The sequence below is a fragment of the Pieris napi genome, chromosome 9, assembly GCF_905475465.1.
Source record: "Pieris napi chromosome 9, ilPieNapi1.2, whole genome shotgun sequence".
NCBI lineage: Eukaryota > Metazoa > Arthropoda > Insecta > Lepidoptera > Pieridae > Pieris > Pieris napi.
Window position 1 is genome coordinate 10323422 of NC_062242.1, and position 144179 is coordinate 10467600.

General features: G+C 33.2%; 1 protein-coding gene and 1 long non-coding RNA gene across 3 annotated transcripts; one reads left to right on the forward strand and one right to left on the reverse strand.

Annotated features, from left to right (window-relative positions):
- Positions 1–14183: 14183 nt before the first annotated feature.
- On the forward strand, positions 14184–117909 carry LOC125052484 (irregular chiasm C-roughest protein-like). 2 transcript variants are annotated; one of them, XM_047653363.1, is made up of 22 exons: positions 14184–14441; positions 60553–60776; positions 65374–65524; positions 67971–68051; positions 77127–77278; positions 82262–82353; positions 84358–84466; positions 96866–96941; positions 98847–98929; positions 100441–100543; positions 100713–100846; positions 100923–101046; positions 107456–107601; positions 108685–108838; positions 109707–109945; positions 110517–110678; positions 111295–111398; positions 112731–112879; positions 113816–113992; positions 114651–114757; positions 115094–115196; positions 116109–117909. In XM_047653363.1, the coding sequence occupies exons 2-22, from the start codon at positions 60648–60650 to the stop codon at positions 116144–116146; spliced, it is 2613 nt and encodes an 870-aa protein (XP_047509319.1). In that variant the 5' UTR covers positions 14184–14441; positions 60553–60647; the 3' UTR covers positions 116147–117909. The 2 variants fall into 2 exon arrangements, with proteins under 2 accessions (XP_047509319.1, XP_047509320.1); XM_047653364.1 differs by lacking the exon at positions 14184–14441 and adding an exon at positions 55530–55599.
- Positions 112138–112631, reverse strand: LOC125052485. The gene is made up of 2 exons (XR_007117452.1): positions 112478–112631; positions 112138–112312 (listed from the first exon to the last, which is right to left on the reverse strand). It is a non-coding gene; the product is annotated as an uncharacterized LOC125052485 (long non-coding RNA).
- Positions 117910–144179: the final 26270 nt, after the last annotated feature.

Genomic DNA, 144179 nt, shown 5'->3' on the forward strand with positions numbered 1-144179 from the left:
AAAGTCAGGATTGCTATTGCAAGCTACAGTTAGTTAGCTTTATGATACGACTTTGGATATTTTTAAACAATCCACTAACAATCATACTCTCTCTGACGACTCTGAAATATTCAAAATAACCAATTCCCAAGTGTGGACACAGCCGTACTTCACATACACTTTGCGTTATTAAATTTTGAGTTTTGTCATATTTTTAGCTCAAGTGCAATGGAGAGCGTGTCAGCATCGATATAAGTTTCACATACTACTGTTGTTTCCTCGGTGGAGAACAGAGGAATAACGGCAGGGGGCTCAGCTGATGTGATACCGCCACTCTCGAGTACTCAATGCTGAGAGGCTCGCGAGTCCGTTGCTGGAGGATTGGCACGCTCTTTTCTTGAAGGACCCCAAGTCGAATTGGTTCGGAAATACCAAAAAATAAATACATAAATTGATTAATTGCCATATTAATTATTTGTAGCCAAGATATTTTTGCCGATTTGGGCCAAGCCATTCAGTCATTCAGCGTGATGGTCATTAAAATTGCCAAGTAACTTATAATACTAAAAGGTAACTTCTTCCAGTTGCGTCAAGATCGTAAGCTGTTTGAAATTTTTAAGTTTTTGAGTGCAGGGAGAACCGGAAATGTAATTTTGGAGTTCTATGGCGAATCCAGGTTCGCACTTGCAAGAAGGCCAGGGAAAGGAGCGGGTACGGGCTAGCCGAAAGCAGGCCGGATCCTCTCTTCAAGCTCGTAATCCCCTGGAGTAGTCCCTGCTTAAACTGCACCTTCATACTTTATACGGGAATGGACTCTGGGAGTTTCACTCACCGCAAGAAACGAAATTTAATGAACCTATTGCCTTACTTTTCTGTGAGACAGTGGTACTGCCCCGGTTGTGCCTGCACATTTGCCTGAAGCCCGAAAGCAACAGCATGGCACTCCCACTAGAAAGGGTGTTGACTGACTATGTCGCTAACCTATGTCACAGATTATTTCACCCGTGGGCAAAAGGGTCGTCATATCCCGACGTTAAAGAAGAACCAACCTACACGAACCGTATATTAACTAAAAAAGTTTGTAAAATATCTGAAATGTTTGTTTAAATCCAAAAACAACCATAAAGTTTCTAAACAATAAACGTATCGCGACAACTCAAGCGGCATTTATTGAACGGCAATACGTCCAATCCGAAATAGATACGAAATCCGACATAATAGCCTGATACAACCTCGCATACATATTGAAAACTAGCCAAAAACACCACACACCAACATCACCTCTATTCCATGTAATTAAAGACGTTTATTGTGTACATATTTTCGCCTGGTAATTATAATACGTTGTTTAGAATTGCGTATAGATTTTGTAGCAAAATGCAATTTCCAATGTTGAAATCGTTAGAGTCAGTGCGTAAGTAATGGATGCGGTATTTTTTGGTTCAATGGACAGCGTACATTGGCGTATTAGAATTAAATTTCGTAAATACATTTTTTCGAACATATCGGCTGTTAAAGATTTGCTATTATGTACGTAAAATATATCCAACAATAGTTTTTAATACTATACAATTAAGATATTTTTTTCGGAATTCCAAAATCGTTAATTTTATCTTAATCTACACATTCAAGTGTAGTTTCTGCATAAGTGGGGCATTAACACTTCTTTATACAATTATAATAGGAACCAAAAAATTATAAACTAATAAATCCTATTAGCGTAGATGAAATCTAAAGTGTTATAATCTTAATATATATAAATTACGTGTCACGTTGTTTGTCCGCTATGGGCTCCTAAACTACGGAATCGATTTCAATCAAATTTGCACACCGTGTGCGGTTTGATCTAACTTAAAAGAAAGGATAGCTTACATCTCAATTTATACCCGCAATATTATTTTATTGCAAAATATTTGTTTATTATTTGATAGTCACAATTCTAACGCGCTGTGTTGAAAGTACCAACGTTTCACATAAGCTACAATTTAATGGCATAACTACCAAAAATGCATGGTGGTGGTCCCCATGACTGGTGTTCTCCTACCGTTTCCCTTGAATAGTTTGCTACTAAATAATAATAATATAAGAAAAACCACAGCAATGCTTGGCCGGTCTGCTAGTATTTAATAAAACACAATGTTTTTATTTAATATTTGACAAATAAACTCTAAATACGTTACTTAATTTTACACGGGTGAAGGCGGTATTTAATCAAATTCAAATATAGTAGCCTTAGATACCAGATATATAATTAATATAATAAACCAACGATTAAGACATTATTAAGAAATATACAACGTGAAAATATTTAATAAAATACAAAGTTTTTAAATATTCAACAAATAAACATTTAAAGTGATTATTATAATTGCATTTAATTTCTTGACCCGCAACCTAAATTGTAAGCCCCTCCTAGTCAACTTATTTAAAAAAAATATTTATTTATTTATATATTCACGCCTTTTTACCAACCGGCTACAGTCCTGACATACTTCGCGTTCCATTCACTTTCATGGCACCATACTCGTCGGTTATAGGAACTTATTTAAAAGATACACATAAATTACAAATATTTAATTTATAATAAAGCAAACGTCTCCATATAACCGCAAGTGTGGCGTCTGATACATCAGAAATAAAGGAATGTCAATATACTTTCCGATCGACTGCATATCGACGAGTTACAACACTATCGTATTACATACTGCATTGATCTGTGGTCAAAGTATTGACGATATTCCGTTATGGTATCGATTAAAAACTAGTTTTTGAATTAAAGTAATAATGCTGCGTTAATCCACATTTAAATAATCGTGAATTGTTTCTAAGATAAACATTTTGAACATGAATAATATAGTGATGGTAAGTTACCAAACGTCACCATAGTCCTTCAAGAAAAGGGCGTACCAATTACTTAAAGAACGGCAATGCACTTTCTGGCAAAGTCCTCTGGCATTGAAAGTGTACATGGTATATAAAAAGACTTATAACTTTAAGGGGTCGTTCAAGTAGTACGTAAGCAGATTTGCTGCAAACAATCCCCCCCTCTTATCAGCAAAAGTAAGCAAAGCTCTCAAAAAATATAATAGTACATAAACGTATTAGTTTTTTGTAATTCATTTAGTTTTTAGGCATAGACAATGTCGGGGTGATGTGCAAAAAGTAAATAATTAATAAATACATAACTTCAATCCGTTAAAAAATTCTTTCCTTTAAATAATTACTATTGACGTAATCACAAAATATGAATAACTCCTTAGCTTCTTTATAAATTTCAATTGGATTTAATAAACGGTCGCGTAGTTCGACTTGTCTCAAAGCATAGGGCTTCTTTTCCACTGATTCATGTATTTTATATCACTTTAAATTATGTACATTACACATACATGCGTTTACAATAACATATCGTAATGCCTCAAGTGAGTAGTTCCGAACGGCTACAACTCAGCTATTCTCAAACAGAATGTTTAACCTATTCAATCGTTTGAAAGAAAACCTCGGGGGTTCTTTGTAAACATTTTCTTAAGAAACATCCTTTCTGTCCTTAAATCCAAGCCTTTGGGGAAAGGGAACTGTTGAAATTGAAAAGTTTGACTTATAACACGATCTGTAAAAAAACATGATTTGAGTTACCTTTTAATTAATTAAAACTTTATGTGTGTGTAATTTCACAATGGTAAGTAAAGTTGTATTTAGGTGGAAATCTATTCGGTCTATTCGGCTTCTAATTTTACATTTACTGCCAGTTCTCAAATCAAGGGCGTAGAACGGAAGAGAAGAACTGGCAATTAACTAATAAAACATTCCAAAAATATTTTGTACGAAAACCGTAACTTTAATACAAAATTTGATGTTAGTGAAAAGTTAAAATAAAAAAATAATATTATAAATCTATAATCAAAACATATTTAAGAAGTCCAAATTCAATAATAAAAATTCGATTTAATAATATCTCATATGAAGATTAAAAGAAGATCTTCAATGTTTTAATTATAAAATATATTTTTCCTTGTATTAAGTATAATACAAAGGTGTTCAAAACTTCGTAAAATAAATCTCTGTACAAACACAGAGACAATCTGTCTTCCAGTTTAACGAACTGTGACCTATTCAATATCCCACCCTAAATGCCATTTCCACAGTTTATAGATTATTGTTAAATTCGATGATAGTATAAAGGTTTTTAAGTAATACATAACATAATAATGAATAGTTGTTCATAGGATAAGATTCAAAAATTAGCGCTTAGTCTGTCTTCGGTATGTAAAAACTTCTTTCTTTCCCGAATTAATTTCGGTGGCGGTTTTTTGTGTGAAGATGTTCAAATAAACTGTTTAAAGCGGGGTAACAACTGACTTGATTGCTTTAAAATATGAGCTTATAACTAACCCAAATTAGGGGTATAGAGGTTGCGACGCTAACAAAAACAAACTGGCTTATCTTCCACTTTGGACACTTCTGTTATTGGACATTATCGGAAAGGAAAATGTTAAAATACAATTTATGAGTGTGGTAATAACTGAAGGCTCATATTGGCTTCAAGTGTGTTAAGTCAAGTGGTTATATAACTCCCGTATCAAATCACATTTCCAGGGATTTTGGGGAAGTCATAGTTCGCGCTAAGTGCCGTTTATGAATCCCACCCAAAATCACATAATTCAAAAAGTTCAAGAAACGTATTAGGTATATGAATTACCATAAGATTGGTATAAAATGTTTGGGAATAATAATGATTAAAGTAGACTTTAAAAGCTTGAATAAATTTATTAAAAAAAATATTTCACTATAATGCTATGTGCTGTGGTAATGCTTAAGATAAATCCAGATTCTAGACAAAGCCAACGATGATAGCAGGTCTTTGTGTCACTCGTTGATTAAAGTTTCAATGGAGGTCAGCGAATGGCCTGACTTAGTTAGTGGTTTATAATTCTATTATAAATATATTAAGGTACTTTGCGTTAGAAACAATTACGCCTACATTATTAACATTAACGCCGACGATGAACCCGAACTTCCAGGGTTTGATTCCCCGATAGCAACAATAATTGATTCATATTGATATACTGTAAGTAAAAAAAACAGTGGCCCCAACCCTTGCTTCTCTGGATCTGCCTTCTGTGACTGACACACGCTGTCCACTTTTTGAGTTTTTCTCACTCACGATGTTTTCCATCACAGTACGAGCGAGTGTTTAAATGTGCATATAGGCAGAATGATGAAGATCCAAGAAATTGTTATAATATGAATATAAGATATAATCAATATTGTTTCCGTAAAAAGGTAAGTCATATATTGGCTAAAATAAATTTACCTACCCTTTAACACGGCCATTGTGTTGAATATTATTTTAATGACTGGTTGTATCACTGCTTAAAAAACATAACACTTCATTATAACATGCGCTGTCATAAATACTTATTACATCAACATGAAACGCATCTTAGCAAAAATTTAAACAAATGAACGCTCCATTTTCCATTTAAAAAGGATTTTTACTTACCTAACTTATTTTCGTGTAGTTTTCAAAATAAGAACAAATCTTTATAGAGAATAATCAATCGGATATAAAAAATCGTACGTATAATTAACACAGTGTTGCACTTTGTTAGTGATTTGTTCAATGCCTATTATCAAGAAGTCTTGGATTTCGGTTTCAGGAAAAAAAAATCTTGCGTTAGCAGAGAACGCCTATTACCGACCTCCTTCAAAACAATACTTACTTACTTAACGACGTTCACATAGAGATATTACACATATATTGAATCGTTGCCATTTTATTAAGAACATTATTTTTTTCTGAATAAAGTTTATTGCAAAGATACGACAGTATTGGTATAACTAAAAGAGTTACAGTTACATATAAAACCGAGCAATAGCAATCATAAAGACGTATGTCCCGTAAAAAATTAAAACTCCCATAACAAATTCCCCAATGTAGAGGAAAATGTCATAAGGTGGAAACATTCGCTGTCAGCGGCGCCATTTTGAATTCATCGCGCGCAAAACGCCCGCCATTTTTGTATACGAGTATTGCTATCCTAATGCGAGCATAAATGTCAAATTGCAATGGTTGCCTGCAAAAATAACGGTCTAAACCATACGTGATCTGAACGAGTAATTAGTTTTTATTTTGTATCGTTTTACCTAACATAAATTCGCTCGCTACTGGCCATAAAAGGCTTATTATCTAATCCTACATTTTATCTCAACAGTTTCTTTTTATATTTTTTAGTTTCTAAAACAATGGGTAATGAGTATATTTATATACACTTGCAGGTTATATATCTAAGTAAAATTGAAGGCTGCTCTTCTTCCGAGGTAAAAATTGGATCTTTGACCAGTCTAACCAGTGACTGGTTGACCCGAAAGCCCCAAAACCTAAGGTCGAGAATTTGTAGTTGGAATAACTTTGTTAGCGTGATTCAGGGTTTGACGTCTTCGTACTGATTGTAGCCTCGTATTTCGCTACATCTTTGTTCACCCATATTCAAACGTGACCCGATGTCCAAATACTTTCGAAATCGAGCGGGCACCACGCCAATTAGTATGTGCTCCTCTAGGACAGAAGCATCTTAGTCAACATTAAAATAGTTGGGGATTTAATTATTTCTATCGAATTGTCGACGACCAGTCACTTTCCAAGCGGCTTGATCCCTTGGCGTTGGGAAGAGATGTGGGGTCTCTCTGCATCTTCTACCGCATTTACCATGGAGAGCGTTCAAAGGAGTTGTTTGGACTTCTACCCGCAGCTGAGTTTCATCATCGGACGTCAAGGCAGAATACGAAATTCCACCCTCACACCTCGACTGCCGCCGTTCCACATCTGAGCGTTTTAGGCCGTTTTTGCCGCACACCACCACTATGTGGAACCAGCTGCCCACTGAAGTATTTCCGAACCAATTCTACTTAGGGTCCTTCAAAAAAAGAGGGTGCCTATTCTTAAAAGGCTGGCAACGCACTTGCGGGCCTTGTGGCAATGCGAGTGTCCATGGGCGGTGGACATCAGATGAGCCTCCAGCCCGTTTGCTTTTTGATACAAAAAAATATGTTTGTGTTTTTTACTCGCTGTAATGTAAATGCTTGCTTCTATTTGGTCCACTGATTGCTAATATGTAGTTACTTTTTTATTACATTTTGTCCCAATATGTCATTTTCCTTGTACAACAAAGCTTGACGAAGATTTTCCTGCCCGTTCTTAGACCGACTCTTGTTAATAAAATGGACGTTCATATATATAGTTATCAAAATTATTAAATACATTTTAATTTGATTTTATATGTTTAATAAGTGAGTTATTATTTATATAAAATCACAAGGACGAAACTAATTTGCATGGGAACAATCTTTAGTCCTCTCTAAGTGAAGGGATAAATTCTGAGCCGCGCCTATAGCCCGTTTCCTTTTACAGGCCTAGAATATGCTAGTTGCTACACCTTTGGTACACTTGTGGACACAAATATTATTTGTCACGCTTTTAAGTGTAGTTAACGGTTCATATCATTTCCATACTGCATGGTCATCTACAGGTCAATTATCTCGCTGTTGCGATGGCGGCCATTTAATAGAAGCCGTTGTTATTTTTCATATAAATTAAAACAGGTAATGATTATATACATTTATCGGTTCTTTTTTTAAATAAAAAAAAGAAAAGATTATGTATGTAAATGAATAATCACACGTCATTGATTTAATTTCTGACTTCGACTAAATAAATCGTCGTGAAATAATAAATATTAACATGTTAATATTTTTAGTTTTGTCAACAATCTCATTAAAATATTGTCAAAGCATTGTGTCAACCGTCAAATATTCCTCTTCTTACTGAAATCTATAAAGGCTAGATACCGTGGAGTATTTATTCACCACATCATAGCCACATTTTAGCTTCTGAATGATGCTTAAGGCTGGCTTAATTAGCCAGGACTTAACACATAGAACAAATAGGCTTCTTAGTGCCGAAACGGAGTCCACACTACACTTATCACCACATCATAAATACGAAAATAAACCTCGTAACAAAACTCTTGTATATTTTATGTACTTAATCTACCTTTCCATTTATTTTAAAATTTACGCCTAATTACCGTCTTTTATTTGTAGCATTTCAATTAAACATGTGTCACTAAATTCCCCAGGCGCCACACTGCACGATTTGGTTCTTGGTTTCTTGTAAAAACTGCAAAGGAGTAGAACGCGTTGCCACCTTCCATTTTCCCTAGACAGTTTAATATATGTCCATGCAAGCGGCGGTTAAATAGGCATCTCCTGGACAAACAAGCTATCCATTAGGCCATAATACATCTCACATAGCATCAGATGGGATTGTCGCCATACGTCTATCCAGTTCTGTATAAAAAAACCCTCATAACAGAACACGTATAGACTTTTAACAATACCAATCGTTCTACAAAACATGTATGCGAGTGTAATCCTACAACGTTCGCAGCTCGGTACATTCAAAGAGATTTGCGAGATAAAATGCGATAGTAATATTATTTGCATTTACCTATACAGATTTAAGTAACGCGAGCGATGTTAGGTTTCTATTAGATTTATATACAGCGGTATATGAATATAATAAAATAAACAGGTAAGCTTATCCTATATGTGGCTAAAAACGGCTCTATTTATTCTTATGAAATTTTTGATGCATATTCAGTAAGTCTGAGAATCGGCTACTATCTATATTTTAAACCCTTAAGTGATAAGTTTTTTATTTTTTTAGACACATTTTTTTTTATGTTACAACATACAAAAATACATGCAACCCTTAATTTTCACCCCTCTATGATCAACCCCTATTTTTTATTATATCAGATATTTATTAAAAATGTACTAAAACAATGTTTCTTAGAAATAATATACATGGCAAAACAACGTTTGTCGGGTCAACTAGTGTTGATATAAAATCATCCTCAACGCTGTTACATCATTCATTTGTTCCAGGAAAATTAAAGTCAAAGTTAAATTCAATTTCAATTAGGCCTATTTAAATGGCTCTTTTGAAAGTCACAATTACAAGTTAAATTAATTTTAAAATAACTAACTCTAGACGCGTCTTCCAAAAGGTACTGTCCTATGGAGAAGAATGGGCAACAAACTCCATACTTACTCTTTTAAAAAAATGTTACAATATTTTGTATACATTGATTTGATAATTGTATATGAAGACCAGGTAAAAAAAAACTACTTTACTATATTAAGTTTGCGTACTCCTACAGCAAACTTAAAATCTATATAACAAAAAAAAATATACTAAGGATGGTAAGATGGAAAACATAATATAAAGGTTCAATCAATTACGAAACTTAGAAAGGAAAAAATCAATAAAAAATATTTAATACATTTATTACGTAATACCTAATTCGGCTAAGTTGTGTGATGGTGGGAAAGCGAGGTTTTGCTCATGATGCAGGGTATTCAAGGCTGTATATATTAAGAACTCAGTTTTTGCATAGTTGTTGTTGATGTGAGGAACGTGAAACAAAGCTCGATTACGAGTCTGGTAGACAGGAACATGGAAGCGCAATATTTGAAATCCAAAATAAATGAATGTTTTACACAATATTTTGAATTATTAACCGATACGTTAGGAAAAAGTGTAGTTATATTGTTAGTTTAATAAGACTTAGTTTTCATAAAGTTTTCAATTGTATAAATAAAGTACGATCGTTCTGATTAAAGCAGTCAGTTTGGCGAAATCACGAAGTTAAATAAAAGGAATGAATTAAAACTTTTATCTCTGAGAACGGCGTTCAACTACTTTGATTCGCATAGCAATTGTCAGTTGTGTGTATTGCCTTACAGGTGTTGGATAATGTGGTCCTCGCGGAATCTTCAGTGAATCGACGGAATTGTATGCATTCGCGGCATTTAATACAAAATAGCGTTTTTTCTTAATTATTATTGTGCAGTTTATTTTTCTTTCAAAAAATAAATCAGTGACGGTACTACCTTTTTAGGTCTGGGCCTCAGATTTTTCACGTTTTATGATCATTTGTCAATCTAATAAGCGAGTAGATGATCAGCTTCCTGTGCCTGACACACGTCGTCGAATTGTTTGAGTCTAAGTCGAGCCGGTTTCCTCACGATGTTTTCCTTCACCGTTCGAGCGAATATTAAATGCGGACATCGAACCTACAACCTCAGGGATGAGTGTCACACGCTGAAGCCACTAGGCCATCACTACTCTTTACTACTGTATTATCCAATTACTACGCACGCTTTATAATAGCAATAAATTTGCTTTTTTCTCCACACAGTTTTAAAAATTCAACTTATATGAACCTATAACATTATATGAATTCTGTAATCACACACTCTTTAAATTGTATCAATAAACGATAAAAAACTCATACAAGATAAAGTTTATTTTTAAACCGGCTTCAATCCTGTTCCGCAGGCTCTTACGCGTGGTGAGCGATAGGGATAGACATAGGATATCAGGTTATAAATGAAAGGGACAGATAAAGTCGCGTGGCTGCAAAAACGGAAGATGCTTATTAAAGAGAATTGCAATTCTTTCTGGTTATTCAAGATCTTTGAATAAAATTGTTGTGAGAAAATCTATAGCTATTTACTTGGGAATATAAATTTGTGTGCTTTTTATGGGGAGGCAAATCAGCAGGGGTTAGCCCCCTATGGACACTTGCAACGCTGGGGGCTAGCGGAAACCTTTGGGGAACAGTCTGCTCTTTTCTTTAAGATTCCTAAGTCGTTTTGATAAGAAAATACCTCTGCTGGCAGCTGGTTCGACAAACTGCGCGGCAGAAAAATGAGTCAGGTTGTGAATTGCCAGCGCGTTGAGGCGAAAAGAATTTTACCTTCAGGTGACGTAATTCACTTAAATACAATTTAATTATGTATTAATTTCGAAATCCTACAGCTAATATTAATTATATAAAATAAAATAAAACTATATATAATCAAAAATCTTATATATTCAAACATTTACAAAAGGAAAAAATCAATAAAATTATTAAATACCTAAAGGTGGGAACTGACCAACGTTACGAGGTGTAATGTAACATGTAATGTAAAGGTGGGAACTGACCAAAGTTACGAGGTGTAATGTAACATGTAATGTAATGTTACACAGCGAGCATTCGTGCAGTCAGTACGTCGTGTTACGTCGTGTTTCCCCGTAACACGACGTACTGACTGCACGAATGTTCGCTGTGTAACATTATATTACATGTTACATTACACCTCGTAACGTTGGTCAGTTCCCACCTTAATTCGAATGTGTTGTGTGATGGTGTGAAAGTGAAGGTATGTACGTTAGTGTGTGTATCTTCGGTGTGCTCTTAATTCTTAGTCTTACACAAGTAATCCAAGCCTTAATCGTGAAGTGTCAAATGATTTTAATATCACAAAGCAAATTCTAATGAAATTAGGATCTACAGGTAAACACCTACCATTTCAAGTACATAAAGTCCGTTACGTATATTAATGTTGTAATAAACTTTCTTTTGTTTTAATGAATAGCTTGTCATTTGTTTTTATTACATATCTAAGTATTTTCATACATTTCTTATGTATCAGGAGGCAAACGGGCAGGCTCATCTTATGTGAAGTGATATCGCTACCAGAAGGCTCGCTAACAGGTTACCGACCTTTTAAGAATTGGTACGCTCTTTTCTTGATTTCTTGACCTTAGTCGAATTGGTTCGGAAATACTACAGTGAGAGGCTGGTTTCAGATAATGGTGGTGCGCGGCAGAAATTGCCTTAAGAAACGCTCAGTTCTGGAATTCGCGCTACGGATGGTATTTTGTATTCTACATTGAGGTCCCATAAGGAAACTCATCTTTGACATTGTTTAATTTAAAAGTCTTACTAAGTACTAAGTTACCTAAGGATTTTGCTCACCTCCAGTTGTCTTCCATTAGAAAATAGTCCATAAAATCTAACAATTTGTTTAATAACTCAGGCAATCTCTAAACATCCTACGTCGAGACGTCCTGCCGCAATCAATAGTAATTAAATGCTATTACTGCTCTCGGCTAAACATACAGTCTAGTCTAGTAATACTATGAGAATATCAACCTAACATGGAATTAACTGTATACAGAAAATAGACAAGATCGAACAGCCATCTTTGTCACACGGTGGGGTATTCAACGGGTTTATTTCCAAGGAAAAATGTGAAAATTTGCGTCAATTGTGAGTCGTTGAGGAAAATCCATTGATTACGCAATTTTCTTTAACACTGCCTATAGTCCATTGAAATGTTTCGAGGACGCAATTTTATTTATGGAATATGTAGGGGGGGGGGGGTCAATACCCCTAAAAAGGGGGGTTCCCTTGTCCCCCGGCCGCCATCTTGGAAAAAGTTATTAAGCAAAAATGGAATTTTTTTCACTTTTTTACTCATAACTTTTGCATTTTGGCTTTATGATATAAAGTCGAACATACATTATTGTAGGCAAAGCGATTTACTACAAAATATATTTTAATTTTTTTTATACGATGGGTAGTTAAGGAGATATAGCCAAAAACGTGTTTTCACCCCTTTTTCCAAGATGGCGGCCGGATGACAAGGGGCCAACTCCACAAACTTGGGTTTAAGCTTATATTGACTCCCCTACTTGTTCCATAAATAAAATTGCGTCCTCTAACAAATATTCAGCACATGTAACTTTTCAATGGACTACTTATATTTTAATGGTACATTGTATTGAATTACTTTTATCTATTTATACATTGTACTGTATTGTGTTTGTGTTAATAAGTTTTATTTATTTTGCGTAAATGCTGTTACTGTGGATTTAACTAAATGAACTTCTTAGGGTAAGATGACGCCGAGACTAAGCGCGAAGTAATCCGCGAACCGCTATAAGTATTCCAAAATGTAAAATACAAAGAAATTTTGACATATGGAAGTAATACTTAGTCTCGACTCAGAATGAACCCTAAGGTCATGATAGATAATGTCTATCATCCCTCATATGAACAGTACGAGATAAAATTAATATCATATATTATAAGAATTTAAAATTAAACAAAATTAGTTACTTTCCAACTAATTCTTTATTTAAAAGTAAATTAAATTATTGACAGTAAGTTTGTTATTTCACAGTTAAAAATTCAAATAATATTTTAAATATATGTAGTTTTTCAATGTATCACCTGCAACATAATTGTCAGTATTCAAATATATTATTGAGGTTTATATTAAATAATGTTTCAATTCATTAGAGTAAGTTTTTGTTGTCTTACGCCCGGGTTCAACCATTCGTATTTGATACTTCGTAGATTTTTGGAACAAGACAGCAGTCAAATATCGGTTTAACAGTGAAAGTTTTCAATAATGTTAAATTTTTCGCAAGCGGCGAATCTTATAGATTCGAAATTCAAAACACAGATTAAAACTTTTCAACTTCACAGAGCAGAGCACTAATGCTATGAAATAAAAAAAACCGTTAAAATTAATTCAAACTGTTCCAAGTCTGCTTAATGTATAGGAAAAATTTCTAATGCCTTGTACATTGATAACACGACGCGTCTACCTTGTTTTTGAAACTCTGCAGTGTGGTACGAGCGAGACGGCGATATACAGCTTTCACACGCGTGATAGAGAGATAAATATTATTGCACCGGTAGTAAGGAGTGAAAGAGATCAATAATGAGAGGCACGAGGAGTTGAAAAGGGATTTCAGATTAAGGTCGTTTTCCAGACAAAGATTAGTTTGGTGTGAAAATCATAGATATGCTATGTCATGTCTTAATTGGTGGCAAAGAGTTATAATTTTATCGAATTATTTTGATTTGGTGACTTGCGTTGGTAACTTAATTATTGCTGATTTAATGTGATAAATATATCAAGTTTATGAGACTATTAAAAGGGAAATTTATGTGTTTAATTTTTAAGTTACAAAAATATTATAATCGAGATATTATTAAATATTTTGCTATTATTATTAATTACTAACTAATTTTAAATGAGAAATCCTATCTTTGTCCTCTCTTTCTTAGTTTAATATACCTACTGAGTTAGCTTGCTATAAACTACACTCTAATATGATAAGAAAATAATTCACAAATTCTATCTTAACATAACTATCGTAAACAATTACGTACAAAGTGACAAGATATCAAAAATCTGTATTACTTTTAATGGTAGTTCTGCACATTATCGATTCTATGACAGTCAGCCTGGCCAGGGCAAGCGAAGCCTACACTACACCCTCAGTTACCGGCTGGGCGCAAAACATACGGTTGTGTTACATTTCGCGCCCTTTCGACGAACCGCGGCATTTTGAATTTTAAATTTCGAACGTGCGTCAACATACGAATGACGAATTATTATCTGTGGCTCTGTGAATTATTATAAAAACCTTTTTGGTGAGAAAAAAATTATGGATATTGAAACTTTTTGCGGAAAGTGTTTTTCTGTTAGCGCGTTGTGTTTTCTTTGTAAAGTGCGTAATGTTTATGGATTTTGTTGACTACTAGGTCGAGGTGAGTTTGCTTTTTAATACAGAAAGAGCTTTTAATACATATAGCAAATATTCGCCTCTATTCCATTACAATGCAGAAACTTTTTGCATGCGTGGTTATTACAATACAAAATACAAACAAAACTAGGAATGATTACAAATTAAATAAAGATTTTAAAATAATAAAGAATTCTCTATACATTATGAATAAAATAATTAAACAGTTTTATTACACACTAAAATAATTACCAATATAAGTGATATGGGACTATTTAACTTCTTTAGAGAATATCTATATTATATAAATGAACTAAATATTATATTATTAATTAAATTATTATACATTTTCGTTAATTTTAAATGCAATAATTATAAGTTAAGACACAGACAATAATTATCCGTCGTATTATGTTATTTTCTTATACAAATATACGTACATTTTGTGTTTAAAACTTTTATCATGGACGATATGGTGAACACAGAAATTTATTATGTGCTATTTCCTATGGTTACTTAAACGAAGTTAAATTATTTTCCACAGTAAAATAAATAAATAAAGCATAAACACAGGTACCAAATTTAAAAAAAAAAGTATTCTATTTTTAAATCAAAAACCTTTAATTTATTGTATTAAATTTAAGTTTTCTCTTTTTAAATCTATAATGTAATTAACAATGAATGCCAAATAAATGTTAAAACACTACTTACTTTAGAAACATATTTTATCTGTTGAGGTAGTTCAAACTAAGCTTTTAGGCTCAAACAGTTGATATCACTTAAGCCCATCTTATCACTATGCAAAGGACAACACACTTGATTGATGTCGTAACAAAGCTCTCACTGAGGACGAAGATTCCATTCCCATCCGGGGTAAATATTTGTCTAGTGGTGATGAATTGTAAACCACATACACGTGACAAGTATTTTTTGTAATTTGTATTATCTATGGTGTACCATACAATACTATCGACCACAGAGTAATTCAGTAATTTAACTAACTTTAATATAGAACATAATACAGTACATATATACACCACACAAATCGTAGACATAGCAATGAAGATTATACAATTAGCAACAATTATACCAATGTCTGCAGAATTAAGCTACATAGAAGTGTTAATGGGTGTTATTGTATAACATTCTCGCACACATACACGCATCCAATTCACACAAAACATTCTTTCCTACAATATAACTTAAGGAAAAGCTAGCCCACACATTGTATCTATTTTTAGCTTCTATATAATATTACTATTGATACAATTATTGTGTATACAATATTAGATTATGTGCTCCCAATTGCTAAATGTATTTAAATATAATAAAAGCTAAATGATAACACAAATTTCCTTGCATACAGTATTGTATTCGTAGAATATATTTATTTATTAACACTTAGTTGCATTAACAGAATATAATACAGGAGACATAATTAAATTAAAATAGGGGCAAGTGGCGGGCTTATCGCTTTGGGAAAAAAAATTAAATTAGATTAGGTAAGCAAGACGTGCAAAAATACATAAAACGTATAGTTATTTAGACTATTCTAATGGAACAAAACAAAGCAATTAAAACTTATGAAAACAGACACACACAATCACAACAATATTAAAAAAATACATTAGAAAGAAAAAGTGCACGTGTATAGCTAGGTATATCCTTTTACTGGAGAAATATTTATTGGTTGTTAAAACAAAACGTGTAATGGCTTAAAACTTGATAAAAAGCCCTCTATCTCTAAGCTTTCACCGTATCAAGTTCAATCAGTATCGCTTCATTGGTTTCGCCGTGAAAAAGACAAATAGTGTTACTTTCGTTCGATTAGGAAATGACGGATTACGGTCAATGATGCGTTGTCGGTTTTTTAAGCAGACAGTAGCATCGATACTATTTCATGCCTTTTGGTCTTTAAGACGCAGGTCATTAACTCGAATATTTAGGATACATAGTAATAGTTGGTTACTCAATAAATAATCGTTCTTGATATAAACATTCTAAACGGTATTGCATGTGTATCTTATTCGTAAGAGACATCTACAATCTTACCTACTCAGAGTTACACATTAACTTATCTTTAATTATGTAGTCAACAGATTACATACAAAAATATGATTCTTAATTCAACAAATTATTAAGAACGAGCTCGCAAAATGTTCTTATACGTATGTAAGAACAACGTGCAGAAATCCTCTGAGCAGTGAGGTCGCTCCGTGAAGCCTGCGAAGTGCCAAAGAGATTTCTGTGCTACTGGAAGGAGCAAGGCTGGCTTAGTTAGCCAGGACTTTACTCACAACGGATCCATTTAGAGCGGAAACTGAGACCACCAACCTTTAAGTGTGTAAGATTTAAATCTTAATATATATTAATTACGTGTCACGTTTTTTGTCCGCTATGGACTCCTAAACTACTGAACCGATTTCAATCAAATTTGCACTCCGTGTGCGGTTTGATCTAACTTAAAAGATAGGATAGCTTACATCTCAATTTATACCCGCAATATTATTTTATTGCAAACTATTTGTTAATTATTTGATAGTTACAATTTTAACAGATACTGCTGTGTTGAAAGTACCAACGTTTCACATAAGCTACAATTTAATTTCATTACCACCAAAAAAGCTTGACTGGTGTTCTCCTACCGTTTCCCTTGAATAGTTTACTACTGAGACTGAGAAAATCCTTAGCCACAGCAACGCTTGGCCGGTCTGCTAGTAAGTTAATAAAACATGCTAAAGGAAGCTAAATAAGGTCGGTCATTTCAATCAATTAGGAGCTGTGTTGCAAACTGCAATAGAAAAAGTAGTAAGGAAATAATCTTAACAAAAATGAAGCTCAAGTAATTTTTAGCGCAAAGCTTCGACGCTGAATATACCCTCCTATATAAAGATATGATTGAATAACAGATGAAACCACAGATTTAAATTCGGAACAGTTAAACACCAATTTTTGACGTGATAACGTCTTTAAAATCGTTTTAGTCGGGTGACATGTTCAGAAACTTGTGTCACACCAAAACCTCACGAGCGCGATCGCAGGTATAACGAGAGAGAGACGGACCGATCTCCCGTCTCATCTCGAGCGCTGCCAGTCATTCCGTGAATGTATGAAGAAAAATGTATATCATAGTCGAATAAGTAAACTTGTCATTTTACACCCGAAATTTATCATCAAAAGTGTGAATAAAACGATAGATGTAATTTAAAATTTGAAAAAATTGTTATCTTCATTAATTCCTTACTTCCCAAAAACTTATATCACCAATAAGACGTTATCACGTAAACATCTCGATCGTAAACCTACTTTACAACCAACCAATTTTTAATTTAAAATATAGATAACGATTTAATATCAAAATTAATCCATAACATTCGATATGTTTTGATACGAACGAATAAATTAATAACCAGTTCACCCGTTACTGGTTCTAATTAGGTGATTTAGTTTGAGTTCTACTCGTGTTTAATGTGTTTTAACTGGTTTGAAAAAAGGCCGAGTTGGGAAATTGGTTTTTAAATATGTATTAGCTACCGTTGGGGGGCTGTTAGCTGGTGGTTAAATATGGTTCCCAACAGAATGCGTAAATTCTCGTCCCGGATAATCATCAATGGTCTGTAATCTATATCTAAAATATCAATTTAAATTAAACCTTGTTTCAAGAGGTTCAGACTATATTTCTGTGTGAAGTTTGACATATTTGACAGCTCTCAAGGCAAACTTGACAAGACAAGACGTTAGACTCGGACGTCAGACGTCAGGTGTCAGGCCCAGAAAGCCAAATATATACTTTCCTATAAAAATACGAATAAAATAGTAAATATCTAAGACCTAAACTTATTAAAAACAAATCATATAGCGCGAGCATATTTAAATGTGTTTAAAGGCCACCAACGTACTCGCGAGGCCGAGCATTAAGAGTCCATGGGCCGCGGTATCAGATGTAAGTTGAAAAACTACTTTTATATGCATTTGTCGCGTTCATTAACAAGATTGCTATTGTTACATTTATACAAACCACAGCGGTTTTGTAATGTAACATATTTTTATTGTATTTATTTATTTACACTTTATTACCTTATACAAAAACATACATAAAAAAAATTCAATTAAAAAGGAGATTACATAACTTATAAGGCGGGCGGCCTTATCGCTATCAAGCGATTTCCTCCAGGCAACCCTAATGGAACAATAAAAAAGAAACACCTACAGAGGGTAAAGTACAAGCAGTGTATAAAGAATTAACAAAAAACACTCAAAATAACAAATAACTATAACTAAAATAAAATAAAGAAAAATCTAAACAAAAATAAAAATATGTATAAACAAAAATTAATGCCAATCAAAAGGTTAACTGAGTCACAATAATTAGTATATATAAGTAGTAGCTAATTACGAAGCAGAAAAAAATTATCAAAAAGAAGCTTTATTATATTATTATGTATTATTTATTTCAAAAAAACTTAACATCAGGTAAGCCCGTTTACCCCCGTTCAGACGCAACATGATAAATAACTTTGAATTGATGTTATATTTATAAATTGTTTGATCAAAACTTGACAGTATGTAAACCTTACATTATGTATGTAAAATAACTGTTCGTGCTCGAAGTAGAGCGTTCTTCCTTTATTGGATGTGATATGTTTTTGTAAGATGTAATCTCTCACACTATTATTAATATGCCAGATCGCTTCCACCTAACGATGACAAATATCACGTCCTATAATCTCATACACATGCATTTAATATTCGATATTTATTAATAATAATAAATCCAGTTTTATCCGATAGAATCTCCTGGTAGAACCAAGAAAACTATTATACCTTTGTACCGTAAAAAATATTTACGTTTTTGACTTGCAGATATATTTAGGCTCTTCTCTGAATCTTACCCCAAATCTCTTGATGTATGGGATATCCATTGCCTATGGGTTATACGAACTACTACTATAGGCATTATGGAGATATTTAGGACAATATTGTATCTAAAACAAATCGTATGGACTTATGATTATCTGCTTAAATACATAAATTATTATTATTAGTAATATGTTAACAGGTTTGATTAAAATATTGTAAATCAGAGTTTCAAGGACGATCAAGGACGAGTAATAAACCTATCGTTAATGAGGTCGTTCAACTCATTATCATTCACAATTTATACTTGCGAAAAACACATACAAATTAGTAGATAAAATTTAAATTAAATTTTTATCGTTTATAAATTATTTATTTATTTGCAAGAAAATTATGGTGGTACAACCAAAACCACGTATTCTGCCACACATAATGGCGTGCAAATTTGTCATACATCATTAAAGGTAGAATTTTACATAGTAGTTACATTATCAATCAACATAGTAAATTCTTATATTATTATATTTATTTAATATTTTATCGCAACGTTATTAAATATATTATATATCAAATTAATATTAAATATTTATTATTACACTCAAATAAAAATTAGTGTAATAATATTTGTTTTCCCAAAAGTAGTATATTAAGTCGATTTTTACAAACTCTAGTAGGAAGAATTTGTATGGTAAATTATTACAAACGTTGATTGCCATACAAAAAGTGTTTTCCCTTACAATTCCAGATTAATTTTTGCCATAACCAATTACTCCCCATGTCTACTTCGGCAGTGGACTATTCTCGTTGACTTAAATATATTTATGTTTAACCTACGTATAAATAATTTGAAGTAGGTATTTCTGGTATAACGACGCTTAAGGGACCACACAATTTCGTCGTAATTTTCGGACGTCACTTCTTCCGTAGCACTCTTCATTTCTAAGTTACTGTGCCCTCCACTCTCCTAGTAACGATAAGTTTTTCCAACCTCTGCGTGTTTGTTAACAAAAGATGTCTTTAACGGCCGACCCGGGTCGCAATATCTGTATGTTGCTAGGAATTTCATACAAATTACCAATTAAAAACAGTTGCTCGGGGCATTACAAGTCACAAAAACAAGGACCTAATAGATGAAATCCACTGTATATTGAATATTTCCCAAGAGTCAATGTATAATAGCAACAAATCTTGGGCCGCGAAAATATCGCAAAAAGTAGGCATTAAATATGCTATTTGTTTAGTACTAAAATAGCAACCTGTTATTTACATAAGTCGCAACACTCAAGGGCCAGTCAGAAGCGCCCTTGGCCGAACAAACTAAACAACAGTAGCGCACCTGTTGGTCAATTATCTCAAGTCAGGAATCTCAACAAAAACCCGTTCTAACTTTTAACGTGACCGATCCTACTACGGGAACTCATTTTCGAACTCATCATACTCGACCGAACACTGTACTGTACAAAATAATAGACCAAATACTCAATGGAACGTTTTAGATTCAACTCCATTTGCTAAATTAATGTATAAAGTCAAAATCATTTATATAGGAAACACAAATTTTATTTTTTCAAAAAAATTAAATATATTTATGAAAATTTTACATTCACTGTCAGTTCTCAAATCAAGGGCGTAGAACGGAAGAGAAGAACTTGCAATAAACTCTCCACCACTCTTTTTAATCGCCAAGTTTTTTGTTTTACACAACGTTTGTAAGGAGCTGCAACTATTACACCAATGTCCACATGACATCTTAAGTAATAAATAATAATAAAATAAATTAAAAACAAAGATTTGTCCTCTATCAGCAGGAGGCATGGTGAAATAGGAGCACGCACTTACATTCTCTATTAAATGATTTTAATGTAAATATATCTACAATTTTATTACATGACTTCGCTGCTTTGAGACCGGAAGGGAAGCGTGTAATGGTAAGTTAAAGTTCAGTAGATCAATCGAGTTTCAATAGTACTAGTACAATATCACATCAAAGGCGACTTTTTGTTAAGATCAGTGGGCCCTTGTTATTTTTTGTAAGAAAGTTACTTTTTTATTTTATTGTGAGAACGCTCTCAAGTGACGGTCGGTTCGAATAACATGATTGTCAATTGTCTAGAGTACTCGGTACTGCAGTCCTATTCTCGTAATATCGACAGTGAAGTCGTAGCATTTTCAACATAAATTTATAACTACGGTTTCCGTTGGTAATTTGATAAAAAAGTTGGTTGAAAATCAAAAAACAATTGGTCCCTGTAGCAGTGTACCTTTAACGCTGGCAGCATTTCCTCGCTGTATTACGATACTTATTCGTTGAGCCAACTTAAATCTTTAATAAGCGCCTGTGCGTTTGAACCCCACGGCCCAAGAGTCTCTACTCCAAAGGGAAAGATATATGATAAAGATATATTACATTTTTAGCACTTAAAATCATCAGTGTAATAACTTTATAGGCGTCCATTTGTACTTGAATGTTAAATATGTGTTTTCTCATTATTAATTTTTTAATTTAAAAAATCATTTTATAAATAAACTTAAACAATATCACAAGGTAAAAAACAAATGATAGAGCCGATTTTCGGTCTTACTACTAAAAGCAGTTTCATTCATGTACCTACAGTTATAATAAAAATGGGTCACAAGAATATGGCTTATAATATAGGTACGAAGAAGCCTTCTGAGAATAATACTGAGTATCCACTTATGAGCGTATTATATCCGATACCGGATCTTCATGTTCATGGGATCGTGTTCATAACATATATTTCCCTGAAATTAATATGATAGTTATCGGTAACATACAGTTTATGTGCAACAATATGACAAAATTAGTTATAGAATGTTTAAAATTTATTTATTTGTTAAAAAGTTAAATAGCTTGTCCCTTTTAATAGACGGTTTTGTTAAATCTCCTACAGAGTGTGTGCGCCTGGTACTTTCGCGAAAAGCGTGGATTTTCTTTAGACAAAAAAACATGTGTGTACACGCGTTAGAAGTTATACTTCTTTGGCGTAACAAGATAAAAATTGTTAATACTTTGAAAGTTTTATTAATAAATAACGCATTATCTAGTTAAATAAAGTTTATTTAAAGAAATTGATTTTTTTTTATTTTAAAATGTTGACTGTGCCAACTTTAGGGTGTCGGTTTTTTGTGACGGTGTGCGCGCCCATCGTAAAAATTTACTCTCATCATTTTTCCCTAACACGCCAAAAGAAGTATAACCTTAAGAAATCTTCCATACTACTTCTATGCGAGAGCGGTCCAGAGTCCAATGCGGCCTTGTAGGCACTACTCGAGATGGGTTTGGTGATTTTTGCTCTTCCAGTCTCTGAATAAAGATTCTGGTGTGTGACAGGTTTGGTTGCTACAGAGCAGCCATAAAAGGAAGATACCGCAGCCTCCGATACCAAAAACAGCTTTTAGGAAAGCATACTTTTTATAATGATTATAATTCATTATTAAAATACGTCTATAAGAAAATATCTATTGCATAATACGACATAAGCCGAGCTTTAAAGAGTAAGAATAATAAATTAGCAACACGCGTTTGATAATGACTGGACATAATGGAAAACAGTTTTCAACTAAAATATGTGCTCTATTGTATCTAAACAAAAGTTAAAAATAACAATCTAACAATCTGGTATGCATTAGTTAGAAGAGGCGTGGGCGTAATAGCAATGACACGTTCTTTGTTATAAAAACTATTTTAGGATTTCCCATAATGTATATTTAATCATGTTATTGTAAAATAAAATATTAAGTTCTTATTTATTATGGTACTTTATTTTTCAGTGCATAAAAAAAATTATAAAGATAAACAAATCTAGATATTAAAACAGAAGTAGTTTCTACGAAACATACAAATATTAAATACGGAATATACCAATTTGACGTAGACAAGAGCGCACCAATTGTTAAAAGGCCGGCAACACACTCGCGAGCCCTCTGGAATTGAGTCACTTTAAATCAGATGAGACTCCTGTCCCTTTGACTCCTGCCTCTCCTCTTGTTCTATTAAAAAAGGCAACAAAAAGAAGAAAGAATATCATTGCTAAGCGTAATTTTAATCCTATATATTTTATAACGTTTCATTATATTTAACACTTTATAAATTCACACTTTTACAGCATTTCACAAGGTATTAAGCAAAGAAAATCTTCCGGAAAATCAATATAGCAGAAATAAATAAGGCTTCAAATTTTTTATGAATCATTCTACGTCACATTTACGGCCGTACCCTTTTATGATTTCCGGTTTATTACTTTCACAAGTGACTAATTTTCCTCCTAAAATCCCAGTGGGAGGCTTAATTAAATACGTTTATGGCTCCTGAAACTAATTAAAAATATTCAGAAGGGAAACCTTTATTAGCAAACATATATATAATATATAAACTTAGTTTTTTTACTGACCATCTATGTGTCGCAATATTTCAATCGTAAAAAATGAAATAAATCTTATATTTTTATTTAAATTGTAATGATTATTACAATAAAAAAATAATCAAGACTTCTGTGAGATATATTTCTACTTAATTCAAGAGGTTCTTTATTTTAACAGGACAATGTTTGCCTTTAGGCTGAGAACTCATTTAAACAAATGTCTGCGCCAGTACTCTGTAGCTCACAATGTATGCGAATCGGACTTCAATGACTTTTTGTACTGTTGCGACATAAGCGCTATGGATATTGAATGAACTATAGCGAAACATACAAAAGAGATCCATATCGCTATTGGAAGTTACAGAGTACCGACGCCGGTCATGCATACGATATTATCATTCCTTGCCTATATTCTGAATGGGACTTCTTTTTTTACTAGCATTGCTAGAGTGTTGGCTATTTCCGCCTAATTTTATCTGAAGTCATTTAAAATATTTAACAATCAGGTCGATTGCCTTGTAACACAATTTAAATTTCTAGACACCCCACCCCAGGCATCCCATCATTCCATTTGGGGAGCGCGTTTTGAACAAAACTCACCGATGTCCAGATTGAGCATTCTGATATCTGAGCTGGATATCCATAGTTGCTCCCCTCACACTTTCAAGTCGATTCTCGTTTAGTTTTTAAAGTTTAATTGTTTTGTTTAATTTACTTTTATTATCGCTTCGTGTTTGTTATGTTTGCCTATAAATTGCACATTAAAAATAGTATTTTATTGTTCTTGTACCAATGTAGCAGTGTGTCGAGCGTTGGTAAGCTTATATAAATAAATAAATAAGTTCTGTTCTTGGAAATGAAAAAAATAAATATTGCATATACTTGATATATACCCATTTATATTATTATACCATATTATTTATACCAATTTGAAATCAATATTCATAGTTAAGACAGGACAACGTCTGTCGGGTCCGCTAGTAGGATATAATATCTCGATGATATTATGTCTTATTGGATTACACATAAAGCCTTCTTCTCAAACCCATCAATAATTTGACCAAGCACGTGTAATTTTAGTAAATATCCTGATAAATACATTGACACCTGTAAATTCACTATTAAAAGCTATAAAGCGGCCCAAGAAAACAATTTTATTACAGGAAAATAAACCAATAAGGAAGCATAAATCAAAACTGTTAACATTTTCTCTTATAGCTTTATTTAGCATTGTTTGCAACGAAGCGAACCTACTACATACTTTATCAGAGCTTAAATTACCTTGAAGTGACCTGGATTGGTATACATAGCAATTGGTGCCTTAAGCACGAAATGATAAAATGCATTATAGCGTGTTTCCTTTTATGATATAATCTGAGAACCTGCATGTGTGTTTCGCTTGGGATTGAGCTTGTTTTGATAATAACAATTGCAACTAAGTATACGATTATGTGGCATTTTTCTTGACGATTTTGACAGGTGTCTAGAATAAACGAATACCTTTGCGTTTAACAATGATTAAATTTATATAGTGATTAAATATTTCTGAAAGGAAATAAGGCAAAATAAATTAAGTAAATTATTTTATATAGACAAAAATAAATGAATTACAGTACTGCAGGATTGATTTATTATTATTAAGTGTATAGTAAAATGAACAGTCTCTACGCCTTTTAGCCATTAGTTGTCGGTGATATGAAAGTAGAGACTGTGCGAAAAAAAAAAGCAGCGTGCCAGTTAGACCCGTCATTTCATTTATTAACAAAAAAATACATACTTTTAAGTTTGTCATATAGTATCAAGATGACTATGGAATTGCGATTTTTTTTAAACGGAGCAAACGAACAGATGGCTCATCTGATGTTAAGTGATTCCGCCGCCCATGAACACTTACATTGCCAGAAGGCTCGCAAGTGCGTTGCCGTTTAAGAATTGGTACTCTCTCTTGAAGGACCCTAAGTCGAATTGGTTCGGAAATACTTCAGTGGGTAGCTGGTTTCACACAAACACGCTCAGTATTACGCTTAAGAAGTATTGTCAACATAACCAAAAAAATAGTACTGCTGCGACTGAAATCCCACGACGGTTTTCTTTCCGCTGACTTCAAGTACAAACCTTTAACTAGATCATATACCTCGTACCATAATTTGTTACTCAAGAATACCAAAAATAATATTCTGATTAATGAACACGCTTTCACTCGGTAGAAGTATCATTATAGCATACTCTATAATTTAGTTGCATGTCTTAATTCTACTTCATAGAAATTGGGCTTCATCTTTTTATAATCATAAAGATTTGAACTTATATATCCTTTGAAATATGATACGCAGACAAGGGGTTTTAAAAAAATCAGCTACAATCTTTTCAGATCTAAGCCTTAGAATTCTGTATCTCTTTCATGATTTGTCAATCGAATAGATGATCAGACTCCTGTGCCTGACACACGCTGACTTTTTGGGTCTAAGGCAAGCCGGTTTCCTGTCAATATTTTCCTTCACGGTTCGAGCAAATGTAAAATGCGCACACATAAAGTCCATCACACACATATGGTGCACAGCCGGAGATCGAACCAACGACGATCTAAAGCCACTAGACCAACACTGCATCTACGTTTAAAGTGTTAAAATATAGAAAATCATTATCTATGTATTATTTTTAACTTTATTATATCCAGTGTTAATTTTTTTTTCGTAATTGTGGTCGCCATTATAGCTTACCTTCCGCCCGCGTGGATTTTGTGCATAATGGTATAACAATAATAGTATATTTTAGTAAATTTACATATAATCATGTTAAATACACTTAGACTTTTCAAATAAATCACACTGTTTATTGGTGATCGTATAATCGTTTATGAGTGAGTTTAGTTTGAGTAATAGTTTTGGAGTTTGATGATCTTACACACGATATTACTGCCACGGATTTTGTGATATTTTCTGTTAATACAAATATATTGACGTAAGTAATAATTTCCACCTAATTTTGACTAAATAAAATACTGTAGCATGACGTGTTTTTGTTATAAATGTCTCAAACAATGCCATACTTTTCCTCTTAGCTTTAATATTCAAAAGGTTATTATTATGTGGTTTGAGAGAAACCTTGCGAAATGCGGTCATGTTAGGCAGTTGAAAAGATCGCCCACGCGCTAGAATATAGGCCTACCACAGTCTATAACACAGAGAAAGCCATTTTAAATATCATTGGTAACTAATAGCTTAAAACTAAGATTGTTCTATGAAAAAATAAAGTTTAATAATCCAACTTAAGTCAATCTGCAAGTCACACAATTACTAGCCCTTATAATGCAGGCACATTTCTGCATTTATTGCACTTAATTAGTTTCATTTAAAGCAGTATTTAAAGAGCCCTCACCCCACAGGGGGGCAATTCTATTGTTAATGCTATACAAAATTTTATTAAAATTGATTGGAATTTGAATTTCACTTTAACATATGTTTTTAAAATTTACTTACTGTTTTTCGTTAACAATTTCCTAGTAGTTATTTAAGGAAGATAATTAAGTAAAGTAATTAAGTTTCTTAAGTGAACAATTCAATTATTTATATAAAAACTATGTATGTTGAATTTGGGCATACGAATTTTAGAAAGGTGTAATGGTTGCAGCTCCTTACAAACGTTGTGTAAAACAAAAAATTAAAAAGAGTCGCGGAGAGTTTATCGCCAGTTCTTCTCTTCCGTTCTAAGCCATTGATTTGAGAACTGGCAGTAAATGAAAAATTAGAAGCATTTCATATAGATATTTCTTTTTTGACGTTCATTAGTGTACATTGTGTTACCTATATGAATAAATTATTTTGAATTTAAAAGATTAGATCAGTGTCGTGAGATTTTGATCGTAATACAAATAATCATATTCTCACTAAAACACTGGTTTATACGAACTTACAAATTCGTGTGGGAACCAAAAGGCTGTGTTTATGCAAAATAAAGTTTATACACTGTGGCTATATCTATGAATTATAAAACACAGGGGCACGCTTTTGTTTCTTTAACCAAAAATGTCATTGTTGTGTTAGTAAACTTTCGTATCTATTACGTACTTTGTTAGAATAAATCTGGCTACATTTGTTCTGTATTTAGATTTCAAATGTTACATAAATTGACTTTAAGGCAAGAAAAAAGTTTTTTAGTCTGATTTGGTAACATTTATTTTCCTAATATAAATATTTATATAAAATGTACAGTGTTTGTAATTAAATTCCTTCTACGGTAAAACAGATTTTAAAGAAATGTTTTGCGTGTTCAAGTTAAATCTAGAACGATTTAGATTTACAATTAAACGATTTATTTGGGACGTGTGTACCTACAGGACAACGTCTGTCGGGTCCGCTAGTTACATATAAATTTGTCTGTTAAGTCTAAATTATTTGACAAGAAGACAAGTAACACACTTAATTTTCATCACCTGCTCTAGAAGCTTTAAAATCTCCTCGCTGCCAAGTAGTACAAGGCAGAGTGGGATCATTACCTCACCAAGACACACGTCCACCACCACGGGTGACATGACCAGGACTACTTCTAACATAGGCCTTAGGTAAAATCTTTGATATGGATAGATATATACCGACATTAATAACATTTCTAAGCCTCCTTGGTAAAGTATCTAATAGCCATGAGCTTTTAGTTATTTAAAGAGAAAAAGGCTAAACCCTTTAAATTGTTTTTAATGTTTCCGCTTGAAAAACCGCAGAGCTTTTCGCTAATTAGACGAACACGCCCACAACTTTCTCAACTTTCTATTAAGTCCACGTTACACTCAATAATCATTAAACGCCATTACTAACCGCGAAACATTTTGAGTTTTTCTCGTATTGAAGTTTTTGTTAACACCCACTCGGCTAATTGCTCAACGTTATGACGTACTTCGATAAAATCACTTTGAGTCCGGTTCTGACAGGTTTAAGCACAGCCTGCCATCTTCTGAGATCTAGTGGCCACTTAAATTTATCTTTGTTTATGTATCTATATTTTATGATTTAGTAAGAACACCTTTATTAAACTAAACCCTTTTGAAAACTAGCTGTCAATGACAAATTAGGTACTGTTAAAAGCTAAGCCGTATAGGCGCCAAGCTTCGACATTTGAACAGTGTTATGCGTTTTAATTTTGTCTACTTGCTCATATAAACCTAAGTATCGATCTAAAATGTTCTTGAGAAGCTTTTAAGTATTTCGTTCATAAAAAAATCCAATTTACTCATATATTATAACTGGTTAACTATTTCTAATATTTAACTACCTTAAAAAAACGCTTACAATTGTATATTCTTGAGTTATTTTAAACTTTAAAGCTTGTCTACTCCGTGTTTAGGAAAGATTTCGTTAAAAGTATCGAAAAGGACACGGAAATGCATGTTGATAATTAAGAATGTTACGAGACTATACTTGTCGAATGCTTTCTTTTCCGTTTAGTATGTTTTATGGGACAGGAGGCAATTGAGCATTCGGATCATTCAGAGTAAAGGCTTGCCCTGCGATACCAGGTTTGCTAGTGCGTTGCCAGCCTTTAAGGTAGCGGTACGCTCTCCTCTTGAAGGCTCCTCAGTCCATTGCTCAAAGTCATGCTATAAGATCCTTCATTCCCTGTTTTAAGTAAGACTTTGCGCCTGAATAAAAAAGGTCTGCAAGGTTCTTGACTGAGCGAGAAGCGTATCAGACTCGTTCCTATCAATCCAAAACACAATTTCGGTAAAATGTGTAACATCTTAACATTGTATGTTCTATTAATGTCAAGTTTGTTAAGGAAGAGTTGGGAAGGACAGGTACACTTAAAAAATTCCTAAAATCTAACAAGTGTATTGCATATATATGTATATTGTATACTTAAAGCGAATAAATGCATTTTTATACACACTATAATTTCGTTATATAATGTTTAAGAAACTCTTATCTGGTTTTGCAAATTTATTGGCATTTTCTTAAGTTTTGAGAGAGTCGCCGTTCCTTTAATAGTCGCGTTAATGATCATTCTTTAATGACAAGAGTTCATTGATGCGCTGTAACCTTTGCATTGTCATTAATAATACAACGTATGACAATGTATAGTTGTAATATTTACGGAACTATAAATGCCATAGACTACACAAAGTCATTAATAGACACGTTTTGCAGTTGTTTCTTATTTTTAATAGAAGATTGTTTGCCTTCTTAACTGACGTTTTTATTAATCGAATGCTATCAAAATATACCAATTTACTGACTTTTATTCACACCCCCGTGAAGTACGCTATAATATGATTTTATTTAACCTACCTTTTTAGCAGCTACATACTAACATATGGAACATTCTGCTATAATACCCCATGGAGACCGTTCGCTTTTACAGAATAAAAACCTAAGTGCTAAATAAAACTAAATTTTCCAACTTTTCTCCCCATAAAAACCTTCAGAGTTCAAGGAATGAATCAAAAATTACTCGAATTGGTCCAGCCGTCTTCGAGTATTGCGCTTATATATAATATTGGTAATTAATATATTATCTCGTAAAGTAAAATATATTTTTTTAGAATTAGAATGACTTTATTGTCTTAATCGTATGAGATTTGCTTTGTCCTTGTCCAAGTTCGAAATGACAAAGCCATTCTAAATAGGTTTTCGCCTAGAAGTGACCCGAGTTGACAAAAATCTTGTCGTTTTATAAAGTTATCATGCGTTACATAATTTCCAATAATTTTTGCTTTACGTTATTTATGAGGGCCTACAAAAAGTACAGTTTTGTTATCGATACTGATAGTTCGAAAGGAAATTTTGACATTTATAGCCAGTATAAAAGAGTTATAGTTTTACCTCCCATTTTGATAGAGCGGAGGAAAAAATAAAACATAATTTACGAGCCTTTTTTGCGGTTGAAGAAATCAATTTTATCTGTTTTATTACTTCGGCTCTATGTTATAAAGATCAATATCGCGTAACTTTTTATTATGGCACTTAGCTAGACGACTTGTGTTATAAAACAATTATTATACCTTATGTATTTAAGCGTCGGTGTTAAAGCTAACGGTATTTTGCAATGTTGATTGATTTATTATAAGTACGGTGATTTTATATTTATTTGAGCGTGTTCGTAGACAAACAACCTAAATTCGAAGAAAAAATTAATTAGCCACATTCATAGGCCCCCTAGACAATTTGCTTTTGTAAAATCGTTTATTAGACAGGCCTGTTAAGGTCTAGTCTGTGTTGGCGATTAAAAAGAGTGGCGGAGAGTTTATTGCCAGTTCTTCTCGTCCGTTCTACACCCTTGATTTGAGAACTGGCAGTTAATGTAGAATTAGAAGCATCTAGCATTTAATACATATTTCTTTATTGCCGTCCACAAGTGTACATTGTGTTAAATTAATAAATGTTTGTTTTGACTTTGTGATATCATAACATAAATTAAGGAAATATATTAGAAAGTATACGAAATCCATGGTACAATAACCCTCAATTTTCTGTTTTTTGTTATTTTCTTTTTCTTTATAGGCAGCTCATTCTCGCCGTAAATATTAGGGTCTAAGTCATACCGAGTTCCTTACTATGTTTTCCTTCACCGTGCGAGCGAGTAGCAAATGCGCACATAAAGAAAAGTCCGTCAGAGTGGAGTCGAACGTTCAAGCTACTAGGCCTGTTATTAGTTTATTAGTAAATGTTTTTACCGTTATCGAACCATACTATATGAATACTATGTTTTTAAGATACAGGCAGTCCTCGTACTTACGGCATGTTACATTCTCGAAATACGCGACGTAAATCGAAACGACGTAAGTCGAGACATATTTTTTCGTATGTATGTAAACATACGAAAAGGGTTCCACACGGACTCGGAATTAAAAAAAAACTGCATTTATAACAAATGATAAACATACTTTATTATCAAAAGTAAGTTCTTAAAATAATTATATATGCACTTATGAAATTGCTAGTTATTTTTGGTATTAGTGTGTTATTAATTTTAATAATAATTATAAAACTTTAATATATAATCAAAAAATGTAATGAGAAAGAATAAATTAAACTTTTGGCTTCAAGATTGCTTCGCTTCATTCTTCTTGCTATCATACAGATCTTAGTAACACTGATAGGCTGCACAAATTTTGTTATTTACGTTGAATCTTCTCTAAACTAGGATCATTTTCTTGAAAAATTTTTATGGCATTCTCCAAATTTGCACAAGACAAGTGAATTCTCCTATGCCGGAAATCGAAACAAATTACGTATGCTTGAGGAATAGTGTGAAAACATTGTTTGACGTAACTTGAAACGACATAAGTCGAAGACTGCCTGTATTAGAACTCCTTCTGCTCCTCCTCCTTCCCTTTAATAGATATTGAGATACTCCTCTAATATGTACAGATAATCAGTATAATTTTTTTTTACGAAAATCGTATGTAATATTATGCATCTTCAATTATGTATAGACATAACATAAAAGGACAGAGGAGACCCGTTATAACATCTCTTGAAATTAAGACAAGTTTTTAAACGGCATTTATTCCTTTCCAAATATAGCGTTGTTGTTCAAAAAAAGGTTTACGAAAACGCAATTATATTGAGTACTGTTGTGACGAAAAGTGATTGTAGTAAGCCGTTATTTTAATTAATTTTGTATTTTTATTATTTATACATTATCACTGACCAGATTACATATGAAATACTTCTTTAATTGCAATGCTGATACGAAAAACATTTTTTTAGTTCTAGGGTGTGTTTAGCTGTAGGTATATCTTTATTAATTCAAATTGTCTAATGTTCATAATAAAATATTACACACACGTATTTTCAATAATTAATTATAAATAAAGATGTTAAAAAATCCAATAAAAGTTCATAGTAAATAGACAAAAGTAGGACTGACTTATAAGATGTATTGACAAATCACAGAGGTCATCTGTTACTGCGCAGATTTTGGAGCTTCACATACATTAAATACAAGATACAATAAACACAAACAAATAAACTTTTCGACATAACAGTACCCACACCAAATAAAACTGTCACGCAATTTATATCGTACAATTGGAAAAAAAATCTACCAGCTTTGTTGTAAGATTATTCTTTTAAATGAAGTGTTGGGTTTTCCGGGTTTTTAATAAGGATTTGTGTCAGAAATAATGAGATCTGAGCCGAGCTCGTTTTATTTGTAATTTGACCAGATTTTTGTTTCATAATCTGTTACTCGAAGGTACGTGTGTATGATGTTAATTACATCAAACACGTACCTTATGCGGAGTAATTATTACAAATTTAAACGTTTGTTCATACATACGATTAGTACAGTACTAATCGTATGTATGAACAGTACTAACGATTCATTTCACGAAATTAGAACCTGCCTTGCGATTCTGTAACTCACTTTTCGAACTCTTACAGCGGTTTTCGCAGCGCCGGTCGCGCTCAAATCAGTCGTGAAGCAGTCATTTTATGATTTGGCATTCTGATAAGTAGGGAGCTTGTATTTATTGTTTATCAGAATGCCAAATCGTGTGAGTTCGAAAAGTGAGTTACAGAATCGCACTGCTGTTTACGACTTCTCCTTTCTGAACCACAGGGTGCCTAGCTTTAATTAGAGAGACTAAAACTTGAGCTAAACACGTACAATGCAGATTTAGCATTCAATTAGTTCATTGTCCATTACCCTCGGATCTCTGACGGAAAACAGACGCGGACTTCTTCAAGATTACATCACAAATATCTCTCGGAATTAATATCAAGTGACTCATTCATCTGTATTAAATATTCTCAGTGATAATGAAAAAAATCTTGAAACATCTCAGAAAAACGAAATGTCGCAAACAAGTTCTTGGTACGATGCGCGTGGCTCTTACGCTGAATTCATTGTCTTAACCGCCAGTACTTTCCCAAAGAAAATTAAACTTTAAGTCAGTGTAATAAAGTGCAAATTGTCGTGAACAGAAGTACGTATGAAGCCAACTTGCGGTGTTAAAATTTACTGTATTCGAATTGCAACCTTTTTGTCACGACTTAAGATACATAATTCCATGTCAGTTGTTCTGAATAAATTGTCTGGTGTTTTGCGACATTTCAAAGCTTCATTTTACCAGTTTTCCTGAGAGTGCGTTAAACTTCAAGTATTCTTGTATGCATATATAGACTGCATAGCATTTGAGACGTGAAAAACTGAAACGTTGGGCAGAGGCTATAGAAATCCTTGTCTCGTGGACTTACAATAGCCGTAGGTTTCGGTGCTAAAAATAAAACCTTCTCGATTGTTACGCTACTTGCTTTTATATTGGCCTTTCTCACTTTTACTCTTGCTTCTTTATAATATGGTGGAATGGCAAGCTACGAATCGCGGGAGAGCACCGACAGCACCAGGCACAGCCTTGCGATTCTGTAACTCACTTATCGAACTCGCTCAGCGGTTTTCACAGCGGCGGTCGCGCTCAAATCAGTCGTGAAGCAGTCATTTTATGACAACAATAAACTACAAGCTCCCTCATTATTATATCCACTTACATTCATATTAAGAATTGACGCCAATGATTTCTTTTAGCTATAATTGAGAATTGAGATGGTCGGAAAACCTTTGTTTGGAGTAAAGTCATTTACAATTCAAACAAAAATAACTCATTTAAATAACATAAGATGCTGAGACTATAGGTAAAAAGAATAAAATCTCGCATGGCAGGTGCAACCTGACCGGACATAGAACCGGCCGTTCGACCGCAGTAGAGTTGAATGCATTCAAATTAATTTTATGTACTTGAGACTCCGTTATAATATTACGCCGACTGCGGCTGAAATTTAAAAATTATTCAGTGAACTAGTGATTCAAATCTATTGATTTAGGTATCTCTATTGTTAATAAAAAGCTATACTCGTACTAATATTATAAATATCATCTCAGGAAGTAGTGGTCCGAATCGAAAATCTGTTTTTGTCCTCGATATTATCGAACGGAATAAGGCCGATCAAAATAACACGGATAAAACCGCGGCGAACGTCTAAAAAGATTAGGTATCGCTATTGTTAATAAAACTTTATATTAATATTATAACCTTCTCTGCCTTCTTTCACCATTCAAACTCAAACTCAAAATAACTTTATTCATATAGGTAAACAAGTACACTTATGAACGTCAGAAAAGAAGTTAAATTAATTGTAAATTTCATTTACTACCAGTTCGCAAGTCAAGTTCGAGTCGTCAACTAATATAATACCTTTTATTATTAAACACGTTGAGAAATAATTATTTTAATGTTAACGCAACTAACGTAATAGCAAGTTAATTCCAGCATTTACGAGGTTTTCCTTCGCCATTTTCCGATGAAAACGACGCAATCGAAAGATCTTTTTTAATTGCATTTCAATCGCGACGTCCCGAGTTTTACTCAGCAAAAAACTTGCTGCAATCAAGAAAATACACAAATGTCCATTAACTTTTCTTAGTTAGGGTTGGCTTCGGGGAACTAAATTAAAATGCTCCTTATGTCAATAGATCAGACGGTCTAAAATTATCTAACATCCAGACTGGAGACTGCTATATTCAATGGCAAGTTAATGTAACTACTTTAGTTTGAGTGATACCATTTGGAAAGAGTAAATGGACAATTTGTGAAGTCAAACATTCGATAAATGAAATTAAACAGTATCTCATACGGTTCCCAAGATTGGTGCATATAATTTTGGAACAATCATAAAAAATATTTTTTCGTTTAAAATAATAATAGTTAGTTGTAAGTGTTAACACGAGTTACCTTTTGTTTTTTTCCATATGTTTCGCTCCGTGGAAAGATTTGGATGATCAACGTCTGAAATGATTGAGACTTTCAGCAAAACTACGTTAGTGGTACTAATATAATTATTGCAAAGAAAGGGTAATTTATATGATTAAATTATTCGTTTGGATACAAACACATTTCTGTGGCTGATCCTCTTTATAAGCAAGCGGATTACCACTAAGTATAAGCGAATTACATAGATAGAAGGAAAATCCATTACTTCGAAGCCAGAACCTATGATTTTTACAACTTAGACTTTGATAAATTCAATTCAATGTCCGAATACCGTTTAAAAGACGGCGAGAGGCCCGATTTCTGCATTTATACGCTTGTAGGTATTAATTAGAGTACCCAGCAAAATGTTTGATAATTTTGGTATAACAAAACTCGGGGAATAATAAAATATGACCTGCGTGGGTTGATGGCAAGTCCAAACTTGTGGGTGTTTGAATTATGTGGAATTCCTGAGCAATTTATAATCAGCCTAGACACGATTATAGATATATGTGTATCTATTTTATAAAGTATTATAATAAAAAGTTATTAAAATGATTGTAACGAATCAAAAAGTCGCAATGGTGACAATTGCTTTTAGGTGAACTCAAAAATAACAACTTTGGCCGTATGTCCACCGCCGCCGTCACCAGGACGTCACCGAGAACGAGATGACGGCGCCGATTAAGCGATACATACATTTAATATGGCCATGTGCCCACCGCACGCCCGTCACCCGAGCGCCGTCATCAACCAAAGCTATAGAACTGAGCCAATGATATATCGGCTCGGAGGACACACGATCGCCGTCACGTCATTAAACTCGGTCCGAAATAATCTCGTTCTCGGTGACGTCCCGGTGACGGCGGTGGTGGACAAACGGCCTTAGAGGGAGCGTTGTGCAATGTTGTCTTCGCTGTGCTGCTCTATAGGATAGAATATTGGACCCTGACAGAGACTATGTCCCAAAAACTGGAAGCGTTCGAGATCTGGATTTATAGACGTAAAATATCTTGATCAGAACGCATACGAAATACAACTGTGCTGCAACAATAAAGAAGAAGAAAGAAGTGCTTATGACGGTTAAGAAAAGGAAACTTTATTATTCCACGTGTTACGTAACACCATACACGAGCTCCTTTAAATAATCATTCAACGCAAAGTGGCAATTAGAAGGAGACCTGGCCGCAGACGCACGTCTTGGTTGAACAAGCTGAGGCAATGGTTTGGTCAAAGCACCAAGTCATTGTCCAGAAGCGCGGCATATAAAATTTAAGTAGCCTTGATGATCGGCTACCTCAAAAAGGAGATGTCACTATTAAAAGGAATTCAAAGGTAAACTCACACTGTAAAGAAGTTTTAATTAAAATAATAAAAATAGTTCCACCAACTTCATTAGAATCTTTTTACCGACATTTACTGCGCAGGAAATAAAATAATCTTAAGATTCCTACGCATTTGATTATTCCTATAAATTGATGTTAATTATGAACTTGGAATTAAAAATTAAAATATGACTTACATTTGATTTTAAACAAGTTTTAGCCGGCGCCAGACAGATCGTACGATTAAACATCATAAATATTTATTATTCCTTTCACTTGACAGTTAGATTTATTGAGGCTGATTTTTTTGAATCCTGTTAGAAATTTTTAGTCTCAGTTATCCTAAAAACTTTGTTCTTGTGCTAGTTACATTGTTATTGAATAACAAATAACCGTAACCATGGCAACAAACTAAGTTCCACGTTTTTCAATAAAGCCGTTTTTGACATAGCAAGAAGCGTATATAAATTATAGGATTCATTAACGGGCCATGAAAATACAATTACCTTAATTGTATTTCCAAAAATTATATTAAAATACCTGCATTACCAGCCAGACTGTATCGGGACATATTTTTTATATTAAAAGTATTTTCATGTAATTTGATGGTGTATCTAAATTGCAGTAATCAAGTTCTGGAGTCAAAGACGCTATAAAGATTTAAAAGTGCTCGATTTTTCAGTATAACATTTGTCAATCAGAAACAATAAGGACATAGGCATACATCCGTGAGATCTCTCGTCAGATAGCACAGTTATTGATACATTACCATATTAATTAGATGTGCTCGGCCGCCTGCTGCTATATCAACAACATGTCAATTGTGATGTACACTCCAGGGCATTGATTTTGGGACACACAGTTCAGAAGAGTAACATTTTAACTGCAACGCTTGATTTACTTTGAATTCGGATAAATGTCGCAACAACAACAAGTTATATTTAGAATCTAATTGATATATTTTGCATGGCTAAGTATATTCATAGACAAATTTTATTGTGTATTTTTCACGCGCCTCAGTGTTCTTTCTTTAGTCGCGTCGCGTCCACTCCAGTCACCACAAGATTCTTCAAGTTATCTGGACCTCTACATAATATATGTTCAAAGAAGCTATGTATACTTTGGCAACATACTGAAGAAAGGCTAGTCGTCACTCCAGCTCACATCTTGAGCATCAGCTTTCAACACCATATTTTAAGGGCATTTATCTTTCCCTTTCTTTTCCTTTGAGGAGGAGTCTTAGTGAAGAAGATTTAGATCCTAGACCAAAAAAACTAAAATAATATATTTTATTTTATAAAGAGTATACTGAAAATACAGTGTTCTTTAAAACTAAACCTTAAGAGCTAAGTAGCTTTAACATAAAACAAAAGCTTATATGTAGTTAATATTACAAATTAAAACTCGACTTTCCTTCGCGTAAAATTCATTTGTGAATACCATAAAATATTTATACTTCCTATGAATTAATTTTATTCAGTTCTTTATTACAATAAGCCGGCATTTATGGCTCTACGGTTATTAACATTTTTATAACCGTTCTGGAATATTTGCTCGCGAGTGTATACGAATACGTAACAGCTTCACAGTTTTAAACATTTTATTAATAAAGGAAGTATTAGTAAAGTATTTTACGCTTTTTCCATTAATAAAGACATTTCTTCGGTTAATGGTTGACCATAAAACCAATCGTTTAGTAACATCTTAACCAATGGTTTATACCCATTTGCTTGAGTAAGTTGGATAATTAAAAGAATTAAACGGTAGCCGATGCTTAGAGATGGCTATGGGTATTAATGATTCTATTAACGAATATTTGAATTTTGAATGGATAAACTTAAGTGCTCTTATAATGGCTTGTGTATTAAAAAAAAGGGTGCGTGTACTTATGTACGCGCGTAAGAAGTTATACTTCTTTGGCATTATTAAAAATAGTTTTTGATTGCATGCAAATAATTAATTACAATTAAATAATCAAAGACTGGAAAAGGAGTCATTAAAGTCAATAAAGTTCAGTTTACATTTGAAAAATTAATTAAATAAATATTTATTATTATTCTCTTACATTAAACAAATAAAACACTATTTATCTTTAAAACATTTTTATTTCATTATACTATTTATTTTTAAGTGACTCTAATGTCTTCATCAGAATTTCGGTTTGTAATTTTAAATTAATAATTACTTGGTTGTGCATCTACGAGGCTTCTCCAAAACTACTTGCTTTCTGCAACAAATAAGAGAATATTCATTTAAGCTCTGTCCATGCAAAACTTAAAATTTTTTATAATTCATATTATAAATTTTTTAACACATTTATATTAATAATATAATTTGTAGCACATGCTACAGACCTGGATAGCAACTTTCTTTTATTCTATTTAGAGATAGAGATAATTTAAATATAATACCGGTGTCTTCCTTGTAGGTTTCTTTGGAGTTGTTTGGGGATTCTTGTTGTTCAGTTCGACATGATTTTCTTTAACCTTTCTTTAATCCTACAAAATAATGAAATTGTTAAGTTATGTTGTCACTGTTGTGCACACCTTTGTTTGGCTTTTTTAGTATTCAAGTTATGTCAAAACTGATTTATTACCTTGTCATTGTTGGCTTTATTTGCTTTTGGGATATCAATTGTTTCCAAAATGATTTTATTTGTAATATCCTGAAATATATAAATAACATCTATTAATTTAAGTATCATGGTGAGTGGTTCGCACTCAGGTATTAAGGTGTATTATACCCACTGTCCATTATAAGTGGGAATGGGCTCACTTCTGGCAGGACAGAGTTTCGGTACTACAAGTGCAACATGGATGTTTTGAGGTATTACAATATCTCTAACTACCCTGTAGGGGAATAAAGTAATGTTGTAAGCATATGCCTATGCTTGAAAGGTTGAACCTTGAACATCACCATACATCATATTTATAATTAACATTCCTACCTCGACACCATCACAATCAAATTCAGTGAAATCTACTTCAAACCATTGTGTCTCGAGAAGGTGATGGTGGCTTTGTTCCACCTCCAGTTTTTGATGTTTCACGGCGATAAGATGACAACTCTTTTTTTGTATTCAATTTAGTGCACTTCCACTGATTCATCAATTGTTTTTTGTCTCTTGTCCTTATATTTGCTAGATTAAATCTGATGTTTTAATTTAAATAATGTGGTCATTTTTTTGAGATGCAGGTACTTATTAAAATGTTTACTTCTCTGTTATATCGCTCCAAGCCTTCATTTTCTCCTTATTAGTATTCGTGCTTAAATCTTTGTTCTCAATTATTGATATATAGGGTCGTAGAATATTTCTAAAAAGTTGCTGTAACAAACGCAATAAACAAAAGCAATGAATAATGGTTCATGTTTCAGTTTTAATCAACAATAATACTCGATAATACATACGGATAGTTAACCTCAATTGTATTGAAGCACTCAGGAAGGTTAGCACAGTTTTTTCACAAATATTTTATATTATTTCACAAATATTTTGTATAATGAAAATAACTAGGTATATAATTATTAATTTTAAACAATAACTAAAACTCCTATATTTGTTTAAAAGGTAAATGTCATTGTCAGATGTCAATTGTCATGGTCATTCAAAATTCTTGTTAAGCTGCTAAGCTAGAATATGCGTGAAGTTAGCTTCACGCATATTCTATTTCTTTTTACTTGTAGTTTGTCTTATTCCCATCTCGCTCGCGCACGCTATATCACACTGCCAATTTTGTGTCATAGGTGCGCGCGCAATCGTAAAATTTCACTCTCATCAATTTTTCATAACGCGCCTAAAGAAGTACAACTTCAAAAACATTTGATGCAACATTGTCATATTATCAGCTCCTGCCTGCAGCGCCCGTTCATGTCGTGTCTTTTAGAGAGATTATTTGCAACTTCTACAAAAAAAATCGCTGTATATGATTAAATTACAACCATTATGAATTTTCTTTCCTTTTTCCTTTTCTTTCCTTATATTTAATAATTCTTTGGGAATCCAATGTAGTGGTGAAAACAGTTCAAATATATTTGATAGTTTTGGGTTTATTGTATGTACAGCGCCCTTATAGTGATCTGATTCAAATTGGGCAACACGGGCAAAGAGTGTTATAATTATGATGTAATTAAACTACCATATTATGCTTAGCAAACGTAAAGTAATAACATAAAGTAAGTATTCCAAATATATAGCTATATGATGATGAGATGATTTCAATAATATAAATATACTAGCTGATCCGGCAAACGTCGTTTTGCCATGTATATCATTTATAATAAAAAAATAGGGGTTGATCGTAGAAGGGTGAAAATTGAGGATTGTATGTATTTTTGTATGTTGTATCATAAAAAATAGAAATTAAAAATTTTGTCTAAAAAATAAAAATAATAATTAATAATAATAAAAATAAATATTTATCTTTTCATCCCCCTAAATGTTAGGGGTAGTCCCCCTAACATTTAGGGGGATGAAAAGATGTTGGCCGATTCTCATAGATACTGGATAAGCACAAAAAATTTCATCAAAATCGGTCAAGCCGTTTTGGAGGAGTATGGCAACGAAAACTGTGACACGAGAATTTTATATATTAGATAATATTAATTTAACTGCTTTTTTTAAGTTTTTTGATTTAAGGATATAATATTTTACGCAAACAATATTTTAAATCAAGTTATAAGTCCTGTGACAGAGCAATGTTGGCCTAGTGTCTTCAGCGTGCGACTCTCATCCCTGAGGTCATAGGTTCGATTCCCGGCTGTGCACCAATGGACTTTCTATGTTCGCATTTAACATTCGCTCGAACGGTGAAGGAAAACATCGCGAGTAAACCGGCTTGCCTTATACCCAAACAATCGACCAGTCAGGCACAGGTCTGATTACCTACTTCCCTATTAGATCGACAAATGATCATGAAACAGATACAGGTATCTGAGGCCCAGACCTGAAAAGCTTGTAGCGCCAATGATTTGTAATAAATAAATAGTAAAAGTGTAGAAAAAGTAAGTTTAAGTAAAATAAGTCTTAAAGATATTGTCTCTCGTGTTTTAACGATCATTTTAGACCATTGAATGTTCCCACAAGAAACCCGTTTACGGTTATTGCTACCAATCACCGAGACATAAACTCGATCGAAATGGGAGCTGAAGTGATATTGTATATATTAAAAATAAGATTGTTCAGATTTCATCATTTGAACATGAACGAACTGCTGACATGGATTCGATGTGTGCTAAATATTAATAGCTGAAGAGCAATTTTAATTATATTTTATTTAAATTTTAATCAGCTGTTGACTCAGATCATATGTGTTCCAAATAATAATAGCTGAGGTTGTGCGATACACCAACAGCTCACTAGAAAAATACCATGTATGTGTGAATAGGTGTAATTAGTATTTAAGGTATTGTTTTATAACAATAAATCAGATTTGAATATAGCTCTGTCTTGTTCATTTCTCGCTTCCTCTCAAAGTGGCGAAGACTACTTCAAGCCCTTAATTATCGTGGTGAGCCTGCCCGGTAGCTTTGAGATAATCCCACCACCTCGAACCTTTGATCCTACCCGTAGGGCTCCGTCTGTTACCTTAGGTCTCTTGGTGCAGACATCCCGTACTTATTTATATATTTATATATTCACTATTTATGTGTTAGGGTACGTCTGTAGGGCTTAGGGATCCGTAGGGTTGTTAGGTTCTTACGTCTCACCCTCTCATATATTTAGTCATTTAGTGCAGCTTGCTCACACATACATTACATATACTATTCAGATACTCCTGACATTCAATACATATAAACTTTAAACACACTTTTCACAGTCCACTAGCTAGCAAGCTGTTCATTGGTCCTTCGAGTAAAAAAAAAAAATTGAACTACGCGGTTCCTCCCTTCCCCCGTAGGGACTAACGCTGGAGTGACCCACAGGCTGGTGAACCCCAATTGCATTAGTTTGTGGTGATCTTGAGTACGTAGTTGTACTAAGTGTATTCTGTTGGAAAGCACTCTTGCGGTAGCGGATCGGTCACTGGCCTTCCACCAGCGGATCTCACCAGTGTTTTGAGAAGTCGCATATACCGTACTGAGGGCGCAGATACGCGCAGTACTTAGTTAGTTGGCTAGGGTTAGGATAGGGAAGAAGACATTTTGAACAAAAGAAGACTTACATAAAAGACGAAATGGATATACAAGAAATTAATACATTAATACAAAGTCAGGAGAGTGACAGCCTGGAAATAAAACGACTATTAAATAACCTAAGAAAGGATTCTAGTTCGAGGAAGACTGGGAGTTACTTACAAGAAAGACGACTGTTATTTAAAAACATTTTTTCACGTGCAAGAAATAATAATGATATTTTGAAAACAAAACAGGACATTCTCTCATCACATGATTACATTAAAACTAACTACTTCGAAAAAAATATTAAACAAATATATGATGCTGCAATGGAACAACTAGATAAAGACGAGAAAAAACTACAGGAAGTGCACGATATTTTTCACCCTTCAACATCATTTAAGACATACGACAGTAGCAAGTATAAAATTCAACAGTTCAGGATGAATCAGTTAAAAAATAAAATTAACCAAGCACAATCTGCAATTGAGGAGAACAAACCAAACTGGTTCTTACAATCCAACCTACAGAGCTTACAAAATCAGTGGAAACAAATTGAGTCAATGCACGAAGAGCTTTTAATTAGCGAAAGTTCACCCGATCATGAATATTTTTCAAATAACGTCTATGAGACAATACAAGACCAGTATGAGACTAGTGTAGAATTAATTCAAGAAAGAATTCATTCCACCTTTATTTCGACATCATCAAGGTCTGGGAAACTACCTCAGATAAAGATACCGATATTTTCCGGAAAATACGACTCATGGGGAATATTCAAAGATTTATTTACAAAAATTATTCATGAAGATAACACGATATCCAGTTGCGAAAAAATGCAATATTTAAAAAGTCACGTGCAAGGAGACGCGGCAAAAATAATACAATATTTACCGATTAGCGAAGTTAATTATGTCACCGCGTGGAATTTACTGACAGAGCGGTATGACGACAAACGCAGAATAAGCATGGAGTTACTTGACAAATTACTAGATTTACCCAACATTAAAAAATCGAACACAAAAAATTTACAAGAATTATATGACTCTATAAATGAATGTTTAGAATTATTAAAACAACATGGTAATGAAGTAGTATTATGGAATCTCATATTATGTCGTTTACTAAGTCGTAAATGGGATGACGAAACCAACACTAAGTACGAAGAACAGCTCGATAATAGCAACGAAATACAAGACTTCAAACAAATGATGTTATTTCTACAAAAACGTTTCAAAAGTCTTGAAAAATCGGACTTTTCATCTACATCTGTATACAAAACATCGTTTATAAATGAAACCTCAACATCATTTAATAATAATAAACAAGTAACGAATAGAAATTTAAATGTCGATTCGACCCAGTACAATGAACCAAAACATAAATATTGTTGGTATTGTGACATCGATGGACATACAATTAATCATTGCTCCCGATTTTTAATAATGACCGCAATTCAGCGGAATAATGTTGTTCACAATAGAAATATGTGCCGACGCTGTCTAAACCATATCGCGTCAAAACAATGCGTGACAGAGAAATTTAAGAACTGCGAAACATGTCAACGACCTGACCATAATACGTTACTTCATGTAGACAAACCGACGAAACAACTTTTTGAACCAAAAGACAAAATATCATGCACGAACATGCATACAGAAAATTTAACAACTAATGTGATGAGTAATATAACATCGAATGTTTCTGGCACATTAAAACATACAAATAATACCGTACTATTAGCCACAGCTATGGTACAGACTACTTCATACGACGGCATGCCACATTTATTGCGAGTTTTATGTGATCAAGGGTCGGAGTCGTCCTTTTGCACAGAAGAAGTGGCGCAATTATTGGCATACCCAAAGAAAAAAGTATGTGCTGATATCAAGGGAATCGGGGATGAGGAACCGAAACAATCGAGCTACAGTATAGATATAACATTACGACCAAGACTTTCTAGTGATTACAAATTACCTGTATCACTGATTGTATTACCAAAACTTACATCTTCACTACCAAGTAATGACGTACAACAAATACAATCGCTTTGGTTAAAAAATAAAGTGATTGCAGACCCGACTTATTATAAAAAAGGGCCGATAGACATAATATTAGGTGCTCAGGAATACAGCAAAATCCTTTTAAAGGGGTTTGAAAAACTAGAAGACGGTATACTTGCTCAAGACACGGAATTTGGGTGGATACTATCAGGATTTTGTTCCAGAAACAAAAACAATGGAATAAAGGTACTTAGTTGTACAACACGCACAGAAGAAGTAAAACATTTAACTAAATTTTTGGAACCGGAAGAGATTCCACAAAAAACTACTTTAAACAATGACGATACAAACAATAAACAAACAGTGATTTCAAATAATTTGGCAAGAATTTGTTATCACAAGTGTAATAGGAAACTAAAGACATTTAATATCATGTTTACACTTTTATTAATATTTCAATTTTTTTGTACTACGATAGCGGTAGAAACTTATAGTATTGAGAAGATTGGTCCAGGGTTTTACATCGAATACATTGGTAACAAATTACTTAATGTATCGCTATTGTACCCATTACTAAAAGCTTACGACTTCAATACTAAATTAAGACGTAAAATGAAGATAGGAGATAGACGACTACACGACAAAACTTAGGAGGATTATGAAAAATATTTACTTATACAATAAAAAATAAAGAAAAACTACAAATACTTTACAAAATAATACAAATACTTATACATTTGGGCGACAGCCGCCAGACAACTACAAAACTACATTACAAAACAATACAAATACGTATACTTTTGGGCGACAGCCGCCTGACAAATACATTTTAAATACATTACAAAACTATACAACTACATTACAAATAAATACAAATACATTTAAAAGGCAAAGACGACGACTTGGGCGACAGCCGCCATACAACAATTTACAACACGACATATCCAAATGGATAAACCAAAAATAAAAGACAATTACATACAGACAAAAAGACAGTTTTGGGATGGGGCAAAGAATATTGTCACCGGTCTTAAACACATGGACGATTAGTGCAATGCTTGATAGCTGCAGGACGATTTATAGACAAGATAATGATATTTATAAAAAGAAGAAGGAGAAGAAGAAATTCAAGTTCATAATATTCTAAACTTATACTTCAAGACTTATTAATAAAAAAAACATATTTAAAAAATATATAACTATATATACAAATTACATAATATATTAATTAGTATTTAATGTCACCTATTCACACTTTATAATAAACGTATGCAGAAAATACAAGTATGTTTACGCAACACATATAGATACTTATTACCTATAGCCATTGAATTAATAATTATAAACAAACGCCTTCTATATGTAACGGAGTAAAGCTGTTAATTTAACAAATAACATTAAAACGATTAACTAGACTAAAAGAAAATTGTTTTGTGTCGCGGGGGGAAAAACATGCAGTTAATTAATAAATAACTGCATTGTTCAGCACATTTTGAAATACATGAAATATTTAAAATGTTTTTCATTTGAATTTTACTATTTCAAGATTATTTTAATGTTAGTAAAATTAATTATTTTTATTATCACGAATAACAGACAGCGACATAAAGGCGGTTGGAGATGCGGTGCCAACACAACAGACGGGTCTACGGTCATCGAACGTGAGTGAAGATTCTAACTAAGGCAACAACCTGCTTCCACAACGCACCACATCGCGCGTGCAGGAGACTCTGCAGCTGTACCAGCCTTTGCAGACTCTGTGGGGCGCCAGAATGTTCAGATTTCATCATTTGAACATGAACGAACTGCTGACATGGATTCGATGTGTGCTAAATATTAATAGCTGAAGAGCAATTTTAATTATATTTTATTTAAATTTTAATCAGCTGTTGACTCAGATCATATGTGTTCCAAATAATAATAGCTGAGGTTGTGCGATACACCAACAGCTCACTAGAAAAATACCATGTATGTGTGAATAGGTGTAATTAGTATTTAAGGTATTGTTTTATAACAATAAATCAGATTTGAATATAGCTCTGTCTTGTTCATTTCTCGCTTCCTCTCAAAGTGGCGAAGACTACTTCAAGCCCTTAATTATCGTGGTGAGCCTGCCCGGTAGCTTTGAGATAATCCCACCACCTCGAACCTTTGATCCTACCCGTAGGGCTCCGTCTGTTACCTTAGGTCTCTTGGTGCAGACATCCCGTACTTATTTATATATTTATATATTCACTATTTATGTGTTAGGGTACGTCTGTAGGGCTTAGGGATCCGTAGGGTTGTTAGGTTCTTACGTCTCACCCTCTCATATATTTAGTCATTTAGTGCAGCTTGCTCACACATACATTACATATACTATTCAGATACTCCTGACATTCAATACATATAAACTTTAAACACACTTTTCACAGTCCACTAGCTAGCAAGCTGTTCAAAGATCTACCAATACATTTCGTATTAAATTTAGTTATAATGAAGATAACATTTTTTTTACTCATTATTTAACGATGTTTTAGTTTCCTGAACTACTAAGTAGGTTTTTAATCAGTTTCACAGACAATTGAATTGTATCTTTCTTTTGTGACCATTCAATGACAAATATCTGTTTCTTTAGTTGTAGAGGAAATAATATTTCCTCATATATTATATTATGATGATGATGCGTACAGAAATATATGAAAAAAAGTGTGTGTACTTATGTACACGCGTTAGAAATTATACTTTTGGCGTAACAAATTCTTTACAAAAATTTTATGTGACGTTTGTAGAAAAAATGACACTACCGATAGAAAAACTAAAATGTTGACTATAAAAAAATGCTTACTTCAGGGTGTTGGTTTTTCGTGACGGTGTGCGAGCGCAGCGTAAAAAAAAACTCTCATCATTTTTCCCTAACGCGCCAAAAGAAGTATAACTTCAAAAATTGGTGGTCTCAATCAATGTTAGGTTAGGTTAGTTAGTTAGTGTGGAAGCTGACAATGACGGTCCTTGGAATGCCTTCAAGGCTTTTTGTGAGGCAGTCATGACTCAGAAAGAGAATGCGGAGCGTCAGCGTGATAATTCTGATGCTCCGCCGGTAAGAAAACGACGACCGGGGCAGCGACGCCGTGCTTTCGCATGTCTGCGCTAAGTTAAGATGCTGAAGATTTGTTCGTGGGAGGAGTCATGGTGGTATTGTGGCATTCGCGTTTGGCGGGGGTAAGGATAGGGCTCAGCTGTTACCTGCCTCCGCCCTTTGGCGAGCTGAAGGTTGAAGCTGAAGGTCAGGTTTTAGTGGGTAGGGTTGTAGATATTATGTCTGAGTCCCACATAATGCCTGCTGGAGTAAAATTCAGCAGGAATATGCGTAAAAGCATTTCCTGACGTTAAAAAAAAAAGGTTAGTTTTAAATTGTTGACACGTCATCGCCGTTGGTGCCCATACTAAAGGCATCATACTAAATTTCAGTCTATGGTTTTCGTACTCATGCCATGTGTGCGTCACTTAATCACTCCGTTCGCTACAAAACCAAAAAGTGTCTTGTCTTGGCATCCGAAATAACAAACTTCCAGCGTCCTGTGCCACCTTCCCGCTAACCAATAGTTCGTGAAAAATATAATTAAAATATTATTTTTTGTTTAGACCATTAATCGCCTATATAATCTTACTGTGACCGAAATAGTAAATATACCAATTTCACTAGGGGCAGTACTCAGTATATATTTTAAATTACACGATGAACAAGCGTTTTCATCAGTCAACCCTAAAAAGACGGATGTCAAAATTGACCCGTATAATGAAATTTCACCCTCCTTGTACGTTTCGTCACGATATTTGTGTACACAAATATTGACTGAGTAGGGATAGAAGCGTAATGAGGGACATATAGTTTGTTTACATAATTTTGTTTACAATTACGGCGTTTGGTAATTGAAAATTTATGTTTTTTTTTTTATTCAATGTTGGATAATATTATTTAAGGATAATTGATAACAGATTTTTACACGACAAATTTTTCTTTCGTTTTGTTGACAAATTCTTTCAATTTTTGCTTCTTGCTGTAAATTTCCTAACCCTTGTGTGTGACGTAATGACTTTTGGAAGTTTACGTTCTTTTGTATGAGGAGAAACTTTTCTACTATAAATCACATTCTCATATTCATCATCAACGTCGAGGCAGAATACGAAGTTCCATCCGTATCAACTCAGTCCAGTGTTCCACAACGGAGCGTTTTTAAGGCAGTTTTTGTGTGGAACCACAATCTGGAACCAGCTGCCCAGAAGTATTTCCGAACCAATTTGACTAATCTTTCAAGAAACTTGCGTACCAATTCTTAAATTTGGCGACACACTTGCAAGCCTGGCCAACTAAGCGTCTATGGGCGGTATCACTTAACATCAGAAGAGCCTCATGATCTGTTATACACAACAAAAAATAACACTTTTATTGATAAAAATCAATTATTTATATAGAAACTAGTGGACCCGACAGACGTTGTCCTGCATGATATTTCAAGCAATTAGTAAAGCAAAGTATGAAAGTACCGACTGCAGCGTCATCTGGCGGGCTGATTTGTGAATCTAAACCATTCCCAGATCCCCTTGAACACACACAAAAAATTTCATCAAAATCGGTCCAGTCGTTTGAGAGAAGTTAAGTGACATACACACTCACAGAAGAATTATATGTATAAAGATGATTTTAAATTGCTAATTTCAGTCACAGTTATAACGCTTAGCACGATTTTACGACTACAATACGTGAAAGAGATTAGCTCCGGTCATTAAGGCCCATCGAAACCGCGAGAGTTTATATCCTAGGTCTAGAATCTGGTTAGAACGACCCCAATAAAAGTTGATTGCCTGAAGTTAGGCGTATGCATGCGAGGGTTATTACGTTTCGTAAAAGATGTGAAAGTGAGATGAAAATTTTACGGCTTTCATATTTTCATTTTAAAAAGCTGTGCAGAGTTTTTACTGTGTGATGTCCATGTAAAGATTTTTTTTACTGCAAAGCTGGCGCAGGCGCAATGGCGATATTCTCGTAATATTGTAGTAAAGATTATTTTGCCTCATAGCGGTCTTATTAAGTGGCAGCTAGGTGAGGGGTACCGGGTTCGATTCCCGGTTCGAGGGCAAGTTTTAATTTAATTTAAATTTGTTCTCGGCATTTGGGAGGGTTGTGCGGTACCGGGCGAGTGCTTAAACCGTACATGGAGGACACGGTCGAAGTTCTAAGGCAAGCTCGAATTATAAAAATCTTATACTTGACGCTGGCTTATGCACAAACCGTGCCAGAGCCATAAAAAAATATATTTTTTATGTAACAAACCGGCAGGAGGCATCTGATGAATGATCGGGCTGCCAATGTATATTCACATTGCTCACGCAAATGCGTTGCTGGCTTTTTAAGAATCGGTATGCTCTTTTGATGAAGGAGCCTAAATCAAATTAAGAATAATATTGTTACTTATTACCGTAATTCTTTGCGCTTTTATTATTGTTTGTCTCTTAGTACGTAGATATTTAGAATCAATATGTATCTTTTAGCTTCAACTGAAACTCTAATATGTAAGTAAACCGATCGACACTGATCCGTAAACGTTTCTTTTAAATATCATACATTTTTATTATAGATAATAAATTAAATATATACTCAAAAATATTACGCGATACATTTCAAATAAAATTTGCATTACGTTGTTTTATCTTGGCAATTTGTGTTTCCTTACATAATAAATTCAGGAAACATTTGTACAAAAATAAATTGGAAATCGACAGATCCGATTAAGGGTTTGTCAAGCCACCAGGCACATCATTAAAACAGTTTATTTTCCATGCGAAAAACCGTGCAAGCCGATGTGTTCTTTATGCTTGGGTACTGCGTGTTAAAATCCCTTGAAGTTTTTATCAAAGGCTGTTTATAAACAGATGCCCGTAGCATCCGTTCCCAGAAGGATTGTGGATGGTAAAAAATTGTAAAAAAATACCATGAGACTGTGATTTTGCGGTTGACACATACTTCTTCAACTGTATAGGTTATGTTGGGTTGCGTTTTATATCTTTATTGTTATTATTTATTGGTTTTAAAATATAGGTTTTTGAAATTATAAAGTTCGGCACGTAACTTACATGTTGTACGGTTTTCCATGTTTGCGTATGGACTTTTAATAGATTGGGCGTTTCTATGTCATTACCTGTATATTGGTACGTAAGAGCAATTTAATATGCAATGTTTTTTTTTATTTTTAGTGGTCGATCTTATTTACGATATTACACCAAACGCGATGTTTTGTATGTAATTTCGATGAAATCCTTTGTCCTTCCATTGCATTATTGTCGCAACCTTGTGATCCCGCGGTACTCAATACTGAAGGTGACCATTTCTACGGGCTTGGTTGTCTAATGTATGAAAATATCTCAACTCTTTTGCGAGCTTATAAGAATTCTTAACGGCTTTAAAACACTGCAATAGATCTCAGTACAATTTGATGCAGACAACGTAAACTTAAAGAAATTAAATTAACCTCGTTAGGTTTTATATGAGAAAATCAGTACCTTTTAAACCAACACATGGTATGTAATAAGGTAATTCGATCGTGTTCGTGGAACGTTACCTTCATAATTGAACTTGATTGTACGTTAGCGTATCAATTCTGTTAAATGAAAACTGTCTCTATTTTACTAATAATTAGGTTGATATTTGAATGAATACTGAGCTTACTTCTTGGAACTTCTGTTTCGAATATTGCAGTATATGTATTGCGTCATAAGAGTAATTTAAATTTGACTGGATTAAATATACATTTTTATAACAAGTGTCTCAATTAGACTTCTTATAAGTATTTTTAATACAGGTGTATTTCTTTACCGTTATGAGTATACATGATACTTATCACTGTATACAGGATATTTATTTTAAATAACTTTATTTCATCGTTGATCATTCTACACCCGGGAGTCGAAAAGAATAAAATGAAAAAAAAAAACATTTAAATGAAACTTTTACTTAAACGTGCTTAAGTCGGTATTACTAACATATTCATCAATTAATGTTAATCATGGCGATGTTATCTTTCTAAGAAAAAAGCAGGTGGTTGCGGTTTTCTAAACCAACAATATTGAATAAAAATTCCATTTTTTATTCGCTATTTCATCAGTATACCCGAATACTTTTAAAACGATTTTCCTTTGACTATTTTGAGTGCGGCTGTGATGCCAATTCGCAGAAGTTGCATGCGCCACTGCAAATAATATAGACGAAAGCTCGAACCACTTGTCAAATGATGAACCATAAGTGTACATATAAGTTATACTAAACTGTTAAGTGTTACTTAACCAATTTTTACTTAGTTTATATATATTTATATAGTTGAATAAAATCATTTTATTGTTACCAATCTAGTTAATATTATTAATACTTAACTATTTGTAAAGATTTATTTAATGGCGTAAAAGAACATTTTACTTAGTAAGTAAGTTAGTAATAAGCTGTAAATCTTTCTCAATAAATAAAAAAAAAATCTTTTTGCGTATATTTATGTTTATGTTTAAAGAACTTTATTTCTCATTACAAAAATTATTTTTTATTTACATGTGAAATTTAATATTATATACGAACGAGATACACGTCGCCATCAGCTAGCCCAATTTTAGTCTAATGGGCTCATTCTGATGTGTATCTTTAATGCCCTTTTGAACTGATTAATCACGCTAATGTTACTAGATCTCTTTAAATAGTTTGTGCGCGGCTTTGGCATTTACAATGTTGACAATTGCATTATGATCACTTACGATACATCTATGTGGAACGGATCATGTAACCTTTTGTAAAGAATATTTTAAATAATAATCTAGCGCGGCTTTTAAAACATTTCTCTGTTCGGGAGATACTATAATTTTAGACATGACGTGTTATTAATCCCTATAATCACATGCTACTATGTCAGATATTAAAATGCCTGTTAAACGAGTGCAAGACTGAATTAACCTATTACGTTGTAACTCCGACAATTTAGATAAACGGGTTTTAGTTTTGATTAGATTTCTCTCATCAGTAGCTAATATTTTGCAATTAATCTCAGTTTCTCCGGCGATATAATCATTGTTATACATATTGTGGTAGCCAAGCTGCACATGCGGTACTATAAGCTATTGATACTTAGTCTGAGTTTTTGGCTTCCGGTCCCGCCTTTGTAGTTACAGAAGCAATCAGTTAAAAGTTGTAATTGATCATTGCATCGTAATCATTCCTTCTAGCACGCCGATCACATGAGATTAGTCCATCAAGAGCCTTAATTGCCGTCGACTAATTGGGGGCCAGTTAATTATCTACGCATCTGATCACGCTGACAGCTCTGTAATTTGTAGCTATGGACATTTGTAGCAGTCTATATAGATGTCATTGTCAATGACTTTTATTGAGTCCTAAGCTTTCATAAACTATTAATGAAGAAATAGGTCGAATGAGTCTGACACGATCTGGGATTCTGTCATTCCTTTCATTCGTCTGTCATTGCAGTATTATTAGAATAAAAAAACGTGTGTGTACTTATGTACACGCGTTAGAAGAAACTAACAAAAACAAAAAAACAAAAGACATCTTTGGCGTAACAAGATAAAAATCTTTTCAAAAAATTTATTTTACGTTTGTAGAAAAAATGACACTAACAATAGAAACTATAATAAACTAAAATGTTAACTATAGCTAACTTCAGGGTGTCGATTTTATGTGACGGTGTGCGCGCGTATCATATAAAAAATTACTCTCATAATTTTTCTTTAACGCACCAAATGAAATATAATTTCATAAAAATATTGACTGATTGTAATGAACTATTTGCTTTAAACAAAAATAGTAAAAATAAGCGTGTTCGAAATACAAATTTTTAGTTTCATACATTTTGATGAGGGTGATCTGAAATATTTTAACTCGGGCGATCGTCACATTTTTGATTGGCTTACTGCTTTGTTTCACTAGGATTGTGTTGGACGCACTTTTTATTGATTACCTTTTTGCCAATTATATTTGTTAGTAGTTAGGTACGTCCTTAATTTAATAATTTTTTAGTGAGTGTTTTGTTACTATTGTAAGGCAAGATATCAGCACTTTATCAGTCTAACTTCTCTTATTGTTCCCAAACTAATAATAATTTCTACATATCCTTACGACTGACAATTGTGTGCCTTTCTTCTTGTTGAGGATATATCGAAATGTACACAGGACTTATTATTGGAACGAAGTTCCTTATCGCGCGTTGTGAAAGGGGGCTAGACGGAAAAAATTCTTACGAAAAGTTGTCACGACACTTTTTTGCTATTTGCTATTGTAATACACCGGTTCTCGTCCGATCACCGAAGTTAAGCAACGTCGGGCGAGGTCAGTACTTGGATGGGTGACCGCCTGGGAACACCTCGTGATGTTGGCTTTTTTTTTTTCGTCGTAAGATTAGTGTCGAGAAAATCTATCATACAGTTATGATACCAATTAACATATAAATTAATCGAAAGGAATTTCGATCCATCCGGGTGTCCCTTGACACCTCTAAAGTTTTATTATTACTACGTATAATAATATATAATAAATAATAAAATATATAAAATATAATAATTGTTCTATAGGTACTAATAAAACGCTAGAACCGTTTTCAATGCATAATTTAATATCTAGAACAAGATACTGTATCGAAGGCAGGAAGACTGCCAGCGTTAATTTCCTCTTTGAGATTAAATACATGTAGTTCTGTAATGTAGATAAAGTGTATAGTGTTTTTTTCATAATTATCTAATATTTTTACTAATATTAAGAAAAAACTTATAATATTCGTTCCCGAAATAATACTTGTTAATAGCAGTGTTGGCTTGGTAGCTTCAGCGTGCGACTCTAATCCCTGAGGTCGTAGGTTCGATCCCGGCTTTGCACCAATGGACTTTCTTTCTATGTGCGCATTTAACATTTGCTCGAACGGTGAAGGAAAACATCGTGAGGAAACCGACATGTTTAAGACACAAAAAGTCGACGGCGTGTGTCAGGCACAGGAGGCTGATCACCTACTTGCCTATAAGATTGACAAATGATCGTGAAACAGATACAAAAATCTGAGGCCTGCAAAGACCTAAAAAATACTTTAAAACGCTCCATAGATCGAGATAAAATATTTAATTTAAATCGATGCTCATCATGCGCTAAATATAACATGATACATGATAAACGACTTATATCATATGTTATTCCGTTTCCGGTAAGTCCGTCTGGTTCTAAATTTAAATTTGGTAGACAATGAGTTAATGGAATGGAATGCACAATTCAATCTGAGTGCACTTGGTAATTTAAAAATTCAATGATACAATATTTAGAAATGAATGTATTGATAAAATATAAAACATTCACCTGCAAGTTCATGATGTCAATCATGCAGTAAAATTATTATTATCTTTTTTAAAGTTGATGAAAAAAATCGCCTACAACATGAACATTTGGGACAAAAATAATATGATTTGACATGAAATAAAATCATTCTCTGGATATTATTATTTTACTGTAATAGGACGTATTTTGTAGGTGAAAGGTTCATTGTATTATTTTAAATACTTTAGTGGCGCGAGATTTTCTTTCAAGCAGGGGCTAGTTATTTTTAAGTCACATTAAGTCTGGACTGGGGTGGATATAAATACATACAGGAATAGCCGTCGGAAACATCAGTGGCACGCGACTAGCTTATTGTTACGGTTGTGAGTTAAGTGATTTTGATGGAAATCTAGGAAATATAATGTTCAGGTAAGGTAATAAAATCCGAATTTAATACCATGTCCATATAATGAAACAAATAGTTAAACAATTACACTAGTATTAAAATAATTAGTTTAACCATATTGATTTTAAATACTTAAAATATTATGAGGCCCATAGCCTAGCGGTCTTATTAAGTGGCAGCTAGGTGAGGGGTACCGGGTTCGATTCCCGGCTCGAGGGCAAGTTTTAATTTAATTTAAATTTGTTCTCGGCCTTTGGGAGGGTTGTGCGGTACCGGGCGAGTGCCTCAACCGTACATGGAGGACATGATCGAATTTCTAAGGCAAAAAGCACGAATGATAAAAATCTCATACTTGACGCTGGCTAATGCACAAACCGTGCCAGAGCCATAAAAAAAATTTTTGCACTGTTTCAACAAAATATTTCTGTCACTTGTCTTTACAGCGTAAAAACAATTTGCCAGAAAGAGATAAAAGTGTTTCAGTCAGTATGGTAAAATTATTATCCAAAGTTTGAAGTTTTACGCCAGCGACGATAGATTTAAGTGTGAGACAAGGTTTTGAAGATCTCCAAACGGTTTTTCTCGTCTTAAAAAGATAAAGCCCACTAAGGATTTCACTCACGCGTCTTAAGTGGTTGACGCCTTTGAGTTTGAACTTAAGTGGTACTCGAGACACCTTTTCCTGTTTGATCAATTTTTATACGTAACTTTATATATAATAGAATTGAATTAAAAGGAACCTAAAAATAAAAATAGGAAAAAAACTTACCAAAAATTTGAACTGAAACTGGATTTTTAAAATCAGAACTGCTTATGTTAATCAGTTCTGATTTCAAAAATCCAGTACGAAACTATTCTTTTGCGTTTAGTATATGATTGTGTGTAAATATATATATACATCTCCAATGTATTACGTATCAGGTTGATTCTCTTTCTACGCAGAGACATTACAACTAACAAACTATATATGTGGATTTCATTAGCTGGAAGTCTTCCACGGTCCGCTTTAGTATGTGATTGTCAACCAAGTGACATTATTCGATTGTAGGTAGGGAATTCATGCGAGCTCTTGACAAATTGATTTTATTGTACACCTGCTCGAAAAATACGACATAGCATTTGATAATGAGACATCGTTGTCGTTGTCGTCGAGAGAGGGCGGAGGAAATTATTTTCTTACGCCCGAACCAAATAACCTATCTCAATCCATAATCCACCATCTGAGATAGTAATCTTAATCCAAATGTTGTAACACGTGTGCCAATAACCAATCGACGGATTGTAATAGCCATCTGTCTGATTCAAGCTATCCATGGGAGGTCGTATCGATGTCTCGATTTATCGAAATATGAGTGAAAACTCGGTAAAATGGAACGACTGAAAAATGGATTGTCTTCGTAGGGTTTGGTTATTGGGATGCAGATAGGAGATCGATCGACTGTCACGGTCTGATCTTAGATTGTGGATTGATTATTGGGTTCGGGCGTATATGTGGTGTTTAGTTTAGTATTGATACTGCTCACTTTTTATTGAATAAAAAAAGAACTAAAGAAAATAATTACATTTCAAACATGTCTAGGACATTTCCAATTTTAAATTTTGCATGATTGCATCAACCTTATATTTAAATTAAATTCATCCAAAAAATATAGAGAATTTCCGAACCGATAAAATAGATTAAAACGCCCGGGTTTAAAATAATTACTAAGTATAACTCGCTCAACAAGTTTTGATTCATTTAATCTATAAAATCGGATGTATACAGTCAAATCCTCGATAAATTAATTAAATGTATAATTAAAGATAGCGTATCTTTTAAAGGTGCCGAAAGATTAATATTAACAATATCGACGATTTTAATTAAACTATATACACGTCACGTTATCTTAATAAAAAGATAGATAAGTAGATTATGTGCTGCTTTTATAGTTAAATCTAAATTACATTGTTAGTAGAAAAGTATATAACAGTATGGGATTAGAACGCGTTTGAAAGGGGTTTTAATTTGGTGTGTTTTTAAATGAATGGTTCAAAATCTCGTTTCTTGTTAGTTAATTCGGACATACATATTTAATAAATAAGCTGGTGCTACAACCTTTTTAGGTCTGGGCCTCAGATTTCTGTATCATTTGTCAATCTGACATGCAAGTAGGTGATCAGCCTCCTGTGCCTAACACACGCCGTCGACTTTTTGGGTCTAAGGGAAGTCGGTATCCTCAAGATGATTTCCTTCACCGTTTGAGCGTGTTAAATGCGCACATAGAAAGCAAGTCCATTGGTGCACAGCCGGGGTTTGAACCTCCGACCTCAGGAAGGACAGTCACATGCTGAAGCCACTATTTGCTACCAGTGATTAATCAAAAGTAAAACGCCAATAAATCGATATGATTACATATAATCGATATCATAATATCGACATATTTTTTTAAACATGATTCTTTTCTATGAGCTCATGTTTAAAAATGGTAATAAAAATACCTAATTAAAAGTGTAAAAAGCGATTTCAATTTTGATATAACTTCTATAATAGTTCTTATAATAGTTAACTAAATTGACGTTAGTTCTGAATACGTACGCAATTTGAAAAAAAATTGCAAAAAAAAGAACACGAGAATGATAAGGACAAATCGTTTAGGTGATGTACGTTTTTATTTATATATTATATGTGAACTAATCAATCCGAGATTACCGTAATGAGCGAATGTAAGAAATATTATGCTGGGAATGAGAATATCCCGTATAGTCTAGGAGTTGCAGAATATATCTCTCTATATTTATTTCGTTATTTAAAATTAACACCTATACGCATAATACTTAAATATGTCACAATAAATACAGTTCCAGCTGATGAGGTTTGAAGTCGTTTAAAAGATATATAGGCTTTTTAGTACACAAAGAGTCTCCATATAACTTTACGAGTCTAAAATGTCAAACCTTGTCTCTGTAATTCTTCAAACAATCCATTTCCGTTTTGAAAATTGCTCTTCTATTTAAAGCAAAGTCTGTTTAAAGATGTTAATGAAAGCATGAATTAGAATTCCTTAGATGTAATTACTACAAAAACTGGCGAAATCTTCTTCTTCTTATCAAAGAGTAGACGGCGAGATCATTATGTGAATTGTGTAAGGAATTTGGAAATACTAATTATAAATAATAATAATAATAATAGTTACTTACTTATTAACGCCACCGCGGCAGGTAAGTATCTAATAATAATATTAATAAAAATAATAATAATGTATTAATATTCCGTATCGTACCATAAGTTATACAAGTTGTGTCAAATTACGTTACGCTATATTTTACGTCACAAATATATATTATTCTTATAAACTCTCATAAAAAAAGTTGTATCAGACCATACGTAATGTAAAAACAGTTTTGTTTTTACATCAGTTCCCGTTCATAGCGAGCAGATGGGGCTGTTGGGTTTTAGTGGGTACCGTATAGACCGACGCGCACAGTCCCCGCGTCTATTTTCCAACAATAAAAAAAGACTACTGGCGATGTAAGTCTCATCACGTCTAACTAAAATGTCATCAAAATACAAAAAATCTAGCTTAGACAAGGGTCATTGCACCCAAATTATATATGTATCGAATAGTAGATTGCCGTAACGCATTGCGACTCTTACGCTATAACTACATAGATAACAGAAGTTCACTACTGGTTATAGTTACACCATTTCCGGGATATAACAGTAGTAACGTGGTATTAAGTATTACTTCACATGTCAGTTGAAAGCGTCTTAATGTAAGATTATTTAATGGTGTGGACTACGGACTGTCTTGAATAACGATCAGAATTTTCAAGGATCTAAATTTCATTGCATTAGTTAATCTTTTTATATTTTATGAAGAATAAAGTGGGGGTGTTATTCAATTTTCGTTTCCGTTTAATTCCCGTAGCTGAATTTCCACCCGCATTACTTCGTCTCACAACTGAGCAGTTTTAAAAAATATACTTTTAAAAAAACAAATGGCTGTCGCCATATCATAACCATAATTCGGCAGTTCACTCGCAAGTCGTCTGATATTGTAAGTGCCCATGGGCGGTATGACTGAAAATCAGATGAGCCTCCTGCTCCTTAAACGCTCAATAATTAATTTTAAAAAATAACATTACTTAAATAACGAAACCCTAAAACAAGATGAAAACCACTTAAACTCAAAGTAATTCGAATGAACATGACTAAAAGCGCGAATCGCGTTAAAGGGACAACAGTTTGGAACTTTAAAATTATTCTCAGACTTCCTAACTTATTTATTTGATTAACCCGCCACGTTTAGGTGTGTAATCCAGTAATCGCATAGCTACATATTATTTACAAGGTAGTACTCTTCTGACTACTTCGAAAACTGTGCCAATTCACACTAGACGATCAGAAGAAGAGTTACAGAAACGGGTGTGGACAAGACCGTGGATTGCTAGTTTTGTCTACACGAAGCCAGAAGTACTAGCTTGCTAGCTTACTGACACTAGCTTGCTATCCTAGCTTGAAAAACTAGCCTCGTGTAACTCGGGCATTAGAGACACAAATCTTTCACTAAAATATATCTAGTACGTAAATATACGAGAATGAAACGCGTTCAGTATCGTAATATATAATTTTGAATTTTACACATTGGCAGGGCGAGAATACGGAAAGTTTTGAAATCGTAAATTCAAAATAAACAATTGTCAAAGCGTTGGTGAATCTTAGACCACTGACTTTCTTTTAAATTTGATACCTTTTTAAACTAAATAAAATACAAATTCTTGCAAAAACAAACAGAGGAAAAAGACTATTAAACTTTATCCATGAGTTATTATTAAATCGATTGCTCGTTCCTGTGAGATATCATTTTACAACCGCAATACATTTGTGGACAAATATTTTACATTCCGAGTATCGTCGTCATAAAGAGACCAATTTAGTTTAAAAGGGAACTATTTATAAACATATCCGTCTTCAATTAACCATTCTATTGTTTCAGATCCGGCCACCAGAAATAAACATGGCGCCGTTCAAAATAAAGGAGACGTAGGGAAGCGGACATCCCTCCAAGATGTAAATAGATTTCCTGAGGATATGAAAATGTCGAGTTATAGATCGCGAGTGTGGAGTGTGCCGTTATTTCTCTTGTTGCGGACTATGTTTGTGATCAGTGGTGTTGGGGGTTTGCAGGAGCAGAAATTCGCGATGGAACCTCAAGATCAGGTGAGATCATTTACTAAAAAGTTAATGTACTCATAACAAAAGATTAACATTATTAAGTATAATTTTGCCTTGACTGTAGACTATAGAAACGAGAATGTTTGCTTTAGTAGATGAAGCAGAGTCGCCCGTCCTATAATTTTACATATTATATGTAAAGCAACGTATAATTACTAACTACTACTACTACTAATCACACGGTCCCTTTGTACATTGCAGTAGGCATCTTTCTTTATCTACGATAGGCGCATCAACATACTCTGATTATATAAAAGAGCTATGGTGTTGTAAATAAAATAACATTTAATAAAATCCGAGAACACAAAAAATTGGTCCCGTTTAGGATCATAACAATTTTTTTTTTATTATTTTAGAAAATAGTTTTTATAAGTCTTACAGATACCGGCAAACATCTTGAACAAATGTCCTTGTGCAGAAGCGAATTTTAGGTATCACTGGGGGGGGGGAAAGTAACGTGTCGATGTCGTGATTGGTAAATCAGTTGACGTTTGTGTCCCGCGATGCGCAATATTTTCCCCACTCCATTGTTTAATGCTCAAGAAGTTTGCCGGTATCTGTATACATTGTGGTTTCCTTATGGTGTTTTCGCTTTACGAGGTACTTTAATTGTTCTCATGGAAAAAAAAACACGGTCTGAGTTAGCACGATCTTACAGTTGACAATCGAAAGGTTTAATTACTAGACTTATGCTCTTTTCTCTTTAAACCGATACGGACATAGATCACCAATGGACCTCTATTCACCCCATTATAGGCATGTTAACTAAAGCTAGCGGCTTCAACACATTTACACTTTGTGCTTGTGTAGTGTCTGTGAATAAGCGCGAGACGTGATGTCAAACTGAAATACAATCATAAATACATCATGAATAGACTGTCCGTCGTGTATGAGTGGACTAAAATGTATAGCATGGCAAAAAAATCATATTTTGAAACATATTGTATGTGAAATTGCATTAGTGTGAGTACTGTGAACCCGCCAGCTTTCGATAACCGACCTATACCATCATTTATGCGTCATATATCATAGCTATCAGTGGCAGACATTAAGTAAAATTTCATATTCCTTAATATTTTCCAGTACGAATAACTCAGATTTTCAGAACTAGCTGCGGGATTGTAGGTTTAATGGAGTTTGCAAATAATCGCGCTAACTTGATAAATTCGGTTTAGTTATTTCAGTTCTAATTTGTTAATTATCTCGCGCTGATTGAGTCGAAATGGTTATGATTATGATGTTAATGAGTATTAAAAAAAAATTTGAGTATGTGTGTTTTTCTTAAAGATTAAGTTGAAGGAACTACTAGTAGGAAGGAAGGAATATTTTCACATACTTTTGAAATTCGAATTTTATCAGTTAGTTTTAGATCCACTTTTTCTATAAGTACCTATAAGTTTTATAATATAATTCCATTAAACTAACTAGATATATGAAAAGTATCCGAACCAATTTGACTGAGGATCAAGAAAAGCTGGTAACGCACTTGCGAGCCTTCTGGGAATGGGAAAAATCACTTACAATCAGATGAGCCAATTTGTCATTAATATATAAAAAAGGATGCGTGTACGCGCGTAAGAAGTTATACTTCTTTGGCATTATTAAAAATAATTTTTGATTGCATGCAAATAATTAATTACAATTAAATAATCAAAGACTGGAAAAGGAGTCATTATAGTCAATAAAGTTCAGTTTACATTTGAAAAATTAAATAAATAAATATTTATTATTATTCTCTTACATTCAGTGTAACATAAATTCTATTATTATTCGATATTGTTTTAAAATTATGTCCAATGCCGGAGAATTTTTCGTGGGCAACTAAATTCTGTTAACTTTGTGTCACGGTGCGCGCGGATCGTAAAATTTCACTCTCATCAATTTTTCATAACGCGCCTAAAGAAGTATAACTTCAAATATATATAAGTATATATATTATGATTATAGTTTTAATAAGTAAATTAAATCTTTCTTGGCTTTACTAGTTAACTCATAACGTACACTCGGAGGTTCAAGGAAACAAATATGAAGTAAATCATAATTGTTTCGGCACTGCGAATCGGACATGTGTCTTAGGCGTAAAGAGCTTCAAAACACAGTTTATACCAGTTTAGCAAATGCTATAGAGTTTTTGCAATCATATCACACACACAAAGCATTTTAAAAAAGGATATTCAATTCGTTTGTACTTTCTCGTAAGCCTTAGTAAAGCCTTCTTTACTCAACTCTAATGTGAAGTTGCATCTTTAAACGATTCGCAATACTTAGATTGAAAGTACCAACTTTAGCTTCACTATTATATTTTATAAATGAAACTACAGGAAGATCTTTGTAGTGATTAAAATGTGAGCAACTCACGATATGTTATTGTTAATAAGAAATAACATATATGTTTCACAATAATAATAATAATAATAGCCTTTATTTCCAAAACTTAATTATGAACATTGAATTTTCATTTATATATTCTAAATAAATACCTTTTAACAGTAGGTAAAATACAATGTAACATTTAGGAACCATCATTTACTTGAATTGTCAGGTTTTGGTTTGTCCACCGTTGGACATAGGCCTCCTCCATCCGGTTCCCCTCGTGTCTGTCGTGGGCCAGGCGCGGCCAGGTGACATTTCGACCCAGATTTTTCACTGTGTTGAACCAAAAATATACTCTTGAGTTATTCTTGTTCTAGTAGGTATTTAAGCTAGAAAAAAATATAGATGGCTTGATGTTTATTGATGTTTGTTATTAATAAATAACACAAATAATTGGCAATAAGAAATACAAAATAAATAGATCTCGGAAACAATTTTTACTTAACTATTTACAGATATAAGGCTATTAGCAGAAAATCATTTATTGAATTGGTGTGATGACATAATTAAACGTATATTAAATTTGATTTTAAAAGAATGTATCCATGGTAGGGTAGTTATAAGTACGTATTATGGTACAATAGACTAACCCTCTTATTTATAAAACTAAATAGATCAAATATCACCGTTTTTACAAAACGAATGTCAATTTTTATTACAGCGTAATCACAATTTGACAGAAAGAGACGAAAGAATTAAGACTTTACTAAAAGTCATTCAGTTTTTATGAATAAGCGGGTACATTATTATTTATAAAAACATCCTTATATTTTTCCAAATGCCGTTCATATCTGTCCCTTTTTATCTCATCATAGACACAACTAAACAGAACGAGACGAATAATTAGTTGAAACAGTTTAAACTGGTTTAGGTGTTACGAAGTTCTTTTATATATTAATCGTTTTAACGAGACTATAGAGAACATATCATAAAGCCTATGTGAGTGTTATAAGAAGTTTACTTAGAGCTTTGTAATCATTAAAATTGCTGGTGGCAGCAACTTAAAGTTAGAGCTTAAGCAGACTGCTCAGTTTAAAAACAGCGATTTTGTTTTGTTTTTTGAAGTTATACTTCTTTTGGCGCGTTAGGCAAAAATGATGATAGTAAATTTTAACGATGCGCGCGCACACCGTCACAAAAAACCGACACCCTGAAGTGAGCTATAGTCAACATTTTAGTTGTTTCTATTGTTTGTGTAATTTTTTCTACAAACGCATAATAACATTTTTATCTTGTTACGCCAAAGAAGTATTACTTCTGCGTTTACATAAGTAAGTAAGTAAACACACGTTTTTTTGTTTCTCGCTTTATTTAACACGTCTCATAAATAAAGGGCCTTTAAAAATATTACCTACAATTATTTTACATTTTGACTAAAGATAAACGCTAGAAGTTAATATAATAGACACAGATAAATCAACAGCTGTTCAATTTCCCACGCAAACTTATCATACAAGTTTAACATCCGATCTGTATTTTATCAAAGCTATTAATCCAACATTTTATTAATTTACTTAGATTCAGGTGACGTTATGTAGGCATAGAGGTAGGCGATAAAAGTGTGATAAAGTAGATAATTTTAAGTGAGGTGTAATTACAAGGAAGCCCAGAATAACTGTTAGATTAAATAGTGACACCTTGTCTTGCGTTGTAAACTAGTTACTAAGTTAGGAGCTTTTAAAAGCGTCTTAGTATATCCAGTTTTCTTCTGGTCATTAACGGACTAAAAATATGTACCTGCGCTGTAATGCTAATTTAAGAAAAAAATACAATTTTGGACAAAGATTTGCTTATACTAAAATTTTAAAGTCTTTTTACTATCCTTCTTATCATAATCTATTGAGTTATCGTTATCACCTGTCACCTAACCCAAATAAAATCAGTGGCGCTACAACTTATTTAGGTCTGGGCCTCTGATTTCTGAATCTGTTTCATGATCATTTTTCAATTAAATAGGCAAGTGGGTGATCAGCCTCCAGTGCCTGACACGCCGTCGACTTTTTGGGTTTAAGACATGTCGGTTTCCTCACGATGTTTTCCTTCACCGTTCGAGCGAATGTTGAATGCGCACATAGAAAGAAAGTCCATTGGTGCATAGCCGGATTGAACCTACGACTTCAGGGATGAGAGCCGCAAGAAGCCACACGACCAACACTGCTCACGGAACCCAAATCCAAATAAAACAATAAATTTAAAATATTTTTTACAGACTGCTGTCATAGGATCAAGAGTAACTCTACCATGTAGAGTTGAGAACAAAGCAGGTCAACTTCAATGGACAAAAGATGACTTTGGATTAGGTCTTCATAGGGATTTGAGTGGCTACGACCGGTATAAGATGATCGGGAGTGATGAGGAAGGTATGTGTACTATTACTAGCTATTGACAGCTTTGCTTCAGTAGTGTTGATTATATAATATTGCGTCTAACTCTTATTGACCAGTGTAAGAGTGATTATAAAACTCTTTCTTAGGAGTTCTTTTTTATAGAACAACTTGTTAACTGATACAGCTGCCCATGGACACTCTCAATGCCAGAGGGCTCGCATGGGCGTTTCTCACTGGTTAGTAGAGTGGTTTTTATAATAATACTAGCTGACCGGGCAAACGTCGTTTTGCCATGTATATCATTTAATATAAAAAATAGGGGTTGATCGTAGAAGGGTGAAAGTTAGGGTATTTATTTTTTAATGCTGTATCATAAAAAAAACAAAAAAATATCTAAAAATAAAAAATTAAATATTTAGGGGTGGACTACCCTTAACATTTAGGGGGATGAAAAATAGATGTTGTCCGATTCTCAGACATACCCAATAAGCACACAAAATTTCATGAGAATCGGTCGAGCCGCTTCGGAGGAGTTTAACCACAAACACCGCGACACGAGAATTTTATACGATATTCTTCAATCAATTAATTTATGAATCAGAAGATTGATAGATTTCAATTAAAAACTGACGAATTACCTATAAAAACTAGTAGTCATAAATAATGTAATCAATTAACAAGGACAAAGAAAATTGGTTGGTAGGTATACAATCTCTGATTCAAATGCTATAGCAGTCATTAGCAAGATCTGACTCCTAAATATCAAAACTGCAAAAATATACAACAGATTTCGGACAAATATACTTAAAATAGACATACGATACCAATTAATGACAACCTAAAGATAACTAAATGCGCTGACACCAGTCAGCAACAAACATGCTAAGTTTCGTCACAAGTTTCGAGGTTGTAAGCTCCGTAGCAAACTTCGGACCTTTGTTAGCTAAATGCCGTTATATTAAGTTTAAGTAACGCTTGCTCTTGCCTGCTAGTTTGGTTAAAATAAATTATCTATATTTAAATATACTAGTAATACATATACAACTTGTATACTACGCGTTACTTTTAAGTAAGCGGGTACTTAAACCGGGAGAACCCGTGCTTTAAGTACCCACAAGCTTCCGTTAGAAGCGTTTATAACATAAACGAGTTGAACACAACATATATGTATGTGATGATAATATAGGCGTGTCTAAGTAAACGGAATATTACGAAATCATATACAGAAGTGATGGGTAACCACTCGTACCTTGCTTAGACAATTTCAATTTTACATAGGAAATCGCTACGTTGTTTATAATTTTTGGCCCTACCTAGGTTCGAACCTGCCGTCGAACCTGATAATCAAGATACTAAGTAGAGTAGCCATAAAATACATTAGCCCATATTATATTTTACGGACGTTAGACAAAGAACAGTATTAAGACTTAGCGAGTAATGTAAATCAATCTGATATTTTGCGTTCAAACCCCGGCTATGTATCAAGTGCGAAATTAATTCTTCAAATACGATGTGTTTGAACAAGGAACATTTAAGGTGTATACTTAGTGTATTATTATTAGCGCCTTGAACATTTTTTAAATAATTACGATAATTTTAAGTTAAACTTAAAAAATAAACTCTTCCTTTACAGTTGATAAGATTACACTGTATAATGTTTCAACTTAAAATAGCAATTATTTTACAGTGTAATATTAGTCTAAGCACTAAGTAGGTCCCTGGAGAAACTTAGTGAGCAGGTATAATTATGACCTAGTTGCATCATGATAAAGGAATTTACATTTTACAAGTAAAAGGCTAAACCAAAACAAAAACGTCTTGAATTTAAACTTGGCTTTCAAGCTGAGTTAGCCCGTAACCGACTGGCGTAAGGGGCATACATTTTCACCTTATATATGCCACATAATAAAGAAATTTTTGCATCTGTTTTCGATCACATTTATTCTAGTTGCGGTCTTTCTACGACGGGACGCGACTTCATTGTGTGAGGACCGTATTTCTCGTGAACGCTAATTTTATACTGATTTTTTTGTGATTTTTTTTTTTATGATTGGACAATTCACACCAATTGACCTAGTTCCATGCTAAGCTAGTGAAGCTTGTGTTATGGGTACTAGGCAACGGATATACATACATATTATACATAGATAGACCTAACACATATAAATACATATTTAAACACCCAAGACCTAAGCACAACAACAAATGCTCATCACATCGATGTTTGTCTCAGCCGGGGGTCGAACCCGGGACCCATGGATTCGCAGTCTACTACTAACCACTAGACCAATGAGCCGTCAAAATTAGATGTAAGTTTGATTAACATTCACAATACTGCTCGCGATGTTTTTCTACTTTACGTTGTTATTGCGTGGAAAGAATTATCCATTGGTGTACTGGGGTTTGGGTATTAAAGATCGGCTTTAACCACTTCACTAAGGTGCCTATATAAAGTTTTTCAAATTAATTTTATTTTCAGGTGACTATTCACTGGACATCCGCGATGTAACATTAGACGATGATGCAAAATATCAGTGCCAAGTCAGCACCGGGGCAAGAGGTAATGTCTAATACTTGATTTTTAATAGTATGTTTGAATTCCGAAGGGAAACATACATAAGTGTATGTTTAAAATATTGTTTTAGAGTTAAACAAATTCTCTTCATTTTTGTATGTATTTTCTTTAAGGCTAAGTTCAAATTAAGCTATACCATATTGACCTAGTCTAGCAAAATTTGTCATTATAACAGATAGAAAATAGATGTATTATATAAATTATATAGGTCGTCAAAAACACCTTCCATTTATCGCTATTTAAAGCACGTGGGTTATCTTTGCGAAATTTTAAACTTAATTCTACTGTAATCTATGAAATAAAAAACCGTTAAAGAGGTGAATAATAAACCTACTACTTATGTTCACAGTGTTTAGAAGCACGTAAACTTTACAGTTTTATTGCGAGAAATTAGTAAATTCATCATCGATCGAACCTAGGACTGATAAACCACCTGCGTTAACCACTACGCCGTGATGGCATTTCATATATAACAAGCCTTACATGATTCGGAAATACTATCAATATTAATCACACGAAACAAATAATAGGTAAGTTTCACCGTCTCCCACGCTGTGGTGTGTAATTTGGGGTGATTACGTTGTACAAACAATAAGTTTTAACAAGGCGAGGATGTGTAATTGGTTCACTCAATTGGTGAACGATGGATTTTATCAATCCTAGAATTATTTTCAATGATGAAACGAATATGTCTTAGAGTGAAATGCTGCCATCAAATTATACGATACTATAATGAACGAGAACTATGTTCTATTGTTGAAAGCTTTTTTCTATATAAATAGACTAGATGACCTGGCAAACGTCGTTTTGCCATGTATATCATTTATAATAAAAAATAGGAGTTGATCGTAGGGGGAATGTTCACCACATTAGGGGTTGTGTGTATTTTTTAATGCTGTATCAAAAAAATTAAAAAATATCTAAAAATTAAAAAAATAATAATTTAGGGGTGGACTACCCTTAAAATTTAGGGGGATGAAAAATAGATGTTGTCCGATTCTCAGACATACCCAATATGCACACAAAATTTCATGAGAATCGGTCAAGCCGTTTCGGAGGAGTTTAACTACAAACACCGCGACACGAGAATTTTATATATTAGATGTCTTTCTTGTGACGTGTGGATTTTGTAGATATTGATGTCACTTTACTTTTGAACGTTAATTTTCTGAAAATATTCTATCTTTTCCAATCCATCAGGTTTAATAGAGGATTTTAATGGCGAAAGACTTTTCTAATCAGCTTTATAGTTTTGGAGCCTATTAAATGCAAACAAAAAAGTAGTCAAATCTTTTCTCTTTATAATTATAATATTTTCTAGAAATACCTACATTTTTTTTCAAGGATTTCTTAAAGCATGTAGACGTCCTCCAATAGGCTCCATCTTAAGCACTTTTCTGCCAAGCTTCACCACCAACATCTTTAAGTTGGTCAGTCTACTGTGCAAGAACAACAGCACTTTCGTTTTCCTGGTGGGCCTTTCTCTTGTTACATTGTTACTCCATGAGTCTTTGTTCATGGAAGTAAGTCCCTTCCACTTCCACGTTAACTTTTTGGCATTATGCACAACATCCATAATCTTTGTTTTCTTTCTTATTACTATAACTACTTATAATTTCCTTCAGTTCAAAACTTAGTACACTAAGGGTCTATTTCACAATGTACGGATAAGTTCCAAATTAGCCATTTAATACTTATTGGTAGGATAAGCACTATTGTTGCGTTTCACGACTGTCACATAGCGCTATTCGTCATATAAATTCCATCATAAGATATGAGTCCGATGAATGTCAAATAGCGCAATTTATCTTCCAAATAATTGATGTGTTGCATAGCTATTTGGTACTTTATTCATACATTGTGAAACAGACCGTTAGTACAGCCACACATGAATAGGTTACTTATACAAAAATATTATTTGTATATTTCTATAAACTATTAAAAAAACAATGATTATTGTATTTAAAATAAGGTATTTACATAAATTTATCATAAAATATTTGAAAAATTCAAATTAATCCTATAATTCATTGTTTAGCTATCCAAGTTGGAAGTTTTCGTTTAATAACTTTAAAAGTATTTTTCAATTTTCTCCGGTTTATACAATTTTCACTTTTGAATATTTTTATTTGAGTCCAACAGATTATTGCTTTTAACCATATTTTTAATATTAATGTTTACTGAAAATATTGAAGTTTTTAAGCTCCAGCTTTGTCTGAATGTGACTAGGTTTTAATTTAAACAAATGGTGTAGTTTTAATTCTTTTTTTTTTATGCATAAAAAGTTTGCCAACGCTCGGCACACTGACACATTGATAAAAACAAACACAAAATACAAATTTTAATGTGACAAGCACTTAAAGGCAAACATGACATACATGTAGAGATCATACAAATATCAAACCAATTATTAAACAAAACAAACATGCCAAAAAAAAACAATTACTAATAAAAAAAAATACAAAAAACTAAACAAAAATCGATTTTATAGTGTGAGGGGAGCAATTATGTATATCCAGACCTAGTTCGTTTATAAGAATGCTTAATCTCGAGATTGGTGAGCTTTGACCAAAACGCGTTCTACGGAAAGAAGGGACAAATGGAATAATGGGATGCCTGGGGTATCGAGAGGGTACACGAAACTTAAATTTAGATAGGAGGTTCGGGCAATCAATCTGATTATTAAATATCTTAACTGCAAACGATATATCTATTATTTTCTGCGATTCTCCAATAACAACATGTTAAAGTGCGCCAGCCTAATTCTTACACTATTGCATTTTTAATTTATGCACCAGATATGTTTTGCAACTATATAGAGTTGTAGGTATGTCTTTACGGTTAGATGAACTTCCAATTTCCACTCAAAACGCTTCATGTGTGCTTTTGGAATTAATGTAATTCCTTTATTAGATTTAACATTTCCCAGGATTTTATCCTTGCTGTTACCTCATCATCCAGCGAATTGTTCGTAACAGTATATAATCCGGATAGCTTAATATAAACCTCTTTATATCTAATCTAATCTAAAGACTTAAGTAATCACATACAAAAAACGTCAAATTAAGAACTGCTTTCTCCATTTTCTTTATAAAGCACATTATTTATATTTACTTGAATAATGCATTACAAATATTGAAACATACAATTGCCGTCTTAATAACTGAAATCTACAAAACTCTATATGTTATTGTTTCAAATAAAAATGTCGACATTTTCCCCTGTTGGGAGCAGAAATCTCGTCATAAGTTTAAAAAGGAAAGCAAATGTAAGAACATAAACGCATTTTACCCGCATCTGATGCTTTACTTAGGAAAATTGTGCATTTGTTTCCAAGTTTTCTTGAGTATTTTTTATTGTTTCATGCTATCTTCAGTCGTAATAGCTACAACCGTAAAAGCTTTTTTGTTTAACTTAAATGACTTCTTGGTCTGGAAGTATGATTTAAATCGCACTTCTGACTTGGACTTTAAAATTTGTTTCCAACATTTTATATTTCACTCAAGTGATTTATGTTATCCAAACGTAATTTTGCAAAATAGAATAATGCAACTATTTTCGTTCCCGTGGAAAAAACTGCCATTACAATTTATTTTAAATTTTACACCATGTATCGGACGTATCGTACGTACGATCGTATCGGATTTTCTAGCGATCGAAACTACTTTGCACTTGTACCCGTGACCCATAAACATTTACAAATGTACTTTAAACTCATGTATCATGTATTCATGAAGACCACATAAGTATCTTGGCAGTAGTTTTTAAGTTTATCATGGAGGACTTTGTATGTATAGTGATTTGTCTCTTATTAATTTGTGTGTACGTAGTTGTGAATATATAATTATGTTTGTATGATTAAGCGAGGTATATGCAGATGAATTCGGGGTTATATCAACTTAGAAATAAATTTTAATTTAATTACTTTCTCGCTTTGAAAGCATTTGTAAGCTAGCTTTATAACTCTTTTGTCACTTCACAAAGAGATTTGACAATTTTATTAGCCGGAATTACAGAGAAATTAACATCCCGTAGTTCGAGTTCCTTCAATGTCAACGTTCTATTCATATGCAAAGGATCATGAAATTAATTTACATGGCCCTTTGTACATAACCTTTTGATAAATTTGCTCCGAATATCTGCTGGAATTTCCTTTAACGGCAGGGCTGTCGATTTGAATTTAAATTACGTATATTCTTAACGCTGGAATACAATTTTACTAACGAAATATTCGGTGTATGTCTTTGAGGAATGGGGTGATCGTTTGATTAGTGAAAGACATCAAGGTGATATAAATAATATGATATTACGTTTGAAACTGAATGATATGTTACCTCCCGCCACCGATACCTTGCCTATTAACCAAACATAAAAATAAATGTAACGGTATTCTTTTCTTTATTTATTGGCATTATTATTTCTACTACGCGAAATGATTACTCGCAATTCAGAAACAAAATTTCGCGATTATAAAACAATAAATATCTGGCCATGTATAGAGACTATATAAAAAGACAAAAAAAAGAAGAAAACATACTTTATTACTATTGCAGCAACACTGGTATAATGTTGTATTATGTATTTATCTTATTTTCTATCATTAAAGCAGCACTAAAGAGAAATGAGCATACTAATTACATACAGCACTAACTAAAGCATAATTTAAATGAAATACCGTTTTTTATAACAGACTCTTTATGTGTAAATAAAAAAAAATATACAGGAACAAAATTCCACTAATATTTACCACAAACAATAACTGTGTTCTATTAAAGTGTTCTCACAATTGCATTTTCCAATTATCTCGGACTCTCGAAGCAGTTGACAACCCTATTTATCAACGAAGCGGCCTTATGGCCCATTCGGCTTTGTTCTAAGATTTACATTTAACTCTGTATTGAGATAATCGACTGCTCCTTTTCGTTTGAGCCTTATCTTAAAAGGATTTAACCCAAGTTGTATTTAATTATACGAATTAATATAAAATGTTTACGTTTATTTTAATGTTGCGAAGAATTAAGTAATATCTGCTCTCGCATTTACCTTGGAGAGTGTTGAGAGGAGATGTCCGGAATAATACCTGCTGCTTAGTTTCATCATCAAACGTTGCGGCGTAATACTAAATTCCACCCGTAACATCTCGACGCTCGTTGTTCCATAACTGAGAGTTTTTTAAGGCTGTTTTCGCCTCGCACCACTACTATGTGGAACCAGCTGCCCACTGAAGGATTTCAGAACCAATTCGACTTAGGGTCCTTCAAGAAAAGAGCGTACCAATTCTTCAAAGGCCGACAACGCACTCGCGAGCCCTCTGGCATCAAGTGTTTGCCCGGTGTTTTATATAAAAAAAATGTGAGATTTTGAAGTTTCTTCCTTCTCAAAAGGGGTGTGAATTCGACGCTGTTTTTCTGTTAACATATTTTTGGCAACAGGACGGTGAGGATTCTTTGTCTATAGTTACAAGATTAGTAGGTACTCATAGTTACTGTGGTTTAATACTTAGTAAAATATAACATAACAATACGAATTGAGTTGCAGGACCTTTATTGTCATGAGGTATAATTTAATTAAATGTTGCTGGAAACGAAAATGGAAACGTCTATATTATTTTATAGGTAATACGCGTGGTAAAGCTTTATTCACAAGTTGAACCTAATAATTTAAATGTATGGTAGAAAGTTAAGAAACTGAAATGTATTTTTAACTACAGCTGTTATAATAAGAAGTGTACGTCTGTAAATATTTTTAGCCGTTACTGACGTATTTTTTTTCTAAATGCGGAGCTTTCGAAAACTTTTGTTTTTCCTTGTTTAAATAGCTAATCAGTAAATAATAATGTTTTTGTACCGTAAGTGAATAAATAAAAAGTAGGTTTCACTGAACTATCTGAATGATAAGCTGAGAGGCTTGAAATGAGACTAATTGGAAGTTCCGGACACGGGCCCCAAGTGCTATTCACGTAACGAAATCGCTTTATAATCGAAACTCAGAAAAAAAATCAATCATCGGGGTCCTTCAAGTAAGAGTGTACCAGTTCTTAAAAGGCCGGCAACGCACTTGCGATCCTTGTGATGGTAGTATCACTTAACATCAGGTAAGCCTTCGGCCCGTTTGCCTTGTTACATAAAAAAAATATTATTCTTTAAAGTATACAATGAGTAAAAATAAGTGTGTTATGTTAGTATTAAGTAATCAGTAGCATAAATACTTTTTATAAGATCTGGTGCAGTCAATTATCATGGTTATTATTGGCTATTAATAAATAGTAACTACAGATTGTTTTGACATGAATTTATATAAAGACTAATTAAGCTAATTTTGGCAAGCAAATTACAGATATACACCCGTACTACGATTTGGTGTTTAGTTTCGTTAATTAATTATTATAATTGATATCGTGAAATTGCTTAAACGCTTGAGTATAACACGCATAGGTCTTCTAGTACCTAATTACGAAATTTATATAATAGAAATGATACTGCAGGTTTATTGCAGAAATCACACAAAATTATATGAAGTAGCGTGAAAGTATTGAGGATTTTAAGAAGGTTGAATGGTTCATCATTATATCATGTACGTTACCATAGATCAATTAGTAATAGGTTATTAACTAGACTAAAAACATCTAACTTTTGTTTCATATATCTATAAGATTGCTTCATCTAATATATAAAATTCGCGAGTCACAATGTTCGTTCGATTACTCCTCCGAAACAGCTTGACCGAGTCTTATAAATTTTTTTATGCATATTCAGTATGTCTAAGAATCGCAACTATCTATCTTACAAACCTTTAAATGCTTAAGGGGTGTCCACCCCTAAATTTATTTTTTATATTTTTTATGATATAGCATACAAAAATACATACAACCCTTAATACGATTAACCCCTATTTTTTATTATTGTAGATGGTTATTTTTATTGAACTAAAAATATGTTTCCTAGAAATAATATACATGGCAAAATAAACGTTTGTGGGGTCAGTTAGTATAATATATTTGCTTGTGAAATACTAAGTATTAAGTATTAAGAGTAATTTAAAACAAATCAACGCTTTTATATTTAAAGATTAATAAATGAAAGTATTTGACCAATTGTCTCGACTTTGTCTTTGCCCGTATCGATAAAAGCATTTCCTTTAAAACTGGCCGTATTCCAACTGATGATAAACAAACTCAATTAAAATAATACACCGCAATTATTCAATTTATCCTTCACATTAATTACCAGAAGCTAATTAAATCACTTTGAAAGCATGTATACGAAATTAAACTATAATTATTATGAGATAAAGTCGAAGTGACTTCTCAATAACATGTCCAATGTAGGTGTATTTTAACAAGTGGTGATTCTATTTGGCCGTTAAGAGCGCGTCCACACGATGCGGTAACGGTGCGGTGCGGCGCCGGAGCGGTGCCGCAACGTCATCCTACATACAAATTACAATACCATGACACGTTGCGGTGTGGCAATATATTTTACCCCACCGGACGGTGACGGACGGGACAGTCATCGGACGTCAAGGCAGAATACAAAATACCATCCGTATCACCATGACGTCCCTTTATTCCACAACTGTGCGTTTCTTAAGGCAATTTTTGCCACGCACCACAACTTGCGGAACCAGCTGCCCACTGAAGTATTTCCGAACAAATTCGACTAAGAGTCCTCTAAGAAAAGAGCCAGTGTCCATGGTCGGCGGTATCACTTAACATCAGATGAGCCTCCTGTTATATAAAAAAAATAAAAAAATACCTTGGCTAACCAGCGTTCATTGTTAAATCAAATCTGATGTTAAGGTATTAGGCAAATGCCTACACAATGTATGTAATATCAAAAATTGTGTTATTGTATATGTATTTATAATGATCGCAAATACATATGTGTTAATAATCGAGACGTTGTTCTGGAGTTAAAGCCTTTATTACTTTAACCCACTATAAATTATACTATATATAATACATAGCAGTTGCCAATTAGCAAGCTTAGCCTAAACCAGCTAAAGCACACAATAAGAAATGTCACTTGTTTGTTTAGCAATTTGCTAGATAAATGAAAAGAAAATTGCCAACCAATCCTCAAAGGGGTACAAAATAAAGATAAAAGATTTACATAAAACTAATGGAAGTTTTTATCAAGCGAAACTACAATGGACAAACTGGCTTGCGGGAAAATTGTGCAACTTTGCACTATTTAACTTGCAAAGTTTGTAGTTTGCTATAGAAACTATGCGAAGGGTATCTCATTGTCTTTTGGTACCATTAAAGAGTGATCTGCGTGGTCCTCTCGCTTTGAGGTTTGCGTCTTCCAATTGTAAACTTCCGTATATGGAGACTTTCCAAGATTAATTCATTTGGGTTAAATGTTTATCTCTTTAGTTCCTACTTTAATTACAATTTAATGCTTCTTAGATAACATATCTGAAATGCTCTAAGCTGTGAATAATAGTTTCTTTTAAACTGATGGTCGAAATGTTGTATACGGGAAACATATTTACGTACTTACGTAGTTTATTACATTATTTTACTTTTTTTGCGACTGAGGCGCAAATTAGCTGCTGTGGTCTCTGGTAGAATGACCAGCGCTGTGGAACAGTCTGCTCCTCAGCATAATGCTGAGCCAGGGCCAATTACAACCATAGAACACACGCATTACACACTTGAAATAAACCGAAAGGGAAAAAGGAAAAAAAAATCGATACCTCATTCTATATATTTTTTTTCTTCGATTATTGCTATTATGTGTGTGTAATAAATGTTATTTCTGTCTAGTTATAGTATATACCAAAAGTTAAAGACAAGTCTATGCTCGAACTATCAATGCCAACTGTCAAACGTCAGACTAAAGAATAAATTTTCGTTAACAAACGTCTCGTCTCGTCTACAAACCATAGAATATCGTGTAAAAACACGAAATAATCATTGACATCGACAAAACATCGTAATTTTTTAAGGAAAATTATGTTTGATCGTCAACAATATCGCATTCGATGATGTATGTAAATGATACTGGTAACGAGGTATCATTCCATTCTAAACTGAAATAAAAACTCTTTGTACAGGTGAGCCAGCAATTAGGTCGCGTTACGCCCGCCTTACCGTAATAGTGCCGCCGGAACCGCCCAAAATTCTTCAAGGCAATTTCCACTCTACGACCGAAGACAAACTGATCATATTGGAGTGCATATCCGTGGGCGGGAAACCGCCAGCTGAGGTAAATATAATAGATTATAGAGCTTGTGGCTTTTAGAATAAAGATGGTTCTTCGGTGAAGTTATAAAGCTGACTGGGAACATACAAATTATGGACGTTCGATTGAAAATGGAGTATATATTTCACACATCCTACAATACCATTAATGTGAATGTGTCCAATACATTTTTTGTTTCAAGAAATTGCTGGAGGTGAAAAATTAATGGTATTTTTAAACTTATTACTTATTTTACCATTTATTTCAGTGTTTTCCAGACTTGTTTGTGAAAATTATTACATAAATTGTTCACTTAAGAAACTCAAATTATAGATTTTAATAAGAACTAGGAAAATGGTAACAAAACAAAGTAAGTCAATTAAAAAAAAAATACTAAAAACTGAATTAGAAATAAAATTCCAAATAAATTTAGTAAATTTTCACTTATTCACACTTATTTATATAAAAGATCAGATCAAGAAAGATCTAATGGTAATGTGTTGTTTCGATACAAATCTAAACGTAAATTAAGGCACTTTATTTTAAGTATGTTTGGTAATTTCTTCACAAAAACAAAACTTATTTCTGACATACCCTTAATGATAACTTTTATAAGTCGGAACTAAAAAGTTTTTAATAAAATAAGGTGTCTATTTTAAATTTTATGTTAAATTACTGATCATTTGCATTAGAAAGTTAGAAAAATACAAATTCATCCAGTGTTGCCATTTACAACTAATTAAAGTTTCTGAATTTTAAGCGCGTTCAAAATGACATGCAAATAACTGTTCTGTTTCGGAATAATTTTGCTTATATTTCAAAATTGAAATATGCTTTTAATATTCAAAAAATGTAATTCGCGCTGATAATTTGATTAACATAATATTACCTATGGTTAAAACATTTCTAGAACCCTGAACTAAGCTGGAATTTAAATAGATGTGTGTTTAATCAACACTATTTGCGTGTGATAAACAAATGAAAATGAAAATCTCACTTCCTCCCTCTCGCTTACTCTGCCTAAAGGCCGATTTACATTATCTTAGTGTTTAGGAGAGTGCTTTAGTACAACTTCTTTAGTGCGTTGCGAGTGAACGTTTACATTTCTTCCAGTAGAGTATCATTACAGCGCCACGATGAACGCGCAACGACGTCGGCAAATACGCTCTATTCTACGCAAAATACTAACTGTAGTTATGGAACAAATAGAAGACGAGATTTTATTCGAAATAAATAAACTAAATATAAATAATAAACAAAATAGCTTCTTTTAAGGCAGTGTATGCCGAATGCCTAGCCGGTTTGTTTTTGTATAAACTGTTTTTAACGTTCCACAAACATTCGTGAACAACATATTCAGACACAAATTTGATAGTTGTATCTTCCGACCATTTAGCCATCTATAAAAATCAAAAAACACGCACGCGTTTCACGGTACTTATGCACTCTCCTAAAGATTTGACTAAATTACGTGTTTACACACAACGAGGGAAGATCTCGGGGGGTGCGCGGCCGCGGGAGGGGTATCACTTGAAACAAAAATAAAAAGCTATTCTATTTTGATTCAACTTGAAAGTCAAGTAGAACCGTACTAAAGCAAGTAGCGTTTACATGTTTCAACTAAAGTACTATCCTAAAGCACTCTCCTAAACACTAAGATAATGTAAATCGGCCTTAAGAGCTTCCTTATTAAATTTTCCCAAATTGGAGTAGGTTATCAATTTGACGTGTACACAAAAAGTGTATGCTGCCCGTGGACAATTCTGGATGAGTGAGATGTCATATAATTCTGATATACACCAAAAAAGCCTGATAGATCTCCATTCTTCATACATAAAATTTAACGAATTATAAGATTTTAATACTTTTTTAATGAATTTAGGAGTCGGTAAGTTAAAAATGTATGTTAATCAGTGGCAAATCTTTATTTCATTACAATAACATATATTAGTAAATGTGAACCTCGTGAACTTTCTACGTTTTCTAATATAAGTATACACTATACAATCTATATAAATTTCATGAAAAAAGGGGAAAATTAGTTAAAAATTTAAATTCACGGCGTGATCACGCTTTGTGTGACTATTTCTATATCTACAAACATACTCGTAATTGACGATAGGGACTATATTGTTTTCGTATATATTCATTTATTGAAGTTCCTCATTATTAGTACGTATACACATATAATCATACCCTTTGCAACGCATATAGTGTAGCTATTAATCAATATGACTTCGGGTTCAATTCACGGGCTTTCGGAGGGTATCCATCATTAAACATCAGTTTAGCTGCTGCTCTTTTCCTCTTGTGCTATTTAAATAGCATACCTATACATTCCTATATTTTGCTGCATCACCCAGCTTAATATAACTTAGGCAAAATCAAGATCAAACTCATAAATATTCATTCAGTCTCATCTTTAAATATTAGCAGCGATTTTGGATATATACAGCATCAAAATATGCTGATCATGATGCATGCTCTCAAATTTAGAATTTAATTTAAAGTTCTTGAAATATCGATTTTTGACTAATTTAAATAATTTTAAAACTTACGAAAGTTAAGCCAGGCTTATTTTAACGTTAATTCAAGAGTTTGGAAATCTATATTAAGCCTCATCGCGCTACGGATATTCAGAGAACTACATCGAATTTGCATACAAAAACAAGGTGTCGCCGTCTGTATTAGAAGTTACAAGCTGAGCGTTTTTTAAGGCAGTTTTTGCCGCGCAACAGCACTATGTGGTACCAGCTACTTAAGTATTTCCGAACCAATTTGACTTAGGATCCTTCAAGCCCGGCAACTCACTTGCGAGCCCTTCAGCAATGTGAGTATCTATGGGCTATCAATTAACATCAGGTGAGCTTTATGCCCGTTTGCCCTGTTATACAAAATAAAAAATTACGTGTGATCATCGTCAGCTGATAAAAAGATTCTGTGTTATATTTATTAGGTAGACAAGTTCTAATTTATAGAATAAAATTTTCGATTTATGATTGTTCACGACTTCAACAATAATCATTATTTAATTACTAAATAAACCAAGGACTTCATAATATATTTTCATACTGTCTAAAACAATTACTGTACTGACTTAAATTTATACAATGAACTTAATTATTTGTAACCAAAGATAAAATGACCCATAGGACAAATTAACAAAACTGAATTCATTTGCGAAAATGAGTATTGTGGTATTGGCCAAATCGAAATGATAATGCTAAGAGATATCAAATGATAACTAACCCCTTTAAAATACAATAGTATTTTTGTTATATATAGTATAATGTTTTCATATTAAAAGGTCTTGAAAGGACGTAAAGTATATTAAACATAGGTTTTTAATTAAGTTTTAAAAGCTGCATAAGTTAAACAACATACTATATATGTCTAGCTAGATAATTCTCGATTCGATTTTAATTAAACTTCTAACTAGCCAATTGCTTATATAAATATCGTCAATTTAAGGGTTGATTATTCAAGCTTTATTACGTATTAATTGTACAAAAATAAAAATCCAATGTGCTCAGCTTGCGTTCGCTTCCACTTAAAGGTTCATTTAACGCAGTGATTCCCAAAGTGGTCTATATCGACCCCTAGGGGTCTATGAGAACCTGCAAGGGGTCTACGTCAGCGAAAAAAATTTGGGGGTCCATGAAATGAAAATGGGGGTCCACGATAGTGGATCTCAACACATACACTGATAGAGGAAAGCAGACAAAATTTAATATGGTTAATTTGCAATTACAAGGCAATAGTTTAAATTTGATTAAAACAAAGTCCATCTTATCAGCGTTTCTTGCCAGAGTTAAACTAATGAAGCAAAATATTGGACGGGGCGAATTTTCTCAATTTCCCATATTGTTACTTTAAGTTTTTAACACTAAACTTCACTACAGTTAGAAATTTACAGGAAATCAATATCAGGTAAGTAGGGGGTCTACCCAACACGGAAAAACATGGCAAGGGGTCTACGACACAAAAAAGTTTGGGGAACTCTGATTTAACGCTAAAATTTAATTATATTTGTACAGAAATCTATTTTATACTAGCTGACCCGACAGTCGTATTTACGAACCAATTTGATACGAGATAATAACCTCGTATGTCCAGAGAACCCAACATTACAGGAAACGAAAAAAATGTTTCATTTCGTCAATGTTCGTTAAAATATTATTGTGTTTTTGTCCTTAGTTTTAGATGGTAAAAAGGACTTACTTATTAATAACATAAGTTTTTACTTCATGATTATACCAGTTAAATGACATAAGAGTCTAAGAATAAAAAATTAATGGTTTTTGACATACAAGGTTATCATTCTACAGTGACAATATATAATATATAAAAAAACCACTGGATGGGTTTAAGTGTAATTACAGACACAGATTTATATATACAAAGATTTTCTCTACAATATGTCAAAATATTTATAGTTGTGTTTTCATGTACTAACTTAGGATCATTCAAGAAACCGTGCGAACCTTGGTTTGCAAAACTTGCCAGCGTTCTGGAATTATCCATATATATAAATGTATGTGATGAATAAAAAAAGGGTGCGTGTACTTATGTGCGCGCGTAAGAGTTTATACTTCTTTGGCATTATTAAAAATAGTTTTTGATTGCATGCAAATAATTAATTACTTTAATTAATCAAAGACTGGAAAAGGATTCATTATAGTCAATAAAGTTCAGTTTACATTTGAAAAATATTTATTATTATTCTCTTACATTTAGTGTAACATAAATGCTATTATTATTCGAATGTTGTTTTTAAATTATGTCCAATGCCGTAGCATCTTCCGTGGGCAACTTCATTCTGTTAATTTTGTGTCACGGTGCGTGCGCATCGTTAAATTTCAGTCTCATCAATTTTTCATAACGCGCCTAAAGAAGTATAACTTCAAAAATTAAACCCTTAAAGCACTCAACACCATTTGTCATTCGATAGAAGCTTGTCAAGGCGCAATCTGCAATCCTAAAGCAATCATTAATATTTCCTTTCAGATAACTTGGGTGGACAGCAATGCCGGCGTTTTGACGCAGGGTGTCACTTACACCGTAGAACCGTTGCCTGATGGACAGAGATTTACTGCCAGGTGAGTAAATCGTCGACAACCCTACCTATGTCAGTGTCAGGCATTTCTGATAATTGAGCTTCATCTTTGAAATATTATACATCTGTTAAGAATTACGAATGATGGAGTTGGAGGCATATTATGTCAAAAGGAAAATCAGTTTTAAAAAAAGAATATAATACTTTGAAATATTTTTACGTAATTACTTAGTGTTTTTGAATTTATGGACATTAATTTTGACATGATTGACAGTACTGTAGTCTTTCTCATTCAAGGGGAAAGTGATGCTTCTATAATAAAAAAGTCAAAAGTCAAATCATTTATTTCAATTAGACCACCTAAAATGACACCTTTGAATGTCAAATAAAATATAAAGAAGATTCTAGTTGCCCTTTCCAAAAGGTAGTTTCGTGTGGAGAAGAATGGGCAAGAAACTCCACATTTACTCTTTTAAAATAGGTTTACAATATCTTGTTAACATTAGTTAAATAATTATATGTTAAGATAATGTACTCTTAGAATAAAACTACTATACTAAAGAAAGTTAATATACATGTTCCTCACATATTTACAAATATCGATAGTAATGTGAGGGAGTTCTTAGGTCCACATTCTAATTCGTATCTCTAGAAGACGAGGTTTTCAACCTCGTCTTGGGCGCTGTCAAAATGTAAACTTCATATAGACAAAATTGTTTCAATGCTCTTGAAATGAGCCTTTAGTTTGACGTTCTAGAACACGCCATAGATAATAATGACATAATTAATTAAATTGCTTTTAACTCTTTCTTTACTAGGATTGTTTGAAAGAGATTGCTTGTTAGCGATAAGGCCACCCTTTGCATTTCTAATGATTTATGTTACTTTTTTTGAACACGGACATTAAAAGTTCAAATAATTAATGACCGAAATAAGTCTCACTATATTTTGGTTTTCAAGAAATCAACGTTTGTTTGTTCAGTTGAAATTATGGTGTGTCTACTGATCTACATAGGCATCACAGTTAACTACAGGTTGTATACCCACAATTATAGTTTTCGAGAACTCAAACAATAAAATGGGTTTTGATTACTTAGATTAGGGCTTTTTAACTTAATTAATGCCTGACACGAACGAAAGAGTTATAAAAAAAAGTAACGTGAGTGTTCATTTATGACTGACAATTAAACTCAAACTCAAAATAACTATATACATATAGGTAACCAAGTACTTATGAACGTCAAAAGAAAGGATGTTAAATTGATTCTTAATTTACATTTACTACCAGTTCACAAGTCAATGGCGTACAGTGGGCAAGGAGAACTGGCAAGAAACTCTACGCCACTCTTTTTAATCGCCAAGTTTTAAGTCATACAAATAAAACTGGAGTAAATCAATCCCCAGGATTAGGATCATTTAAATAATCGTCAAATTAATAAAAATCTTTATTGATTAATTTACGTATATAATACATTTAGGTACTGCCAGTTCTCAAATCAAGTGTAGAACGGACACGAAGAACAAGCAATAAAATCTGCTCTTTTAATCGCTTAGTTTTTTGTTCTAAGATTCTAAAAACAGTATTAATTACAGCACGCTCAAGCATATCTGTATCCCAGAGTAGTAATGTTCTTAATTCTCTAATGTGTCTAGTTGGAAAGGTTTAAATTCTCTGTAAATATAAACATAATTCGTTTTGGCTTGGTTGTGAGGTGTAGTTAGGTGTCTAAAATGCTTTTCTATGTAAGCAAAACTGTGAAAACAAAAGAGACTTTTATCGGAATTTATTTATCATATAACTTTGATATAAACCTATATAGTCCTTCAAGAAAAGAGCGTGCCAATTCCTAAAAAGCCAGCAACGCACTCGCGAACCCTCTGGCATTTAGAGTGCCCATGGGCTGCGGTATCACTTAATATCAGGTTAGCCTCCTGCGTTTGCCCCCTGATCTATAAACAAATATGGTCGTCGTCAGCGACAAAGAAACGTAGAAAACTCGCGTTTATATACGAATATTCGTGTTAGTGATATTCTTATGATCAACAGGTCGGTGATAAAAATGCCACCGAAAGAGGAGCACCATAACCAATCCTTCACATGTCAGGCGCAGAACACGGCTGACAGAGCATACAGAGCAGCAAATATTCTGATTGAGGTGAGTGAATTAATTACTATGCAAGGTGCGTAGAATAACTTGTAAATTTTTTACAAAACAATTGAATTAACATAGAACAAATGAATTCTTAAAAAGAGTAAGTTAATGTTAGCATCATAAACGATTTTGTGCATGATTTTATATGAAACTAGCTGACCCGGAAACAGTTGTTTTGCCATGTATATTATTTCAAGGAAACATTTTTTAGTTCAATAAAAATAACTATCTACTTTAATAAAAAATAGGGGTTGATCGTAGAGGGGTGATCGTCGGGGTTGTACGCTGTATCATAAAAAATAAAGAAAAAAAAATCTAAAAAATAAAAAATAAATTTGGTGTGGACACCCCTTATCACTGAGGGGTTTGAAAGATAGATAGTAGCCGATTCTCAGACCCTCTGAATATATATAAAAAATTTCATAAGAATCGGTCGAGCCGTTTCGGAGGAGTATGGGAACAAACATTGTGACACGAGAATTTTATATATTAGATTAATTATTCATAAACGACCATGTTTTAGGAAAATTAAACTGTAATCCTACATAGAACTCCATATATAAATTAATTTTTAATCATTTAGCTTGAATTGAATCAAACATGAGTTAAAGAGTGGGAATTAGTCTAAAATATAAATTTACAACGTGTTACGGCTTATTATAAAAGGAACACAATCAAGTTATCTAGCACAATACAATAACTAGAATGTACTAAACTAAATCTTATAATTAACTTAAATAAATAAAGGCGCCAGGAGTATTTTGATTTATCTTGTCAAACATATTTTTTTGTTTACCAAATAAAACAAATTGTTATTTTATTATTGGACACCTAATTTGAGGGCATTTCTGAAAACTAAAAAAAAAGAAAAACTTTTCAAATAGCTTCATAACAAAGTAAAACTTAACTCTAAAATAATAAGTAAAGAAAACATTATTTCACAAAGTTATAACAAAAACTCAAAATGTCATATTATAACACGTGAAACGAATTTATAACTCACCGTCCGAGTCTATCGTTTTGTTTCTACCCTCAACCAACTAATAAACGTTAATTTTTGGTCTCAATTTATGTATAATTTTGTTTAGAAAATCAATAAATAGTATATATTTCCTAATAGTCAATTGGTCAAATATACGTTACTCACTATATGATCATTAGGAATAAAATATATGATTTGGGGCTATAATTGCACTTTCAGATAAGATCTTTTTTATACCACTAATAATATTGCAAAACAATCTAAAGTCTCATAGTTTTATTTGAATTGGAAAGGCTTGAATTAAACTAAATTTTAATTTTAATGAAATAAGATATAATTTTATATTATGTGCACTGGCGACTGTGTTGTTGTCAAATGACGTTGGGGTCAAATTAATCTTTCCTAAAAGGTACAACATGGGTTCATTCAAGCGAAGGGTTAATAGGGGCCTATAGGTCCTCTCCAATAGGCAGCATCTGATTTAACATCAGGTATACACCAAACTGCCGTACAATTCTGTGATAATAAAACAACATTGATGTAGATAGCACGCGTTCAAATAGGTGTATAAATCATAGCGAGTGCATTAATATTAATGCATCAAAAAGCTCGTGATTTGGGCCTTCCAGAGCTTTAAAAAACAAGTGATTGCGAGAAGCTGGGTATACTAAAGTAGGACAGCAGAGCTCAGCATTTCTCTATAAAATTGGAGTCGGTTACGTTGACGCCGCTTTTAATGCGTAACCTAAATTTGCGCTTTGTTTCTTGAAAATGTTTTAATGGGAGTTGAAATTAAATCTTCATTTATACACGAATTCGAAAAGATACTTCACTCAGTTAATGTCTAGACGTTATCTGAAGTCTAGCGACAAAGTTACTTTATATTAATTACGTTTATCTTAATAAAATAGAGTGGTTTTGGCTCAGTGGTTTCAGGGTGTAACTCATCTGAGGTCGTAGGTTCGATCCCCGGCTGTGCGATTGATTTTCTGTCTAGGTATTTGTGCATTTAACACTCGCTCGTTACGGTAAAGAGAAATATCGTGACTTACACAAAAAGTCGTCGGTGTGTGTCACTTAGAGAAGGCTGATCTTGTTACTTGCTTATTAGAAAACACGAATTATATAGTATGTGTTTCATACAGACAGAAATCTAAAACCTAGACGTAAAATGTTGGGGCGCCCCTGTTTTATGTGTACCAATGCAATTTTCTTATGCGCAATACACTTGTTCGTACTGTAAAGGAAAACATCGCAAGGAAACCGGAGTGTCTTAAGGCCGATTTACATTATCTTAGTGTTTAGGAGAGTGCTTTAGTACAACTTGAAAAACAAGTTCTTTAGCGTAGCGTTTACTAAAGCAAGTAGCATTTACATGTTTCAACTAAAGTACTATCCTAAAGCACTCTCCTAAACACTAATGATAATGTAAATCGGCCTTTAGTCCTAATCTAAGACGTTTTAGACATAGTCTGATATTGATGATGATGACAGTGAAGCAGGTGAGGGTAGACGAGTCTATGGCCAGGTACCATAATTATTATGATTTCTATACAAAGTAGTTTAATATCAAAATATGGTTCTTTCAGAGAAAGTTTTAGAGTCAAGAATTACAGCCAAAAACCAATAATTCTCGTTGCAGGAACTATTTTATCACTTAAAATCTATAAATATTGTTTATTTGCAAAAAAGTTTTCCTTTTTGAACAAAAGAACATCTGAAAATTTAGTTTAGACCTATTTGTACGTAAACAAAACAATTAGATACGCCAAGTTAGGCTCACGGCCAAAATAAACGAAGTCAAGAAAACTACTAAATAGCGTTATCAAATTGTTGGAAACAATTGAATTGTCTCATAGAACGAATTTGGCGAATACTCAAAGAAAAAAAGGCATTGCAAATAGGAACTCAATATGTTAAAAATTATATAGAAATAAATATAAAGTTTATAAATTTGAAACAATATGGGAAGTGTGAACCTACCAAATGTGCTGTAACAGCATGAATTTTTTTTTTTTTTATAGAACAGGGGGCAAACGGGCTCACCTGATGTTAAGTGATACCGCCTGCCGCCCATAGACACTCTCAATGCCAGAGGGCTCGCGAGTGCGTTGCCGGCCTTTCAAGAATTGGTACGCTCTTTTCTTGAAGGACCCTAAGTCGAATTGGTTCGGAAATACTTCAGTAGGCAGCTGGTTCCACAAAGTGGTGTTGCGCGGCAAAAACTGCCTTGAAAAACGCTCAGTTGTGGAAAATTGATTCTAAACAATGCTCGTTTACTTTTTAGAATGAAATATTTTTATTTTATTTTGCTTTGTTCTCGTCACACATGTTATGAGGACAATGAGACACTAATGATAATATGTTATAAAAAGGTTATAAATGTGTGAAAATGACTTGAGAAGGCGCAGTGCTAACCAGATCCATGCAGTTTCCTCACAATCGTGTAGGCCGCAATATCGCAGCAGACAACTCACGAGAGGGGTCTTTGTATTGAATAAGTGCATGGTGTGTATATATATATAATATGTTGGAATAAAGAAAAAAAAATCTAAAACAATTCAGCGAAAGGTCTCTATGGAGTTTCTGAAAACGACCACCGAAAAGCAATCAATTGTTGTTGTTTGATTGTCTCTTTGAAACATAATTGGACATTATAATCTAGGCTATGATTTAAAAAATACCACTTTAATAAAATAAATAATGATATTCCTCCAAAATCACTGACTATATGTATATATACGTATATATACATGGTCTTCACTTCGGGCTTGGACTTTAAAAGTTTTCTAATCTCATAAAGCTCCTAGCTCTAAAACTTCACAAACTCAACACTAAGCCAAATTGTGGCTTTATAAAAAACTAGTTTAATTTTAATAAATTTGTTATAATTTTCTTTTTATTATTTTTATTATTACTATGTAGATTAAGAAAATTGTAAAAACTGTATATTTGATTGCTGTTTTGGTTTTAATAAACGATTTAATAAAACATTTCATTAAAACTACAAGCAAATTCATTGTTTTGCTGTTTATTTATTCCCGCTGCGTGTTTTCTGACCTTTTTCGATTCTCAGATATTCAGAACACAACGCTTACTTTATTTAGTTGGGAAGTCGAAGGGATGCGAAAATTTCTCTTTTCTAACAAATGTTTTTGACTAACAAAGCTATTGCCTATCGGGAAGTTGAGCGGTAAACTCTACAATACATTTTTTTTTTTAAAGACAATTCACACCAATTGACCTAGTCCCATGCTAAGCTGGTGAAGCTTGTGTTATGGGTACTAGGCAACGGATATACATACATATTATAGATAGCTATACATATAAATACATATTTAAACACCCAAGACCTAAGAACAACACCAAATGCTCATCACATCGATGTTCGCCTCAGCCGGGGATCGAACCCGGGACCCATGGATTCGCAGTCAGGGGTACTAACCACTAGACCAATGAGTCGTCAATTCGGGTATATATCAAAAATACTATTAGTTACAGCTCAACTTCAAATAAATCTAGTCATTTAGGTCAATTCCTTAACGTAATGAATAGGAAAACTTTATTTGTGTATTAAAGTGGCTCTCTGTGGTAGTATTTGGAACTAAAGTACGAACGTATCGAAACTTCGGTTAACATCTCTGTGGCACTGCAAGCATTTTACAAAGGGTCTCAGAGTTCTGTGATCAGCAGCCTCCTGTGCCTGACACACGCCGTCGACATTTTTGGGTATAAGGCAAGCCGCTTTCCTCACAATGTTTTCCTTCACCGTTCGAGTGAATGTTAAATGCGCACATAGAAAGAAAGTCCTTTGGAGGATAGCCGGGGATCGAACCTACGACCTCAGGGATGATAGTCGTACGCTGAAGCCACTAAACCAACAAGTCTATACTTAAACAATTTTACTTCATCCATTTTGCATATGTGTAAACCAAGTCAAAAGTCGAAAAACTTCGTTCAAATTCGAGCACTGCTACATAAAATTATTTATATTTTCAGTGATAAATGCTAAAATAGCATAACGCGCTAGGTGAAAATAGCATTTTAACTAAGTTGCTAAATGAAATCGTTTCGTTATACAAACGCAAGTGGAACCTCTAATTGGATATAAGCCTTTGATTTACGATTCTGGACTCATAGAGTATTAATGAAGTTTTCGGCTCGGTCCCACAGTCTATGAACTTGTATTGAAACTATTGAGCTTGAATATACACCAATTAATTTCACTAAAATTCAACTTTTAGTTCATAACATAGTAAGAGTTAATCTCTTTAAAATACTCGTGTCTTTACACAGAGTAGACTCTAGTTTAGAAACTACAGGGGTTAGTTATTCGGAATTTAAGCGGTTTATATATTTTGGGTTCGACTAGGGATATTTGGAAATTCCATCCTTTAATGGGAGGGGCCTCTTAAAGGTTTGGTATTTCCAAATCTTTGATTGCATAAACTTACGCGAGAAAAGGCATAGTTAGATAATACGTCTTAAAATTAATTAAATATTGAGATTATGGATACTGTTATAATTTAACCTTGAACCCGATATTGCTGACTCTCTAGTACTTTCTGTTTAGTCAGCATTTCCCTCCAAGAGGAGAGGCGATAATTAAAATATGAAGTTAGTTTGGTGTCATACTTCGTCGCGCACAAACATTTGTTGGCTTTCATTTTCATATTTTGTAAATCCTATTTACCAATTAAAAGTTCAATTGTATCCTGAACTCATCCTTATTTTTTTAAATCCTAAGTACCGGGACCGCAGCCGGGATAGTAGTGTTGGCCTAGTGGCTTCAGCAAGCGACTCTCATAACTGAGGTCGTAGGTTCGATCCCCGGCTGTGCACCAATGGACTTTCTTTCTAGGTATTTAACATTTGCTCGAACAGTGAAAGAAAACATCGTGAGGAAACCGACATGTCTTAGACCCAAAAAGTCGACGACGTGTGTCAGGCACTTGATCACGGTCTACTTGCCTATTAGATTTAAAAATGAAACAGATTCAGAAATCTGAGGCCAAGACCTAAAAAGGTTGTGGCGCCATTGATTTTTTTTAAATTACCAGGCCAACCTAACAATACGTTTAAAATGAATATACAAATATTGAAGTTCAATGTACAGTCAAGAAAAAAGAATCAAGCAATAATTTCTTTACTATTTTTTGTAGTCTGTAGTGTGGCAAGCCGCACCGCTTGATCGACAAATAGCCGTATTAAATAGTCCATCAAGTTTTTACGATAACATTAATTCTTAATGTTTTTTAAGTTGTTCGGGTTATATTGGTTATACCGTCCGGTAGTCGACGACATTAATGTTTTAAAAGTAATAAATACAAATCTATCGCGTAGTAGAGTATTGCTGTTTGATATAAAGCCTCTTTGGTTGCGTTAAGATTTTACGTGCTGGCTGGTTAAAGCCGAAAAGAAAAAGGTTTTTAGAGGAACTGTTTCAAAATTCAAATTAAGAATGAGTAGAATATTCTGTAGGCATTTCGTAGTAAGGACCGTAACCCAATTATGAACATATTTCTGCATACTTTTTTTAGGGCAATAGATTTTTTTTTAAGACAATTCGCACCAATTGACCTAGTCCCATGCTAAGCTGGTGAAGCTTGTGTTATGGATACTAGGCAACGGATATACATACATATTATAGATAGATAGACATATAAATACATATTTAAAAACCCAAGACCTAAGCACAACACCAAATGCTCATCACATCGATGTTCGTCTCAGCCGGGGATCGAACCCGGGACCCATGGATTCGCAGTCACGGGTACTAACCACTAGACCAATGAGCCGTCATAGATTAGGTTAGGAGTGATTAATTTTCTGTTCCTACCTAATATAAAGCAATTATTTTTTCGCCATGTATCAACTGACATGTTCAATCATAGACAATAATTAAATGCCTTGATATGTGTACGTTTTAATATTACATCGATCTTTATGGTATATATTAAATTTATCCACCGAAGAAATTAACTCTCATTGTAATAAAATTTTTACATCATTCAAATAGCTTTAACATGTCAAACGGGCAATATTTATAAAGTTTTTGACCACTTAATGCTGGTAGCATGTTCAAATAAAACCTATTTTATTACTCAATTTAGTTTTTACGATTGGTATTAAATGTTTTTGAATTTTTGAATCACGGCTCATAATTCACCTATGAAGGTCCAAATGAATTTTTTTTATCAGATTTAGATTATTTTTTACGTTACATAGCATAAGGACTAATAAATTGTATCTAAACATGTCTTTTTCAGACTTTCTAATCTGAGATACATTAGTGAATAGGCTATCTGGCACTTTCAACTTAATAACTGTATTTAGATAAGTTTTATTTACAATCAAGTACAATTTAGAATTTTCTTAACCTACAAAGTAATAATAGAAATAATTTAAATGGAATTCAAAACAAATTTAAAAAGATTGGTCCCTGTGGCAGTGTACCTAACGCTGGCTGCCTTTCCTTGCTGTATTGCGATACTTATTCGTTGAGCCAGGAAAGTGCCAGCTCTGGGGTCACCGGTACTATCTACTAGACACCAACTTAAATCTTTAATAAGGGCCTGTGCACTTGAACCCACGGCCCAAGAGTCTCTACTCCTAAGGTAACAATATCGAAGTTGGAGGAAATACTCTTTATATATTTGTGCCGTTTATTATTTTCTGCCTGCTCTGCGGCCGCCCCAGCTTTTTTGCTTGTCCGAAGGAGGTGAGACGGGGCAAACGTGTCTATACAGGTAGCATCCCATACTAAAGCCCGACCCATTTTTCAACTTAATTGCTAACATTGATGAAAATATTGATATATAGGTATTTTACAACAATCTTACTTTCCGTAACTTTGTTTATCATACTTTTATTGAGGTTTAAGTTTATATTTTGGTTTAGTAATATATTCAAGAATAATAATATATATTTCATATTTACAATCAAGTATACAGTACTTAAAATTTTCTTAACCTACAAAGTAATAAAAAAAAATTAAAAAGAAAATTAAAACAAATTTAAAAAGTTTGGTCCCTGTGGCATTGTACCTTTTTTACCTTTGTTTTAGTTATTATTATTATTTATTTTTTTATTGTGTGGTTGCTAGTTGGCCTATGTTCAAATATAATTTTATGCATACACGTTGTTTCAGAACTTACAAATAACATAAATTTTTACCGAAGTTCAATACTTTATTACTTCCCAAAAAATACATTATCAATCAAGTGAAAAGTTTAGATAATAATATCTAGTAAACATTTCTTATTTTCGATAGTTAAATAAAACACAATCGTAAAATATCCTAAAATACTCAGGTACATGACATTACCTAAATAAATAGTACGAAATAGGTATATTACAGAGCACAGTAAAAATTATTGTCCTTCGTACGGCAAAGGAAATTACTATTCCGGTCGCAGGATAAACGAGCCTGGAAACGCTTTGTACAATTGTTTTGAAATGAACAAGTAAATGCTCTCTTTAGCTTTGGTCGCGACTGTCCTTATTGCAAAACGTGTATCAAACTTACTTACAAGTCTGGCTGTACTGTCTTTTGATACGAAACGCAAAACTTTCATGCATATGAAATAACAACCTTCCTTCGTTTGGGCATCAGATTTTTGTATCTGTTTTATGATCATTTGCCAATGTAATAGGCAAGCAGGTGATCAGCCTCTTGCGCCTGACGCACGCCATCGACTTTTTGGGTCTAAGGCAAGCCGGTTTCGTCACAATGTTTTCCTTTACCGTTCGAACAAATGTTAGACGCGCACATAGAAAGAAATGGACTTTCTTGGTGCACAGTCGGGGATTGAACCTACGATCTCAGGGATGGGAGACGCACGCTAGGCCAACACTGCGCTTACTTATCAAACAAATATTTTGGAGCTAAAAGGAAAAACGATGAAGCCTTTCCCTAAATATATCATTGACAGATATAAGCTATTTTCGAGTAGTGTGCTTGAAATCATTTCAGCAGTATTCTTGACAAACTAAGTGCTTTGTGTAATATGTAGATGAAATTAGAAGCCATATATTGACTTTTATAATATAAAACTTGAATTTAATATTGTTCAAGTGGTTTTTTTGCCAATCAATACGAACAATTTTGTAGGTATATATCCCAGATATACATTTCACTGACCTCGTGTTTTAAAAATTTCAAATTTGGAATAAAGCAACTTTTGTTTGTGCCGAAATTCGAAATCAGCCGCATTCATTGACCGAGCGTAATACATACATATGTAGGCTGTATACTATGTGACATAAAACCTCTTTTTCGAATAAAGAATGAAATACTGAAACACTCTTCACACATCTAGACGAGCGTAATCGTCATTTCCGTTATAAAAGTCGTTTGTTTATCATATATTTTTTGTTGGTCATAAAATAAGAACCCTTTACGGTCTACCCAATTACTTTTTATGGGCAGGGACGATCTCTGGTATCGAGACCGGCATTTATATGTCAATGTTGTGTGACCGTCCTATATGCTTTATTGACTTACGTGGCTATTTGGGTCCTCTGTAATGTATCTCATTTATTAAACTACTTTTGTTCCCATTTATAAGTGGATTCATTAAATGAATGAATGCGGTTCAAAATTAAATCGCTCTGTTGTACACGTACCTACTACTTTTTTTTCATAAAACGTTATATTAAATATCATTGAATTTTCGTTGCGTTTTTCTGATAACATATATGGAAAGGAGATACCAGGTTCGGCTCAATGAATAATATAATTTCTTAAATAATTAAAAAAAATTTACCGGGCCTCAAAATGATGTCTAACTTAGCACAGAGTACAGGGTATTGTGTAGCAGTTTCCACAACTTTTTGCGCGTTGCGAATTCAAAGAGTTTTTACCAATATTGTAAAGCTGATGAGTTTGTTGTAAAGGTTATTTTTTAATGTAATAGAAGGCACGGCTTTCATGGACACTCTGCCAGAAGGCTCGAAAGTGCGTTGCCGACTATATATTGACATGAAATACTAGTTATGTATGAATTTTTCACTAATTCCTAGAATTTGTTACTTCCCTAGATAGAGTAAAACATTGCCGCTAGTAATACACTTACGTTTTTACGTTCGCAGGTACTTTACCGGGTAGTTATATATTGATCAGATTTGTATAGAACAGCTTTATTTGTCAGGCATACACAGTTCAGTAACAATGGTTTACCAATTCTTGAAAGGCCGGCAACGCATTCGCGAGCCCTCTGGCATTGAGAGTGTCCATGGGCGGCGGTATCACTTAACATCAAGTGAGCCTCCTGTCCGTTTGCCCCCTGTTCTATAAAAAAAAAAGTAACTAAATAATATAAACATTTTGTCACTGTCGTGATGTTTTAAAGTTAAATGAACGTTGTAAAATTTTAACTATTAAATACGTAATATGTTCACGCACTGTTACCGTTCATAAGAACGGCAATCCGAAGATTTATATTGTCGTCCAAAAAACTCGTAAACTTTACCGATTCTGTATTTGCTATAGATTTGTTGGCTTTAAAAATGCAGTCAAAACGAACCATATATTATTCGCCAGTTTATGGTAGCTCAGCCCACTCCAATATTTATGGGAGTTTTTTAAGGTAATGAATTTTGTTTATTGTACCCTCCCAGTATTGAATGTGTTTAATGAATTTTCGCGCTTTGAATTTATGAACGTAAATAGAATTGCGGCGTGAATGCTCTTAAATTAATTTCCCGTGCTTTAGTCACTTTACTAATTATATCTAATATATAACATTTTTAGGTCACAATGTTCGTTCCCATACTCCTCCGAAACGACCGATTCTTATTTTTTATGCATATTTAGTAAGTCTGAGAATCGGCTACTATCTATCTTTCAAACCCCTAAGTGATAAAAAATATTTTTTTATTTTTTTGACAATATTTTTTTGTTATTATTCTTTTATGATACAGCATACAAAAATACATACAACTCCTAATTTTCACCCCTCTACCATCAACCCCTATTTTTTATTATTGTAGATAGTTATTATTATTGAATCAAAAAAGTGTTTGCTAGAAATAATATACATGGCAATACAAACGTTTGCCGGGTCAGCTAGTAATATTTAAAAATATGTATGCACAATTAATAGACGATTTCCATGGAAACACTTTTGTAATCTCATATGGTTAATATGTTTCTGTGTAAATATTTTTTTATATAGATTTTTGAGAATAAGAATTTTTTTTTTTTTTTTTTTTTTATTAGACAATTCACACCAATTGACTTAGTCCCATGCTAAGCTGGTGAAGCTTGTGTTATAGGTACTAGGCAACGGATATACATACATATTATAGATAGATAGACATATAAATACACATTTAAACACCCAAGACCTAAGCCCAACACCAAATGCTCATCACATCGATGTTCGTCTCAGCCGGGGATCGAACCCGGGACCCATGGATTCGCAGTCAGGGGTACTAACCACTAGACCAATGAGCCGTCGAAATGACCGTTAGCTCACGGTCCTTTCCCATGGACACTCAAGACATTTGTGAGAATAGGGAACATATGTTCGTATTATTCACACATAATATAATATTCAAAAGCGAGACATAGCATGAAGTCAAATGTCAAATTCCATTTTCCCTTTGACATACGGAAGTAACACTTACCGCTTAATCTCCACTCTGAATGAGTGTGAGCGCTTGTAATCAGAAAAGTACAGAGGCCTTCAAGTTAAGAGTACCGCTTTCTCAAACGCCCGTAACTGGCAAAGCTACGGTTTTATGTCCATGGGCGTCTGTGGACACTTAACTATAAGTTCCTGTTCGTTTGCTCCGTAAAAAAATCAGAATAGCTTTAGAAAATAATATATGCATATTGTATGCACATAAGTCAGGACGTTGCTTTTAACAAAACTGACTATACTACTAAGTAATAATTTATACATGGTACTCCTAATACAAGTTATATTATCAACAGTATTAGAATCTAAAGGACAAGCTTGAACCAAATCTTCGCAGATAATCCTATCTCGCAATACAGTATACAATTACGATTTACCTTACGCATTATGTTATTATATCTATATTATAAGGACATATTATGCTAATTGCTATAAAATATTATGAGATACTATGCTTAATTGAAAAAATATGACATGTTTGTATACGCAGTAGTTTAAGTGTCCAAGATCGATTTCCAGTTTATCAATAATTGGTGTAGGTATAGGTATCAATACCTGCTCCACTTTATACTATATTAAAGGTTTTTTTAAACGAACCCCCCCTTTTTCGTCATTTTAGACTGTACCGCTTCTAAAATCTATACCAGTCTTAATAAAAGCCTGCCTTGTCTCTTTTCATCACAGCTTTAATGGATTCGACAGAAAGAGACGAATGTGTAATTAAAACGACGGTATATTTTAAGACAAATTGTACATTGATTATTTTGTTTACAGGTGAAATATGCGCCGAAAGTGAAAGTTCGCATAAAATCAGGAAAAAGGATAATTGAGGGAAAAGATGTTATACTTTGTAAGTATTGACTAATGTTATAATGCTAAAGAGTTACGTAGTTACGGATTACGCCGTATATATTACGAATATTATGTACTAACAAATCCAATGTACTAATAATTTACTTAATGAGGTATGTGTGGGAATGTGCATACACTTGCACGTAAAAGTGTAAAAGTGTGTGGATCAATCTGCGTTTGGAGATAATATGGAATTAGTCAAGGCTCGCGTATTCCTTAATAAATTTCAGTGGACCCTTTTAGGTCTGGGCCTCTTTCCATGTAATATATAAATCAACAGAAAATACATGACATTTTTTATACTAATCTAATCTGACAAAAAAACGAAATATGACAATTATTTCGTCTTAACAAAGGCCTTGTTTAATTTTAAATCAAATGCTTCACAAAAGGGGGTTTAAGCAGGGACGATTAAATTTCACTGCAAATACTAAAATTCCATTTTCCATTTGACGGTAGTCCACTATTATTTCGTATTTCAATGGGATTTACAGTCATTACACAGCTCCCTGTTTCTCGTTGGATTATTTCTGTACAACTACTAGAAGTTTCTTTGAATGTTTAAAGATTTCTGTGCTATTTTCGTGTAGCATTTATCACTTGTAAAAGGCTTGTGTCTGCGGATAATATATAGGATAAATAAATCTAATATATAATATAGAATTTTTTCTTTTTGGTTTTTTTTTTGATGCCACATATAGAAATACATACAACCCTTAATTTTTACCCCTCTACGATCAACCCGATTTATTTGTTAATTTAAAACTTAAGACTTGAACTCAGAGGTTTATATAGAGAAAAATTCACAGAAAAACCTAATAAGTTTTTATTCCGGATAATCAAACAGTGTCCGGGGTAGCATAGCAAAATCCATGTTGGTATGTACTAAAAAGGTAGGCTAAGTAAAATCACAGGAGAAACGAAGTTCGCGGGGGCAGTTAGTAATACATAAATTAGAATGTTTAGTGAATACAGATAACAATACAAATTAAAGTATTTGCGTGGGTTTCGGGAAGCTATATCCCCCGACCCAATCTTGGTATAAATTTTGTTTCGCTGGTTTACTATCGCTAACAGAATTTGAACAAAGGAGTTCTAAAGCAAATCTGATTATGTCTAGCCTTTGGTGGTGATGGTTGTTTATTTCCCTCGAGTGCACTCGACCCCAACCTTACTCTCCAAGGTGGTGAATAAATATGGTGATAAAAAATAACTCACTTCACTTCACTTCACTGTATTTATAATGGCGACATCTGTGTAAATCACAATTTCGCAAAAAAAAAAAAACTCTAACGACTTCTTTTCGGCTGTATGTCAAAATCAGACTGACAATTGTCACCCTTTTTGGCTGTCAGTCATTAAGCATAAACAAACTTAGAAGTTTTATTTGGTTTATTAATTATAAATCATATTTTTTAGTCAAAATCTATATAATAAGCATTCAGTATTTTTTTTTTAAATATCTTGCTATAACTTGCGTGCATTATACAACCTTACCTTATACCAAAATTTTGAGATCAAATGCCATCTTGCAAAATAAGGTAAAAAAGAATTATTTTATTAAAATCCTGAAACCTGATCCTGATGAACTTGATCTGTCCACAGAGAAGAGTACAGTATGATTGTTATGTTTAGTTGATTTGTAATAAATAGTTTTTATTATATCTGTGATAGTTGTGACCCTACTATACGTTGCGTTGTTTGTATAAAACACACCTGGCTTAGAAAGAATTTAAAAATAAACATCAATTTGTGGTACCTACAAAAATATGTTAAACTATTTAAATATTGCTCTCATTTCGATTACCTGTCTAAAAGCGTTACGGGTTTCGACTTTATACGGAATTCGTTTACATTTTTAGCAGTTAAAGTTCCAATCAATGACACAAACATATTTTTTCAGCGTGCATAGCGGACGCGAACCCAAGTAATTTGACATTCAGATGGATTTTAAACGATTCCATAATTGGAAACAGTTCCGAGCTGGTGAGTATCTATTGAAGTTTTTAATTGCTTCTGAATATTAATAGATTAAGTTATCAAAGTTTTCAATTTACAATTGTCAAAGTCGATTCATGTCAACGTCAAGTTGTGTGACAGATGATACATTTGGCGCGTAACTTTCAATTGTTGTCTTGTGTTAATAGATAAAATATTATAAGGTTGATCGACATTTTGCTCAATATCTTTGTCCCACGAGATTATGGTAACATGAGAAAAAATACTTTTAAATAAAGGCATTACCATCATAAGACTATATCCCTAGCTATAAGGGGAATTTTTACAGATTAATTTCACACTTATAAAACAGTTAATATAAAGTATTTTTGTTTTAAAGTTGCGGTGGCTATATTTTCTGAGCATAGCCAACAAATACAATTTTTGAGGTCAATGACGCAGGCTGAGAATTCTATATATTCTTAATTTAAATTTATGTTCCAAGTCTGTTGATTCTCAAATGTAAAATATTGTAATTTTAATTGTGTTAGTAATATTACTTAACAACTTGCTTAACATAAGCTTAAATTATAGAGAATAATTGTTCATCGTAAAATCAATGATTGCTCTTACACAGTAAAATGGAAAGTAATATTAATAATAACTAGTTTCATTGTTTTCAAAATTGAAATCGTTAATTGCTTCCTATGGTAGTTGTAATTTCATCCGGTAAATTTTGCCTTCGCCTCGCCTTAAGCTGGCCATAGACGGACTGCATGTTGCAGTCAAGACCGACTGCTGTAGAGCGTTCGCCGCACGGCGATCTGCAGTTTCCATACTAAATTCATATCCGCAATACACGGACCGCACGACCAGTTTCTGCGCGGTCGGAGCAGTCACTCTGCGGTCGAGTTTCGCCGTGCGGTCGACTGCTTAGAGCTGCCGGACCCACCATACACGGACCGCTACAAGCGGTTGCTGCCGCCCGCGCGCCTCTCCATCAAATAAAATAAAATACTAACTAATTCATCAAATGAAACCAAAAACATTTTAGTGTCTTCTCTCAGCTGGGGATACAAAGTATGAAATATTCCATGCTCTTGATTGTAGTATTGGACGCACCCACATACTACGGTGTCTTCTAGGCCTACGCTTGCGTAATAATAGTACAAGTAGCAGTGTTTCTTCATCGAATTCTATCTTGTGAATGAACTCGCATCAGTATTATTTTGCGGTCGAACACAACTGCTCCAAGCAGTAGTAGCCGACTGCATTATGCGGTCCGTCTATTATATGGCTAGCGTTAGGGCGTACCTGAATATGTTTATTTGTTACGTTTTTTATATTGTGCATAATACGAAATCCTACAACCTTATATAGGGCTTGGCTTGAATTGCATATGTTTCTTAGATCATTTTATTTGTAATGGAAGGTGTTTCTGACATATGTCGTTGATTTTTGGGTCATTGACGATCTCAGAGAGTGGCACGCTTAAGCCACTAGGCCAACGTTATTATTTTATATAGACAACTCTTGTGTATAATTCATATTTTTTTTAGATAATACCGAATATCACCAGAAGTTACAATGGCGCAAGAATAAAGTGTAAAGTGGTCAATGAAGTTGGAAAAAGCGAAGAAACAATAATTCTTGAAATTTCCTGTAAGTTTTCCAGGTTTTTCATGATGCGTATATCTGCGTCTGTATTTTTGGAATAATATGGTGTTCTGTACCTTCCAACTCGGAACTATTCCCGTTGCCGTCGCAATAAGACTTTTTTATATGTTTATAAATATATTTTTTTTAATAATAATTATACAATATTATACAGACGCTCCAACGTTTCGTAACCGCCCAATGGACGTTGAAGCGGAGTTGGGTAAGCAAGTAACGCTCAGTTGCGATGTGGATGGGTTCCCGGAGCCAGAGTTTAAATGGCTACATTTGGAGGAAGACACTAATATCGTAAGTTTTCTAATACCTGCGAGAGCTTTGTGTTATGTGCCAAGTCTAATACGTGCCTATAATAATTGCTTTACAGAATGTGGGTAAAACAGCCAACCTCACACTAACAGCCGACACGCACACATCAGGGCGGTATATGTGTATAGCCTCAGTGGAGGGGTACAAAGAGATAGAGGCAGAAGCCTCCATATTTATAAAAGGTATGTAAACTTTTATTTGAAATCGATTACATAACATTGCAATAAAAAAACGGTTTAGAGAAGAATCGAATTAGACTAAGCAATCACGTGCATGTTAAGTTAATTTTAGCAATTTATAAGTTATATTTATGTTAAAATGTTTTATTTTTATAGTTGTTTTAGTGATATTGACTTAGCTCCGATTTCATATTACCTGTCTGTTGCCTTTTTTTATAAAAAATATCCTGTTAATTTATTCTCTGAACAATTACATTTTCCTTGATACTCGAAAATACATTTGTAAAAATATCAAGTATCATATTAAATATTCATTATTATTTTTAATAAATTATCTTTGTATAGACTTTGTACGAATGTACAAATTTAATTTTCTACTTTTGTTTAAGTATGTCTATCTACTAATATCTTTGTTAGCTAGGTTATCTTTATACACTCTTTCTTGAAGGACCATAAGTCGAATTGGTTAGGAAATACTTCAGTGGGCAGCTGGTTCCACATACTGGTAGATAGAGACATAGAAACGCTCAGTTGTGGAACGATGGTCATTGGTCGTCTACGTGATACGGATGATATTTTTTATTCTGTATTGACGTCCGATGATGAAAGTTAACGCATTCATCTTATATCTTTTTAATTGGACCATTCACACCAATTGACCTAGTCCCATGTTAAGCTGGTAAAGCTTGTGTTATGGGTACTAGGCAACGGATATACATACATATTATAGATAGATAGACATATAAATACATATTTAAATACCCAAGACCTAAGTACAACACCAAATGCTCATCACATGTCGTTTCAGCCGGGGATCGAACCCGGGACCCTTGGTTTGTACTAACCACAATAAGCCGTCAATTTACATTGGATAAACTAAAAACTGCTGACCCCATGAATATATTTATTTCTTATCATATACAGAGGACAATATTAGGATAAAAGCTTTATAGACCAGTGCAGATAGCCTTTAAAATAAATAAAAAGTGAAAAAAATTACAGTAGGATGAAACCCATTAGAAAAGCTGGGGAATATGATCAAAATGAAAGGAAAAATAAATTACGGTCGATCTGAGGTCGGGAAGGGGTAGGGGGGGAGTTTTAAGGGTAAAAAACGGTTTATCTCGATTTCCGGCAAAACTACAAGTCCTATCGAAGAAAGTTAAATGGCAAAGTTGGAGATAATAAAAAGATCTAAAACTTTTGTATTCACACATTTTTCACATAACCTCAAAATTTATGTGAAAATTTCAAAAAACCAAGTTTTTGGTTTTTTATTTTTATCTTTAACAAAAATTATTTTTTTTTAACGAAATTTGGTGAAAACTTACCTTTCTATGTCCCAAATACACTGTAATTTATTTGATTAAAAATATTTATTTGTTCACCTTATTTTGAATTAATATCGAAAAAACACCCTAATTTTCAATCGAAAATTCTGACGTCAAAATTTCAGCTTTTTTCAAAAAGTTGGTATGATTTCAGTTCGTTGAAATCTCTACTTTCCTATGGTAAAAAAATATATATATATTACCATAGTAAATCTTCTCAGAAAACGCAAAAAATCGTATGCAGTAACGCCCAGACCTGTCATCCCCTTCCCTACTTCTCTATGAATCTTCTTTAAATTATAATCAGATGCCTATTTATTACTATTTTAAGATAATTTATATATACCTGAGTGACTTAAAAAAAAAATTTAGCCTTTAGATGGGCTAAAATTTTCGTATTTCATAGAGAAGTAAGGAAGGGGATGACAGGTCTGGGCGTTACTGTATACCATTTTTTGCGTTTTCTGAGAAGATTTACTATGGTAATATATATATATTTTTTTACCATAGGAAAGTAGAGATTTCAACGAACTGAAAGCACACCAACTTTTGGAAAAAAGCTGAATTTTTGACGTCAGAATTTTCGATTGAAAATTAGGGTGTTTTTTCGATATTAATTCAAAATAAGGTGAACAAATCAATATTTTTAATAAAATAAATTACAGTGTATTTGGGACATATAAAGGTAAGTTTTCACCAAATTTCGTTAAAAAAAAAAAATTTTTGTTAAAGATAAAAATAAAAAACCAAAAACTTGGTTTTTTGAAATTTTCACATAAATTTTGAGGTTATGTGAAAAATGTGTGAATACAAAAGTTTTAGATCTTTTTATTATCTCCAACTTTGCCATTTAACTTTCTTCGATAGGACTTGTAGTTTTGCCGGAAATCGAGATAAACCGTTTTTTACCCTTAAAACTCCCCCCCTACCCCTTCCCGACCTCAGATCGACCGTAATTTATTTTTCCTTTCATTTTGATCATATTCCCCAGCTTTTCTAATGGGTTTCATCCTACTGTCATTTATTTAGGTTTCAAAAATTATCGGCACTGGTCTATTAATGAATATTGACATACAAATGAAACCCTGCCAAAGAATATAAAAATATATTAAATCAATGTATGTGTGTAAAGCATAGCTTTCTCTTATTAATTTGAAACTATATCGTATTAATTTTGATTCCTCGGAACTCTTTCGATAGAGATAAAAAAATCTTAAAGTAAAGTAAAATACTAAAGCCCGAAAATTTACCTCGGCTGTCGCAATTGAAATTTTAAACAAAAGAATTGCTATCAATGAAAAGAACTGAGAAATATGAAACCAATGCTTTTAGTAACGCTACTATGTGATCCTATTAAATATATTTTTTAAGTAAGCAGCTAGAATTCTACAAAATACGCTGCTTTATTTTATCAGTACTTAACCATTAGCGCCGCACCTTAGGTGACCTGAAGCTATTAGAATAGTGATTCGAATGGGCCGTTGAAGTAAAGTTATTGTCATTTTCATGGCCCAGCCGGCTATTAAAATGACTCGTATTTTTAGGAAAATTATTATGAATATTCGCTTTAATTCAATATAAAATCACGTAGATGGTCGCTTATAAACGAACTTCACAGACTATTTAAGAAATAAAATAATAAAAAAGTAATAATAAGTGAGTGGCGCTGCAACCTTTTTAGGTCTGGGCCTCAGATCTCTGTATCTGCTTCATGATCATTTGTCAATCACACGTGCCGTTGATATTTTTGGGTCTAAGGCAAGCCGGTTTCCTCACGATGATTTCCTTCACCGTTGGAGCGAATGTAAATGACATAGACAGAAAGTACAAGCACAGCTGGGGATCGAACCTGCGACCTCAGGGATGACAGTCGCACGCTGAAATTACTAGGCCAACAGTGCTCTCTTTGACTATGATTGCTCAAATATAAATATTAGAAGTTATCACCTTTACAACATCACCATCATTTATTAAAAAATACATCTTTCTGATAGAATGGCGATTAGTTGGGTTATTCAAAAACTAATCGAGTACTGATTCATAGGAAATCAAGCCAAGGACTTTCAGCTATTAAACAAATTTTAAATTCGTAATATAATCTTAAAGAAAAAAGTAGTACTATTAATTGCTCATCATTTATATTACATATATACGTTATAATTATGATAAAGCAGGTATAAATTTAGTATTTGGGTCTCATTTTATACAGTAAAAGCGTGGACTGCGTAAACACTTTTCTCGAAGAACTTAAAAAGCTCGCTCGGCTTAAATAAAAGAGTGATCGTATGAATTTTTAGTCTAAAAGTGCTGAGTCTTCTTTTAGGAATTATGCTTAAATCTTTTGTAATACCTGTTTTACTCTTAAAGGTTAGAATTATCCTTTATATTTTGCGAAATGTTAGAGTTTTATATATAATTTTGAGAAAAATCTTCGGCAACATAATACTAATTAAATGTCAACGTGTGTTCTACTGATCTATGGAACGTAGGGTTGACACAGGGGTCTGTTTCACTTTTATTACAAGTGGCTTCTATGCCATCGATTTTTAGAACAAGGACAGTTTTCATTACGTTTCTTCAACGTACATCCAAGTGTTAATTGCACATTAAAAGAGAAATGAAACAATACACCGGGGTCCGAACGCTCGACCTTGAAAGGCTTTTGTTACTTGTGTTACTGCTCCGTAGCTGTAGTGATATGTCTTATTAGATTAGAAAACACTTCATTAGAACAAAAAAATATTTTCTATTATATATATTTCTGACTGAATTTTTTAATTTATTGAAATCAACTAAACTTCATAAACTTGCGGTCACTACTCGTAAGTAATGCTATAATATAGGCTTATAATGTTATACTTACTTACTACCAACCATAAACTAAGACAATGTTTCAATATACCGCAATTAACTTTCAAGTTAATTTAAATTATATTTAAGTATACAACCTCTTTAGGTTTTGGCCTCAGATTTCTGATTCTGTTTCATTATCATTTTTAAATCTAATAGGCAAGTAGGTGATCAGCCTCAGGAGGCTGACACACGCCGTCGACTTTTTGGGTCTAAGAATGTCGGTTTTCTCACGATGTTTTCCTTCACCGTTCGAGCAAATGTTAAATGCGCACATAGAAAGAAAGTCCATTGGTACACAGCCGGGGGAACCTACGACCTCAGGTATAAGAGTCGCACGCTGAAGCCACTAGGCAAACAATGCTCACTAATTAGATAAAAATGTATAAAAACAATGTTTAATTGCCGATTTTTGCCGTAAATCGCTGACAGGAAAAGATTGGCCACCCTGTTAAATTGAGAGCATTCCTTCGTTGTTCCCTTGATGCACGAACATTCTTGGATTTTGTACAACAATCAGGAATCTACGAGATCTGGTTCCTTTTATACTCGTTAGTGATTTCGTTGTATACTTCTTTAAAGCCATCTTTTCTCTTTGTATCTTGGCTTTATATGATCAATAGATGTACCTACACTACAATCAAACACAATTTTATCCACAATTTTAACCTCTAAAATTTTGCCTCATCCCTATCTTCATAAATATTTATTTTTGCGCTATATGTTATTTTTGTATTGTGATGTAATTGTTCGCCACATCTTAATATATATAAATTACGTGTCACGTTGTTTGTCCGCTATGGACTCCTAAACTACCAAACCGATATCAATCAAATTTGCACACCGTGTGTAGTTTGATCCAACTTAAAAGATAGGATAGCTTACATCTTAATTTATACCCGCAATGTTATTTTATTGCAAATATTTGTTTATTATTTGATACAATTCTAACAGATGGCACTGTGTTGAAAGTACCAACGTTTCACAATAGCTACAATTTAATGGCATAACCACCAAAAAAGCATGGTGGATTGGTGTTCTCCTGCCGTTTCTCTTGAATAGCTTACTACTATGTAATATAGCAAAAATCTTAGCCACAGCAACACTTGGCTGAGTCTGCTAGTATATTATATATCTCAATCTCGTGTAGACAAACTACACACAATGCGCTTTACAAATCACAATGTTTCGACAGTAAACAATATAGGGAAACATAAAGGGTAACAATTTATATGAAACGGTCACATTTATATACGAAATACATCAAAATAGTGGTACCATTATATAAAAACAGCTCTTAATCTGAGTTTACTCTAATAATACACCTACAATTAACAATTCTCACTATAAATCAAAAAATAAATCCACAGACCTTATGTAGTTAAATGGATTAAAGTTTTAAAACGCAGTAAGCGTCAAAATTAATCAAGATTAGAAACGATAGTTGGTCAGGTGCCGATATGAATAAAATTATCGTAAAACCTTAAGAAATATGTTAAATTAATTTATCCCGTTAAGAGTGCTATAATGGCATTAAATTGATGAAAATAAAGGCCTCCCAGTAATTGATAGGTTATTCGAAACATGGTTTTTACTTAGCGTTTCCCATCAACTGCCAAGCTCAATTGGACCCATTCAAAATAATCATAATGTTTAGTAAGCACTACTTCAACATTACTTATAACAGGTCTAATCATCTGATATTAGAGAAAAATTGCAATATTCAAAAATTGCATTATTCGATATCGGTATTTTAGTGTGAGAAATAAATAAAAACTAAAATAAATCAGTAGCGCTACAACCTCTTGGCTTCAGATTTCTGAATCTGTTTCATGATCATTTTTAAATCAAATAAGCAAGTAGGTGATCAGCCTCCAGTGCCTGACACACGCCGTCAACTTTTTGGGTCTAAGACATGTCGGTTTCCTCACGATGTTTTCCTTCACAGTTCGAGCAAATGTTAAATGCGCAGTGCGCACATAGGGAGAAACAGGCGCACAGCCGGGGATCGAACCTACGACCTCTGGGATGAGAGTCGCACGCTGAAGCCACTAGGCCAACACTGCTCTAATTAAAAAAGGGGTCTCTATTAAATTCGTCCTTCATTTTATTTGGCGCTCACCAAGAAATACTATCATAAAAACAAAAAAAAAAATTTAAACTTGTTACATGAAAATATTTCATGTGAATATAATTGTGTAATATTTTTATAAGAATGCCATTGTTCCCAGGTCCACCGAAGATAATATCAAATCACACGCAATTCGGGTCGCAAGGTGACACAGTGAATATTGAATGCGCCGCGTTCGCAGTTCCGAAAATCGATAATATCGTGTGGACATTCGAGGGAAAGGAGATAGATGGTGTACATGATCAGGTGAGATTGTAAATAAAGTTCTCAAGGACGCGACCACGGTGGCTATTTTCAATTATGGTTGACCATTACGCAAACGCACGAATGTGTGCTTGATTGAAACTTGTTTTCTTTGTATTCCATATCTCATTTAGTGTGAATTATTAAAAATAAAAACGTTTTGAAAATGACTCAGCATAAGCTCAAAAGCTCCTTTAGCTTTAAAAGTACTTGATGAGAGGTTCTAGGAAAGGTAACGTATCTCGGAAACACTTTAATGTAAATTAAACCGGAAGCTAAAGGCAACAGAATATTACTCTTTTGAAATCTTACAACAAAATATACTTCATATTAGTAGAGTTATGTAATTAATTCCCGACTATGTCTGTTGTTGAAATTACCGGTGTCATACGATCGGCATATTTAAATAAAAGTATTTTTGAAGATAACTTCTTAGGCGCATGAGGTATACATTTTTACGGGTGAAACGCAATATTGATACTATTAGTGTCACGAAGATGTGCAGCGTTATTGTCGAAGAAAAGGGAGAGAGCGAATGAGACCGATTAAGAGAGAGTGAGAAGAGCGTATTACATTAAAGAAATTCTATTTTTAAATTTAAATTTCGCAAAGAGAATTTATGAAATATTAGTATTTTATATTTTATGCAAAATCATTTATTGAAATCTCAAATGACGAATTGTAAATTAAAATGCCACGTGTTTTTATTGAAGAAATAAATTAAAAAAAATAGTTTCTTCGTATTATTAATTTGTATTAATTTTTGACACTTTTAATATTTTTAATGACAATTAAATTCCTAACATATTTTCCTTTTTTTCTCCCTCTTAGTCTCGGAAAACTAAAGTTTTAGTTTTGTATTTTATTATGTTTATTACCTGCACATGGTTATATTAATTTGACAGTGTGGGTTTCGATTGCTCTAATTTGATTGCTAGGAGAAGGAAGGAAGGAATTAAAGCTATACCTGTGATTTCCAAAGAAATTGAATGACCTAGTCACCTATTTTTTTATAAAATTTCACCGCTGGCCGTATTAAGACAGGATTTAAAAAATGCATTTGTGTAATTAAATATCCTATTCTAGGACTATGCCTTTCAAGAGGACATCCAAGTTGGCGGTGTTGTAAATTCTACACTTATCATCCGAGAGAGTCAATCCAAGCACTTTGGTGTCTACAGATGTAATGTGTCCAACGACTACGGGAGTGATATGATTGACATAGTATTGCGGCCTACAAGTATGTATTTTTTTACTTTTTCATACAAAAATTAATCTGGAATTATATAGGAAAACACCTTTTGTATGACAATCAAGGTTTATAGTAATTTAACAAAATGATCGACATAATGTATTACTTTTGGAAAAACTGTATTATTCTATTATTGATTGTTTTCGTGAAACATTATAATTAATATGAATTTGATTACGTTATAATATTTTTTAATAATGTGATGTTGTATACAAATAATATAAAAATTAACTATAATGATTGATATAACATTTTTGTACCATATTCTTGCAAATACATTATTATTATTATTACTCCGAAACCTTAATTCCTTTTGCAGTTGAAATATTTTATCACCTCTTTACCGGAAAGATATTTGTTTATAAAGTGTGTTGGGTTATTGTTTACTTAGGAAAGGACAACGAGTAATTTGGTCCATCAGAATTGTGTAAATATTTTCGTCTATGTGTTTCGTTATATTTAATATTTGTGTGGGTTTTGTAACTATACTGTATATATATATGTATACATGTATACAAGATATTTATATCATTTTACGATATTTAACATAGTTTTTGTTGCGGCTATCAAGCGCTTAAAACATATGACGAGCATCGGTAAATCAGTGGTGCTACAACCTTTTTAGGTCTGGCCCTCAGATTTCTGTATCTGTTTCATGATCATTTGTCAATCTAATAGGCAAGTAGGTGATCAGCCTCCTGTGTCTGAAGCACGCCGTCGAGATTTTGGGTCCAAGGCAAGCCAGTTTCCTCACGATGTTTCCTTCACCGTTCGAGCGAATGTTAACCATTGCTATATCATAATTAATTAAAAAATACAGAGTTAAAAGAGACTAAACTAAACTTATATATTTTAGAATCATTTCCCCTTCTACTAATCCTATTTGGCATAACATCTGGAACCATCATGGTAGCAGCAGTCATAATGCTGGTGATATTGTGTCAACGGAAACAGCGGAAAAACAAGCAAGCACAGGTGACGGAAAAGCCAGATGTGACAGTTACTGCCGAAGAATTGTATAAGGAGAATGATAGGAATTCTAATATTAGTGACTTGAAGTTAGAGTTGCGACAAGCGAATGGAAACTGTGAAATTGTGAGTAGATATTTGTAGTATTAGGATATATACTCTCAATGAAAATGTCTTTGATAAACTTTTACTAGTAGAATTTACTATATTAATAAAATCTTACTTCTTAATATAAAACTTAATTGTTAATATAAAAATCTATAATCATGAGAATCAAAGAATATTTTACTAGTTTTAATAAAGGTGATTGATTTCTAAACGTGGTACGTTATTTGAAACACTTTAAATTAAAAATGTGTGAAACACAGTACGTATAGTAATTGAAGACAGTTAAATTTTAAGAGTGTATTTAAATTGTTTGCAAATAACTGGTGATAAAAATGCTTTATAAAAAATATCTAAACGGAAATCTTAACTGACTAGAGCGGTTTAAAAGCGCTCTTTTGTGACTTCTTTAAACACTTGCTTAACGCGGCAAAGAGGACTGATCTCCAATCTGCAATCTGATTTAAAAAAAGATCTAAAAATGGACATATTTCAGCCCCAAAACTCTTTACGGGACCTCAAACAACACAACCATTTGTTTTTGCAATACTCCAGATTCTAAGCAACAGCTCTAAATAACTTTTCCTTTTAGGACTATTCAAATACGGGATCCGACAGTACACTTTGCTCTAATGCGAAGCTTGGTAGTGGCATACCTTTGGCTGGTACTGTACCATTATCAGTGAACCAGGCCAATACATTCCCATATAGATACAGCAATGACTACAGTGACCCTGCGTATTCAGATTATAAGGTAAATAATTAAATTATTTCTAATATAACTTTACATAAACATGTCATTATTTCGACATGACATTTCATATAACTTATGATGATTTTAGTCTGCGTACTTTAGACTATTTTTCCTGGAGGGAAGAATACAGATAGTAGACATTGAAGCCATATGTATTACCATAAATATAATACAATTATATCCATAATTTTCTTTGGAAATTAATAAAACTCGGTGTCTACATATTATTATATAAGAAATTTCTATCCCTTCAAATAATTTTTGTGGAAAGACTTATTAATTAAGTATACGTAACATACTGTCTTTCTATATGTTCACACAGAGAAAAATGAAATTTTCCTTTGAATAATTGTAATGTAGAGGGAGGGTAAAACTTACTGAGTTTCTTGCCCGTTCTTCTCATAACAAGGCCTCCTGGTAGTTTTGCGAACGGATGGCGTAGTCTCTTTCGCGAATTTTGTAAACGTTTTTGACATTCATAAGCATGCCCTAAGACGCATTTAAACTGAATAAACGTATTTTGATTTGAGAAAAGAGACGTCAATATTTAAATTATGAATGCTCTTACTCTTTATATTCATACTTAAGTATGCCATTAAAGCAACATTTACAACAGGTGAATGGTTATTCCACGTACGTCCATTACGGTCATGATTACACGCCCGGTTCTTTGAGGGTGCAGTCACCCACGATGGCCGCTGATAAGCTCACACCGAATAGGTAAGTCTTTGAAAGCTCCTTGAATTTAGAACATCGTTAGACTTGCCAATAGTGTAAAATTTTCGTCTAAAAACGAGTCCTTGCCAATGGAAATTTGAGAGCTTTTAGATTAAAAAATATACTTCACATTATGTACTCTAAAACTCACCCTAAGGTGATACAAGTATTATTTATAATTAAAATAATTAATTATCTTTCTTTTTATTCATTTTTAATTATTTCTATTAGTAATAATAAGGTTAAAAAAATTTAAATACTGTAATGTATTTGATTGTAATGGTTAGTAATTAACGTTATGTTAAATAAATTATATTTTGTAATGTATGTTATAAATCGATGAAAACAATTGCCAAAGAATTTTTAAATATTTTTATTAATTGCGACAGCTCTTCGTCTTGCTTTAAAATTAAATGTAGTCATTCCATTTGTATTTACAATTTTCTTAACCAACAAAGTAGTAATAAAAATTATTAAAAGAAAATTAAAACAAATTTAAAAAGTTTGGTCCCTTTGGCAGTGTACCTTTAACTTTTGCATTGCATATTATCTTTAGCAGTGTTATATCTAAATTAGTTTAACCCTAGAAAGATAATCATATTTTGTAATACGGAAAAGATAATCATGCGTAAAATTTACGCAAGAATTTGAATTAGTTGTAGGTCTAGGTTTAATAGTTTATTTTAATGAACTGTATGTTATTATATATACACATATATATGAATAATTAATACTGCAGATAATTTTTTAAACTCCTTTATTTTTACTTAAAAAAAAAGAAAACTTTAAACGTGGTCCGCTACTTCACTGTCGGTGTCCTCACACGGAAGCTCGTCATCACTTTGCATAAGAGCGGCCAGGATTTCGTGTTGGTTTCAATTGATACTCCCCATTGTGATATATATTTGCCTCAATATCTTTAAAAATGAAATTATAATATTAGTTATAATATAAAGGATTAAAACAGTACTAAAACTGTCATATAAGCCAAAATCATAAAAGTCACGATAAAGATAATCATGCGTAATTTTGACTCGTCGTCATCGCGGCGGTCGTTATATTTCAAAATCGGTGGCACTTACCTTATTGACACTTACGTCACGCGGCAGCTCCCAACGACGAATGAGATGTCCTAAACGCACAGCTATGGATTCGCGCTAATTAGAAAGATAGAGCAATTATTCGAAAACGCATGCGTAAATTTTACGCAGACTATCTTTCCAGGGTTAATTATATTTCTAACCGCCACAGTATTAATTAATAGTTATGATTGTACCTTTTACTTTGAAATACCTATTATCTCGAGAATCCGATATTAAAATACAACAATTTCAGATCAATAAACGGTAGCCTACCGAGAAGTATAGACACGCCGTCAGTGCAATTCAGTGGGAATGGCTCTCAGAACAATTCCTTACAACGTTCGGCCAAACGCCAAGACAGTTCCAATGCTCTGAATAATTTAGGAGTGCCCAGTACTGAAGGTAAGTGAGGTTTAAATTTAGAATCTTTTTGTTCGACATTCAAAATTTAAATCGTATTTGAAGTGTCAGTTTATGTTCTAGCTTTAAAATTGTCATATGTTCATCTACAGGCAGTGTAATGTAGGCTTTCAAACGCGTCGAAAATATGCCTGACGCGTTATTATTATTCTTCATATAATACATGTGTGTGGAATCGTGGACATCGGGGTCTGCAATTATTTACTAATTTGAATCCCTTAGAACCTGATTGGATTTCGATAAACGGGAGTCGTGGTTCGCTAAGTATCAAATCTTACCAAAAGATAGCAAGGGACCTTTTTTCTTAATGATTTTAGTAATCTAAATGTTCGAAAAATATTTTACTTCAATGTTCATGCAATAGGAAAAGTAGACGTTACAATTTATATGTCCGTTTTATTAATTAGGTCTAGATAGTTTGACTGTTTATACACTAACTTAATAAAACAGATATTTCTCAAATATTTTTAGTGTGCCTTTGATATCATTTGCCATTCTCAGCCCTCGTTAGGTCTTTTTATAAACAAACTAGCAGACCGGCCGAGCGTTGCTGTGGCTAAGGTTTAAGTTATATTACATAGTAGTAACCTATTCAAGGGAAACGGTAGGAGAACATAAGTCATGGGGACCACCATGCTTTTTTTGGTGGTAATGCCATTAAATTGTAGCTTATTTGAAACGTTGGTACTTTCAAGACAGCGCCATCTGTTAGAATTGTGACTATCAAATAATAAATAAATATTTTGCAATAAAATAATATTGCGGGTATAAATTGAGATGTCATCCTATCTTTAAAGTTAGATCAAACTGCACACGGTGTGCAAATTTGATTGAAATCGGTTCGGTAGTTTAGGAGTCCATAGCGGACAAACAACGTGACACGTAATTTATATATATTAAGATTATAAATCTTTGCAGTGAATCGTATTCCCAATGGAGGTATAATCCATGGCGTGGACGTCCGATATGCAGCGACATATGGGAACCCGCACCTTCGGAGTGGTCTCGGGTTTACAGTCAATACAGCCAAGCCAGCTTCCACGCCAGCTCCACCGCCTTACTCATCTGTTAGAACCTCAGTTATACTACCTTCAGGTGAGAATTAAAAAAAAGTGCGTGCGTACAAAGTCCACATGTCAGAAGTGAAACTTCTTTGGCAAACTAATTTTTAAGTCTTGTTCATATTTATACAAATCTAAAACTTTAGATTTCCGAGACTTAGAGAGGGAGGGATACAAATTATAAACTTATTTTTTTCAATTTTTTTCATCGATAATAAAACCACTGGCATTTTAATTTACAATTCGTAATTTGAGGTTTCAATAAATTATTTTGTATACAATATAAAATACTAATATTTCGTTATTTTTTTTACGAAATTTTATTTTAAAAATAGAATTTCTATAAGATAGTTTGCCCTTCTCACTCTCTCTCTCTCAATCGCTCTCTCCCTTTTCTTCGACAAAAACGCTGCACATCTTCGTGACGCTAATATTATTATTATTGCGTTTCATCCGTAAAAGTCTTACCCTATATATATTTCAGAACTATACGGAATGAGACGTCCCACATATCTTACAGAAAATTAAATTTTAGAGATAGTATCTTTGGATGCTGTGGGTGTTCACTGTTCATGGGCGGTGGCTCATTGATTTCGTTTTTTCATCACATTTTAATAAACTTCTCCTTAGTTTTAGTTGCTTAAACAAACTCATAATTTCAATTCCGATGTAGACTAAACATTTATTTATAGGTACCTCATCCCACTCCATCACGTCTCCTACAAGTCTCGCGTCCCCGCAATGCGCAACGAGTCCTATTACTAACTCCACTATGTCCACTGACAGTGCGCAACCACCCGTGAGTATAAATATAACTATAAAATGTGTTACTTATATAATTAAAAACTGGAAATCGATAATTTTTTACATACCTATAAAATTGATTACTAACCGACCTACCTATCTTTCTGGTCTTATAAATATCGTATTGACCTTTAAATAATTTCTATCAATTTCCAAAAATGAATAAAAAAAACATATTTTTAAATATAATAAAATAATTTAATTCAAGATTTTTCTTGGTTGATTTAAAAATATTCAAACCGCTTTTATGTGCCAGCTTTCCACTGTCTACTAATATATCTGTCTGAGAAAACGTACAAAATGAAACTCAAGTAAATTCCTTTTATTTTAGCTGGGCGTGGCCACATCTTCCACCACACCTCAATCGCCCAGTTCCCACTACATATTAGCACCGTCAAATAGGACATTGAGTAATTCTACCGTTACTAAAAAAGGTAAGATCTGCTTCCCCTCGAGATATACTTGTACCTTACATAAAAACCAATTAGTTGGAAATCATGTATATTTATAAAGACTTAGGCTAACATTAATGATTAAATATTATTTTAATAAACATTTATAAAAATAACATAAATTTTTCTATTTAAAATGTATGACGTCACTGAAACACAAGTGAATTTGGCTGGGACGTTTCAAGTTACTTTGTATTCACGATAAAAAACTGAAGCCATCGGATTAATACTATAAACATAGGACATAATAATACAAAAAACTTTATTTATGTCAAAAGGGTTGTGACAAAATTCATATATCGCTAGTCCCCACACTAAGGAGTCCCTGTGTTGTGGGTAACTAGATGACATGATCTCATAAGACATTAAGTTTGAGTGAATGGGTGTGTATGCACATGTATTTGAGACTTAGCTGAGAGGTATTATGATCGTGCGCTGTGTCTGTATTAGTTTTTGGAACCTAATCTTAGTATTTTTCTTAATATCGTTAATACAATCTAAAGATACGACTTAAGGACTGGCTTATGAGCATACATTACGCAGTGTTAGAGATGCTTCTGAGACCTAGTATGTAGCACACTTTAATCATTCATTCACTGACTCACTCACTTACACATTTGCACCCACACTTATATTAAATTATATATTTTAAGGAATGTATAATTAGGTTTGTTATGGAAGAGCTGGGAACCCTGACACAGGAATTTCTTACTTAAATGGGTTCCCAAATCTTACACATTGTAATGCATATGTACTTAAAATGAATAAATACATTTTTATTGATTTATTTGTTTAATAAACATTGGTTTAGGTCTATTATTACCCCAAATATGTATAAAGATATTATTTATATTCACAAATTGCTGCTGTACTTATCGAAGAATATTTTTACAGGTTGCACAATTCAAACTGCCCTGGCAACACATGTATAACCGGTAATCAGGTACATAGACTTGGAAGTAAAAAGTGACAAAACTAGTGAATAGCGAAACATAGTGAACTTTGATAGTGACAAATACACGTTAGTGAAGTGATAAGTGGTTGCGATTTCCTAACTATAATAGTTGTTAATGTGGGTTTTTTTAAGATGTTTGTACATTAGTTTTAATTTTTATAGTTTATTAATGTTTTATTGTTGGTATGAAAATGTGTAATCTAATCAATTTTTTTCAACTTGATCTAAATTTAATGCTTCAATTGCGGTCTTATTTGTAAACATTCTTGTTCTGTCCCTTCGATGTTATGCCATGAAAATCAAGGGACATTAATTAGAATACGTTTTTATTTAAATGTGTTTATAAATAAGATGTTTGAGTGCTTTTCTGATTAGAGAATTAAATTCTAATAATTAGTCAATTTTATATCTGACTGAATCTCGTCTACGTTGTAAATATTGTATAATATATTCATTGACTTCACTATTTCATAGAATTTATTAGTTAAAATTTATCGTAAAAGGAATATTGGTATGAAATATACTAGGAACTGATAACTTGATATCATGAATATTAAAATGAAATGATTAATTTTCTAAGAATAAAACACGTCAGGATTGTCATTCACAGTAACTTATACTAAAACATAAATATTTCAACAAAGAGGTTTTACTAAACCTCTAAACTTCAGGTTTGAAATATGTTCATTTTCAAAAATGGAACAAAAACTTTCAATCTCCTTTCGTCGATGTGTGTGTTTAATTTCATTTGAAATCACAAGCACTTTCTTCGATCAAATTGCCAGAAATATCTGCTTAGTGATTCATACATTGAATATTCATAATTCATCGAAGCTTATATAGTTTTGCAATATAAAATGAGCAAATAAATATTTTTAGTATTTTATGAACAATATCGCCCCAGTATCGGGCTTATAAAAGTTTTAACATTCTTCCAATAGCGCTTAATGAGCTTGGCTTTTTTAATACCTTTATAGAAATTTTCTATCGATTTCTTCTTTAGAAAAGACCGTATCAATTCTCAAAAGATTCGCAATGCACTTGCAAGCATTCTGGCAATGTGAGGGTATCACTAAACATCAGATGAGAATCCTGCCCGTTTCACTCCTATTACATAAAAAAAAATCTATACAGGTTTTAAGATAAATATTAATTTAAATTAAAAGCTTACTAACTAATATATTGGGTCTTGGCCTTAGATTTTTGAATCTGTTTTCTTTGTGTTCTATATATTAGACAAGGCAAGTGAAACACGACTTCGATTATTTAGATAATATGTCGATTTCCTTGCAATGGTTTTATCGTATATGTTGATAGTCGTACATATATAAACAGGTATAACGACTTCAAGGATAAGAGTCGATTGCTTTTAGACTCTATTAATGGTAAAATCGTTAAATCTCTTTACATAACTGTTGAACATTGATATAAGTTCTGAAAGACATTATTTAAATTTCCTATTAAAAGCTACAGTTGACACTATGGTCATTAACAGTTGTTCGCTAAATTGTGCTTTCCAAACGCGTCATAATGAAACAATAGCTACTAATATAAGACGGCTCACTCATTTTTACACGCATTTCTAACGATACGCGTTCTCCCTTCCGTTTGGTTAGAACAACCCACTCCATAAGTACTTTACAATTCTATAGAATTTTTTTTTATGGCTCTGGCACGGTTTGTGCATTAGCCAGTGTCAAGTATAAGATTTTTTATAATTCGTGCTTGCCTTAGAAATTCGACCGTGTCCTCCATGTACGGTTTAAGCACTCCCCCGGTACTGCACAACCCTCCCAAAGGCCGAGAACAAATTTAAATTAAATTAAAACTTGCCCTCGAATCGGGAATCGAACCCGGTACCCCTCACCTAGCTGCCACTTAATAAGACCGCTGGGCTATGAGGCCCTCTTCTATAACGTTATTCGACATTCATAAAAAAAAATATTGGTTGTTTGTAAAGTAGGTTTACGATCGAGATGTTTACGTGATAACGTCTTATTGGTGATATAAGTTTTTGGGAAGTAAGGAATTAATGAAGATAACAATTTTTTCAAATTTTAAATTACATCTATCGTTTTATTCACACTTTTGATGATAAATTTCGGGTGTAAAATGACAAGTTTACTTATTCGACTATGATATACATTTTTCTTCATACATTCACGGAATGACTGGCAGCGCTCGAGATGAGACGGGAGATCGGTCCGTCTCTCTCTCGTTATACCTGCGATCGCGCTCGTGAGGTTTTGGTGTGACACAAGTTTCTGAACATGTCACCCGACTAAACCGATTTTAAAGACGTTATCACGTCAAAAGTATTAAAGTTAAAAATACCTTCCGAAAGGTCCAATTCAAGTTTAAATTAAATTCTACTGATATGTCGTTTCCACGTCAATACTGAACTTTGCGGTATTGTTAGTATGACCCAAATAAACCAATTCGCTTGACCTACACCGAGTTGGAATCTACTTGGCGTATAACTGACGAACTTTTCTTCATAATGCTGTAGATGCTTCTTAGGTTCTTGCAAATTTAAAGTTCTAAAAATATAGCGAAATTTTTGTTTATTTGATATAAACTATAATGAGAATCTATTTTCATTACTAACACCGGTATTAGGTATCTCCTAATGGTTTCGTACCGCACGATCCCAAGGTTGGTACATCAGTGCTATATTTTGATTATGAAATTATATTTAGAAAAATTTTCTGCATAAAATTCAAAAATCATTTATTCACGTAGGTAACACAATGTACACTTGTGATTCGTCATTAAAGAGCTGCAACCATAACATAGTAAAGTGATGTCTCAATCTGAGAAAAAGTGTTTACACTGACGAAAAGAGGTTATAAAACAAAAAACTTTTCGTTGAATCGTGATTGGTCAACTACACTACACCCAAAATGATCCGTCTTTCTATATATCCAGTAACCGTTGGTCTCCAGCTTTAGATTCTCACCACTCAAACTACTTTAATTCAGGAATTTTATTCTTCTTTTGGTGCCTCTCCATAACTGGAGTTTGGCCTTCAGTCTCCTAAACCGTGTCTTAAAAACGCAGCATCTCCTTTCCAGTCGCAATTCCTTGTCTAATAACGTTACGAAGCCACGATTTTTTCCGTCAACCAAGTCGCTGTTAACCCTGGATTTTAACCCTTATGAAGGAGTGTCATGCCGCAACACGTGGCCCAGGTACAAAAGTCTGGAATTAAATTAGACTATTTTTGAGCCTTTTCTATTGTCCCACAGTATCGATTAACTCAAATACCTCATTAAAATTAACGATACCAGCCTAATATCGGTTAATTGGGGTCGGGTTGTCTGTTGTAATGAAACTTTAATAACTTGGTCGATAGGGCGAGGGTACTTTTGAGACCTTCTATGTCAAATATCTGACCCTGGAGTTTGGTTGGTCACGCACTGGATTCTCTTACTCCTGGGTCTGTTAAATCTGCAGCTGTGTAATCGGACGTAGAGGCAGAATGCGAAAATCGTTGTATTATCTCTAGGATTGTGTTCCATATCTGATCTTTGTGGAACTGCCCATCGAAGTATTTCCGAACCTATTCGATTTAGTGTAGAGTCCATTAAGAAAAGAGTTAAGAGTTTAAAAAGCCAGCAACGCACACACGTCCTGCGATCTTGTACTTCGTGGGCTGCTATTACTTAAGATCAGGTGATTGTTTGTTTAATAAAAAGAAAATGTTTTTGAATATCGCAAAGTCATTTCGATCAAAACGATTAACAATTATTAAACTAAGCGACATAAACATATCATGCATCTTCTTCAAAGTAGTACAACATATCATATATTTTCAATTTATATATATTGCGTAACTAGCACTATAATTAATTTTATATATCTTCTTTTTTTAGAATTCAGTAATCTTGAAGAATCTAATTCCACCGGCCTATTTGACTGTTTTTGTTACCATGGTTTCCGTTACTATGGTAACAGACACGGTACAATCCACGTTTTGTAAAGGCCGCATATATCAACCTAACATATCGTTTGTAAGGAATAGGATCTTTCTTACTATTGTCAATTACTGTCGCAAATCATACTTATAAGATTTATTCTATAGGTTTTTTGAAGCTCAGTATTCTTTATTCTGTTTCGTGAGAACATCAGTTACATCAAATATGGCGTCTTTATTAACTATAGCTTGTATAGAGATGGTCACAATATATGTAATATAAAATGTAATAAAAAGAAAATGCATCCAGATGCAATTGCAAAGTGCAATTTAGTTTTCCTTAAGAATACCAGTATAAAGTTCACACAAACGTTCTTATTTACATAAATTAAAACCATGATAATATAAAATCAAATGCATTACCATTGTCAGCTGTGCCAGCGTACGAATATTTTATGAAAATATCAAATGCCTAAGCGCTGTTGTCAAGTTTAAGCGCATGTTAAACCTAGCGTTTTTAATCTACGCGCGTCTATAGAACGTTATTAAGGTGCGCGGGTGTATTTGACAATGACAATTGACATTTAATTTCTCAATTGAAGACGTGTTATACTCGATTTCTCTCCTAGATATTTATTTATACATACTGAGCTTCGAACCGCTTATACTAAAGGTACTAAAGTATACTGTTAGTCAATTGTAAAAGGCCTAGACAACTAATTATGGATTTCTTTAGTTTTTAAGCACGAGTATGTCAAGCATTGTTATTAATTTTAGTTACAGAATTAATTTTGTATTATATAAAAATTATAATATTTTACGAAAATATTATTCGCGTAGGGTTGTCACAAATACAATTCTTTAAACAAAAAATATGTTAACTATAAATTTGTTGTACTACAAATTAATAGTATCGACAACCTGTACTATAAAAAGTATGGCAGTTTAATCAATACCTCGCCTTGTAAAAATCTTTTTAATATAAATCTCTTCTAGATTCGAAGGTCATGCTTTGTGTAAATAATTATTTTTCTGTGATAAATAGAATAAATTGTAAATATATGTCGCTATGTTGGAATATGTTAGATTCAAAATATGTGGAACCTATTTTTTAAATGTATGCAAAACGAAACGTAAGAAAAGTCATTCAGAGTGTATATTTGAAAACGGAATTGTCGTTTGATTGTGATTGGTTAAACTGTGTGACCAATCAACCGATTGAACATTCTGTTCTTCAAAAACGCTTGCTAGCGCTACCGGATTTATTTGAAGCACGTGAGCAGCCCTAAATGATCGTTCAATAAACCATTGAAGAGTTGCCTTGTTTGGCCGGGGACTTTTATATTCAATCAGAACGCAGACCTTCAAAATCAACGCACAACTATTGTTCTTTATTTAAACTTGAATCTAACATACGTAGCTTTCGATTTTGTGAATTAGTATAGACTTGAATAGATAGAGTAAAGGAATGTTGAATTTTCAAAACACTAAGTTAGTGATATTGTACAAAATACTTTTCTAAATAAAAGAAACTTTGGCCTATGTAAATGAAGTTTTAATGCGATTTCCCAAATACGGTAAGCGGTGGTAACACGTGTTATAAAGTGCGTCTAATCCAGCATGACAGCATGTCAGAGGACCTTGGCACCTGTAGCCAATGAGGCCTTGGTTTGCTACATTTATTAATAATAACAGATTAGATTGGGGGACCTCATAGCCCAGCGGTCTTATTAAGTGGCAGCTAGGTGAGGGGTACCAGGTTCGATTCCCGGTTCGAGGGCAAGTTTTAATTTATTTTCAATTTGTTCTCGGCCTTTGGGAGGGTTGTGCGGTACCGGGCGAGTGCCTAAACCGTACATGGAGGACATTGGCCGAATTTCTAAGGCAAAAAGCACGAATTATAAAAATCTCATACTCGACGCTGGCTAATGCACAAACCGAGCCACAGCCATTAAAAAAAAAAAAAAAGTTTAGATAATTAATGCTGCCTCTTTACTCGGACCAATTGAGGAGAATTGTCTCCAAGATATGAACAAACTTCTAAGTCTTGGATTCAGATTTCTGTATTTGTTTCGCGATCACTTTTCTTTCTCAATTGACAACGTGATCTGCACTAACTCGGTTCGTTGATTTTTAGGTCTCACACGACATTTTCCTTTGCGTACGAACGAGTGTTAATAGCCACATAAAAAGGAAAAAACTTGTAGGTACGGACGGACTAATATGACTATTTGAGCTTTTTCAAGTGAAACTTCTTTATACGCATGAAGTTAAAATTTTGACGGAACGTCATGAAGATGTGCAATGTTTTTGTCGGAGAAAAGGGAGCTATTGAGACCGATTGAAAGAGAGTGGGAAGGGTTAACCTCATAGAAATTCTTTTTTTTTAATTAAAATTTCGTAAAGAGAATTTTTGAATAAATAGTATTTTATATTTTATGCAAAATAATTTATTAAAATCTCAAATGACGAATTGTAAATTAAAACATCAAAGAAAAAAAATTTAATTTATAATTTGTACTAATCCTTTTTCCCTCCCTCTTAGTCTCGGAAATCTAAAGTTTTAGATTTGTATAAATATGAACAATACTTAAAAATTAGTTTGCCAAAGAAGTTTCACTTCTGACATATGTGTACTTTGTACGCACGCACTTTACGTTATTAAAGGATATTACCGTATTATCGAAGTCGAAGAAGTTACATTACCCTTCATCAAAAGACACTATGGTGGACTTAACCTTAACTTGGTCCGTGGGGTTCTAGCGCAATAAGGCTACATCATACAGGTTAGTCGACATCACAGGAGACCGAAGAGCTGGCAGCTACCGCGGACAAAGAATTAGTCGAGCCTTTTCATATTAATTAATTACTTAAATATTCATAATTATGATGTGGTGAACTTTACTATATAATTTTTTTTTGGTTTAACGACATCATACAGATGTCAAGATATAAGGATATATATATGATAATTACGATTCACATATCAAGTATGAATTGTTTGATACAAAGCTATCACGTTACTATTATATCATTGTCACACCTGATATGCCTTCACTGATTGGATTAATCACATACAACATACACACATACACATGCATATTGTTTTGATGTACATGCGGATTTTATATCCAAATTGAAACAAGATGTTCCTTCAGAAGAGAACGAATGTAAGATAGAGTGAAAAGTTAATGAAATATATGTATTCGAAAAAGCCTTTTTTTTACTTGCCTAAGTTAATCGATTTACAAATTTAAGGACAACTAGCTGTACCTAGTCACGCTTTGCTGTGGCATATTGTGATTGAATGGTTGAGAAATTAGGAACAAAACAAAGAATGCATTTCATATTAGTTTAATTTTGCTATAATGAATATAAAATGATGAAAAGAATATATAAAAACAATCCTTGATATACATATATATATATATATATATATATATATATATATATATTTATATCATGCTAAAATTTCAGCTTGATCGGAGCAGAACTTTTTGAGTTTTTGAAACATACACAAACCAACAAAATATATTATTTAGAATACAATAAAATTATTTTCAATGTCTCGTTACGTTTAACAACAATTTTCATTCATTTGTTTTATTTCCCTTTATAGGCAAACATCCATCTGTTCTTCATCGTACGAGCGAGAATGGCTCACATAGAAATAAAATTTCGTCCGAGTTTTAACATTTCCTCAACACCGAGAGTCGCATAGTAACTATTTCAGCTGACCGCTCAACATACAAAATAATCTTCGCAAGATTTCTACATATATATAACTCTACATACATTGAATAAAACAAACGAATGGCGTTACCTTCACAAAGATACCTCTATAAAGCTACCGTTAACTTTATTGGAAACGCTAAGAAAACAATTGCAAACCCACATTCATTTCGGCAAAAGTCCACGAAGCGTCGGTAGCCGTTGTCAAAAATATCACGTACCATCTTTATGAGGGCTCTATATGAACGTAAAAGAACTTTACGCTCTACCGACACACTGGCTAACATATTGTTCGTACCACAAACGTCTACAATGCACGGAATTATCGACCTAATACTGCTGAGCATAGTGGTTAAAATTCCGTGTATAGTTGCGTATGTGCAATTGTATCGGAGATAAAGGCAAAACAAACCCCAATTCAGTATGGGTGATGATACTTTTTTCGCTATCGTAATGTCGCTTTCACGTGAATATGTTGTGTTTTTATCGTCTTATATTTTTACTTATGAGATGGCACTTAATTTTTTTACTTTCGAAGCATGAATCACCTTTTGACTTATATATAAGACTAGCATACCCGACAGACGTTGCCTTGCATACTATTTCAAGCGATTAGTATATTAAACAAAGTATGATAAGGTTTTTGATGTAGTGTGATCTAGTTATAAGTATAGTCTATTTATCTATTATATATTTTATTCTTTTTTAAATAAATTTATTGATTATTATTTTATATGTATTTTATCAACATATAACTCCGATCGAAGCATTTGTTTCAAACGATATTCATTTTTCTTACATCCTCTTTGACGATATTTGCAGCACGCATTCTATCAATGTTATGTCAAACGCCATAAGATTACATCAAAATAATATTAACTAATATTATTTTTTTTTCTTTCATAAGAACCTTCTCCTGACAACAACAAACACAGCAAAAATATAATTAGGGAAATCGGTTCAGCCGTTCACGCGTCATGCCGTGAACAAGGGAAATAGGGAAGATAATATTTTCCCAACAGTTACCCTGGCAATGTGCTCGAAATCAAAATATTTTTTATAAATAAGACAAAATTATAATTGCCGATAATTCAGTAACAGGAAATATAGCGTTTCAGTTAGGAACTTTCGCAAGCATATTTTACATAAATACTGATCGTCTGTACCAACTGAATCTCCGCAAACATAAAAAAATACATCACAAAATCGCAAAATATTTAATTCCGGGCCAATAGAGCACTTTATTAGCTTTGTTTAAAATTCGCTCCAGCATCTATTTGCGAAAGGTCGAAAGTTTCCAAACAAAAAACATTTATTTGAACACCAGATAATATCAATAAAACCGGGAAACTCATAAAATTTAAATAGACTTTAAAACTGTTATAAAAGCCTCCTTTTTGTATTGTTTAGCGTTTTCAAAAAATTCAGCTGAATTTACGATTGCTAACATATGACTTTTATGGGTGGTAAACGATTGTGAGTGTTTTTTAACTTTTATTGTTTTCCGAAGAAAGTGATTTGTGACTTTTATAACTTTCAATCTTATTGTGTACAAAGCAGTTCAAAAAGAATTTAATACTCCCGAAAACTTTTTGGTTTAGAAGACACATTTTTGCGTCTGATTTATATATTAACTACTAGTAAAAGCTGAAACAATAAAGGTAAGATTATATAATGATACTCAAAGCTCAAGAAATAACTAAAGCAAACTTTTTAAATATCTTGAGCGTAGAATCTGTAATCACAGATTCCTAGCGTTATTTAATTTTTTCCGAAAACGATACAATCTATTTTTATAAATTATACTTGCTAAGATTTTATCTTTTTATCTTGAACGATAATATTAGGTCCTTACATATGAAATTGGCGTTTTGTATGGGAGGAACAAAAAGTCGAATATTTTTAAATATAATATTATATTTAATTAATCAAAGTATGAACAATTGTTTTCTATGCATTTTTGCCATCTCATAGGTAGTTCATTTATCCCTTTACTAAAAAAAACAGTCGGACGGGAATCAATAAAATATGTGAAGTCGATTTGGACTGCCCCATCAGAGTTAAATTTTTTCCCTTGCAAGAAGTTGTCCAAATTTCTAAAAAAAATGGTAATCTGTTGGAGCAAGGTCCGGGGAGTATGGAGGATGTCTTAGACATTCCAATTGAAGCTCTTCTAATTTGGTAGCCGTCTGTTGTGTGTGGTCTAGCGTTGTCGTGAAGTAGCAGTGGCGTGGAGCGATTGACCAGAATAGGTTGTTTAGCCGCTAGCTTTTCCATCATGGTTTGCAATTGCTGACAATAGACATCAGCCGTAATGGTCTGGCCAGATTTGAGAAAACTGCAATGAACAATACCGGCACTAGTCCACCAAACTTACAAGTAATTTTTTTGGGGTTAATTTTCGCTTGGGGCAGGATTTGGCTGGCTGGCCAGGATCCAACCAATGCGCTGAGCGCTTCCGATTATCGTAAAGAATCCATTTTTCATCACAGGTAATGATTCGGTTTAAAATACCTTCATTATTGTGCCGGTTCAGTAATGTAACGCAGCAGTCGACGCGCGTTTGCCGGTTTGCTTCAGTCAATTCATGAGGTACCCATCTTTCAAGCTTTTTAATCTTCCCAACTTGCTTCAAGTGAATTAAAACAGTTTTATCACTAACACCGCAGCCTGCAGCTAACTCGGACGTGGTTTGCGATGGATCCGCTTCCTCAATAGCCTTCAATACTCCATTATCAACTTGGGTCTCAGGCCGTGAACGGGGCTTGTTCTGCAGGTCGAAATTTCCAGAACGAAAACGTTGGAACCAAAAACGAACTGTGTTTTCTTTTGCAACATGACCGCCATACACATCATTCACCCTTGGAGTCGTTTCCGCGGCACTAGTGCCACGGCGGAACTCGTACTCGTAAATAATGCGATACTTTAAGTTTTCCATTTTGTAAAATGAGTGACGCAAACAGAAAAAAACAGAAGAAAAAAACAAATGAATGACGGTCATCGAAGCACAAATACATGTGTAAATAGCTGTACAAATTTTGATTTGGAATTCTTAACCAAAGAGGAGATATTTGAGGTCAAAGTGGCCAAAACGTAAAACGCCAATTTCATATGTAAGGACCTAATATATACGTAGATAAAAATATTTTTACAAATAGTAAATTGTTAAGTTGTTAAGTTTAAGATAAGTTATTTAGTTCTGAGTTTTGTAGTCCAAGCAATGTCATTAAAATAATTACAAAAAACGCAATAATTAATAATCACAATAATTTATGGTGTTTGTTTTTACTATCATAAAATGTTTAAATATTTAACTAACCACTAATAATGCAGGTGTTATTTGTCTAATGTTATGATTGATTTCAGCACACAAAGTTAAAAAGAAATAAAGTTCGGTATTCATAATCAAAACTAGGTTCGACCGACGTTCTGGTATATGCCCTTTAGACTATTTACGTCAGGAGTAAAACCGCCGTATCGCAAGCCATGCTTTAACCATTTATCCCTGGAGACTCAGCCTCGCAGTTTAAGAAAAGTTAGTACTTTCCTAATTAGGACTTTATTAAAATATAGGGCGTACGCTATTTCTATTACAATTCATATATTTAAGAAACGTCCAACGAATCAAAACGATGTATTTGACCTACTTACAACAAAATACAAAAAAGAAATCAAGATGTCCGGTCCCGCCAATGTCGCCGCAATGAAACGTATTTTACAAGCGGTTAAAAGAAATCTCAGTCAGCGCACCAAAAATTGCATCCAGAATTAAAAAAAAAACGTCAACCGTAATTTAAATTTCGAATTCGGTCAGTCGGTGCCCAACTCTGCTATGGTTAGCACGTTTTTAATGAAGTGCATTTGCCAGATGTTGTCTGAAGCCGTATTTAAATCACTTTGTACCTTCATTAGGGAGTTTTTGCTCGAATTTTCAGCTTATCTCGCAGATAAAGACGTTTCATTATCCTTTCAACTTTTATTTTTATTTCACGTGGCGTGTGTTGCAAGGCTCATTATAAAATACTTCCAACAGATTCTGAAGCCTTTGTAAAATATAAATAAAGTTGTTTTATGTAGAAAGAATATATACTAGCTAACTTTAACTCCTTCAAATTTTTTAAAGATTCATTAATGTTTCTTTATGTTTACATACCTACAGGTTTATCGATTCTCATTAAATTAATTATAAGAGATCTTGGATTTTAACACGTTAGAATAAAATGCCAATTTATAGTATTTTCACAAGTTGTAAAATTTACCCTTTTTTCGGAAACACTTTTACATGGCAACACAGTTCTTAGTGTTAATTAAGAGCTCTCCAAATCATTCGGCGTGTCTTTGATGAAGTTGTTTTTGTCTTTTTTCGATGTTTTAGATGTGAGAGGGATAGCCTAAGTGACACGACCCCTCGGAATTTGGCTTAAATAAGACGGAATAAGACACTTAATAGGGGTGAAATTGTGAGTTTTATTTTAAAAACAAAAGATAGGAAGACCCTCTGGCCCTCTGTGATTTCTTTAATAAATCAACCTTTTTATAATGAGAGGGTATTCTGATTATTCAAAGAAATCTGTTTTAATCATAGACGACGCTGCAGTAAAATTTGGCTTTTTTATTAACACGCAAGCAAGCTGCCATATTATATTAGTTCAAAGCCATTATAATATAAAAGATACCAGAGTTATCTCTTGCTCTAACAACAAAAAATCCTTATTAATTTAGTACACACCTTGAAGCAGTTCTGATGCTAATTTTTATTTAGAACCAGAATAAACACTTCTAAAATACAGTCGCCCTTAGACGCTGAAGGGTCTGCGTTTTCTGGCTTTATAACGTTGTAATATGGAAAGAAACGTTGCAAGGCAACCAAGTTATATTATATATTATATTATGTTATATATACGTAGATTTAAATCAAGTGTCGTGGAGTTTGTACTGCCCTGCGATTCTGTAACTCACTTTTCGAACTCACACAGCGGTTTTCGCATCGGCGGTCGCTCTCAAATCAGTCGTGAAGCAGTCATTTTATGATTTGGCATTCTGAAAAGGTGGGAGCTTGTAGTTTATTGTTTATCAGAATGCCAAATCATTGTGTGTGAGTTCGAAAAGTGAGTTACAGAATCGCAGGGCTGTAGTTAAATTAATGTCAATTATATATGGTTACACTGTATATGGCACGGACAAAGATATTTCAAGCAAGAAAAATCCGTTGGTGCACAGCCTGCGTTTGACTGCGTGTGTGGGGTTGATAGTCACGTCTTAGCTCTAGGCTTACACTGCTCATACAATATCTCATGATTTTATTAATTGATTTATTTGAGTAAAATATTGGAAAATGCTTATAAAAAATAAATCAGTGGTGCTACAACATCTTTAGGTCTTGGCCTCAGATTTCTGAATCTGTTTCATGATCATTTAATCTAATAGACAAGTAGGTGATCAGCCTCCAGTGCCTGACACACGCCGTCGACTTTGTGGGTCTAAGACATGTATGTCGGTTTTCTCACGATGTTTTCATTCATCGTTCGAGCAAAAGTTAAATGCACACATAGAGCACAGCCGGGGATCGAACCTACGAGAGTGAGAGTCGCACGCTGAAGCCACTAGGCCAACACTGCTCTAAGGAAAATGCTTATACCAATTACAAAGACATTTGAAAATGTATATGTATATAATTGGTATACGGAAATTACAAGAAAATAAAACATGATTTTCCGACAAAAATAATTTATACGGTACTTACTCATTCATGAATTAATTTATAAGGCGTCCCATTAGAATTAGCATAAAATACGAGGCCAAATCAAATATTTTCCTCCGAAAGACAAACCAACTTTCTAAGGACCCTTGCCGTCTGAAAGTTCGAATCTCCAAGTCAATTTGACTCACTGTAAAAAATCGAATCGCGTATTTCTTTAATCACTCCTGAATTTGAAATATTTGTATGCTCTTTTGATAAAATTTCACCCACGATGGCATCTAGGAAACAAACGTGTCCATACTATGACGGTTATAGATAAAGAATCGACACTTTCTTAAACTAGTTAAAAACTTATCGTGACTGGCATCAGAAAACTGTTCAAAATTGGAATTATGTGATGTGGTCTACTTTCATTCGCGAAAATGTTTTGAATAAGCAATATTCTGAGTGCTTGAAATATATTAATTGATTAGCAAATTTGAATATAAGTAATTTAATCGCCTCTCTAACTAATATTTAAAGCTTTAAAATCTGTATTTAGTTAGTATAATATTTTAATTTTCTGTTAACAAACTAAAAAACCAATCTTACTGCAAGTGTAAATATGTAATACGATCCACCCCTTTGTAATTTTTTATTAATTATTATTAAATAATTAAATTTCTCAAAGTACGTTATGAGGCAAAGGATTGTGCAGTAATTGAGACAAAATCACATATCTTAAGACATATTAATAGCCATTATTCCGACAACGTTCAATATGTTATTTTTTATTTTTAAAAGTGAGCACACCGTCACAAAACAACGACACCCGCATACCGTCACAAAAAACCGACACCCGTACTCCGTCACTACCCTGGAGTTAGCAGAGTCAACATGTTTAAAATAAAAAATGTCCATTTCATAATTATGTGTATTTTTTTTGTGATATTTAAAGAAACTTAATTTAACTAGATAATGCGATATAATAACTTTCAATGTATTAAATACCTTTTTTTTATTGTTAGTGTCGTTTATTCTACTGAAGCAGAATTAGGCGAAAGATAAATTTAAAAAGATTTTAATCTTGTTACGCCAAAGAAGTATAACTTCTAACGCGTAGACATAACACACATATTTTTTTAATGGGTATATGTATATTTCGTGCATATTGATGTAATCTTTTAGAAAAAAAAATGTAGCATCCATATCAAACACCACAACACCGTACACAAATTTTGCATTTTTCTTACATAATGGTCTGTGCTTCTCAGTCAGAGCTCACATGAAAGCTTTTTCATGCCATAAGCAGAAAAATCATTTAATTTCCACTTGAAATTTAAAGCGAAAATAACCTCTTTTAAATCCAGTGGTCGGAAAATCATTCATCCGCCATATCGGGACCGATAAAGCGTAGTTATTTCAATAAAATCACCACAACTGGAGTTGAAAGGTTGAAAAAAATCACGAACTCACTAACAAACCTTGTTCAGGAGTCTCGAAATCGGGCTATTTATAGGCACACGGTTTTTAAATGGTACGATCCATTTCCTATACGATATAATGTAACAAGACGTTCATTTGGTTTCATCAATAGTCATTAGTATCTCTATATATTATATAAATTCTCGTGCCACAATGTTAGTTCCCATACTCCTCCGAAACGGATTGACCGATTCTTATGAAATTTTTTATGCACTTTCAGTAAATCTAAGAAACGCCTACTATCTATATTTCAAACCCCTAAGTGCACCCCTTCCACCGCAAAAAAAAAAATTAATTCTTAGACAACATTTTTTGTTTTTTTTTATTTTTTTATGATATGACAAAGATGCATACAAAAATACATACAACCCTTAATTTTCACCCTACGATCAACCCGTATTTTTTATGGTAGTTATTTTTATTGAACTAAAATAATGTTTCGAAAATAATGTCTAGAAATAATATAATATGTACAATTGTACATGGCAAAACCACTTTTGCCGGGTCGGCTAGTAAATTTATATTATTTAATTTATACCAAATAATACTTACCACCGTAGCGACATTAAGGTAGATGGCGAATGGAAGAGATTATATTCTCTATGTTCTGATTCCATACCTTTGACAATCATTGTATTGTATTGTTGTACACTTTGTTGCAGTAAAAAATATTAATGGAACACACCCAGAAATGTCTCCGTTCTATGGGGAACGGGGATTTCATCGTCATATGACACACAGGTTTAACAGAATTTATTTCATAATATATAAATAAATTTAAAATATTAATATTAAATGTATCTTACGTCGTATAATGTAAAAAATCTCCAAGGTTTCCTATTACTAACTTAGAGTTAAGCAATTCTAAGTTACCCATTTGAACTTGTCTCGTTACCAAGTTCACATGACTCCGAAATTGAAAAGAGAAATTTTAAAAAGCTTAGCTTAAGAAAATGCTTAACAAGTTATGGAAATATGTTTTGTTAGATTATAACATATTATATACGTATAGTTAAAGATTTTATATAAAAGTAGTAAAAAAAGTAAAAAATAATTTAATCATATAGGTAACATAATTTACACTTATGACTCGTGAGTAAAGAAATACATATTAATGCTCCTAATTTTACATTTACTGCCAGTTCTCAAATCAAGGGCGTAGAACGGGAGAGAAGAACTGGCAATAAACTCTCCGCCACTGTTTTTAATCGCCATTTTTTTTTTACACAACGTTTGTAAAAAGCTGCAGCCATTACACCATGTTCCACATGACATCAAATAATTAATAATAATAACATAAATTAAATAAAAACAACAAAGACTTGTCCTCTAGCAGCAGGAGGCATGGTGAAATAGGAGCACGCACTTACATTCTCGTGGGAACAACACGCAACCACATAGTCGAAATAACCAACATCACCGCATACACGAATTCAAGTACGACCAGTCACCACAAGCAGCTCCCGTTCACGAGCACGACGCATGGCCAGCCATCGGCTGTATATATGTATATTATATGATGATAATAAAGCTCGTTTATTTCCAATCTTTACAAATGTTAACCATTTACAGTATTTGTTAGACACCCTTTTTCTAACTTCTTTCAGTACCATGGATTAGAACTCTTTCACTCTTCCACCTTTTTAGGGCACCCTCTTCTCTTTCTTCCCCTTTGGACCTTTCCATAAACTTGTCTTTAAAGACTTTAAAGTCCATATTTTATCTGGCCCTATGCACCAACGTACTATCTATCTATTTAACACTCCCTGGTACGGTAAAGGTTGATATCGTGAGGAAACCGGCATAGCTCTAGTCGAAGGTGTATGTCAGCCATAGAATTCTGATCACCTACTTGACTATTAGAAAAAAAAACAATCTCGAAACTAAAGAAATCCGAGGCCCAAACTAAAACTTTGAGGTTTATCAATATTTTTTATGTACATCTTAGAATAATATTTCATTTACTGCACATTAATTTTATTTAATTTTATACCTAAATATTAACCTTTAGTACGCCTTGTTTCTTTTACAAAAAACGAATGTAACAGAAATATATGGTTACTTTCAAAGCACAATTAATTGGTTTCAAAACAATACATTGCTTTGAAGAATGTAGATAAATAAATTGACCTATTCTAATCTACTACCACAATCTAATCTATGGGAAATCAAACCTCTAACTTGTATAGAGGTAAAATTATGTTAGACCGACGATGTATTGCTACAAGAAACTGTATAATAGTATAAGATCCCGATATACAACGACCTTCACCGAGATGCTTATTTAATGAAACGTATTTTATATTTAATTTAATATATCAATAAATATAATCCATATGGGTTGCGAAGCAAATTTCAGTCCAGAGTATGTTTAATTAATATTTAAAAAAAAATATTTTTTTTATAATTTGCATGTAGTAATTTTTTTTATTTTTTTCAATCAATATTTTTAATCAGGGTAGTATTATATATGTATCACTATAACCTTCTTTTGTACTAAAGATGTATATATACTTTAGTGTCACATAAAAATATACACATAAATAATTAATTGATTAAAAACAACCTAACGTTTGCATATTCTATGGGCTTCATACTTTCGATTGGTATAGAATTTATCTAATAATCATACCGGTGAAATGTTTAAAAAAATATTTTTTAATTAATATTAATAAACATACTATGGACTGAAATTTGCTATGCAACCCATATGGATTATATTTATTGACATATTAAATTAAATATAAAATACGTTTCATTAAATAAGCATCTCGGTGAAGGTCGTTGTATATCGGGATCTTAGACCATAAGGTAAACTGATAACACCTCGTCGCTCTTGCTGTCAAATTATTATAGAAAGATCTTTGACCTGTAGATATGAAAACTAAGTATTGCCTTACTTACTCTTGGTGTAACACCCAATTTATAGGCGTTATAGTTTTCGCTCCTTCCAAAATAATCTAATTAGTAAAACAATAAAGTATATTGATTTACTTTTGCATAACAGTTCTGGAACGGATATTGATTAAGGTTTCTCTATAGTTTTCGCTCCTTCTACAGTAATCTAATTAGTAAAACAATAAAGTATATTGATTTACTTTTACATAACAGTTCTTGAACGGATATAGATTAAGGTCTCTAAACATCTAATCGAGAGATTTCAACTTACTAGTTAGTGTTTGCAATACATGTTACGAGGTTGTATAATTCAGTCAAATTTCGTCTATTTGTGGCAATTTGTAATTAATGTCAAAATATGAGTATACACAATGGCGCCGCCTGTTTTATTCTACGGTATTGTCATATATCTATGTCACAATAAAATGTCCGTCTGATACTAAGTGAAGTTTATTTTTTTAAAGCTTATAAGAGAAGATAGTATAGGTAGGTAGGAGTATAGCTCACAAAGAAATAGGTTCACTTGGAGTCATCAAGGATCATTGGGAGGATCTGACTAAACCCATATCATAATCATCCCAAGGCAGGCGTTACTATTGAAAATTTTCTCAGTAATATCATGTTTTAGCTCCAGCCAGAAGCTTCACCATCGCCTTCGAACATACAAACACCAAATAGTAATTGTCACATAATCACAGAACTGTCAATTTTATTATATTCTACTCAATTTGGGCCTACCATTAAAAAGAGTCTGGTCCCGGGATATAAATACGTCACGAACGTGATTCATGTTAGTTATCAAACACATAAGGTTAAAGGTTCTACTATAAGTAGAACGTCATAGTCATGTATTATAAAACTTCTATTTGGAAAGAAAATGGGGCACAAGATGTATAAGAAACCGCACTATGCCAAAAAAAGCATTTGTCAAAATATTTATAATTTCAAACAATTGAATTATTTGTAGAGTGATATTATTATTATAATTTAAATATAGCCTTTAAATTCCGAAACTCTGATTTGATATATATATTATAATTTTATATGAACTTTAATATGTTCTCACTACAGTATATCTCGGAGTTCGGTGTGCCTTGGCAAAGACCTCCTCTAACTTTTGCGACTCTTCTCCAGTTGTAGCCTGCTGTTAATTTCAGTTCGTCCTCCCATCTCTTGCTATTATTATAATTAAATAACTAACTTTAATTATAAAAGAACTGTGTTTTTTCATCACCAAGAACATACTCTAAGCTCTAAAACCGTTAAACTTCCAAAGCGTTACTAACGAACACAAATCTCTGTTACCTTTTAAATCGAAACATTGTATTCAATTTTGGTGCAAAAAATCTATTACTAAAAAAGCCGAATGAAACTAGCCGAATAAAATGGTCGCCGGAAATTCAGGTGCAAAGGACTTTTTTCTCGAACAAAATAAATTGACTTTTCTCACCCTGGCCATATAACCGTATGTTTAGGTGAGAAGTTGTTTTTGCTTAGAGCTGAATTTTATTAACATTTCACAGAAGGTAGGCTTTTTTACTTAGTCAGTTTAACCTATACTGGCTTAGTTCTCCGTAGTTGGTTTATTTCATACAATATGATACTAGATTAATTCCAAGTCAATTTCAGTAATAAATAATCATATAATCGTTTTAAATTACCTAAAAGGCTGCCCTCACCTCTGAGAAAAATGGCAGATATCATAAGAAATATTTATAAAATGCATAATAATTCCCTATGCTAAATATATAAATTATTAGCCTTAATTATTGTATAGGCTAGATTGTAGTAATAATAATTTATTGCAAGAATATGGTATAAAAATGTGTAAGGTGGTACAATCGTAAACTGTTCGCATATTCTGCCACACACAATGGCGCACAAATTTGTCTTTATTTATTTTACATTATTAGTCCAATTCATATGGTCACTTCTTATTTTATTGGTATTGCACATATCACATCATACGTTATTAAATTTATATCAACTACAGTGTCTCACGCAAATAATCATTTATTGGATAATACATTTTTTCCAAAAGTAATATACAAAGTCGATTTTTAAAGACTATAAATGCGAATTCATGTAAAGTCGCACTCTTTTTTGTGAACTTTATTGTAGGGGAAAAAAATAAAAAATACGCAACGTGTATACGTGTAAACGTGTATACGTGTATATATAATAGGAATTTAAACTAGTGGTTGCGTAATGTCTATAAGAAATCAGTGCGAGGTAGAGGAATGATGTTTTCATTCGGTCTCGAGGTCGCCTAATGACGCTATCTTAATTCAATTGTGGCCACATTTGATGGAATAACTTTGTAGTGGTTGGGTATAGCAACGAGAAAGTTTTCCTATATACACTTCGCTCTTGCTGTCAATATATTATAGAAAGATCTTTGACCTGTAGATATGAAAACTAAGTATTGCCTAACACACTTACTCTTGGTGTAACACCCAATTTATAGGCGTAATAGTTTTCGCTCCTTCTACCGTAATCTAATTAGTAAAACATTAAGTATATTTATTTACTTTTACATAACAGTTTTTGAACGGATATTGATTAAGTTTTCTAAAATACTGAATCGAGAGATAGGAGAATAATCTTACAAATAATTTAGTTAGTTTTAATGTTGTGGTTAATTTTAGGCTGTATTTATTATTTTTATAAATGATAATGGATGCCGCCCATGGACACTTACACTCACAAAAGGCTCGCAAGGCTGTTGTCGACCTTATGAGAATATACAATTTTCTTGAAGAACCCTAAGTTAAATTGATTCAGAAATATATGAGTGGGCAGCTGGTTTCACATAGTAGCGGTGCGCAAAAAGTACGGGTGGAATTCGCATCACCTGATGTCGGATGATGAAACTAAGCTATAGGTATTATTCTGAACAACGAATATACATCAACATAACACTTCAATTAAACTTTCTGGTGGCCATACAAGTGTATTACTCACGCCTACCGCATCAAATAGCTAATACCAACGTAATTATTACGGTAGCTGTAGAGCACTTTTTATAAACATCTTGATTTTCTATCTACAAGACAGATATGGCTATAGTTTGATGCCTGCAAGGCATATATTCTTTAAAGGAATGACAGTTTTTAATTATATGTTTGTTTGTATACATAGGTTTATGAATAAATCCTGTAGCCACAAAAAATTGTCTGGAATGGAGCCTAAAAAGTGCACGTTAGTTTTAATTTAGTTATCCCATACGTATGAAGAAATGTAACACCACGAATAATATAGAGATTACGACGTAATGTGTTTCCATTAAGATTTTCACAATTCTCTTGAGAAATCAACCGCAGATGTGCAATAGTATTCCATAAGTCTAAATAATTGATAGCGTTGCGACAGGGGAAGATTGCGGGAACTGATAAAATGCTTTTGGTTTTGTTTATTTTCTAGAAAATTTTGTTAATAATTCACGCGTTCATGTAAATATGATTTGTTATAATATTTTTACGTTTGGCATAAAGGAGAAGATCTGAGTGTTAGGGTTTGAGTATTTAACTAAATTTTTATCAGTTTTAATTTTAAAAATAGAAGTGGGCCGGACACGTGGCGCGTCTCCGTGACAAGAGATGGACAAAAACTGTGACCACATGGGTGGGTCCACTGGAAAAAAGAAATAGAGGTAGACCTGTAGCTAGCTGGGAAGACGTCATCAAAAAATCAGCAGGCACAACTGGATTCAAGTAGGAGGATTCACCTCACAGGAGAATCTTTGGAGAAGCCTTCACCTACAGAGGAGTTCTTACAGAATGAAGAACAATAATTGAATAGTATAGGGTTAAGGAAAAACTTACACAAGTAATTTTAGGATCCAAACTTAATTACGAACAGAACGTATAATTGTATGTAAGTAAACTAACTTAATCTAATCTAACTTCTTGTAATATAAGCTGTAAGAATGAAAAAGCTTTTTATTTTTATCTACTATTTATTAATAATAATTAGTTCATTTTCATCTACTAGGGATGTTTAATAAAAAGTTATAATGAGTATAGTATAGTACGCAATTGTCTTTTATGAAATTATATTTTGCTTTTCGATGTAGACCTTTCATGTCTTTGTATATCTTTCTACTAAAGCTAAAATTCCCTATTTAAAAAATCTTCTTCCTGATTCTTTACAATCGTGTACCACGACGATTACTGCGTCATCATCTTCAAGTGTACGGCTGAGATGTTTCTTTAACTGCAGAAAGATAAATCACTTGAAAGGATGTTCGATTGATTAATTCGAAGCTAGCTTCTTGAATGGCAGCAATCGCAACTGCTTTACCGAGTTTGCCACACCATTGCTTGCGCATTTGCTTTTGCAACTTTATTATTTGTCCGGGTACCAAGTCCCCATAAAAGTGGCTTCATCATTAAGGTAATCGATCGACCGTCAATATTGACGGTCACAGAAATATAGCCCATGATCTTATCCACAGATGGAATATGTTCTAAGTCGTGGACTGTTTGATTTTGTTGTAACCAAAAATCTTTGTGAAATTCTCAAACTCTTTTGTTTCCGAAAGCATTCTGGGCGCGCTGGCACTTTTTTCATACCCAAATGATTGTGTATAATAAACAAGAAGTAATACAACATTCAGTATTAACATAGTACAGTAGTTACAAACAGTAACACAAACATCCGCCAAAACAATGTTTTGAACTTTTTTAATCATTTATTCTGTCCCAACCGATGTAGGGCGTCCTGTGCGGAAGTCATCGTTTTTGGAAGTTCTTCGGTTAGACTCAGTACACCAAAGTCTAAAAAATCTAGTTTTTAGTCCCAATATATGTATTTATCTATTTCTTATAGTAGTATGTAACAATTATTTTTATTTTTTGTTTTCATTTACGAACTGTTGTGGTCTCTGGCAGAATGACCAGGGCTGTGGAACACGTCTGTATGTCTGTCTGTCAAAGTTCAACCATAGAATATGAAGTAGCATGAACCAAATGATAATCGAGTCCTGATTTACCAGCTCCATAGTAAAATGTTAAAATCAGAGATACGTATGTATTTTATTACCGCGCGAACTTAAATTTTACGCATTCTAAAGAGCACGATGCAAACAAATAACGTCATTGTAAAAAACAAAAGATAATTAATTGCTTCTTTTATTCTTATTATATCTAATATCTGGGCTATGCCTCATTGCCTCATATATATGCCTCTATTTTCAGTTTAATATTGACGTTCATAAATACATTCCGATTTGACAGTCTTGATAAAATCAACCAAAGGCCCTTCCAACCTCATTAACTTATTCCACGTTAGACCTGTTTGGACAGGAAATTATCTTTCCAAAACCCGTTTAATTTGCCGAGACCGTTTAAGAAAACACCAATTTGGGGCAAAGCAATTAAGGTGCACAATTTTATTTTGTGCAGTGCCAAAATTAAAAAAATAGCTTGAACCTTCGCCAAAACCCGCGTTAGATTAACTGATGTTAAAAGTTCTGAACTGGCAACACGCCAACGTACTTATAGTTTGACGGATTTATTTAGACAAGGAGAACTATTGTCTTTCGCGGAAATTCATTGCACTTGCAAATGAGATCAAATTACTCTAGAAAAGGTACCTAAGTTTTATTACTTAAAGCATTGTTTGTGTTAAAACTATATGTTTATTAGGTACGAGTATATTTATTATTTATTTATTAACAATCGTTGTAATACAGGAATACAGTATAGTTAAAAAAATTAAATAAAAAGGAGGGCAACTGGAATTAACATATGCACAACTGAGCAAATAGACACACCATAAATATCCTAATCTAATACTTACTCGTATATAAAATTCTCGTGTCACAATGTTCGTTCCCATACTCCTCCAAATTCTTATGATTTTTTTATGCATATTGAGTAAGTCTGAGAATTGGCTACTATCTATCTTTCATCCCCTTAAATGTTAAGGGTGGTCCCACCCCTAAATTTTAATTTTTAGACAAATCTTTTGGTTGTTATCTTTTTATGATACATAATACAAAAATACAAATAACCCTTAATTGTCACCCCTCTACAATCAACCCCTATTTTTTTATTATAGTAGATAGTTACTATTATCGAACTAAAAAAATGTTTCCTAGAAATAATAGACATGCAAAAAACGCCTTTGAACGAATTAAAAGAGGTTGAAAAAATGTTTATTGTAAATGAGTTATTTTAAAGTAAGCTGCTTTTTATATTAGCTGTTTATATTCGTATTTAATAATAACTTAACTACAAAGCACTTGTTAGACCCATACTCTAAATAAAAAATTAAATATATTTTCAAGGGCTGTCAAATAATTTCTACTGTAAGAAGTTTGACATATCATGACATATTGTTTCTTGAGATTAGAATGTTATAACCTTACAGTTATGATAAATATTGTTGAAAAACTAGCGTATATGTAGAAATAAAACTTAAATCTTATATTTAAAATTAAACTTACATAATAGCAAACAAAACAGTTTGGTCCCTATGTCATTTCCTCGCTGTAATGCGATACCAGTTATTTGAGCAAGGAAAGCACCAGCTCGGGGTCATCGGTATTATCTACCGGACGCCAACTTAAACCTTTAATTAGCGCCTGTGCACTTGAAACCCACGGCCCAAGAGTCTCTACTTCAAAGGGAATTAGAGTCATTAAATTTATTTTTCAATATATTATTAATGTATTTTCAAACTTTAATGAAAATAATTGACATTCATTCACAAGCGTGTCCTGTCTGGGTGTCTTATATATTGTATTGAGTTTTCCGTTTTAAGAGGAAATAAATTACAATAATTACTCCAACATTTGCAACGAGAAAAATTCATAAACTTCTTGTGAAATGTAAGAAATATGAAATTGCATTTGTAACTATTTGCAATTCACGAGTTGAGAATAAAAAACTGTTTGGAACTGCATATAAGTAGTTTCGAAGGAAAATATTCGACAGCCACGATTTTTCATATTAAATAAGAGTTTGCATTTCAAAGTTAAACATTTGCAATATCGCAAGTTACAAATGAAGAGATCCCTGGTTGCGCCACAGTTTTGACTATACAGTGGGTTAAATCTTAACCTAACCGGTGGTTAATATACAATACTACTACAAAATACTTTTAATATATATTGATCAAGTAAAGCAGTTTTGGCTTCAGCATGTGACATCCCTGGGTTCGATTCCTTTCTGTGCACCGATGGACTCTGTCAGTGGTTTAACACTCGCTCGAAAGAAAACAATTAGCATGCCTTAAACCCAAAAATTCGACGGAGTCAGGCACAGAAGCATGTCTATAAAACGCCTGCAAATAAGGCACAGACCTAAACAACCTTTTTTATATTAAAAAGTTTTCACGTGTCTATTCAAGCGTAACAAATCCTATTTAAAATGCAAATGTTTTAATTATTGATGAAACAAATTACTTGTCTGTAGGAGTTGTGTAGTCTGTGATGTATTTGAAAAGGTCGGCAGTTTTTAGAATTTTCATTGAGAGTAACCGTACGTAGCTTAAAAGCTTGTCAAGTTTTTAATATACTTGGGTTTATTAGCTTTAGCCTCCTTTTACGCTTATTTCACTCGTCTACACTCTGTATTGTGTTCACATAAGATATTTTTGTTTTAGTTATGCCTTTTACTTTATAATAGTTGGCTACATAATATGGTGGAGTCTAAACAGAGTATATAATGTTAGACAGGCAATGCAGCCACAGATAAGTTATATTGTTTTGTCACAGACTACAGCAATGTCACTCCTGGTAGCAAAAATTATGTAAACTCCTTGGTTATACAAACTTCGTGGAATTGATCTTTGATTTATGAATATTATAGCATTATTTCCTTTGCCCGATGACGATGGAAACCAAAAGTATAATCTTCATTTGTCAGCAGGCACGATAATTTATTTGGAATCATAGCTTAACAAATTTCTCATATCTTCCCAGGGATGATATTTGAAAAACAAGTGATTTTATAAAAATATATTCTATTTTTTTAATTAAATGTTCTATTGTGTATATGCTAAAAATATATGTTATTTTTATAGTCTATGAATACGTTCCTTAGGTGTGCACTATATAATGACGTGTCATTAACTTTTTCGACGTTCGGAATTCAAATATCATGAGATAAAGGCATACCTAAATGTATTGTAAAGTATAGAAATACGTTCTAGTTCACTAGTCACAGGAATTTAAACAACACAGTAAAATTCAAATTCTTACCCTCATGGCACGGGCGGGTGGTAAGGGACTCCGCCTTTATAATGAGCCCTAGATTATGGCATAAGCTGAAGCGGTTCTATTTTGCTCATGAACTTAGCCTGTATTAAATAATTTCAGTTCTTAGATTGAAATGCAAGAGTATAAAATTATTAAAATGAATTCACATACAGTTTGTAAGTTTTGCGATTATGAAAAATTATGGAATTTTCAACGTATCTTACCTTACTATCCTAATCTATATCCTACCTGTTTTAAAAATTATTTTCCTGATAAACTTTTAGTTAAAGTGCTTCAAATTTTTCATTAAATTCCTTTTCCATTCCACATTCCACATTTTTTACAACACCAGCAAACGAGATAGCTTAGAACGAAAAATCTTGAGAAAACTAATTATAAGTGGTTGTCTGGGTGAGATCGCTCGAAAGCGATAAGACTGCGTGTTGCCCTCCTTTTTATTTTTGTAAATTGTATCATATTTCTGAACACGCATCGAAGTAAAGTGTAGAAGGTAATTCATACAATTATAAAAAAACACCTTTATTAAGTTAATCCAGTTGTTTTCAGAGGCCAAATCGTGATGTCTTATCTGTCTTATCAAAATCATTTATTCATATAGGTAACGCAATATACACTTATGAACGTCAAAAAATCAATATATATTTAATGCTTCTAATTTTACATTTTACTGCCTGTTCTCAAATATTATATACCAAAGAGCATCACACAATTATTAAAACATATTTTCACTTGGACCGCACCCACACATTGACACATCAGTGTCTAACACATGAACTATGTCGTACGTATAACAGCCAACGGAGTTCTATGACAATGTTGCACTTTTACAGCTTTTACTTCTAATTTTATTTGAACGTAACGACCGCTGAGGGACGTATAAAGTTCAACAATAAAGGGAGGTATTTTCGTTACGAATTAACTCTATTCGAAATACACGGTTAACAGCTTTGCGGTTTTAGGTTTCCAGCTCCTTGACTCAGTAACTGGACTAATCTACATAAGTCGGAAATCTTTGTTGTGTTACTAGTTGCTAGAGTCTGGCTAATGAAAGAAGATAACGAAAAAGCGTGGCAAATTCAAATAAATTTAGTATGGTATCCCTAATGGTCTAAGATCCCGCTATACAACGACCTTCACCGAGATGCTTATTTAATGAAACTTATTTTATATATAATTTAATATGTCAATAAATATAATCCATATGGGTTGCCTAGCAAATTTCAGTCCAGAGTTTGATATATTTTGTGGATTAATGATGATTTTATGTTATTATTTTTTACATTGATAGTAACTGCATTTCTATGCAATTAAATACTATATTTATTTAGTCTTTTACTATTGATACTTAAAATGAATAGCATTGCATGGAAAACTAAAAGTATATTTATTATATAAACTGTATAAACGTGAGATGAGAGTGGCATGTTGAAGCTACTAGATGAACATGATGATAGTAATATATATATTACCTTTAAACAAGACAAATTAAGTAGGTTATATATATATATATATATATATTTAATATCAACCTACTTAATTTGTCTTGTTTAAAGGTAATAAAAGAAAATAATATCCAATTCACATACGAAATACTTTCATATCAACGGCTAATTTCATATCAAACAAGTTTTATATGCGTAATTTAAGAACAAGGAACACAAAGACTGCAATAAGGAAACTAAATGACATTCGCGAAGATGCGAGATAGCTCTCTATTCGGGAATTGTTCAAATCATAACAGCGAAATACGGCGACAGTGACAAACGCTCTGCCCCTGGAGGATTTGTGGTATATGTTATAGGATAGTAGCTAAATATTTTATGCTCGTTACTATATTTTGAAATCTTTCATGGTATGGAATGGGAATTTACAAGTAATCCTGTGTACAAATTATAGACCTTTTCTCTAACGCGACCTTTTCTAAACCCGTTAACGCTTGTTGTATGAAACAGTTGTATGAAAGTACCACAGTGTCTAGTCGCGAGATTTGAAAACGCGCGTCAAATTTTTGCCATCTGAACATGGCCTAAAGGAGTAACGGAGAGCTTGACTTGTTCTCAAATCAAGAAGGA

Coding starts and splice junctions, on each gene's coding strand:
- LOC125052484 (XM_047653363.1), top strand. CDS start 60,648: ATGAAAATGTCGAGTTATAGATCGCGAGTGTGGAGTGTGCCGTTATTT. Junction 110,679..111,294: donor CTGCGTATTCAGATTATAAG/GTAAATAATTAA, acceptor CATTTACAACAG/GTGAATGGTTATTCCACGTA. Junction 114,758..115,093: donor CTGACAGTGCGCAACCACCC/GTGAGTATAAAT, acceptor CTTTTATTTTAG/CTGGGCGTGGCCACATCTTC.